The sequence below is a fragment of the Emydura macquarii genome, unplaced genomic scaffold, assembly GCF_026122565.2.
Source record: "Emydura macquarii macquarii isolate MOO-44397 ecotype Brisbane River unplaced genomic scaffold, CSIRO-AGI_Emac_v2 contig_2365, whole genome shotgun sequence".
In the NCBI taxonomy this organism is placed as follows: domain Eukaryota; kingdom Metazoa; phylum Chordata; order Testudines; family Chelidae; genus Emydura; species Emydura macquarii.
The window spans coordinates 1,124,429-1,246,324 of NW_027132502.1; the positions used below are offsets into that span (position 1 = coordinate 1,124,429).

Genomic DNA, 121,896 nt, shown 5'->3' on the forward strand with positions numbered 1-121,896 from the left:
CAAATCGTCTCCTCCGTGAGCAGCCGTTAACGATGCAGCTATCAAACGAAAGGAGCAATAGCCCGTCCTCACTCATGTCAACCCACACATTTCATGAGTGCACTATAAAAGAAGAGAAGTGTGGCCAAACGATAGCACAGCTCTCAAATCCCTTCAGGAAGACAGATGTGCATTCAAATCTACTCTGAGATTCAACAAAACTGGGCTTTCTTAGCCCAAGCTGAGTGAGTTCCAGTCCAGATAAAGCTATGTCATCTCTAATGGCTGGATGGTCTAGGGGATAGAGCTCCGGTTTGGGAGTCAGGAGACCTGAGGGCTATTCCCAGCCTGTGACCTTAGGGCAAGTCACTTCATATTTCTGTGCCCCATTTTCCCCGTCTGTAAAATTGAGACGGCACCTTCCTTTCTAAAATGCATTGAGAGCCGTGGATGAAAAGCGTTTTATAAAAGCTGTGTATGGGCGTGGATTCCATATGTCACACAGATTGCAAAATTCGGCTCTCCGCTCACCCCAGATAAAATGGCGAGTGCAATGTTAGTTTTCCCATGATCATCGCCATGATAAAGGGCAAATGGATTTTGTGTCTGTGGCGGTATGTTTCTATGATGTAATAGACATGGAAACCGCTCCAGATAGAAACGTCGCTCTAAACTTTTTCATAGGACATCAGAGGCTCTTCTGGGAAGTTGCTAAACAAACATCTCATTGAGCTTTTTACACAGAGAATTTCACAAGAATCTAAGATGGAACCATCCTGTTAAATCATCCAGTCCTCCATAATCCGCCCCCTCCACCCACCGCCGGAGCAGAATTGTTCCCTGTAGCATATACATATATATTTTGATTAAGTTACTTCATCATTTTAATATTCATTGCTGTATTTCTTCAGTTCGTGGCCATGGCTGTAGTTACTTTCCTCACCCCATCACTGCAATAAAACTGATGCTCTCTAGCCGTGAGGTAGCATTCCTCTCGGCGTGACCTTCCACTGACTGCGCTTGGTGCCTCACAGATACCGATGCTATAAAAGAGGTTTTGTGAGGGGTATAAATACAAACACCATGAGATCACATATTCCAAGAGTCTGCATCCAGTTATACTTTGGAAGAAAACTGACTCAATGTCCTCTTGGAAAAAAATTGTCAGAGAACACAGAACACTTCATAAATTTTTCCACAACCCCAAACACAACCAGGCATCAAACAGGCTCCTTTTAGAAACTGGTGCCATTTTCAGAAGAAGAAAGAAATCCCCATAATTAGCCGGGAGTTGCAAGTTACTTGCAAGCCTCCTTGTGTGCCTGGAGCTGGAGTATGCCAGCCAGGGCCGGCCACCTTTCCTACCTCCTAAGATGTGCTCGAGCACCGGGTTCAGGCAGAGGCCATCTCAGGTGTGGCCAGCAGCAAGTCATCGAGAAAGAGTTTAGTTGAGAGCAAACTATCTGTGAAACAAGTCGGGCAACCTCCGTTCGGTTGCCAGTGGGCATGTCACGAAACCCAACACTCTTGGGCCCCTTGTTGGCAGTCCCAGGAGGAAAGCTAGTGACTAAATGGACCACGGGGCTGGGTTTACCCTCTTCCCAACCCAAGATATTAATAGTGAATAGGAGGCAGACTGGCAAAGGGAGCTTGCACTGGGTGCTGTGCTACGTATGCTCTGTGGCTTTGGATTCCACAGCTGTCCGTCTAGCACCTCCCACGAGCACTAGATTTACATGTGTGTGTGGTGATCAGTGACTGCTCGGTGCTCTAGATGCTGGCAAAGTTCTGCTTTACTCTTTCTTGTTTCGACACAGCTCCCCGTCTGGGAAGCTCAGCCCCTAAAGACACGGACCCCCAACTTGCACACACCAATTCATTTTGTTCCACAGCGGGAGCATGGACAATCTAAGGAAGGCTCCGAGCCACGTGTCATCTTCTCCCTTACCATGCTATGGGTAATAGATGGAGGGCTTCCAAGAACTCGGCCAGAGTGAGAGGTTGGTCTAACCAGTCCAGTCTCCTGCACTGACCAAGTTCAGTCCGCTGCGGAGCTGGCTGGCTTCACAAGAGCCAGAATCTAATTTTTTTCATGAGAATACCTCATTCAAAATGTCTCCTCAGTGAAAGGATTCAGAGGACCTCTCTCTCTCCGTGTGACAGTGAAACAGCTTTTTGTTTCTATTCATAGACAGGGTGAACCCCACGCTTGTTGTAATGTTACTTTTTTACCTTCAAGACCTTTTGATAGCTTGCAGTTGTCTGTGATGAGCTTTCCATTGAAAGTCTTGGGATGGAGCAAGGCTAACTAGGGTGGGGTGATAACTGCGTCCTACCCAAATGGGCTGTCACCAAGACACATTGTCTCCTGGTGACTAAATTTCTACTCTGAGTCCATAAAGCATACTTCATTATACATACATTATTCCTTAAATATTACCTGTACATACATCTCACGATGACTAGTAATCAGGTCCTGGGCCTCTCAGATTGGACACCCAGAATTAGTTGATATTTTTGACCCTAATGTCTCTGTGACTCAGGTTCCTGTCTGTAAAATGGAAGTAATAATCTCAGTAGGATGTTGGGACTACAAATTCGTCAATGTTTGCAAAGCACTGTGATACCATAGCAGTGAATGCCATAGCAATGCCCTAGAGGAAATGAACTATTCTGTCTTCAGAGCAGGGTTTGAAGAGCGTGCGGTAAATGAAACCTGGGGCCATGCATTGAGCAATGAGGATAAAATGAAATATTGAATAGCTTCAGTAAAAATGAGCTCCGTCCACTCTGTACTGAATTAGGCAGAATCCTGTGGGAAAAATACCATGTGATCATGTAATTAATGACTGCATCATAATTCGTACACGCAAGGGCTTTGAATTAAGATTGTCCGTGCAACACTAATACTGACATTTCCTAACTTGCGAGTGCTTGGCTTTGCGACCTTAATAATGTTCTTTTAACATCGTTTTGTGTTTTAAAAATATATCATCTAAATTAAAAAATTCTGCCTGCTTACTCACCCAGAGCATGTTTTTTTTTGTTTGTTTGACAGAGAAATCAAATATTATTTCATGATTTTAATTCAGCCAAGAAAGCCGTGTGTGCTCGCGTGCGCGTGTGTGTGTGAGTTTGTTTTTTCTACATGGGCTAACTCCTCTGTGTCATGCTGTAGACCGCCGTGGCCTGGCACAGCCTTACTTGCATGGCCATTGGTTTTGTGTTCTGCATAAAGGAAATAAAATATGTTTTCTCCATTCTATGTTTAAAAACAACTGAATTGTAGCATAGGGCTCAGGAAAAAGGTAAACAAACTGCGTTACAAGCATTAGTTGCCCGAATACAACCATTTCAAAGACCACCATTTGAGTTGAAAAGAATGTAATGAATGGAAAATACACCATTTTGTCCTGATCAAACCTCATATGCTAGCCCAACCATTCCACTTCTTGGCTGTGTTCCTGAGCCACTCTTTCCCACAGAGACACCGTCTTGGCACAATGTTGATCTTTAGATTGATCCGCTAGTAGTTTTAGTTCACCACCTGGAATAAGACCAGGCTTCCTTCTGTCCTCTTTCTCCATCTTTAGCTGGTTCTTCTTACACTGCTACATATTGCACGTTCTTATATTCTGTGATGTGACCATTTCTATGTTCTCCTCTCATGGTTCTTCAAAGCCTTGTTGTTTTGCATTAGTCTGTGAATCCCTTTCACATGCAAATGGCATCTTCAGAGCATTACAATTGTCTATTTATCTATCTAGTATCTTGTATAGGTCTGCATCTTGTATAGGTCTGCACCAAACCCACACAGTTTAGGCCATGTGAGGTATGAACTGATGCTACTTGTGCAAGCCATTCCTGCATAGGTTTGAAGCATTGTTGTTGAGTTTCACTACATTCATCTCAATCCCGTTCAGCCACTGTGATATAGATGAGAAGCAGTGGGAGTCAGGGCTAGGGCTGCATGAAAGTTTTGCAAAACAAGAAGAAAAAAACCAATGTGTTTCACCCGCTTTGGGGGTTTCATTATAAATCTGAAACTCAGGCCAGGCTGGCTGAAATATTTGCACACTTTTCTTTGAACCTGGGCCAAGTTTCAAGTAACTTTTGGTTAAGGTTCCAGTGAGCCTGGACTGATTTATAGGTTAGTGTGGAAATCATGCAAAACCCAGTGGTTTTTGGTACAAAATAAGGCAATGTCATAGGCAGTGGCTTTCAAGTAGTAATAATATTTAGCACCTACATAGCACTTTACATCTTCAACCTGCTGTCGAACTGTTACAGAATATCCCGGGGACCAAATACTCCACTAATTTAATGCTGACACACTGTGCAGGTTTGGATGCATCTAGTATCATTTTTCTTCAGAGTTGGCCAGTACAACCTTGATCTTCTAGGTTTCTTCCTCTTCAAATGGCATACTGTCTAGTCATGGGAGGTGGGAGCTACCCTTTCTCCCATGGAGCAGTGTGCAACCACTCTGACAATGATTGCTAATTCTAGTCACTACATTAGCTGAATGATATTCCATAGGACTTCACTGAAGGCTATCAATAGAGGACAAGCAGTTTCCAAAGAAAAGAGAAGGGGTAGGACACAATTACTCCATGCTTTGTTGCTACAGAAATGATACTAGAATAGTTTGATTGATAGATGTATTTCTAAACAGAATGGACCTGATTTTTCCCCTGCCTTGCACCCTTCTGTGTTGTTATTTATTTGTGTTACAGTCGCACTTAGAGGCCAGAGACCCGTTGTGCTAGGCACCGTACAATCTTATAAAACAAGAGCTTCCACAAAGAGCTTGCCATCCAGTATAGACAACAGGTGGATACAACAAGCAGAAGGCAGGGTGCGAAGGGTCAGACACAAGGAAACAATGAGCACTGGTCAATATATTTAGCAATGATTGCAGCAAAGCAGCTGCCTGCCCATTGTCAGGTTCTTTGTTTGGTTGGTTTGTTTTGTTGTAGGCATCACGGCAAGGAAGAGTTTGGTTGGTTGGTTGGTTGGTTGGTTGGTTGGGGTTTTTTTTGAAGGACAATGAAGTTTTGCACTTTTCGGTTCTCCGTGTTGGAGTTGGAAGTGTTGTGTTTGTTCTAGAGGTGAGTCCAAGATGCAACTTTCAGGGCTAGATGTGGATCCGGATCAGAACTTCCCTAATGCCTGGGCAGTTCCGGTGTTCTAGCAGCCTGAGCCCAAGTGGCCATAGTGCTGAGTACAGTGACGACTGAGCCCAAAAAACACTACACGGGGTAGCACTGCAGGGTGGGATCCTTTATCTGTAGTTGTGTTTATGGACAAATTTGCCTGGGCCGTTTTAGTCGCTCGGGAAGCTGTATATTTCTGTTCCGATATGGAGGAAACATCTGATTTGTATGGTATTTTGGCCCCATTCATGGCTCTCTGGAACCTAGACACTGATGGGTTGTGTTGCTTTGTGATTGTTCCAGTGGAGCGGATATTATACACAAGTCATTGTCAATCTGAGGACAGGCAGCCAGATCCACAGCAGGTTTAACCTGCAAGGGTCTATGTGGAGCATTGGTCAGAAGGGCCCTAAAAAACTTTTGGCTTGCGGTTTCTAACTGAGTAGCCTTGCCATGAGCCTGTCTCTGTTCAAGCCCGTTGCTGGTTTGTGTGCAAACAGCTGCCACACCTGACAGTGTCAGCTCTCCCAGCCACAGTGGTCGACAAAGGTGTAATGTTGTTCTCTTGCAATGAGCTCTGAATGTGGCATCTGATTCTGGCCTTGCTTACACTGGTGTAATCAGAATCTGGCCCATAATGTCTCGAATCGTGTCCGCAAGGGGCTCTCGAATTATCCAACCAAAGCTAGAAACAGCCCCCAAACCACATCTACAAAGAAATGGCTGTAAAAGCTGGCTGTCCATATTAATGATTTAGTGCATTAGCCTTTTGATGACACTTCACCTGGGAGGCAAAATCTGACTTAGTTCCCAAATGAAACTGAATGCACTGACTCCATCTCAACACGCTGCCCGGCCCCACTCCATCTGGCTCAGCAGGGAACTGTTTGAAAATCAGGATGGAGTTTAGTTTCAGCCGAGCTTTGGTGAGATGGGAAAAGCTTCCTTCTATAAAGGGCAACCCCCCCTATGTCCCCTCCCCACCCAAAGGCTTCATTCAATGTGTGTGATTCATTCAATTCATAAGTATCTTGACCTCCAAATGGACTTTAAACTAGTCATAAGCAAACCTCAAATGACAACTTTCTTGAATATAAAAGATGACTAAGTTCACCACAGAATGTGTATAGGGGGTCGGGGGATAGACTTGCTGTGCTGTTGGGATGAGAAAGCAGACACACCATCCTGCTCTCAAGGGGAGTGACGTGAACATAAAGGAAATGAGCCTCATTCTCTGCTGGCCAAATGTCACTGATTTTGTTGGCATCCCCCTGGCAGAATTTGGCCCGAATAGTAAAATGTGTTGGCATAAAAATGAAAAGAAGCATCCAAATACTCTGATGATTTGTGAGATTTCCTACCCCTCTCTGGTCTCATTTCTTCCTTCTCCCCACACTCCACACAAGTCTGCCATTCGAGAGCAGAAGTTGGCCTGACTTTCCATAATATTCAAAGTCTGGTGGAGGTCTAGGAAATACAGCAAACTGATATCCTGCCCAGCTAGCCATTAGAGCCCCGGTTTCAGAGACCTTTTTGAATGAATAACAGAGACAGAACCCCCTTAAACATTCCTGCAGCATGAGGAAGGATCCCACGTGACTCTTTCCCATTGCTACCTCTACATGTACCAGCACCAGAATCAAGCCAGTTCTGGAGCCATCAGTAGTTGATGGATTAACACAGTGAAAGGTCACTGCAATCTTTTGCTCTCGCTCCTGCTGGGTATGTGCTTGGGTCCAACGTACCAGAAAACCTCACTCTCAACCCCAAGTGCTAGCGGTGAGACCTGCTTGCTGCTCCCTAATGAGATTGCAGAGATCACACGAGCAACCCCATGCTCTAATTCCTAGCAGCTGACAGAGCCTTTGTGAAGGGGAGATCTAAAAGCAGCTCTGTCTGTGGGTTGCTTTTTATTGTTTTTACAAGACGTGACATTCCAGAAATTCGTAAATTAAGAAAGCCAGAGATCCTGCTACTGTTTATCCTTACAGTTTCTTCGTGGTCTCTGAGCCTTTTCTCTGCACATGTACAGTATGTCCCATGCCCCAGCTCAGCCTGTCCTTGCCAGAATGAAAGTTTTGTCTCTGCCCTGGGGTGATCTTTCCATCCAGTATTAGGGGATATAATTGTTATTGTCACAGAATAAAGACAGAGAAGTTAGATTAAAAACATACAATACTCTTGCTGGGAGTCTAGGAAGTAACACAACTTTATTTTGTAGAATTCAGAAAGATAACACACAAGAATCCCCAAAACAGAGAGAGACAAAGCAGACTGCTCCCTCAAACAACTCACCCCACCTTACTCTAATCTAGACAGTCTGCCTGCTGACTGACTGCTGCTAATCTTGCTAGGCCCAGATCTCTTATTTCCCTATTGAGCCCCCTAGCCTGCAAGCAGGATCAGGAAAAAACCCCCCGAGCATTTAAAGTGACAGCTTACAATTTCAATACATGACCATGATCACAAAGAGCTCCCACCGAGTATCGTACCTCTTATCTGTAGATCATTTTCCTTATATTCTTTATTATTGCAAAGTAGTGACCCGAGAATAATGATGTATTTCTTTTGATAGATTTGTGAGAACTGCAGTAATTGGAAGGATGTGAATCTTGACACAAGAGTCATAGGAAACCTAAGACGTGTTAAATAAATGAACTCATCTTTTCTAGTTTCTGTCCTCTATTCTCATAGAATCATAATTAAAACCAGGAGAGACCTACTGTATTAGATCATTTCCCCTTCCATTTTTTGTCAGTCTTGTCTATTTAGACTGTAAGATTCTCAGTGGGCCCTCTAGATGTTATCACACTGCTAATAATAAGTATTTAATCCATCTGCCTCCCAATGCTTTGTTCTCTAAAGTACATTATCTAATGCGTGTCTAAATTATTTTTATATTTCCCAAGTGATGGGGCTCTTCCTGTTGCCCTGGGGGGACCTAACTGGATAGTTCTCACTGATAAGACGTTTCCCCTAATATTCATCTTCAATTTCCCTTGTATTCTGTTGTATTGTCCTCTTTCTGGGTCTTTCTTTCATATTTTAAATGTCCCTCTTTCCTCTCACAATCAACGTGGAGTCTAAATCCAGTTGAGAGATGTGCTGGGACAGGAAATATTTACTTTATTTACTACAGTCTCCCACTGCTGGGTAATTGAGGGACACGGGTCTATAGATAAAAATCTTGCTGTTTTCTGGGTGTGTTTTGGAGTACAGTTTGGAGTCTGCTTTTAATCGGCCCAGTAGCCCCACAGGTTTCACATGATCTTATTTTCAAACACTGTTTAATTGGTGAAGGGCACTTTAAGGCAGGACCAAAACTTTTCACTGACATAGTTAAAAGACAAAAATAATAAATGCACCAAAGCAACTGGAATACAAGTAAATACACAGAAAAAAATAAGCCACTGAAAAGACTAACTGGGCCAAATTTAATCATGGCGTAGGTTTGTTGACTTCTCTTTCAGGAGTGGGTTTGGCCTGTTCAGCGTTCACACCCAAATATACAAGCTGATTCAAAACAACCTCAAGATGTTGCTGAATATTTTCACCTACTGTCTCACTCCCAGTGCAATAACTAGGCCTTACTTCATGGACAATGAGTTGCCCTCATAGAATCATAGAAGTGTAGGACTGGAAGGAACTAGTAGGTCATCTAGTCCTGTCCCGTGCCTTCAAGACAGGACTACGTAATAACTAGACCACCCCTGACAAGTGTTTGTCTAACCTGCTCTTAAAAATCTCCAGCAATGGAGATTCCATAGCCTCCGTAGGCAATTTATTCCAGTTCTTAACTACCCTAACAATTAGGAAGTTTCTCCTAATGTCCAACCTAAACCTCTCTTGCTGCAATTTAAGCCCATTGCTTCTTGTCCTATCCTCAGAGGTTAAAGAGAACAATTTTTCTCCCTCCTTGTAACAACCTTTTATGTACTTGAAAACTGTTATCATGTCTCCCCTCAGTCTGCTCTTCTCCAAACAAAAAACAAAAACAAAAACATTTTTTTCAATCTTTGCTCATAGATCATATTTTCTAGTCCTTTAATCATTTTTGTTGCTCTCCTCTGGACTGTCTCCAGTTTGTCCTCATCTTTCCTGAAATGTGGTGCCCAGAGCTGGATACAATACCCCAGATGAGGCCTAATCAGCACAGAGTAGAGTGGAAGAATTACGTCTCGTGTTTTGCTTACAGCACTCCCGCTGATACATCCCAGAATGATCGCTTTTTTTGCAACAGTTACACTGTTGACTTCTATTCAGCTTGTGATCCACTATGACCCCAGATCCCTTTCCTCAGTGCTCCTTCCTAGGCAGTCATTTCCCATTGTGTATGTGTGCAATTGATTGTTCCTTCCTAATATTTGTATTTGTCCTCATTGAATGCCATTTTGAAGTGAATGCCTGTTTACTTCAGATCATTTCTCCCATTTGTCCAGATCATTCTGAATTTTAATCCTATCCCCTAAAGCACTTGCAACCCCTCCCACCTTGGTATCATCCGCAAACTTTACAAGTGTACTCTCTATGCCATTAGCTAAATAATTGATGAAGATATTGAACAGATCCAGACCCAGGACTGTTCCCTGTTGGGACCCCACTCTATATGCCCATCCAGGTTAATTATGAACCACTACTCTCTGGGAATGGTTTTCCAACCAATTATGCATCCACCTTATAGTAGCTCGGGGTCAGAAGTCTGAACCTAACTCAGGATGGTCTATGTGAAAGAAGAGAATGTAATGCTGGAGGTTGAATGGCTCCCAGGGAGCATGTCTGGGCAGTCACTAACCTCATTGAAGCTACCAGCTGTGCTATCCACTTTCCATTCATGCTAAGGGTGGGAGCAGTTAAATGCCCCTTTATTTAGTGATACCTGAAATACAAGAAGCCACCACTCAAATCACAGACACCATGGCAAGGCGGGAGTAGAAGTGGAGCTGTGGGGTCTGAGGAGTGTTCCCGGGGGTCTGAACGCAAACACATGAACGGGGTATTATTCAATGCAGCTGTGAGTGTCTGTGAGTCCAAAACAGACAGAGAAGGCAGCAGGAAAGCCAAGGCGACAGCAAGAAAAGCACTGGGGTTGCGGCCCTGAGTGAAAGCCAAAAGAGGTGGTTGGGCAGAGTGCTGCTTAGAAAGAGGCTTGGAACTATGAGGAAGGAAACTGCCTTCTACTGTTTTGATTCCTCCTTTGTGCAGGGAAACAGGGCTTTGTACCCATTCTTTGTAAATAAACAGGACTGCATCAATGAAATGACCGACTCATATAATCAATTTCTCCTCCTAATGAAGACAACCTACAAGCCCCTGAATATTGCTAACTACTCAGGCCAAAAAGGAGTAACCGTTGTAATAAATACCATTTCTATAGCAGCTTCCATATAAGCATATATGCAACAGCATCCCAAGAAGTCGAGAGAGACAAAGAAATGACAATGACACAGGCAATAAGAAGCATTCTCCCAGCCCTAGAAGTGATCCCCTAACTCAAGGCTAAGATTGGATGGCAGTCCAGTTCCTGGCGCATAGATAGAAAGGACTTCAGTCGCTAGCATTTGTTCTTTTGGCACCTTCCCTTCAAAAAGGGCCTCTAGTCCTAACAACATGGGTGTATTTAATAGCAGCGACGCTAAAGTACCTTCAAACTGCATTATCAATAGGTGCGTTTTCTGCAACGTAAAATGCAGTTTAATTATTTGTTAGCATTATTAATTGTTAGCACAATAAATAACATGGGTTTCAGGGTTATTTTAAATCTGTGCTCAAAGACACAGGAAGCTGGCCAGCTCCTCCCAGACACTTGTATGCCTGTGGTTGTGTACTTCGTACGTACTTGTTCAACTTCGTTTTTATTAGTTTCTAGTTTATAACTGAACTACAGTGCAGTCCAAGTTTCTACATAAGCAGAGTGTTCAGGCACTTGGCATTTAATGAAGTTATACAATTGTCTGCATGTGGAAATATAGAGAAGCCTCTTATTCACGTGATGCATGTTATTGTTTATTATTATTATTATTATTATATATGTTTGGTCAGTGCCAACTGCGTTCTCAGTACTGTCCAGTTCTGTTCTCTTGGGTGTCATTTCTTACATCGGATCCATCGTCCAGGTATCTGCGCACTCCACAGAGCTCTAGACCTACCCGCACAGAGTGCTTTTGTTGCCAGCAGTTGAGGTGGGTTTCCGCTGGTGGGCACAGACAAGGCTCCTTCCTGCTGTGAGCAGGTGGGAGAGATTCACCCCGAAAACCTCAGTTAACTCCCAGAACTCTTGGTTAACCCCAAGGGACCACCCAGCAGCCCAGAATACCTCAGCACAGTGCACTGCAGCTGCATCATTCTCCCCTGTACAATGTCTCATTCACACCCCAGTGATGCCCCCAACGTTGGGCTGGGAGAGGTGGGGAAGACCCCTACGCTGGGGCAATTCCCAGGTGGGAAAATCTGTCTGCTTTCCAGCCCCTTAGTGCTGTAGAAGCGGACTAACGGGGCCAGAACACAGCCAAGAATCAGCACCTTCATGCTGCGGGAAAATTGTGTTACATAGACCCGTTTTCAAATTGGACTCCACAATCTAACTGGTCTCCCAAATAGTACGAAAGCATAAAACAGGCATCAATCAGTGAAGTCAATGGTGCTACACTGGTGCACACCCCAGATAAGTGAAGGAGCGTCAGGCCTAATGCAATTACTCCAAAATGATTAGGTGTAACCAATATCAAAATCTGACCTAATGGGTCCGATACGCTTCTCTTTTGCGCCTGTTCGAATCCGCTGTACCTCCACAACTTCAGCAGAGTTACTCCTGATCAGACCTGGGTGAATACCTTTGGTTCCGTGTCAGTTCCAGGGGAAAAAAATAATAATACAAATTTTAGTTTGGGTTGAACAGTAGCTGAAATTTTTCTGAATTTTTGGTGAATCAAAAAAGTCAGTTTTAGGTTCACTCCAGAACAGGGATTCAAACTTCAGTCAAACTTTATATCACACGTGAGGGCCCTAACTGCCGGGCTAAAGTTTATAAACTTATAATAAACTTATTATAAAGTTTGTGTATGTCTGAGGTGTCAGGATCTGGGGGTCAGGGATGAGAGCACCATCGCCTCCTCTGGTTGTTTTGTGAATGGTCGAAATGATTTTTTGTCAAATACACTGATAGTTTTTGGTTGACAGAAACTTCATTTTTTGTCAAATCTATTCAGCTAAAAAATTTCTCCCAGATCTGCCCTGATTTACACTGGTGTACGTAGAAAATTATACTGAACATAGGACAAGAAGTAATGGGATTAATCTGCAGTGTGAGAGATTTATCTTAGATATTAGGAAAGACTTTCTGTCTCTAAGGGTGGTTACACTCTGGAAGAGGCTTCCAAGGGAGGCTGTGGAATCCCTGTCACTGGAGGTTGGTAAGAACAGGTTGGACAGACACCTGGCAGGGATGATCTAGGTTTCCTTTCATGATTCTATTGTTATTATTAAACATTTACATTGCAGCGGTGCCTTCAGGCCACACTCAGCTTGGTGGGCCCATTCTGATAGGGGCTGTATAAACACGTAATAAATGAGGGTTCTTGCCCCAAAGAGTTGACAGTTTGCAACTGAATGAGATCCAGGGTTTCTAAAGTAAGGTTCTAACAGACTTTTACCCAGTGCCCCCTGCTCAGTGAAAGCTTGTTGCACCCACAACAACTGAACTTCTTTTAAAAACCCTTTAGCTGTCATGGATTCACCCATAGGAATTAAAATTAGTTAATTTTTTTTTCCAGTGTGGAGTGAGATTTTTAAACATTTCATTGAGCTGCATTGCCAAATACTTCACTGCAAGAATGAGAAGCTTGGAAAAACAATCCTGCCTTAAAATGAATCCAAAATGAGTAACAGTTTGGCAGAGCAGGCTCTGTAGTATATTGGAAGAGGGAACCCTGGAGAGATGGACATACACACAGCTGGGGGATGAGGGAGATGCTTCACAGACCTCTCAGCTCTGGCTCACTGTGCTCGGCCCTGCTGATTTATTTGCAAAATTCCTAGAGGTTGGAGGCCTGTGTAGGTGGGAATGGGGGCGGAGAGGCCAGAGACCAAGGTCTCAAGCAGCAGACTAAAGAGTGTCATCAAATGTTTAGCAAACAGTAATGCAACCACAGGGAATCTGAGGGAACAGGAGAGAGGAAAATGCATTGCCTGCAGCTGGGAAGTTTTTTTAAAGATTACAGACATGGAGCAGACCATTTATGAGGGATTTCCTTGGCATCTCAACTCCACACACATCGAACACTACACTCCCAGCCTCGCTAGAACTGGGCATGGGTTTGTAGCTAGAAATCTGTGCACAAACTGGGCTTCCTACCCATAGCACTTACTCCTTATCTTGTATCCCCAAAAGGGCAGTGGAGCCGGCTGGTCTCTCCAATCACACCCTGTGCAAAATGCTTTAAAAGGCACCAGAGCTGCCGCAGTTTCTCTGCCCCAGAGGGGACAGGCTGCAGACGGGCACTTCTGCCACAAATTCAGGAGATTTTTTGGGTTGAGGACTGCTCCCCCTCCCCTGGACATGCCCTATTCATCAATTTCCTCCCCCTCATTGCTTCCTGTCTGGCATGCAGACCGTGAGCTCACTAGGGCAGGGACGGGGCTTCGCTACTTGTCTGTACAGCCCCGAGCATCCCTTCTCTTCTCCGCTCAGCACCGCAGTGACGGGGAGGGATGAAGTCTGCGCACCACTTAGGGTGACCAGATAGCAGATGATTGAAAAATGGGGACTGGGTGAGGGTAGGGGGGGTCATAGGCGCCGCTGTAAGACAAAGCCCCGGATATTGGGACTGTCCTTATACAATCGGGACATCTTGGGTCACCCTGGCGCCACTTCCCCCCCGGTGACACCCCTTGGTTGTAGGCCAGGCCCTGGAAGCCGGCACACAGAAGATCGCCCGGGGACACCGGCGCCCAGCTGAGTATCCCGGAACGATGGGCTGCCCGCCCGGGGAAGTGAATGAAGAGCCCCAAATAGCGGGGGAAAGGGGGGACCCTGCTTCTCCTGCAGCCAGCTGGGGCTCAGCCCTGCGCACTTCATCCCACTGCCCTTGGCGAAGGGGCTGGGAGGGAGGGAGGGAGCCAGGCTAGACCAGGGCGTGCCCGGCCCTGCCTGCCCCCCGCCCCGACTCGCTCACTCCCCCGGCCCGTCCCGTCCCGTCCTGCCGGAGCAGGAGGAGCGTGTGTGAGTCAGCGGGGCGCCTTAACGCGGCGGGGCAGAGCGGGCTGGAGACTCACGCCCCGGAGAAGGCGGCAGCGAGCCGCGGGGGGGAAGGAAGGAGGGAGCCGGTCCCTGGGCAGCAGATGGAGCCGGAGCCGGAGCCGGAGCTCAGCCCCGCAGCTTCAGCCTAGGGCCGGGAGAGACCCGCCCCGCCCCGAGGGAGGCCCCCCGGCTTGCATCCGCTGCCCCCCGGCGGGGGGAAGGTGGGGACCGGCCCCGGCTGCCCCGCTGCAGCCCGGAGCGGAGCGGAGCGCGCATGGCCCCCGGCTGGCGGAGCCGGCTCTGCGCGCTGCTGCTGCTGCTGCTGCTGCCGCTGGCGGCCCCGGCTGCGGGACCCGGCCCCGGGCCCCGGCCCCTGCCGCCCTTCGACGCACTCTTCGCCCGCGGCGTGCAGGCTTACGACGGCGGCGACTTCGCGGGCGCGGCGCGCTGGCTGGAGCGGGCGCTGGGCAGCCACCGGCAGCTGCGGGCGGCGCGGCTGCGCTGCGGGCTGGGCTGCGGCCGGCGGGAGCCGCTGGGGCGGCTGGGGCCGGGCGCCGGCGGGGAGCTGCCCTTCTTCGGCTCGCTGCTGCGCCGGGCGGGCTGCCGGCGGGAGTGCGAGGGCCGCCGCCTGGGGGCCGCCTCCCGGCACCGGGCCAGCGAGGACGTGCGGGCCGACTTCCAGCGCAGGGTGCCCTACAGCTACCTGCAGCGGGCTTACATCCAGGTGAGCGCCGGCCCGGCCCCATCTCCCCGTCCACCCCCACACCCGTCTGTCCACCCACCCACCCCCAAACCCCATCTATCCATCCATCCACCCACCCACCCATCCATCCACCCACCCACCCCAAACCCCATCTATCCATCCACCCACCCACCCCCAAACCCCATCTATCCATCCACCCACCCACCCACCCCCACACCCCATCCATCCACCCACCCACCCCAGCTTCCTCCCTCACCATCCATCCATCCATCCTACGACTACCTGCAGCCAGGTGACAGCCAGCCCCAGTCCCTGGCCTCCCATTCCCGGCCCCTCCATCCAGTCAGCCACCAACCCTCCCTCCAGGTTCCATCCATCAACCTTCACCATCCGTTTTCCCCTTCAGGGCTGCCCCACCACTACCCGCAGTGGGTGCACATCCACCAGCCCAGCCAGATGTGCAATTCCCAGCCCTCCAGCCATACTCCCCACCGCCCAGCTAGTCCCCCAAGTCCCCCACTATTCATTCATTCCACACCTCCATCCCCCCAGCCCTCCCTTGAGCAACCCCACCTTCCACCCCAACCATCCCCATCCCCTTATGCCCCTAATCCTCCTTCCATCAACCTCCCTTCCTTCTCCACTTCTCCATCCCCCCACCCTGCCTTTGTGCAGGGTGACTACAATGAGCTGGAGCAGGTGTACTCCCACTGAGAGCCGTCCCTGGCTGTCCCCCCCAGGGCCCCTTCATCCATCCTCCCTGCAGCAGATATAGATCAGAGATGCCAGCCAGCCTCTCTATCCATCCACCTGCCTTTCTGTTAAATCCCTTCATCTCTGCCTGTCCTCCTCATCTCTTCTACCCACTCCCCAAGCACCTGGGGGCCAGATCTTTAAAGGCATAAGTGCCTCTGAAATCAGTGTGAGTTTGGTGTCTAGGCACCTATCTGCATCTTTAAGGTGCCTAAATGCTTTTAAAAATCTGGCACCTGGAGCCCTGCATCTACCTGTAGTGGGCATACATCCAGGTGAGACTGAGGCATCCCTCCCCATCTAGACATTCATCTGTCTCAGGGTGCCCTATAAAATCAGCTTCAGCTGGTGTGAACCCAAGTGAGGAACTAGCTAGCCCATCCATCCCTTCTTCTGTCTCCCCGCCCAGCCATTCACCTGTCTTCACAGTCTCCATCCATCTCATTGGTACAATGAAGTAATAATACTGAATGATATAGGGGAGAGATGAGCCCGTGTGAAACCCAAGTGTGTGTTTGGGTCCCTAAAGTCTAAGGAAAAGGAACATTAAAACCCATGGTATCCGAAGGAATGGACTGATAAGTTGGTCCTGGGCAATTTGTCTGTCCTAAGACATTACAGTTTGTCTCCTGAATTGCTGTGGTTATGTCAGTTACATTCCTTCTTCTCTTCTGTGGTGGCTGAGGACTCACAAACTTGGTACATCATTAAAGCATCCATGTTCTTTCCTTCTAATGAAAGTTAAAGGGGGACTGAGTTGGGGTTGAAAATGACTTGCTTTCCCAGAAGTGTTTTAAGGAAAACCCAGCAACTGTGAAGTTATGGTTTAAGAGGCTTTTTTCATTTCAACGCAGCAGAACCTTAAACTTCTTTGACTTTAGTGAAACTTCCTTTCTCTCTCTCTCTCTCTCTCTCTCTCTCTCTGCGTGTGAGAGTGAAGCAGGAGGGTACATGATTTCTATTATCATATTGCATCTGCCTCTCCTTCTGTTCTTTGTGGTACGAAATACTTCACGGGATACATAGAATCAATGTTTTAGTAGCCTTTGAAATCCTGATTATCTGCCCCTTGTCCTGATAATTGTTCCCAAATCACTGTTTGCTCTTCATGAAGAAAACTGTGTTGTCTTTAATAAACTTGCCATGGGCAAAAAATCTCTAGGACAACTGATTGGTTCTCTTTTAATTCAAGGCTGATGTTGCATTTGCTCAGCCACCGGTACTTGCTGTAAATTATCTTTTTATGGCTAACAAGTATAGAGACTCTCTGGAATTCATGTTATGCCAAGATGAAAATTTAAAACATTGCTGTGACAGTCCCTCTGGACTTTCTCCTTATTTAATTGATGACATGAGTGGTAGTTGCTAAAGTCAGGTATTAAGTGGACATCTGCCTTGTAAATGTAGGGCATGGCATGGTGGTGGTGATTTAACCTATTATGTCTGTTTCCTTTTCAGCAAAATTACTCCATGCTTTCCAGTAGTTCGTTTGTTTGTTTTTCCAAGTTAGGGCTGGCTTCCATTCCTGCTTCTGCCATCTGAGCCTTTGTTTTCCTCATTTAAAGGGATACAGCGAACTTGAGATCTACTCCATTTAAAATAGATGAGTTGAAAGAAGATTTGGGTATTACACAGCTGTCCGTGAGTCCCCCTGACAATGTTTGGGGGTTTACAGCCCCCAGAGCTTTTGGCCAAGAGCCTCAAGCTATTTAGGGGACTAACTCCCATTGAAATCACTGGGCATTTAGGTGCCTGAAACTTTTAATAATCTGGGCCTGTATTTCTTCTCAAAGTATGCCTACCCCCTAGCTAATGTAACTGTGGATGTTCTCATCAGCTGCATAAATGGTTGGGTTTCAAACACTACCTCTTGGGATTTTTTTTTCTTTGACTACAGCTGTTTTAATTGGAAGTTTTCAAAGTCATTCTGTGGAAGCCTTTCTACTGCTCTGAGGTTTTTCTACCTGGGCCTCCAGTGGGGTACTAAGTTTAGAACCTCTCTTACTCAGAAAAACCATTAATGGGCTATCCGCTGCCTGGAAGAATTTCTCTCCAGAATGATTTATCAGGATAGGCCCCTCTGGTGCAAAGACCGATCCAGGTCAGCTGTGCAATTGGTCAGTTGTGCAAGACTGGATTTGCTGCAGTTGCACTGAGCATGAACCTTGGACCTATGCACACTGAGATCCGAATCCTCTTTCTGTGCCAAGCCTGAGTAGATGGCTTTGGCATATTTTTCCAGGGGATGGCACACAGCTCCTTCATTCCACCCCCTACAAACTGAAGTTAGGGGGTTGGCCGGTGGGTTTTGAGACAGAAGGGAGGCTGTGAAGAGGGTTGATGCATAGAGCACACCTCACCCTGCATTCTGTTCACCCCCACACCATCCTGTCAGGTGCTGCAGACAGACACGGCTGCAGCGTGCAGAACTCCCTGCATCTCTCCCCCGATAACCCCTCTGCACTCAGCTTCTGTTGCTACCGAAACTTGCATGTCTCTCTAGGGAGGGGGCAGCGTGTGTACCCCCCCCCCCCCCCCCCCCCCCCCCCCCCGGGAGGATTCATTTCTGTTCTGGCACCAGCTGCTTGCGACCTCAGTATCTGTTAATTCTCTTGCGCTAGTGGGGCCGTGAGTTCGAGAGGTACTGAGCACACGCAGCTGCCAATGGCTTCAGGCCCTCTGAGTACAACTGCCGTTGCGCTTGTATGTTACGCAGTGTAGGTGTAGCCATGTCGGTCCCAGGCTATTAGAGAGACGAGGCAGGGGAGATAATATCTGTTGTCAGACCAGCTTTTGTTGGTGCGCTCTTCACCTCCATGGGGCTCGAAAGCTGGTCTCTCTCACCAGCAGAAATTGGTCCAATAAAAGATATTCCTACCATTGTCTCCCTAAGTGCATTTGTATGGCATATGGAGAGAGAGGCAGGCAGTCTGTGACCACACCCCCGTTAAGTAGGTCTCTCTCTTAATTGGCTCGTTAGACATAGCATTTGCAGTCCCTGTTCCTTATTTCCTCCCATTGGCCGCTTTCTTTGCGCCTTTGAGGAGAGGAAATTATTACTGTTTGTTGTGGTTGTAATGGACCCGCTGCAGAGCATGTAGCAGGCTTCTGGAGATCCATGCCTTGCTTTCTCAGCTTGACTCCTGCTTTACTTCTCGAACCCAAAGAGGAAATGAGATTAGGTTAAACATCCTACTGTGTATCCTGGACAATTCCTTCCCGTCGTCCTGCCAGGGATGGGTGGGTCGCTGGCTGCTGGGTGCTTCCATCTCTTTCCTTGTGCGGATGGACGGCAGGAGTTGATGTCATTTGCATTTTCAGAGAGAATGAACTGTATGGAATGTGCTCACTCAGTCCCACTCCGAGTGACCTCTCACTTGCTTGTTTATTTCTCAGGAGGAAAGGGGAATGAACCCTTTGGTGGTCATGACAAAACATGGAATAAATACAAAATGTAAGGCTTGGCTCTTGTACAGTCCTTTGAAAAGTAGGGTGCTGTATAAATATGAACTCATCCACACACCACCCCTGTATGGTAGGGAAGGTAAACACTATCATCTCTGCCTCGCAGATGGGGAAACTGAGTCAGAGGGCCAAATGTTGATCTCACGTGCACTGCTTTAACTCTGGAGTAATTCCTTTGAGTCAGTGGAGTTACACAACGGAAAGTGTGATCAGAGGCAGAGGGTCTCTGTTACAATGGGGTAGCTCCATTAGAGTCACTCTGGGTTTACACCAGTGTGAGAGCAGAATCTGGCCCAATAATCAATGTCACCTGTCCAAGTCCCTGTAGTAAGTCAGTGGAAGGGTTGGGCTTAGAACTTGGGGCTCTCTGGTGCCCAGTGGTACTTGCTGTGCGGTACTCATCAATTCACTGGAGCACCTTGCCTCTTTTTAAAAAAAAAAAACATGCTCAAAACACTCCGGCAGTGAAAGCTGGAGGTTTCTAGGTTCATGACGATACCATACAACCCTGTTGGATCACATCCCACTAGAGCTCAACCTTTAATTCTATAGCAGTAGGAATCATCCAGTCCGTTCATCAAAGGAGTTCTCTGACTAGTCCTTACGTTTTCAAAGAAAAGGAAAATTATAAGCCTCAAAAGCCAGGTCACTAATGTGGGCAAGGGGAGAAATTCTGGCTTTCACTAACCCCCATAAAGGCTTTAAAAAGAACCAAGATCAAAGGTCCCTGGTTTCAAGGAGCCTTGCTATTCCTGCCCAAAATGGTGATGAAAGGAGGCGTGCCCCCAGGCCTGAGCTAACTAGCACTGCTGCAAAAGGGATGGAAGTCGTCCGAAAGACTCTCCGTGACTTTGGTGGACTTTGGATCAGGGCCCCAGTGCTGGGTGTCTCGCAAACGTTTCAGAGGATTGTTTTGACCAAGCACCTCAAGGTTCAAATGTGCCCCTCTGACCTTTCTTTGGAGCTTTGGGATCTGTAACACTGGGCTGGAAACCCCCCATGCTCACGCTTTCTCAGGAGATCAGTGTTTCCAGTCTGGCCGGAGATACCCCGGGGACGGCCAGAGGTGGTAGTTGCAATGGGCATGCACCAGTGTTTGGAAGAATGAATAAGGACAGAGAATGGGGGCACTAAGGGGAATAGAAGGAGAGTCGCGTTTTCCAGCCCATGGAGAAGAGAAGGGTCTATAACAGCAGTAGAGGCTGTACGCTGGGAGCTCCCTACTTCTGTTACATACTGGATGACTGACCTGCTGTCCTTTGAAAACCTGCTAGGCTTTTGTAGGCGGGGAGGGGTTGGGGGTGTTTGCCCTCTGGAATCTGAATTGAATGATAACAAGCCTGCTTTTGCTGCCTTGGCAATTTCTGTTTGTGTCTGAATGTAGCCTGGAGGCCAAAGCTTTTGCCTGTAGGAAGGAGGAAATTGCGTATGACATGACAGCCTTTCCCCGCTACAAACTGCTGAATCAGTCACCTTGTTGGAACTTGCTGCAGGCATCCTGTCCATGAACAGCACAACAAAACGGAGCTCCCCGTCCCCTGCACTATAACTAGTAACTGCCTGGGAAAATTGACAGGTCTATCGAAAATAATTGCTCCTTCCAGTCTTACCCTCCAGCTTTTCCTCTAGGTTCTCATTTCTTCCTTTAGTCTTCCCCCATCCCACCATCTCCTTTTTCCTGACTTGTTTGCGGTATAATCTTAATTAGACTTTGTTTCCTTCCACATTTGCTTTTCTGTTTGCAGCTCCTGAGTTCTTGCTATCTTTTTCTAATTGTCCATCACTAAACTCATATCTATGTCTGACTCTGTCTGTCTGTCTGCACAGCCTCTCCTATATTTGTCTGTCTTATCATGGTGCACAGTATAAATCCTGTCTTCCTAGCCAGTAACCACCAAACATAGTTCAGGTGTAATGCAAGGCAGATTTGGTCATAGGGGAGGAAAAGCCCATTGGAGCATTGTCAAGATAAAAATACTATTCTTCAGAAACCAATTTCCTTACCTCTCTTTCTAACAACACCATAGATCAAATAAAAAGAGCTCTAAAAATCAAACTTATGTTCACTGTTTCCTCTCTTCCCTTTCCCTTGGCTAGGATAATGGTTACTGATTAACCAGAATAACTTTCTCACCAATATTACTTTGAGGATTTCATGCAATACAATGTGGCAGTGTTTTGGTCACCAACAGAGCAGCGGGAGATTTGTTTATGAATAAAGCTGCTTCCTTTGAATTTTTTTTTGTTTTGTTTTTTAAACATGAAAACCTTTGTATTGATCTTCAGTTTTAGTAAAAAGGTGCATTTACAAATCCTGTATTTTAGCTAAATTTGATCTCTCAGTGTCCCTTTAATTACTGTATCATCTACACTGCACCCTCCTAGCAGTAATATGTTGTTGTGAACAGATACTACTGCTCCATTGCCCTTATACTGTATAATGCTCTTCAGCCAAGGATTTTAAAACTCTTCACAAACATTAACTAATACAGATGAGGAAACTGAGGCACAGGGAGATTAAATGACTTGACCAAGGCCATACAGCAAAGCAGCAGGTGTGTTAGGAAGGGAATTATTATTAGTAGTAATTATATTATCATAGCACCTAGGTGCACCAGTTATGGGCCTGAACCCCATTGTGCTAGGTGCTGTACAAACACAGAACAAAATGACAGTCCCTGCCCCAAAGGGTTTACCATCTCGGTAGTGCAGGAGTCCTGACTCTGAGACAAGCTGCTGTAATCATTGTATGACATGCTCCAGTCTAATTCTGCATGCAAAAATGCTCTGCTTGTGGTTGGATGTGCAAATATGAAAGTGACGCAGGAGAGTTTGATCAAATTGCTTTACCAATCTGAATCACCCAGATCATCTGTCACTAGCACCAAAGAGAGAATTGGAATGAGCCACTTGCAGCCATGGCATTTGTTGCAAGACTAGGAATGTTTACCGTAGTGTCTGTGCCACATTCCTCCCATCTCACAAAATTACTTTCTGCCTGCCTAAACTTCAAACGGCATAATTACACTGGGCCAGTTTTTCCTCTCACGCTGGTGTAAAGTTGGAGTCACTAGATGGAAATCATGGAGTTACTCTGCATTTGCAACAGTATAACCGAGACTTGAATCTGGCTCATCGTGACCGATCTCTGAAGTTTCAACTCCAGCCCCTATTTTTAATTTTGGGTACTAAGACCATGTGCAGAGTTGCTGTGTGTTATAAACAGCTGCAGCGATGGCTGAATTTCAGTAGTGGAGAAGGTTACTCCCGTGTGCTTTGTATATCAGTCGGAGAATATAAAGAAACTTTGGGATTCATGGTATGATGGAAATGTGAATATTACTATTATGAAAAATCCTAAGCATCTATCTCTGATTGTGCCAAATTTGCCAAAACCACTGGAAAATGCTGTTCTCTTGGTAATCCAGTCCCTTTGGATGCCTGGATGCCTAGTGGCAAAGATTAACATAAGAAAAAGCCACTCCTTAAAAATCCGTGCTGGGGCAAACTATTTAATTTATTTCTCATTAGAGGTATCACCTGCCATGCTGTTTTGAGGGCCTGTCCCTTATGTTGTCATTGGACAGATGTCCAGTATCCCAAACAAATGTTGAAATAGAAATGTAAGGTAATTGTGGCAATAAATATGGGGTGTTTAATCTTTAAGACTGATTTTGCTCCACTATTTAATAAATAAATAGATTTCAGAGCTGGGTTCTTGGAAAATCTCTTAATTTAGATTGTCTAAAATAGCATCCCTAACCCATTATCCAGAGGGTAAATGTTTTAGTGGTCAGGGAAGTTATAATTAGTGCAGTACAAAAATAAACAGTATCGGAATGGGATGGAACGCTCTGAGCCTTGGGGGATGGATCTGTGAACACGAGTCAGGCCACCGGCCCTGAGGGCGTCATCCTGCTGCCCCTGAAGTCAGCTGGAGATGGGAATGTTCCGTCAGTCACATCAGTCCCTGAGTCTCCGGAGAAGATTTCCTTTGGCCCAATCCTCTAATTTGTCTAGCTCACTCTGTAGCCTATCCCTGCCCTCCAGCGTATCTACCATTTAGTGTCATCTGCAAACTTGCTGAGGGTGCAATCCACCCCATCCTCCAGATCATTAATGAAGAAGTTGAACAAAACCGGCTCCAGCACCGACCCCTGGGGCACTCCGCTTGTTACCGGCTGCCAGCTAGACATGGAGCCATTGATCACTAGCAGTTGAGACTGATGATTCAGCCAGCTTTCTATCCACCTTATAGTCCATTCATCCAACCTGTACTTCTGTAACTTGCTGGCAAGAATACTGTGGGAGACTCTATCAAAAGTTTTGCTAAAGTCAAGGTATATCACGTTCACCGTTTTCCCCACATCCAGAGAGCCGGTCATCTCATCAGAGAAGTCAATCAGGTTAGTCAGGCATGACTTGCCCTTGGTGAATCTATGCTGACTGTTCCTGATCACCTTCCTCTCTTCCAAGTGCCTCAAAATGGATTTCTTGAGGAGCTGCTCCATGATTTTTCCAGGGACTGAGATTGTCTGCACTGCTGCATTGCTCTCCCAGCAGATGTCAGGGTGGTTAAAGTCCCTCATGAGAATCAGGGCCTGTGATCTGGAGACTTTCATTAGTTGTCTGAAGAAAGCTTTGTCTACCTCATCCTCCTGCTCTGGTGGTCTATAGCAGACACCCACCATGACATCGCCCTTGTTGCTTTCACCTCTAAACTTCACCAAGAGACTCTCAACAGGCTTTTCTCCAGTTTCATACTGGAGCTCTGAGCAGTCAGACTGCTCTCTTACATACAGTGCAACTCCTGTACCTTTGTTCCCCTGCCTGTCCTTCCTGAACAGTTTATACCCATCCATGACAGTGCTCCGTTCATGTGAGTTACCCCACCACGTCTCTGTTATTCCAATCACATCATAATTCCTTGACTGCGCCAGGACTTCCAATGCTTCCGGCTTGTTTCCCAGGCTTCCTGCGTTCGTCTGCGGAGTTACTCTGCTTTTACTCAGGGGAAAGCCTACGGTCTTTAACAGCAGTTCTAACAGCAGGGAGCAAAGCCTTCAAAATTCCATGGTGGTTTTAGTTTGTAACCAATCTAGGCAATGATGTCTTTAAAAAAAAAAAAAAAGCGAAGACTTTAATTCCTGAGTCCGTGATGACTGGTGAGTGCGTGCGTGCATGCAAGGGGCAGGTAAACCAGCATTCCTTAGCCACACCATACCTCCCAGGCATAGCACCTCCTCTCCATGGCAACCGGACATTTAATAGACCTTCCCAGGCTGATGTCAAGGGTTGTGGATTTAGCCACTGAATAATTATATCAACAAAAATAGCATCTTACACCCACCTCCCCCCTTCCTTCCCACACCCCCCTGCTGATCCTGGCTCATCAATGTCCTTTTCTCCTTCCTTGGATGGGGAGCCAAACCCACATGTATTAACTGGAATGCAGGGCAGAGTTTGGCTGTGGCTGATCAGATCTGGGGGCCAAATATTTTCTTGTAGCTTCTTGTTCGTTTAAGAAAAAAGAGGCAAACACGTTCCTTTGGGACTGGATGAAAGGATGAGTTGTGCACATAACTGGACTGGAACCAGGTGGCTGGCTCTTCCTTGCCCTGAGAACGGCAGCGCATCACTCACCGCTCCGCAATTCCGCCCTGGCAACAGGCATGTGCGGCAGAATTTTCTTTGAAAGCTGGTGTGTTCTTCAGCAGTCCCTCTGCCCCTGGTCCACTGGGTGTGTGTTAAGCCTGAGCTTTATTGATGTAAAGTATGCAGAGGTTGTGTTCAGGAGTAAACGGGGCAGAGCTGGCAGGAGGCTTGGTTCATTAGCATGTTGGGTTTCATGGCAGGCAGTAAGCTCTCAACGTACAACGGGCACAGGCAGGCAAAATTAACTTTGTGGTGTTCCAGGTTGTATTGAAAAACAGCAAGCATGGAAGAGTGGACGTGAAGGAGGAATCAGACCTACTGAGGCAGTGATGAAATGTACATCCTGCCCAAGATTTGCAAAAACTGGGGCCCTAACATTAGACTCCTCTATCCATATTAAGGCGCCTCAGATAAACAGCCTACTTTCCCAGGTGTGCATCATGCGCACAACTCCTGCTGAAGACCGTAGGAGCTGCTGGATGCACAGCTCTTGAAAATCCAGGTCAATTATTTACATTAATTTCTATGGATGCAGGAGTCTAATGTCGGGCCTCCACTTTGAAAAATCATAGCCCCCCGTTCATTGCATGTCTCCGAATGGAGCGCTGGTTTATTGTTGGCTAGATTGCCTAGTATCTTGCATACCCTGGTTTTTACTTTGAGTGTCCCAATAACAAGGGGCATTGGTCATTGCTGACATCAGCAGTCAGACACACCCTCGCATCCAACAATGATCTTCTCCAGTGCCTACTACTGGCAGAATGGTCAAGGTGTTTCTGGGTGAGGCCGTCCTATGATCTCCATGTTAGTTTGTGTGTGAAAACAGCATACCCTCCAATGCAAAGATTGCATGTGCTGCAGAGTTCAACAAAACATTCTCCATCCCGGGATGCTGTGTCTTCCCGTAACGTGTTCATATCCAATATTCTCATCACTAACCTGTGCATTTAGATCTGCCATGAAGATAACAATGTCATATTTACTGATCTTGTCAAGGACGCTCTGCAGTCTTTCACAGAAAGAGTTTTTGACCTGTTCATCCCTATTGTTTGTTGGTGGCTAACACTGAACTGTTGTGACTTTTTGCATAGTTTGTCACAAAGTGAGCAGTCAATATTCTTGAGTTTACAGGTTCCCAGTCCTTCAGAGCTTTCCTTGCTCAGTAATGAACCTATGCCTTCTCGGAGTTTGTCATCTTGTCTTCCAGAAGATAAAACAATGCAATAATTTGCCTCATCCATCCACCTAATGTCATTCAGTGCTAGCATACTTAGGCCAAAGATTTTTATGTCTCTGAGTTGTATCAATCTACCTGTGCTCCAAAGCGATTTAACATTCCAACACCCAATTCTTGTCTTGGTCTTAGCTGTGAAGAGGTCCTGTTTCAGAGGAAGAACTTCCGTGTGGCTTTGATTCTCCATCGTCAAAGTGTTGGCTGAATTTGCTGATTGACCAGTACTATTTTTTTTCCCTTATGTCCAGCAGATCGTGGCTCTCCAGAGTTGTTTGGATTTGCAAATCTGTGATACGTGTTTTGTGTCTGGTTGTTTCTGTAACAGAAAGCAGGTTTTTATATGGCTAGGTTGTTAGCCTGACTCACAGCCCCCTCCCCGGTGACTGGTGGTCTGCCTGTAATCTGGCTCCTACTCTGACCCTGTGTGGCTTGGGTGGCCCTAGAATGGGTCCTGATCCCGCCAGCATAGCTCTCAGGGCAATTGGAGCACGCAAGCCTCCCCACGTCTTCAAGGTTCAATCCCTGGGGGAAGGTTGGAGACAGGACACTGGGCTAGATGGGTCTTGGTTCTGATCCAGTCTGGCAATCCTTGTGCACCAGATTAGATCAAACGGGTGCTATGAAAAAAAAAAAAAAGAAAGAAAAAACCTCTTGGAAGATGTGAGGCCTCCAAGCAAAGTCTGCGCTCCACGCTCCTGCGGACAGCGCGAGCTGAATGCTGTTCAGTGCTGTCAGTACGCTGGGTGGGCTCTCTTCTTGCAGCTGTGTCAGGCAGCTGGGATTCCAGGGAGGCCACTGCAGTTACCCAGGGACATGTTAGATCCCAGGTGAACCCAGCATGGAGAAGGAGAGTAGACCCCTTTCCACAGTTGGTTTGCCAAGTGGGGACCACTTCCTTGGTTCAGAGACCGTGGTTCTGTTTTAAATGACAGGGGTAGGAGGGGGGACTGAAAACATTCTCCAGTCTCTTGCTCCTCCTTTCGGCCATGAACCCCATGTGAACAGACCACTGAAGTCCAGGGTCTCTCCAAACAGTGCTCATTGCAAGAGCAGGGGGCCAGGGGGCAAATGGTTTAAAATGGTGGCAGCAAGTCACTGGCCAGTACCGCTGCTGTAAGAGCCTGGCACTTCTGTAGGGAAGAGGCGCTGAGGTGCCAAGCCTAGCGCTTTTGCAAGGTGCCTGATGGAACCTTTTAAACTTAAAATAACAGAGCCAGTCACATTCCTGCCCAGAACAGAGCCGAGAAGCAAAGCTGCGCAGAACAACCTTCCACACATTTGCAGAAGCTGTTGCTGAGATTGAAGGCTGCCCGGGTCACTGCTAAGGCGTTGTCTGTCCGGAGGCACGTGGGCATCACCCTGTGTGGTAAGGCCCTGTGCCTGGAGATACTCGAGCTCTCTGGAAGCAGTCGTGAAGCTGCTGCTGCGGAGTGCCTCAGTTTCAAGAAACCGCTCTGAAAAGAACAGTGCCAACGGGAGGCGTCGTGTTTCTGTCGGAGAATGCTGCACCTTCCAGCGCTGCAAGCTGCCCTCGAAAGAAGTTAGTGCGGGAGGTAACTTAGGGCATTCGACAGCTCCTGGTGTGTAATGTGTGCTTAGATTCTACAGGGGTGGGTGCTACGGAACGGCGAAGGACAGGGTTCTGCAATGAGATGCACAGGGCTATATCTCTGGTGTGAACGGGGCACCGTGCGGGCTCTGGCATCTGCCCAGATGCCTTCCATTGTAAAGTCAGCGCCTGGCCAGTTCCTGTGTTCTCCTGCCTTGTCAGTCGATTCTGACTTTGCACCCATTGAACTCAACCAGCTAGATTCTGCTCTTTATTACTTCGGTTTCATACTCCTGCAGCCCCAGTGAGTTCAATGGCATTATTTTGGATTTACACTGGTGTAATGAAGAGCAGAATTTGGCCCAGTGGAGCTAGTCTCCTGTGTCAAGTTATCATGTGCGTAAGTGTTTGCAGGATCAAGGCCGTAGTCAGTTATCCCTTGCTGAAAAGACCCTTCTTGACATCAGTGAAGGAGCAGGAAAATTCTTTATAAAATGTTTTCTCAGAGATGCGTTACAGGACATTTCCAGGATTATAAACTATTTTTGAAAACTGGATTTTTTTTTTTAAATAGTCAGCTTCAGAGAATTCGTCTTGACAATGTCCCTTTCAGTGTGCATTGCAACACTTCCACCCACAGACCCCAGGGCTCGGGGGGTTCCTCCTGAAACACGGACCAAGCTCAGAGCATACAATCGAGCACAGTCAGAGACAATGCTGCTCTCTGAACATAAGCCTGCCTCGAACGGGGGCAGCATTTCTTCCTGGAAAGGGCTCACTTAGTAGTGCAGACCTGTTTGATCAAACAGCTGTGTCTTGGGGAAAACCTCACCTTAAACTGAGACTCATGTGAAGCCTCTCAGTGCTTTTCTTTATCATATCAGTCACCATTACCACTTCTATTTCCTCTCTTCCCCACGAATTGGAGCAGACTACACAGCAGTCCAATGAGAGGGACAAATGCTGACGTCAGACCAGCTGGGTGTTAGGAATGATCACGACCTAAATGACAGCATGGTGTGTGTAAACCGGCAAGTGACTAAATCCCTTATGAATCACCGAAGCCCCTGCTTAAATGCCTGGTCTGTGAGTGTTACCAGTCTAACGCTTGCGTGGGCAGGCGGCGAGTAATGGGCTAAACAAGTTAATAAGCTGGAGAGGGAGGAATGCTTTCTGATGGGATGGGCAGAGTCTCTCCAGGGGTGGGAAGGGAAGGGGTTAAGTCATCTCCATCTGGCTTGGGGAAAGACAATTGCCTGCAGTGAGTGTGGTAATCTGCAGGGTCAGCTGTAGGGAATTACTTAATTCTGCCTCCGGAGCTCCCTGTAAGAGGGACGTGCAGCTCGTGGTGCCAGTCCATGAGGAAGGATCTCTGAGCAGAGAACAGGGGCTTTTCCCTCCCCAGAGCTCGACTGAAGTGAGCAGAGCTTTAACCCTTTCAATCATGGAATCGTAGAAGATGAGAATTGGAAGGGACCTAGGGAGGTATTTAGTCCAACACCCTGCTCGGAGCAGGACCAACCCCAACTAAATCATCCCAGCCAGGGCTTTGTCAAGCCGCAGCTTAAAAACCTCTAAGGATGGAGATTCCACCACCTCCCCAGGTAACCCATTCCAGTGCTTCACCACCCTCCTAGGGAAAAACTTTTTCCTAATGTCCAACCTAGACCAACCCCACTGCAGCTTAAGACCATCACTCCTAGTTCTGTCATCTGCCACCACTGAGAACAGCCCAGCTCCTTTGTTTTGGCTTCTCGAGGTTGAGTGGACCTGGCATTCTTGGCACTCCCCTTTCACTGCTAGAAGAGTATTTACACCCTTCCTAGGCGTGTGGGTTCCTCTGCTGCTCCGACGGGCCTGCCTCCCCTGTAGCATGGTATTTTTCCTGAGATTTGCACCAGAAATACCCCCCCCCCCCCCGCCCCGTGCCCCTGCATCTTCTCAGCACCGGTGCAGCTAGCGCAGAAGTGGAGTGTGACATCTGCCCCTGCAGTGCCGTCGTTTCGGTGGCCAGTAAAAATATGCATCATGCGAAAATGCACGGCGGAGAGGTGGTGTTGGACTCCACGAGCCATTCGGCCTCCGGGTCTGTGCACAACCAGCCAAGAGGGGATGAGAGTCATTGCCAACTGGTAGCTGTTTGGCCGTGTGGAATGAGTATGGGAGGAATGGGTCTCGGTCTAGGTCGTAACGCTCTCAGAGCTGGCACTGGGTGTGGTGAGCATCTTGTCTGCAGCCCAGCCCCTCGCTTGTCTGTGGAGGGACAGACTGGATGTGACTGCCCCTGTCTCCAGAACCACGTGCACGTAACTGAGTGTAAGAAATCAGTATCACTGTCTGCGAAAACGTGACGCTGAATTGGACCCAGGCTCCCTGCACGCTGGGTTTGTAATTCTAGCCCATTTCCCCGTCCGGAGGCAGACCTTCTCTGTGTGCCTGTGATCAACAGCTCATCACAAAACCAAAACACTAAACTCAAGTGCTTCACAGAAAATCCACGTGTTGTTCCTGCAGCCCCACTGGTAGTGCAGACCGTGTTCCCCGTCCCAGCAGCACCTCCCCTGGCGTGGCCGCTCTGGCCTTTGAAAGAGAAAAATCTGTGTGCTTCACAGACAAGGGGGAACCAGCGTTGGCACGCTGAGGTCTGCCTGGTGCTATCAGAGAGGAAACAGACGTGGCCTTCCTGCCATCATGGTGTTGGAATGTTGGACTCCAGGGACACGGTGGGTGGCTGCCGTTAGCACCGTCAGAAAAACTTCCTCAGGGCATGTGACAGCGCACGCCAGCTGCACAGCGTCCAGGGCACTAGACTTGCAGTAATGTCCATCTGTAATGGGCAGGAAGCGACTCGGATTCCCCTTGTGAGTGAGGGGAGAGGTGGGTGCCTTCCTTCACCCCCTCTCCCGGAGATTTGCCAAGGCATTTCTTTCATAGGGATTTTCTGGCTCCGGTTTCTGGTGGGTCATCGGGTCCAGCACTTCTCAAACTTTCTCCACTCAGAGTCCCCCCAAATCCAACAAACCTAATCACAGCTGCTAGAAACGAGAAACGGCAGCTGATGTGGGGGGCTAGGTGCGGGGTCTGATTCCCCCGGAAGCGGTGCCCCCATTTGGCAAAGGATCAGGTTTTGATGCTATGTCGAAGGATACTCAAAGTCTTCTAACATCCTGCATGGCCTGTAATCCTAGAGGGCTCAGGCCCGTCGTCCTCACACAGGCCGGCCCAGCGGGTGCATTTATGACTCAGTCTTAGAAACCTGAATCCATCCTGTGACTGCGAAAGCTCTGGGAATCGACTGTTCTCAAAGTCAGGCCCTGAACTTAGATGAGGAGAGCAACCCGTCTCCGGGGACTCATTCCTTGCCTGCTTGCTGCATGGGTTTTAGGCATTCAGCAAAACATGCTCTGGAAAACGACTTTGCACTGAGGCGTGAGGTTATCCGAGGGGTTGTTTTTAACTCCGGATCACTGTTATTTTAATCACCATGCTTCTGTTTTCCAGGACTATTTCTGGATCCTCTCTTCAAAGTGCTGCGAGATGATAGGCTGCAAACACTCTTCTTTAATCCTTCGAAGTGGTTTGAGTCAGGACAAACCCAGTTATGTAGACCTGAAGGATCACTTGGGTTAATTTCTGTTCTTGAAAGTTATAGAGGTTCAAGTTCTTTCTGACTTATCACAAAGCCATGCACTCACTTAGCTCAAGAGAAAACATGCAGCGTACAGCCGCAGCCTCTCCTGTGTTTGAAATGAGGCACGTTAGATAAGGAATAAGGTTTGCATATTTCAAATGTATTATTTACATTCCTATGTGGGGATAAACTGCCAGTAACTTCGCTGTTACGAGGGTGAAGGCAGAATTGCCAGTAATGCTCGATGGCGGAGCAGCACTTGGAAATGATTTGTGAGGATATGAATCAATGAGCACAGTTACCCTCAGAATTTAAATGCACTTGGTTTCTCTTTTGCTTTTAATATTGGAATAAACAAAAGGTGCAAAAGAAGTCTCACGCTTGCCTGGGTGACAACAGTGCCCTGGCACCCGCTGGATGCATTTTCATGGTCCTGTTTCATTTGCACTGAGACTCTTGGAGCGAAGAGTCACAAAGGCTAAATTCTGCTCTTGCTTGCCTCTGGGCTGCATCGCTGAGGCAGGAAAGCTTGCTCATGTGTAAATGAGAGCAGAATTTGGCTTGCTATGTACAGGATTACTTCATCCAGCCCTGAAATGCAGCCATAGCTGGGGTGGAGTACAGCAGCTTTGGGAAGTGAAGTAGAATACTGCATCAAATTGAAGCTAAGAGCTGGGTTAGCTATCTGTTCCCCATGCAGGAGAGTCTATAATGCCCCACTAGTGCTGTCGTCTATAGAGTACATAAAACTGCTACCCTGGCAGCTTTATTTTTCGAAGGCCGAGTCGGGTGGTTGTCTTCATCAGCACTTATTTTGTGGAAACAGAGGGAGAAAGCAAAGCTAAGCTAAGATTGCAAACTTCCAGTCCTGGTTTTTGACTCCCCCGAGGTTTGTGGGTGTTTGTTTGTTGCAAGTTAAAAACATATACTAGCCCTCCTGTCTTTTTTTTTTGAAGGGGAGGAGGGAGCAATCCTTTTCTCTTGGATGTAGCTACAATTTCCTCTTTCTGCTGGTATCAGTCAAGTCCAAGCAAGGACAGCAGACCCCTCTAAATTAGCTCTGTCCTTTTCCTTGTTGCAACGTTGTACAGCAGAGTTAAGCCCCAGTGTATTCTCCCTTTCCTGCATTCAGAAGCCTGTCCTTGGGCTTTTTGTATTCTGAGCTCTCGCTTTGTATTCCTGACCACTCCTTCCTTGGCCTGCTTTTCTTTGGACCAGGGCAGAACCCAAGCCCTGCTTTCTTATCTGGTGCGGGCAAAGACTTTGCCCTGCCAGTGACCTATGGCAACAGCAGGAAGAGGTCAGTGCTAGAAAATTTCCTCTAGCCAGAGGTACAAACAAAACACAGCCAGAAATAGCAATGCCATGGACTTCCTAAGCTGGGTGCTGGGCCGTCAGCCACAGGCTCTGATTAGCTGACCTGCATATTCTGCACCTGGTGATGGATTTGGGCAGGTGCCTCTGTGATTTGATTAGAGCATGTACAAGCGGCATGGGCCATTTGTTGCTGGTGACTTTGCACTGGGTTAGTGACTTTGCATTGCTGTTAGTGCTGGATCCAAGAGGGACTTCCCTGGCTCCTGTTCGTAGTGGCTCATGCAGACAACTTTTGTGGGTTGCTTTCATTTCACGCAGATGGAGCCCCCCCTTGCCCTAGCCCTGGGGTTGTTCTCTCCGTCTGCACTGAAAGCGTGTGGTTCCATAGAACGCCTTCTCCGGATCAGCAGCCTGTCATACGCTGGAATTCAGAAGGAAGCGGGCAGACTTTCTAGTAAAGCTAAATCGCCCCTGCAAAAAAGTAAAAGACAGCGACCCTTGGGATAATGTCCGAGGCTCCCAGCACAGTTAATTGCAGAGATGGAAGATATGCCAGCTGCTGAGTCCCCTCTGGAAATCCCAGGCAATATCCCAGAGCTATGGGAGTGAATCCTGGAAGATTAGAGCTGGAAGGGACCTCAGGAAGTCATCTAGTCCAACCCCCTGCTCAAAACAGGACCAACCCGAACCCCGTGAAGGACAGATCTCACGCTAGTCAGCCTTCTCTTTGGATAATGGGAATAAACAATTCTAGAAAAATGCCAGCCCGGATCAGAGCCAGTTTGCACAGCAGCAGGCCATGCACTCAGGCTGCATGTGCAGAGCGCCAAGCAGGCCAGGGACCACAAAGCTTGTTAGTGCAACGAAGCGGATTATTAAATAGTTAGATGACAGAAATGCCTGAAATGTGGCGGGTACTCTCCAAACGTGGAGGAAGAGACAGTTCCTGCTTTGAAGCGCTTACAGCCTAAAATAGATGTTGTCAGTGTAACAGTTCCCCCCCTGGGTCATCAGCTGGTAGCAGTAGTAGGCTGTTCGCCTATTGTGGGCTAGCCACTGGAGTGGTCTACAACACCCAGTGTGCTAGTGTGGATTACATAAAAAGATTCTGCTTCTCATAACTGCATTTGATTCAGTAACATGTTTGCCTGAAAAGCATTCCTATGGCCACCAGCTGTTCCAAGTCACTCCCTGTGAGTAATCCTAACAGTGGTGTGAATCTGTAATGTCTTTTCCCAATTGCACAGAACTTGCCCATATAGTATCCAGATACCCACTGAACCATCCTTTTAGAACTTAGCATGTGGTTGTGATGTCTAGTGATTAAAGCGGGAGACTAGGAGTGGGGATACCTGGGTTCTAATCCTTGTTTTATATTGGGGGGCGGGGGAGAGAGGGAGGGAAAAAAAAATCATTCTGTGCCTCAGTTTACCTGTCTGTAAAATGGGGATAATATTGCACAGTATTTATCTGACTCAAGCTGTTGTGAGACTGAACTACTATCAAGTGTTTTGAGAGCCTAAAACGAATGGAACTAGGGGAATGCAAATGATCAATGTTCAATTCCAACAGAAGTGGTACGCGTACACAGCCAGCAGATTAATTACAGATGCACAGTAGTGCAGTAGGATAGTCTGACTACGGAAACCACGTGCTCGGAGCCAATGTCAGTGTGTGACTTGTTAACAGAACACGGATTAACCGTTCTGCAAGCACAAATCAGTAACACGGGGCATAAAACCGTGCAACTCTGAGAATGCAATGGCAGGGAGCCCTAAGGATCAGACCGGGCAGAGCAGCCCGGTGGGGTACATTTGTCGTGTCCCCCCCCAGTTTGGAATCTTTATTTTCTTTGAATGGGAACCAGGAATAGGATTGCTCCCTGCTGCTGCTCACTGGCCTGGTGTGCGTTGGTGCGCTTTCTTCCATTGTAGAAACTTAGCAACAGCTCTTTATTGTGGAGCAGGACAGTCCCTGTATTCTAGCAACACAGCGAAGCTTTGTCATTAGCCATATTTTATTACCCTTACAAAAGAGCCCTGTACTTGAATACTGAAGGCCTAATCCTGTGAGGTGCTGTGGGCCTTCTGACGTGTTCAGAGATCCTTGGTTTCGCTAACCTCAGAGAGACTTGGGGGTACTCAGCACCCTATAGGATAGAGAACCCTAAGTTATTGTGGGCCCCCGTGGTAAAGGTTATCTCCATTATTCAGTGTAATGTGCCAATACGGCCAGAGAAGTGTGAACCAGAGAGTTTCTCTCTTTCTCTTTCCTCTTGCAGTGACTCCAGATCAGATTTGCTCAGTTTATAAATTTGAAAATAAATGTTGCAAACTTAATGCTTGGGAAAAGTGTTGGCTTGACAACCCTGCAGGCGGAATCTCACCCTGTACGCTGAATAGGCAGCAGCAATACAGATTCCCCACCAATATGTCTTAACCAGGGTCTAAAGGGATCTCTTTCAACGGGTAGAGGACACGTCAGTCTTTGTGGTCCATTCAGTCCTTGGCCTGGCTGTTGAGGCCATCAACAATGGTGCTAGTTGCTATGCATGTTTCTGTGCTATTGATACTTTCCCACTGGGACCTGGATTGAAACCCAGCAACTCCAGCGGAGGGTAACAAAAGTGATTAGGGGGCTGGAGCACAAGACTTATGAGGAGAGGCTGAGGGAACTGGGCTTGTTTAGTCTGCAGAAGAGAAGAATGAGGGGGGATTTGACAGCAGCCTTCAACTACCTGAAAGGGGGTTCCAGGGAGGATGGAGCTAGGCTGTTCTCAGTGGTGGCAGATGACAGAACTAGGAGCAATGGTCTCAAGTTGCAGTGGGGGAGGTCTAAGTTGGATTTTAGGAAAACCTTTTTCCCTAGGAGGGTGGTGAAGCACTGGAATGGGTTACCTGGGGAGGTGGTGGAATCTCCATCCTTAGAGGTTTTTAAGCTGCAGCTTGACAAAGCCCTGGCTGGGATGGTTTAGCTGAGGTTAGTCCTGCTTTGAGCAGGGGGTTGGACTAGATGACCTCCGGAGGTCTTTTCCAACTCTAATATTCTATGATTCTATGAACTCATTTCACACATGCCACTGCACAGCTGTCAGATGGCAATAACTCTCATTTCACCTTTCAAACGAGGCTGGATTTGATCTGGGATAAAAGGTGACCCAGAGGTGAAATCTTCTATATCCCATTCCCAGTCCTTTTCAGCTATCCAGTCTCCTGATTGTTCAAATTGCCTGTTCTGCAAATCGCACTTGGAATCTGATCATTCAGCCAAGTACTTTCTGCCTTACTGCCCATCGTCATCAGTGGGAAAGACTCTGCAATCGGACATTAATTGGCACAAGCCAGAATAGAACCCAGTTTGCCTGGTACTGGAGTTAGGTTTATGGGCCTGTAGCTTCCAGGATGGTCTCTGAAGCCTTTTCAAAATATCTGCGTTACATTAGCTATCCTCTAGTTATCTGGTACAGAGGCTGATTGAAGCCACAGTTAGTAGTTCTGCAATGTTGCATTTGAGTTTCTTCAGAAATCGTGGGTGAATCCCACGTGGTCATGGTGACTTGATACTGTTTAATTTGTAGAATCACCCTCACATCCTCTGCAGTGAAAAACGATGCAATGAATTAATTTAGCTTTTCTGTTATGGCCTTGTCTTCCTTGAGTGCTCCTTTAGCATCTCAGTTGTTCCGTGGCCCCACTGACTGTTTGCCACGCTTCCTGCTCCTGATGTACTTAAATTTTTTTTTGCTGTTAGTTTTTGTGTCTTTTGCTAGTTGCTTGGCAAATTATTTTTCTGGCCTGCCTAATAATACTTTTACACTTGACTTGCTGGAGACTGTGGTCCTTTCTATTTTCCTCAGTAGCATTTTACTTCCAATTTTTCAAAGATGTCTTTTTGTCTCTAACTGTCTCATTTATTCTGTTTAGCCATGGTGGCATTTTTTTAGTCCTCTTGCTGGTTTTAAAAAAAAAATTTATTTGGGATATAGTTGGAGCCTGTATTATGGGGCTTTTAAAAAAGTTTCCATGCAGCTTGTAGGCATTTCACTCTTGTGACTGTGTCTTTTACTTTTGGTTTAACTAGCTTCCTCATTTTTGTGTAGTTCCCCTTTTTGCCATTAAATGCTACTGTGGTGGATTTCTTTGGTGTCTTCCCCACTACATGGGTGTGAGAAATCCCAAAACCTTGGTCTCACTGAGCTTCACCCACCTCTTGTATGTATTGAGGAGGTAAATCACACAGTGGCTTTGGCCACAAAAGAAAGAAAGATCACAAAAGAAATTCTTAATGTGGAAAACCCAAAACAGCATTTCACACTGCAAAGAGAACGATGAGGCTGCGACTTGGAGACTGTCAGAAAGGGGACAGGTGGTTTGTAATATCTTCCTCTTTCTAGACCTTGTCTGAAGCAAACAGCTGTTGAAAGCGGAGCTGCATAGCGCCACTCCAACTTGTTGTGTGGCTGGTCTAAGCCAAAGTATGTGAGCAGCGTGGGGGTTGGGGAAGTGTCCTTACTAGTGAAATTTGCATGCAAGCTATTTTGACAGTAGCCAGCTCTGTGATTGCACAGATCATTTGAACCTCTGTTCTAGCAGGACAAGTTCCTTCTGGAGTGGTTTAAGAGGGGCTGATCTGCATTACCGGAAATCAGGCTTTCTCATGAGTAAAGTTCTAAGAAGACTTTTGCTTATGTTTCATTTGTGTTCAGCTCCTGCTTGGAGGTCCTGGATGTTGTTATCTTTCTTTTTTTAATATATTTTCTATTTAGAGAAAGAAATATCTACAACAGCTACCACGGTTGTATCTCTTTGCACAGGAGTAAATTCATAGGGGTTTTTCATGGTTTTGGTTTTGCATCCCTGCCTATCCTGGCTAATAGCCATTGATGGACCTGTCCTCCGTAAACTCCTCTAGTTCTTTTTTGAGCCCCGTTATAATCTCGGCCTTCACAGCATCCTCTGGCAAGGAGTTTCACAGGTTAACTGTCCATTGTATGAAGAAATACTTCCTTTTGTTTGTTTTAAACCTGCTGCCTATTAATTTCATTTGGTGACCCCTAGTTCTTGTTTATGAGATGGAGTAAATAAGACGTCCTTGTTTACTTTCTCCACACCTGTCATGATTTATAGACTTCTATCATATTCTCCCTTAGTCATCTCGTTTCCAAGTTGAAAAGTCTCAGTCTTATTAATCTCTCCTCACATGGAAGCTGTTCCATATCCCTAATCATTTTTGTTGCCTTTTCTATACCTTTTCCAATCCAATATATCTTTTTTGAGAGGGGGATACCAGATCTGCACACAGTATTCAAAATGTGGGTGTACCATGGATTTATAGAGAGGCAATGTGATATTTTCTGTCTTGACGATTCCCAACACTCCATTAGCTTTTTTGACTGCTGCTGCATGCACATCAAGTGCGTTTGTAATTAAGCACTTAAAAAATGTCATTTTTTAGCTGTCTGTCATTCTGTGATATAATTGAATGGGGGTCTTTTTCATTTAACTGTTTCTCATCAGATTCTATCCCTATTTTATCCTCTTTCATTTTCTCCTCCTTACTAAGATATAGAGAATCTCCATTAATAGATCCTCCCCTAAGGGATGTCTCTGTCTGAATCACATGTTCCTCTGAACCTGTCAGCTTTCCCCCCAATCCTTAGTTTAAAAACTGCTCTATGACCTTTTAATTTTACTTGCCAGCAATCTGGTCCCATTTTGGTTTAAATGGAGCCCATCCTTCCTGTACAGGCTCCCCCTTTCCCACAAAGTTCCCTAGTTCCTCATAAATCTAAACCCCTCCATGCATTGAGACCCTGCAGTTCTCCTGGTCTAACTGGCCCTGCGCATGGAACTGGAAACATTTCAGAGAATGCTACCATGGAGGTCATGAACTTCTATCTCTTACCTAGCAGCCCAAATTTGGCCTCCAGGACCTCTCTTCTATCCTTCCCTATGTCATCGGTACCTGTATGTACCATGATCACCAACTCCACCCCAGAGGAGCGGAACCTACTCTGTTACGCTGGTGAAAATGCCATCCAAGTCAATGGAGCTACATATGTGTGGAACCCACATGAGTGAGAGCAAATACTTAGCAGTTCGCTAGTCCTGGATCTCTCACACAGCTCTTCCACCTCCAGCCAGACCTGTGACATCCCCTGCTATTCCAGGCCTGCAACAACCCTGCACTCCATGGCGTGTGTAATGCACTTCAGTCTTGATCCGTAACACCCATGCTATTGCAGGATGGGGATCCTCAATGAACCAGAGCTTTTAGCCTTCACAATTTGTTGCAGTTTTGCATTTGGTTTGGTGGAACAGATAGATATCCCCTGGCACTTGATGGAGATCCGCAAAATTATTTCACCTCAGCCGTCTATCTTTGCACTTCACTAATGACAGCAGTGAAAACGTGTTAAACTATTACTCTCCTGAGTGCCTCCGTTCCTGGGCTACATTGACATATGGATTTGGGAAATCCTGCGTCTTGCGCGCGCACACAGCCCCAGGAAAAAAGTCTTTTGGCTTGCACTTTGTGGAGCCTTTTGGAGTTCCCAGCTGGAGGAGAACTTGGCAAAACATGGATGCCTGCATTTCTAAATCCTTGCTTCTTTGTTCACATTTGCTCTTCTCCCAGGAGGAATGAAGTAATTTATTTGATTTGCCCTGCTGTTTTACACTGATTCCTGTGAATGGTGGAAAAGAAGACCCTGGTGAATATGTGTAATCTGGGAGCGTGTGGAAATATGTGGTAACTTACACACCAGTACTAGAGTGGCCAGTTTGGAAAGGCTCTTGAGTAACTGAAGATAATGACTCTTCTAGTAGATAAACTATGTTGTAGAGTGGAAGGAATTTAAAGTGAGCCACTGCTAAAGTCTCTTTACCTCATTAACCACAGAAAAGCAGCCTGCAATTCAACTGAAAACGTTCCCCACAAAGGTCTGGATCCATCTCTTGTATACAGAGCACAGCGTGGTGTAGTCTAAATACAAGGTAAAAAGCCAATATCACATATGGATTTGGGTGGTATCCCGGCAGACGTTGGAAAAAGGCTGCTTCTCATTCACGGATTTAAGGCTGTGTGACTTCATTGGGCCGAGTTTGAAGGATGAACTTTTAGCTGTATAATTATTATCATCAATAGGGAATTCTGAGCTTATTTTTTAAGAGCAGCTTTTCAAATGCTAGGCCCTGTGCTGACAGTCACCAGATTTTGCTTGTGAAAGTCCTGACCTGAGCTGTTGTGAGTTGTTTCCTAGCTTTAAAGAAACCTCTAAGCATCATGTCTTGTTCTGAGGAAAGCTGCCACCTTCTTTTTCCCTTCTCTTGTCAGAAATTGTTCTCCGACAAATCCTCAGGGGCTTGTAGTTAGACACCATTAGGTTTAATAAGGGAGCATTGACTCAACCAATTATAGACTCTCTTTTATAACTGCTGCTGCTACTGCTGGTAACACAGAGTCCAGAACAGATGCCAAGAAACTAACTGTGTTGTTTTTTCTTTTGGCTGTTCATCCTTGTGGAAGCCCCATTTCACACTGCAAGAGGGCATGTGAACAATAGCCGAATTACTCAGCTGTTATGTACAGATGACTGTTTATTTTCCCCTCAGATTCACAAAAGAAATACTGGGTCAGCAAGCTGGGTCAGTTTGCTTGCAAAGGGCTTTCATAGGGACTACCAAGATTCTCCTTTCCAAGGATTTCAGCTCGCCTAAAGTGGACCACAAATGAGCGTTCATAGCTCATGAAATAGTTATCATCTCCTAGCAAGGTGAGCTGAACCACTTTCCTGGGTTGATGGTCTGCACTGCTGATGGACTTCCATGGACCTTAATGCTTTCTGCTTTTCTTAAATAGGTCTGGGGCCTGATCCAGCGCCGATTAAATTAATGGGAAAAAAACAATGGCGTTAAATGGACACTAGACTGAACCTCCTAGAATACCCAGCCAAGCCATGACGAGGCCCCAGCCTTGCTAGCTGTTAGTGAATCACAACACAAGGTGGTATGGCACCAAAATGTGTGTTAAACCCCTCCTATAATTCCAGCATTATGACATGCCCTGCATGATCTGCATACCTGGATGGGTATGTTCTCAGGGTTTCTCCTTTTTCAATTTTCTCATTTAAACCCTTGCAAAGCTCCTTAATTATCTTTTTTTTCTTCTTCTTCACAAAAATACTATTTCAAGACGCATGTGGAGCTTTTGCACAGGGTGTAGTTGTTGCTGTGGGAAGCTCTGCCAGCCAGCTGCTGTGCATTATTATGGAATTTGAGCAACGTCGTTAGTGCTACAGCTGGGGTATAAGGTTTATTAGAAACCTTTTTTCTCTTTAAAGGGTCCATTTAGTCTCATAATTTTTAATTTAAAGCAGCAGGAGGATGGTCATTGTAGCAATGAACTGATTTATTTGTTCAATTCTGCTGCATTTTTACTGGAGTTGAATAGAAAATGATGGCGTATATTAGTGTTAAGTAAGAAGAGCTGTTACTAGCACACATATTGTAGAGAGCCTATTGGAAAATCACCTTGGTTAAAGAATTAAGTACATACAATTCCTTTCGCAACATTCCCTCTTTCACTGCAGTCGTGACTTTTCTCTGGCTAATGAATTCCTAATGCGTAACCTACATTAATCCAGTGTGGATCCTTGTCCCCCTCTAGTGGCTAGACATAGTCCTTTAGTTTAGTGACCGACACTGGATTTCTGTGGGCTGCACCGTATGGTAGATAACTTAAGTTATTTCACTTATATTTGAGGTGTTGAGCGCAGAGTCTCCCAATATGAGAGCAGTGGTTCGCTAAAGGAGTATGTAAACTATTGACAAACTCTCGCCGAATGTGGACAGAGACACGTGTTTGATTCAGGGCAATCTCGATCTCTTTGTTAATTGGGCACTAGCAAAGAATGCACCTTTTAATATGGCTAAATCTATATATCTAGGAACAAAGGATGTAGGTAGGCCATGCTTACAGGACGGGGACTCTATCCTGGGAAGCAGTGACCTTGAAAAATATTTGGATGTTGTGGTGGAGAATCAGCTGAACATGAGCTTCTAGCGTGACACTGTGGCCAAAAGAGCCAATGGGATCCTTGGATGCATGAACAGGGGAGTCTTGAGTAGGAGCAGAGAGGGTATCTCACCTCTCTGTTTAGCACTCATGTGACCACTGCTGGAATAACATGTCCCGTTCTGGTGCCCACAGTTCCAGAAGGTTGTTAATAAATTGGAGAAAGTTCAGAGAAGAGTCAAGAGAATGATTAAAGGCTTAGAAAACCTGCCTTATCATGATAGACTCAAAGAGCTCAAACTATTCATCTTAAAAAAGAAAAGTGAAGGTTGACTTGACTACAGTCTAGGAGTATCTACATGGGGAAATATATTTAATAATGGGCTCTTCAGTCTAGCAGAGAAGGTACAACACGATCAAATGACTGGAAATTGAAGCTGGACAAATTCAGACTGGAAATAAAATTTTAACAATGAGGGCAATTAACGGTTGGAACAATGTACCAAAGTTTGTGGTGGATTCTCCATCCCTGATCATTTTTAAATCAAGATGGATGTTTGTCTAAAAGCTCTGCACTAGGAATTATTTTGAGGACGGTCTCTGGCCTGTATTAGACAGGAGGTCAGGCTACAGAATCACAATTGTCCCTTCTAGCCTGAAATCTCTGAACCTGTAAATAAAGGTGGAATAAATACGGATGAACTGAATGGACTCGGCTGTGTCACAAATGTTGCCACAGCCCAAGTTAACCCACTGCTGGAAATTGTGCATTATTCAGTCTGGAGAATAAATACAAGGTCCAAATATATTATTAGCTACTTATATTTCACTTGTAAGGAATTTGTATCATGAAGGGTGAGAATTTAAACAGTAGCAAACCAACTGCTTGCGGACTAGACTAGTTAGCTGTGTTCAGAGTACTTCTTCATAACGAAGAGAGAGCGAGTTGGATTCCACTTCTCCTTGTGCATCCTTTAACAAATGGTCCCGGTTAGATACAACTCTGCAAACCGATGGACGGGAATGGAGTTGCACAGATGTCACCAAGGGTACAGTTTGCAAATAATACATGAGAAGGAAGGAACCCGATTTGACGCCGAGCCCAGGTTCAATTTGCTGCATTGGCTGTTCGGAAAGGGTCATCTCTACACGTGTAAACTGTGCCCATCTGAACTGGAGTCATGCTGAGACAGCAAGTGTGGATCACCACATGCCCTGTCCCTTTTCAGAGTAGAACCACTCTTCCGAGCAATCTGATTCGGCTGTCACTGGTTAACTGGTGCCCTTACTTACTTGTACATCCTGCTGGATTAAACTGACTTGAACTGAATTTCTGAGCTGAGACTAAGAACAAGATTTTCGAAAGCACTCAGCAGCGACCCGACTCTGCTTCCCTTCAAGTCTATAGGAGCGTGAGTCACTTCTTCAGTGGAAGCAGAGTTATGCCAACCCTGGGTGCTTTCGAAAATCCTGCCCTGGCTCTCTCAGGGCCAGTAAACGGTGGTGTCTTATGGGAGGCAAATGGTAGACAGAGAAATGAATTCGCCATTGCTGAGACGGCATAACACAGGGAGTGTTATCTCTCAGCCAGTTCACGTGCTCCGTGCTCATTCAGGAAAACCTCGTTATACTCTGCTAAAGCAGGAAAGCTGTCTATATTTAGCTTCCTTTTGGGTTATGCTCCCTGTCTTGGACACTGGCCATACCACAATTGCACATTTTTTCCCATTTCCCACAGGCCCTGGGGTTACCCCTGTTCCTTTGCTGAGTCAAACATTCACCACTGCAAAGTCCTTTGAGGTTTGTGTCCCAGGAAGTTTCATGTATATTCCAGTTTTCCCACCCCTGCGAATTCCCCAGCTGGACGGGGTGGTTTCTGCCCAAAATAGAACACCGGGAACCGATTGACCAACAGATATTTCCTTCAGGAGGGCTGATCTACACAGTGTGTTCATCCAACACATGGGACCGGATCACATTTACCTAACTGAAGGCTTCTCCCCTAAGGCTCTGGCTGTAGCTGCTTTAGCTGCTGCATCCGTGGAAGCGATACTGTTCTATTCAAAGTAGAAATGGCAACACCGATCCAGTCTGGCAGGCGACCGAAAAGACCCACCTTCATCTGGAGCATAGACGCAAATGCATGGGAGGCAGCTTGGGTGGCCAGGTGGGATTGCGAGCCCACACTGCTTCCCACGCAGCTGCAGCCACCCGGTTATTTTTAGTGCACTAGTTCACGCAGCGCCCGTGTGTGTCTCTGTGCATGCTTGGAAGCGTGCTCCCAGCCACTGTGTAGACGTACCCCAAAGGTACTCCGATGGCCTGGTGACAGGTGACTTTTTAAGAAAAATCTAGCCAGAGAGAAAGATTGTTCTGAGGCCCTGTGGTGGAAAGGAGCACGGGGAAGGCAGCGGCATCATGCCAGTCATTCAAAAGAGAGAGTAGTTTCAGGAGGAAGGGTAGCATTTCTCTCTTTCGGCATCTCCATTAGGAGCAGCCCTTCTGGAGGTGTGTGAAGATTCTTGGATTGTGTAATTCTTGGTGATACACAGATTCTTCAGCTGGTTGTCAGCCCCTGGAGGAGCAGCAGAGCCCTTGTCACTATTCCAAGTCTCAGCTGAAGTCATTCTCATCCACTGGAACGTTTAAATCCCTGCACAAGAAGCATGCAGAGGATGTCCGTGTGTTTTCCTTTGAATTTGTCTTGCCAAGATGAAGGAGGTGGGTCGGGCGTGGGAGATGATGGTAGGTGTATGATTTACTGATTTATATGAACATTGGCTTGTGTGTGCTGGAATAAATCCCAGCACCTTCTGCATGGCTATTTTTATCCTGACCGATGCAGTGAGTTGATGTGAATAACATAAAGCAGTTTGCTGTTCCCTTGTGCAAAGCAAAGTTTAGGCTAAGACGCTTTTTAAAGTGAGGGAAACAAAAGTCAGGGTTATCGGCGCCTCTGCTGGGGCGTTGAGGATTGGGTTAACATTACAGGGATATGATGACATCCAGGCTACTCTGAAATCCAGTGGGTGCTTAGCCACTGACTTCAGTGAGGCCAGGATTTCACCCACAGTGCTTATGGGCAGGCACCCATACTGCCAGTTCCAGCACATACACATTTAGCCAACAGCCCTGACATCTTTTTGGCTAACCGTGTGCGCTTTGCAGCTAGCACTGCTGACGCACTTCCTGACCCTGCCTTTTGAAGGATGCCCATTACTCAAGTACCTTCTTTCTTTCAAACACCTCCTTTCTGGTTCCACGCCATCGGGTGCTGAGAGTGCCAAAGATTCACACGAAGTGTCTGCTCCACACTGAGGGCCTGATCTGCAAGAGACTGCAAACCTCCTGGAAAATGCCCAGCTGCCTGAGCTGCTGGTTTCAGCAGAGTTGAGGATCTGGACATGTCTCAGGATCGGGCTCTTAACAGGAATAGCTTGTTCAGAAGGCAGGAGGGTTGTTGTAAATTCCAGTCTGATTTATACCAATTTCATTTGATTTGAAACAAGGTCACATTCCCAGACATGCATTCTACAGCTTTCCCTGACTCCAAGGCAGTGAATTATTTTCAGGTTCCTTGGACTAAAAAAAAACAAAATGTGAGGTGCAACTTTGATATCAAATTAGGTCACCTGATAGGAAAATCTGCACGTCCCAAGGTTTTATTGTCCTTGCTGTTTCTCACCTATATACTTACCCCTGGAGATGCAACTGGTTAGTGGAGCTCGCCACATAATTTTGCAGACCTCTTCCAATATGTCTGCTTTTCTGGGAAGAAAACTTGAGAAAAGAGGGAGGTTTTCATGGTCCGCATCAGATCAGATGTGAGTCAGTCAGTGAAAGGATCCAGGATTTTTAAGTGCGTGTGAGAACCATAACCGTGAGAAGTAATTACATTTCACTTCTCCAGGCCACAGGGTTTTTGGTTGTCTCAAATTGCTGGACTGGTGGATTTCTCTTAGTGTGATATCCTCGATGTTTGGATAAATAAGACTTAGTGTCTATTGACATGGAGAAGCCAAGCCATTATTTTGATCCCAATAAAAAGCAATTAAAGTGACTAGCCTCTTTCATTTTGTGCGTGCACACGCTTGGAAGATTGTTTTATTCCCATGGCAGAATTCTCAGGAATGCCTGACAACGGAGGAAAGATGCAGGAAAGGGAGCAGGTCCAATAATGAAGAAATGCAGTTGTTGTTGTTACCAGATGGTATCTTGCATAGTGTGTGAACACTTGGGGGTTTGTGATTTGTTCTGCCTGTTTGTTTGTACTCAAAGAGCATTTCTGGACAGATTGGAAAATTTCTGGGTGCTGTTCCCAGTGCTTTGGTGGGTGTGGGTGTGACTGAGTCACCAATACACAATATATTCCACATACAATCGCTGTCTCATGTTTTAAGTTCTCTGCAAACTAAAATCTAAAACATCAAGACTCAATTTCAAGTGTCTTCTGCTAAATGGTTACCTCTCCGTTGTAGAGCTGTGTAAGAATTATTTCTCCCCACAGTACAGTGTTGCATCAGTAATTGTACTGTGTGTGTGTGCGTGCGTGCGTGCGTGCGTGCATGTGTGTGTTGGTGAAGGAAGGAGGGAATTACACCTTTCTTTTGTGAAAAGTTCCAGAGGGGTGGCCATGTTAGTCTGTATACAGCAAAAACAACCAGAGACCTGTAGCACCTTAAAGACTAACAAATTTCTGCGGGCATAAGCTTTCATGGGCTGCAACCCACTTTGTCAGACATCACATCTGATGTCTTTGTTTGATGAAATTTGTTAGTCTTTAAGGTGCTACAGGATTCTCGTTGTTTTGACCTTTCTTTTGAACAATCTGCAAAGTGGAGGCAAATGTGTATTTGAGCTCAAGGTTGTGCATAAAGTTACATAGACCAAGGGTGGAAAATGGATCCATACATCTCTTCACGGCTGAGGAGTGGGGTAAAACTGGTCCTTCCTACCTAGCAATCTTTTTATGGGTACAGACCAGAGGATGAATATGGCCAGTGTTAACAGTGACAGGGTGTGCAAAATGTAAGACAAGCAGGACAAGTGGGACAAGGTTAAGAGCAGCGTTTCCTTCCAGAGATGCTGAAATCACCGAGGAGGTTGCATTGGGCATCAAAAGGATCCCTGAATAATCGCAGGGGTGGCTTGAATTTGTATTCAGAGGCAATGCTGACATTGCCAGGTTCCCTGACACCCAGTGCGCAGGCCTGTGTGAGCTCAGGTCCGCACTGAATAGCAGTTCAGTAACAGGCACAGGAAATGTTGCGTTTCTCTATGTGGTATGCAAAATTTGGAAAATCAGGATGAATTCCAGAGTGCAGGCTGCAAATTGCCGGGTATTACTAAACTGAAGGCCTAGGGCTGAGAAGAACCTCCAACCACAAAGGGCAGGGGACTAGGTTTCTGATTCAGGGCCCAGCAAAATAAGATGACATCACGGAGTCTGAGCTGCCTGCATCTGGAGGGGCTTCCTAACGCCATCGAGACAGTAACCGGAGCTGAAGGCTGAATTCCTTAGTGTCTTGCCGAGTTGTCTGTGTTCTCTTATATATAAAGCGAAGTCTTCTCAAGTGTTAGAGTTATCTGAGCCAGACAGAGGAAGTCTATCACCATTCTCTTCCTCTGAGGGAGCTTGGACTTTTTTAATATAAATTGACTTTATTTATTTAGCGGATCTAACACCTATTGAAAGCAGTGGAAAGACTCTCATTGACTTCCCTGGGCTTTGGATCAGTCCTTTAGATCAAATGTCTTTCTCAAACTCCACACTGGACGATTAGATTTCTGCCATTCTGAATTCCTTCCCCATTTCCAAATGTGTAAACAGCCCTGAACTGTGCAGCTCAGACTCCTTCCATACTAGATGTCTTCATGGATCCAACTGCTTTGGAATTACCACCTCATGTGTGGAAAACGTGATGTTCTGGCCAAGTCTCCCCGAACCTTCTCACACATTTAGAAAACGGTGGGATGGAATTTTTCCCCACTTCTGTCATTTCTTTGCTCCAGAGAGAGATGGCATGAGCCCTGAATTCATCCTGGCTTTATCCTTAAAGCAAGTGATTCATTTGCATTTGCAGATAAATCAAACTGAATGCTGACTTGCTTCTTTATTTTTGCCCTCCACCTTTTGCTGAACAGGTGACTAGAATGGATGGCTAATATTATTTAGCTACAACTAGCAAGGACAGTGTCAAAGAGCTTTCCAGGTTGTCTTTTTACTCTGTTTACATGATAGGTTCCCAGTGTTTAAAATTCTAGTTAAAAAGCTTTACCATATTAACAACTGTCCAACTTTTTTTTTGTTAAAGCCTGCCGGGGGAGTTGAAGTTCATTTGTTTATGGCTGAGCACATTTTGTCAGTCTTCCAAGCAGCAAGGAGCGCTTGGCAGCGTGATGCTGAAAACATGCGGGCCAAGAAACATAAATGTCTCAAAATTAAGGACGTATTCTCTTAATAATTTCTCCCCCCTCCCCCCAGTTTTTATAGAAAAAGCTTGCTTCATATTACAGAGGGATAGTGGAAGAGGGGATGGAGAAAGGCCAGTGTTTCAAACACCGGTTGATACAAGAAGGGAATCACACTAAATGCTGTTAGTTTATGGCTTCTAAAATGGAATCATAGAATCGTAGGATTGGAAGGGACCTTGTGAGGTGCTCTAGTCCAGTCCCCTGCACTTATGGCAGGACCAAGCGTTATCTAGACCACCCCTGGCAGGTGTTTGTCTAATCTGCTCTTAAAAATCTCCAATGATGGAGATTCCACAGCCTCCGAAGGCAATTTATTCCAGTTCCTAACTACCCTGACAGTTCGGAGGTTTTTCGTAATGTTCAACCTAAACCTGCCTTGCTGCAATTTAAGCCCATTGCTTCTTGTCCTGTCCTCAGAGGTTGAGGACATTTTTTCTCCCTCCTCCTTGTAACAACCTTTTATGCACTTGAAAACTGTTATCATGTGCCCCCTCAGTCTGCTCTTCTCCAAACTAAAAAAACTCAGTTTTTTCAATCTTCCCGCATAGGTCATATTTTCTAGACCTTTAATCATTTTTCTTGCTCTCCTCTGGACTTTCTCCACTTTGTCCACATCTTTACTGGAATGTGGTGCCCAGAGCTCCAGATGAGGCCTGATCAGCACAGAAATACAGCGGAAGAATTACTGCTCGTGTCTTGCTTACACCCACTGATACAGCCCAGAATGATGTTTGCTTTTTTGGTGATAGTATTACACCGTTGACTCCCCCTCATTGAGCAATGGGCCTACCCTGTCCTTGGACTTCCTCTTCTTCTAATGCATGTGTAGAATGTTTTCTTGTTACTCTTTCTGTCCCTGACTCATTTACTCTCGTAAAGCAGTGCTGTAACAGGGACTGGTTCTGGGATGTCAGGGCTCTGGCTGACTAACTGAGTCAGGTGCAGCTTTGAGATAACACTTCCTATAAGAGAGAACCTGCTCAGAGAGGAAGATGAAGGGTCAGGAGAAGGGCCAGGAAGGGTTCTCTGCATCAGCCAGGCAGAAGGTCTGGTAGGCAACAGAGAGGAAAAGTGGCTTGGGCACCAACATGGGTCTCAGGGGACCCATGTTCTGCCACAAACTGCCTGTGTGACCTCGGGCAAACCACTTAGTCTGTCTTTGCCTCAGTTCCCCTCTGTACAATGGGGATGACAGCCCTGCCTTTCACCACAAGGGTGCTGTGAGGATGATACATTAAGGATTGTGAGGCACTCAGATACAGCGATGGAGGGCCATATAAGTACCTAAAATAGACCGATACCTGCAGGAAGCAGTGGCAGAAACTTTAATGGGGAGAGGCTCTAGGAAGGACCAGGAAAGAACTATACAGCTGAGCTGAGATGGAATTCATTAGTTAAATATAGAAAATCCTGAAGAAAGAGAGTGAAATCCTGCCATTGTTACGCGCTTTACTCAACGTATTGGGAGTGACTTTGCAGTACGTTGTAAACAATGCATCGGGCACTCTCTGCCGTCTGTGAAACAGGGTGATCAAAGATATTTAGAAGATGCTGCCTTCCAACACTGAGGACCATGCCTGAGATTATTTCTGGAACTGGGATTAACAAGAGCTTTTTCCAGGAAGAAAACTGCAAACCCAAAAGCTTTACAACCATCTGCTTAATTTCATCTTTATACATTAAAAAAGATCTGAGACATCTTGGAGCCTGAATGTAATCAGACGGTCGTGCTGACTGATCCTAGCACATTGAAGAACAAACACCTTGTATTTTGGACCAGTTGGAAGGAAACTCATGAGGTGTCTGAAACCAGAGTGTGAAGATTTGAAGCTCTAGCAAAGGGCTGGAATTTGATGCCTTTTGAGTTGGTGGAAATTAGTCCTTTGGAGAGTAGGAAATATGGATTTTGGCGCAACTGCTTTTCAGGGAACTGGACAGGTTAGGAGATTTAGCAATGAGTTATGGCACTTCTTAACCATGAAGTCCTTTATTCCACACCACCTCCGGCCATTGATAATGACTGATGGTCATTTCCATCCCAAGGGTGTTTTGTGGTACAATGAAATGAGTTTGGTAAGCTTAGTCCACTACTTAGATGAATGGTGAAAACCACCATTGCAACTGGCATGGTTCCTGACCATCTCAGCAGAAAGGGGGAAGAGTGAACGTAGCTTGAGGCCATGACGTCGCTGTCCATAGAGGTGGGACTTTCGGGTCAGAGTTTTGAGGCAGGTTGTCAGTGCAGTATGGTAAAGCTTGCGGAGTGTTGTATCTGCCCCGCGGGGCGAGCGAGAGTCAAATTCTCCATTTTACAGCCACCCTTTCCTTCTTGTCCAGTTCCTACGGGGGAGAAAGTGGAAAGGTGGGGCTGCAGTAATTAATGACAAGGCTGTTTACATGTCAGGCTCCTTGTTTGTATCCTGATGATCCTATGCTTGCCTAGAGCTGCTGACTTAATAATTCAGCCAGCCCTTTCCAAGTACCAGCATTCTGCAAACGTGGGAGAGCCTCTTCAATTTCATTACATAATTCCTATTGCTTAACGAAAGGAAACTGTAGGCCAAAACTCCTGGCTGCATTACCGGGGCTTTGCAGAGACGGGCTGAGATAAGAGCTGGTGCAGAACATTTTTGCTTCAAAGCTGGGTTTGAGGTTGATGGATGCTATGAACATCGGGGGAGCCGGTTCACACAGCTATGGAATTTGCAAGCTCTTCCTCCCCTTCCTCTCCTCTCCTCTCCCTACCCGAACAAGGCCAGAGCACCACCCCCAGCCCTGCTGTAAATCAGGAGGAGGGATTTTGGCCCAGCAGATAGGGCACAGGAGTGGGATTCAAGAGGACTGAGTTCCGACAGACCATGATACACTCATTGCACTGTGACTCCTTGGGCCAGTCATTTTGGCCCGGGTTTTAGAGGTATGTAGCCATTGCTGCACTCAGTGTCAACATGCTGAGCTGATTTAGGAACCTACGACTCCTTTAGGAGCTCAAATTCCATTGGCTGAGCAATGCCTAAATCCCTTTAAAAATGCAGGCCTCTGCTTTTCAGAGCCTTCCGCTCTCTGTGCCTCTGTTTCCCCACCTGTAACATGGGGATCATGATACGCACTCTGCTTGGTGCAGCGGTTTGAGATCTAGGGGTGGAAAAGGTGATGTGCTGCTGATGTCTTCGCCAGCTGGAGGCAATCTTCTTCAGGAAGGCTGGAGTGTCTTGAAAACCAAACGTCCCTCTTCGCAGATCCTTGCAAACCGGAGGTTACTGACATGCGAGCGCACTAGCTACCTGCAGCCAGGCTCTTCAGAGCATTAGCCGCCTGCTGCAGTGGTGCCACATATCAGAGCCCAAAGTTCAGCATGGCTCCTGTCCCGGGCGGTTCAGGTGACCGTTTACCTCTGTGTGCAGAGATGCCATGAGCCTCCATGGTGGTTAAATGTCTGTTTAGACTCTGCAGGAAAGAAGGGGGCATATGCATAAAGGGGGGCGTGGAGGGAGGGGATGTAGGACTCATCACCCACTGGATCATTGGCAGCCAAGCCAGCTGCTGCTGCGTCTGGACAATCTGCATATCCCTTGGACAGGAGAATTTCTATTGCCTGTATTACATCATACTCTAAACATGCAGACTGCAACGTGCTGCCGTGCCATTTAATCCATTTACCACACTGGATCTTAACCCACTTACTACCACACGCTGTGGCCAGTGTGAACATAAATGAATATAAATAATTGCATGTTTCCCAGCTGGATGAAGGAAGGTGAACAGCTCGGAAAAAGCCACGGAGGCCTTTCTGAGAGAGGCCATGGGGAGGACTTGGAGATGCTCTGATTCTCTTCTTCGGGGGGGTGTTTTTAATGTGGATGTGCTTGCCGGCAATGGGGGACCAGCGGGTACCAAGGAAAGGTGTCTTGTATTAAAGTACTTCTCAGTAAGACTGGCTCATGCGCATTGTGAGACACAACAGAGGAGTTGGTGAGAAACTGAGTGTCTCTTGGTGCTAATTATTTGTACTGAAGTATGTGTGTAGGGGGCATGTACAGCCCTGTCAGGCAGTTTAAAAGGTACTTCTGGAAATAGTGAACTTTCCTCTGCATCGTTTGTGGCCTGCCCTTATCAGTGACTTTCGCTCAGCTCAGGGAATAGACTCCTTCAGTTAAGGTTTGTCCTCTGTTGTGTGTGTAGCTGGGAGAAAGCTCCTCGTTGGGTTTTTAACAGTTCAGCAAGTTTCATGCTGCTTGCATTTACTGTGTATGTTTTGTCATAATCCTACATGGCTGTGTTCTAGGCTGTTGTGGCGTTTGTGTGTTTTTTCTGGTTGTGCCAGCTGCTCCAGCCGCGTGGTTTGAGAGTCGTTGTTCGTCGCTCCAGGTGCAAGATAATCCGATCTGTCTGCTTCCCCGAGGAGAAGACAATGTAACTGGGGCAATGGTCAGAAAGTCCCACTTTCCAAGCACCGCTTGCCGTGACGTGTGGTTGGAGAAATTCAGGTCGGAGTGAGTTGCGAGGTGTAAACAAAAAGCTTGCTGGCGAAGACACCGCACGGCCTATAGCTCCGGCCAGCCACTGACCAAATTAAAGGGCCAAACCCACAGGTAACATCTAGCGCACGAGCTCTTTATTGGCGAATGATGCACCCAGATCCAGGCAGCAGGTGAATTTCCCCTCAGTGAACACTGGACAAGAATTCTGTTAAGAAGGCAGGTCAGTGTTCTGAGTCTTAAGCCGCTTATTAGCATCCACGTTGAAAACAGTCTCTGTGGTCCATTGACTTACACGTTGTCCTGGAGGGCAAAGAGGCTGCTACCCTTCCGGTGCTGGGAGGGCTGAGGTCAGGTGCAAGCAGAGAACTATTTTAACAGGTCAGATAAAAATCGCTTTCTAACCCACTGGGGGGCGGGGAGGGTGTTTAAATCTGACCGATCGCTCCAGCGTAACCAGGAGCCTCGTTCTGGTGATAGCGCTTAACGTTATGCCTTGGGGGATGTGAATTTGGATGCCCGGAAATGCCTCTTTCGCTGAATGATCTGCCCCTGCCTGAGTCAGATTCTCAGGCATTTTCCCATCATCTGTGGGCCTAGATCAGTAGTGGGGAAGGGGCGGGGTGGAGTTGATCGAGGGCTTTGCCATTGGCTAGTAGCCTGGCTCTGGTGGCATTTTGGAAGGGTTCGTTAGCTGGAAGGTGGGTGAGACTGAGGAGGCAGGGGTAGGTGGACTCCACCGCTGGTACCATGTGCTCGCTGCCCATGGATAGGATCTGGGAGCTGGCGATTCTGGCTGAAACCTGGGATTTTTGCCTTCTTTCCCCACAGCCAGCCTGAGAGTTCTGAGCTGCAGCAGGACTGAGGCAAAGGTCTCATTGCTCACGCTGTGGAAGGAGGCAGGCCAGGTCCCTGAGGTTCCTTCTGGATCTAGGCTCCCAGTTTGCTTCTGGCCTTTGGGACTCCTGCCTCTTGTGCCAGCAGGGCTGGGAACAGTGGCGGAGGTAACGTTCTCGAGGCTGGAGATGCCTCAGCTCCTGCCTACCCGCCCAGCGACCCAGAGGGGCCTCGGAGGAGTATTTTCGCCCCCGTCACTACAGAGTCCCCATGCAGAGACGCAGCACAGCTTTTTCCGAGAGGGTGAAAGCTGAGCAAGCGCCGGTCCTCGAGCCACCGCCCAGAAGCAGCAAGAGCCTTTGACCCTTCAGGTAGAGAGCTAGACACAGATGTGCGTGGGGAGCCGGGAACCTCCAGTGAGGGTTCCCTCTGTGCTGGGCGGGGAGTCAGTATTGCCAGCCCAGCTCCTGCTCTTTTATCCCTGCTGTTTTCCGCCGAAGACAAGCTTGGAGAGGGGAAAGCAGGGGGCTGAGAACAATGATGGCTCAGATTTTCCAGCTGTCAGATATTTAATGTAATTAACTCCCCCTCCACACACAGACACACACAGACACACACACTACTCCCTGCATAGCCAGCTGCAGCGCTGCCAGCAGCCAGCTAGACCCAAATCCTGGACCAGATTCCTGGCCTCCCCGTCCCAGGGGATGGAGCCTCCGTCGGGCAGCCGTCCAGTGGAAAGGGGACTGCTTAGTCGCTTTCAAGGGAGCGTATCTCCCAGAGGCTGTGTGTGGCAAGTGGTGCCCTGGAGACTCAGGCACAGGGGCAGATGGATGCAGAGATGGTCACAGGTGGGGTTACTCGCAGGTGACCCCTAATATTTGCCCCCTCCTCCCCCCCATGATGGAATCTGAAATGTACATCAGGCTGCACAGAAGTGGGGAGAGGAATGGCTCTGTTGTGGGACCAGGGAACTAGGAAAAGGGCAGCCGTTCCCTCCTGCGAGTTCTCTTCTCGCCTTCTCTGAGTTCATGAGCCGGTGACCTGCTCTGGCTGTAGGTCCATTCTCTATCTCTAGGAACCCTTCATGGCCCTGCGCCCCCTTTCCCAGCAGGCCAGCTGAGCGCCTACTTCCACTCCGGCCCCTGAGTGTGCTGGAAAGTAGGGGGTCGCTGTGGTGTGTTCCCCCTGTCGTGTGGGGTTGGGGATGCCAGGATCTCCTGGGGAGGCAGAGCCACGCCAGGCGTGTTGGATTTGAGGCCATTCTGACACGTGGGAGGGGCCGGCAGGATTTGCCCAGACCTGGTTTCCTTTTTGCAGCGATCTGAGCTGTGTGAATGGTCAGGGTGGTGTGCGGTTAACGCGGCAGGCGGCTCTCGCAGGTGGGGTGGGAGAGGGGATTGTCCGTGGGATTGGTGGCGCTTTTCGCCTCTGGGTCGCCAGTTCAAATCGAGCTGAGCTCTGTAGTGACTGGACGTTACTACCATCTCCTGGCTACTGTGTGGCCCATATGCAGTGAGGTCTCGTGGGCTAGCGTCCACATCGACATCAGAGTTGAGCCACAGAGACTCATAGACTTTACGGTCAGAAGGGACCATTATGATCATTATTGTGTCCAGTTTTGGGCCCCCCACTACAAAAAGGATGTGGACAAGTTGGAGAGAGTCCAGCGGAGGGCAACAAAAATGATGAGGGGGCTGGAGCACAGGACTTATGAGGAGAGGCTGAGGGAACTTGGCTTGTTTAGTCTGCAGAAGAGAAGAATGAGGGGGGATTTGATAGCAGTCTTTAACTACCTGAAGGGGGTCCCAGGGAGGATGGAGCTAGGCTGTTCTCAGTGGTGGCAGATGACAGAACTAGGAGCAATGGTCTCAAGTTGCAGTTGGGGAGGTCTAGGTTGGACATTAGGAAAAAGTTTTTCACTAGGAGGGTGGTGAAGCACTGGAATGGGTTACCTAGGGAGGTGGTGGAAGCCCTGGGTGATCTTGACCAAGCCCTGGCTGGGATGATATAGCTGAGGTTAGTCCTGCTTTGAGCAGGGGTTGGACTAGATGACGTCTGAGGTCCCTTCCAACTCTAAGATTCTATGATTCTATGATCATCTAGTCTGACCTCCTGCACAACGCAGGCCACAGAACCTCACCCACCCACTCCTGTAATAGACCCCTGCTCTAAGACTGAGTTATTGAAGTCCTCAAATCATGGTTTAAAGACTTCAAGGTACAGAGAATCCACCAGCAATTGACCTGTGCGCCATGCTGCAGAGGAAGGCGAAAACCCCCCAGAGCCTCTGCCAATCTGCCCTGGGGAAAAATTCCTTCCTGACCCCGCATTGTCCAGGAGCTTCGTGCACCACTGCCCGTGTTATGCCTGATCCCTGCCGCTTTGCTCTGGGACCGCATTGAAAGTGAGGGCGAGTGTCCCAGCCTGCGGGTAACACTGCAAGAGTGCCCTGGGACGGCACAAAATGCGGCTTTTGTCGACCTGTCTGTTGAAAGGTGGTTGTGGAGTCCTCCAAAAGAAAGCCAGCGATCACCTCCTCCCCTGTTTCCCACCTCCCCAGACCAGATGCTCTGCCTGTCATGCTCCGGAGAGTCTCGAGTTACCCTGTGCGTGCGTGAATGAAGTCGGATTTTCCGAAGCCTTGTTTCATTGCCGCTCCGAGTGGGGATGGGGTCAGGGCGGTTGGTGTGAACGCTCTGTGTCCGGGGTGTCTCCTAGCAGAGCAGGGCATAGGTGTATGTGTATTTCAGGCTTTCCCCAGGCCTTCGCTCACAGCACGACTCCCGGACTTGTGGCGTCAGTGTTACGGAATTCCCGTCTACTTTTAGCCCAGACTTAATAACCACTTTTATAATGGCTGTGGTTTCCCAGCTGGAAAGCGGCTCCTGCATGTTCCTAGAATCACTCAGTCTAAGCCTTTCACTGTTTCTCCTTGCAAGGCTTCTCTGTCACAGTCGGCTTCTCTGCCGAGAATTTCACTGGTGAGCTGGACAGCCCCAGAGTCCAATATCCTCTAGTTACCCACAGATCAGGGACAGCACGGCCAGTAGCAGAGCAAACTTGCCCCACACTGACCCCAGGCAACATGTCCCTAGCCAGAGGACTGGGGGCAGAAACAGGGATGGATACACAGGTCAGCCTCCGTGGCGGTTTCGCCGTTGGCCTCTCCACTGAGAAGCGAGGGACAAGTTAGTGTCAGCAGCAGTGTTGGGTTTTTTGTGTGTGATGCAGACACCAGCCTGCTCAGAAGAGGAGCGAGACACCAAACTCAGTTCACGTCAGCCACCGAAGAGCCTTCAGAGGGTGGTGACTTAACGTCAGATAGTCTAGCGGGTAGAGCCCTGGATTGGGACTCAGAAGACCTGGGTTTCATTCCCAGCTCTGCCATTGGCCTGCTCGTTTGCCTTGGGCTAGTCACGTCATCGCTTCGTGCCTCAGTTTCCCCATCTGTGTAATGGCGGTGACGATACTGACGTGCTTGGTAAAGCACTCTGAGATCTAGGAATGAAAAGAGCTAGGTATTTATTTGTTTATTTTACTGCCCACCTGGACTGCTTTTAAACCAGCTGCCTAGAAAGAGAGCAAGTTCAGCCCTGACACACGCCCGGGTGACTTTTATTGAAGTCCACGCAGGTTGCCCCCGGCGATCACTGAGTTGGAAGGATGGTTCCCAGCCCCGGTGATGTAAGGGCTTGGAGCCTTTCCGGGCTTCTTCCCCTTCTGCGCCTCTGCAAGGGGGATGCAGAAGAACCACGTAGTCCTTTCCCTCAGCAGCATAGTCCTGTCCATCCATCATCCACCATCTGCTTGGAGGGGTAGCTGCTGCTTTCTGTGCAGTCTGACATGCGGTTCGGCGGCTGAAGGCCTGTCTAGACTGCATGGGTCTCCGGGGCTCCCCCTCCTTCTGGATGGGGATGAATTGGAGACGGTGGGTTTTTATTCCAGACCGAGAATATCGTGGTGAGTAAACTGCTCCGGTGGGAACAAACACGTGGCCACTCGAATGGGTCTTTCTTTCTACTTGTGGCTTTGCTTCTCTCCTTTCCCTTGCCCCGGGTGCCTTCTCTGAGTCCATGTGACTGGAATATCTTCAGCCCAGGCTGGTAACGTGCTTTATTTGCACAGTTCGGCTTGGAGAAAAGGTGGGGTCTAAAGTCTGCAGTCTCAGCTCTCACCATTGTTTCACAGACAGCTGGGCTCAGATCTCCAATCTTTCTTTGCCCGCTGCTCAAGAATATTTTCCTTCAAGGAGACAGTGCCAAGCCTGACTGGGGGACGGAAAAGGGGTTAAAAACTTCTCTTCCTTAGTTTTTTTATTCTTCTTTGTTTGCAAAATCCACCTAAAACTTTACATACGTAGGAGGCTTTTTAAAATAAAAATGAAAACCTCAGGGCTCTATGAAAAGAAAATCTGTCCGCAACCCTACAATAACAAACCATTGTGTACAGCTCAGTGCACACAGCAACCCGACAGTAAGAAGCCAGTGTTCACAACCTAGTGTTCTTGTGCAATCCTGCAATAAGAAGTCGGTATCTGCACGGTGCAACAAGGATCTCACTCACTTAGCTTCAAGGTCCAGGGTGTTGTTTTAAAACCACGATTGAAGCCAATTTTAAAAATGATGTGGAATTCTTTGTAAAAAATGTTCCCTTTACCTCCCTTTACCTCTCTGCTGCTGCCCCCCTTCCTCGTGTCTGTGTAGTGGCTTAAGAATTTACTGGTTTCCTGCTGCCCAGGGTGCCTTTTGCCAACAGCCACAACTGAAACGGAGGCAGAAGTTTGAAATGAGCCTTTTCAAAGCGAGATTTTGCACAATTTTCAGGGCCCCAGATCGTTCCTGAGCCATAATAGTTAGTGGTTTAAAATACCATTTCCACCTCTGGAGCTAAAAAGCAAGATATTGGGTTGAACATAGAAAGTGTGTCCAGCTGCTGCTTTCATTCGCTTTGTTCTTGAAATGGAAGTTCCAGATATTTTATAAACTCTGCCTCTCATGGGGGATTCAGCAAAATGAGAGAGAGGAAAAACACTCTACAAATCTGGCTGGCTCTTGGAAACCTGGATTTGAGATACATTCCTGTTAGTTTTAAAGGGACTCTCTCAAATTGACTTTGGCCTGAAATGGAGACTATATATATATATATAAAAAGGGTTTGTGTCTATATAATGTTTGTATATTGCATATGTAAGTGTACATATACATATGTGTGAGCATGATGTATCTGAATGTGTATGTACATTTCTTTCTTTCTTTCTTCTGTCCATTGCTCTAAACGACTACACAAGATGAAGGGCGTTGGAGAATCAAGCCCTAGATATCTGCAGTCTTTCCCTGGCCTGGCTGTTGCCAAGTGCCTGACCTTGGGTTGGTCTCATTGGGTTGGAAAGTGCCCGCTTGCATTTGCACATGCTCCGTGCTCAGCATGGCCATGGCTCCCCGCTCAGCAGTGCATGCCCGAGGATGGGGCACGGTGTGGGCGGCCTGTGAGAGCCGGGCAGCCGGTGGAATTGGTGGAGAAGCTTGGGAGGACAATGCTGTCTTTCCCTCCTCCCCACGCCCCCAGTGCACAGCCCCAGCACGCTTAGATTGTGCACGGAGTTGCAGATTGGCCCCCAGGTGAGGAGGGCGTCAGAGGGCGAGTAATCAGGCCTGCTTGATTGCTGTCCTCCAGCAGCTCACGGGGGTCGGAAAGACTCAGCCTGCTCAACCCTGACAGAGCTTGGATGTGGCCCGCTGTAGTTCTCCATTGGTGCACGAGGAGAGAGGGTTTGACAGGGGGGCAATCAGAGAATTCCCTGGGGGCAGTGCTGGGCTCATCTGAACCTCCTGGCTCCCAGTGTCCCGTGGAAAGGTTGAACGTCAAAGGCAGGTGAGGGTCACTGTTGCTGAAGGCACCATATTCTTCCACTTCTTTTTGTTTCCCTTTCCTTTGTTTTAGCCCCTCTCTCCTTCTGCATTGGACTCCATTAGCTCTGCTGTTAGTGCCAGTGGGGATGACCAAACCAGCCCTTCCCACAGCCTTTGGATGAGTTGTTAGCCCGTGTGTGGGTGAGCCAGCCATTGGCCCTCTACCACAAGGGGGGATTTCCCGAGGGCTGGACCACTTTTATCTTCCTTCCTCCACTTCTTGGTCTGCCCCGCGCTCACTAGCACAGAAGGCTGGGGGAAAGGTGTGTGTCTCTTCCCATAATGAACCAACACCTTCCTGGGTTATTGAACGTGGGGGTAAAAACTCCCTGTGGGCTCACAGATGGCAGAGAAGGTCTCCAGCAGAAAGTGGGGTAACTTTAAATGATTTTTTCTATAGGCAGAGTCATGGTCTATGGGTCTGAGCATAGGAGCAGGGACCAGGACTGCCTGAGTTAACTATTCCTGGCTCTGACACTTATTCCCTTAGTGACCTTGGACAAGTCACTTGAGCTCTTTGTGCCTCAGTTTCCCATGTGCAATGTGGGCATAAGGGCAAATACCCCTGTCATAAATTTGCTGTGATGATTAGTTAGAGCAGATCTGCCCTGGAATGTTTCGCCAGTTTAGCTGTCAGGTTCGGGTATCGGGATTTTTGTTTGTCTGAATGACATAGTTATCCTAGCAATAACGCTAGTGTAGGCTTAGTTATATCAGCAAAAAAGTGCTTTTGCCAGTACAATTGATTTCACTCACCTAACTGGATTAAATTGTATGGCCAGAAGCACTTTTTTGCTGGTATAGCTACATTGGTAAAACGTTTCTAATGTGAACTAGACCTTTGAAAAGTGCTTTGAAGATCAGAAGTACTCTGTAAGTAGTAAGTATTGCAAACAAGAACAGAAAGCTTGCTGATTTCCCATCAGTTGGTTGGTTTTTAAGCGGCGGTGATGTTAGAAACTGAAATGCAGTAAGAGATTATAATCCGTAAAAGGCTCTTTCTTGGTGTGTCAATGTGTTGCTATATTTTGCAAGATAAATATGGACAAGAGGTAAATTTTCAGGAGTGTCTATTGGAAGTGAATGGGACTTCGGTGCCTAAGGCATTTAGGCATTTTTGAAAATTTTACCTAGAATCTGCAGATTAGAGAGATCGTCCGTTTCAGGTGAGAGCGTAGCTCAGTGGTTGTGTGTGGATTCGTGGGTTGAAACCCACTGCCATAGGGGGACTGGATTTCTTGGGTCTTTCACACACAGCGACAGGTGAGAGAAAACGTAAAACTGGAGCTGGTTGAAAAAATTTGTTCCAAACTTTTTTCTCCAAAGGAAAATGGCTTTTGGACAAAACAGAAATTTGCATCCCCAAATTTCCATTTTCATCTAAATGGTTTGAATTTTCAAAGAAAAATGTTGACAAGGCAAGAAAAATGGTCATATTTAATCCAATTTTTGGGTGAAGAATGTTCCCTCCCCCCCCCCCCCCCGACCAGTTCTAGTCACGATCACAAAAATGGGCACAGTGGGGCTTGAGGCAGGTGTTGAGTCCAAAGTAGGCGAGGGTCCATTTAAAAAAAAAATATTAATGGAATTTCAAGTTGCTACTGTCTGTGACTGTGCCATAGGAATGGCTCCAGAGCATTATAATCAATACAGCAGTGCAGCTTTGTAAGGCACAGGCCTTGTGATCATAGCACCTGGGTGTATATCTGGGCTGGCTACTTCTGAGCTATCAGATGCATCACATGCATTTTCTTTTTCAGATTAGCTAAGCACAGAAAACACAATGTTTACCCACAAGACTGGATTGGCTGCAGAGAAAAGACTCGCTGGGTAAACTTGATCCCCATTCGACAAACTCCTTAAGACTGTATTATGCATTTTTAATCAAGATTTAAAAAAAACCCACAAAAGCAGCCTAAATACACAGTGACCAGAGAGCCCGGAACAATGCGGGCTGCCTTAAACAAACATGGAGCAGGAAATGTCAGTAACGAGGCTAATGTGACACCCTTAATGCTCACGGTGGTGCCTCTGGTTTTCTCACAGCAGTTTGAATTCGGGCTAGGGTGTTGGCCCCAGCTTTAGATCTTCTCTCAGCGTTAATGGTCTGACTGGACGCTGATATCTCAGCTTCCTACTGGACACTGATCTGGAGTGCATCACATCCCATGCTGTCAGCCAAATGCATACCGATGGGGGGCTGAGAAATAATATCAAGACAAGCTCTAGTTCCTTAGAGTTGGCCTCTGTCCCCTCGCAGCTGTCGTTCAGTTTTGTGCCCAGAATCACGCTCAGTGCTTCACTTAAGAGACAAATAACATAGACCCTACCCTAAGCAGCTCCCAGTCTAAGGCCCCGATCCTGCAAACACTTACGTGCCTGCTGGATTTAGCGTAGAGCTAGTTCCATTGATTTCCCAGTCCGAGAACCTCTGCCCAGAGCATCTAGTTGGGTTGGTTGGGGTAGTGTGTATTCTGGGTAGCATGCAACTTGATTTACTTCTGGCCAGTTTTGCAGTGGCGCTCATCGACGCCAAAGCAGGTTGTCCCTTTCTATTGCCGTCTACTAGAAGGAAGAGCTTTGCACTGAAGAAGGCAGGGACGGGAAGGATAAAGAGAGAAGAGATGTGAATTTGGACAGAGCGATTCGATTCTATGCCTTATCATGTTGACTCTGCAGCTGTACCTATGTCTCATCTATTGCAGGAAAGTCACAGGGCCATGCAACCAGTGAAATAAGCAGGGTTTAATAAACTGCTGAGTTTATAATCTGCCTAATTTATGGTCCCTCCTTTCAAACCATACGATGTTTCCCCCCCGTTTAACTGAAATAAAAATTCTCAGCTTTCCCCAGTGAGACCATGAAAATGAAATGCGTTGGCAGGACGTTACCAGAGCCATTCACCAAACTCGGTGAGCACAGAAATGTCTTTGCACCCCCACCAGCCTAGGGAGAGGGAGCCTCTTGACGAAGCTCTTGGAAAGGGATTTGAATGGATAGCCGCCTCTTGAACATCTGGTTTTCTGTATGGAGAAGCAGAAGGCCCTGCATGGATGGACAAAGTGTAGCCCCATTGAAGTCCATGGGAGATTTGCCATTGACTATGGTAGGTGTAAGCTACTTTTAGAGCCATGGTTTAAGCCCAAGTCGGTCGACCCGAGCTCTGACAATTGCTGCCATGGGCTCGCTGTGTAGATGTCCCCTTAAGTGACTAGTGCGTGGATTCTCAAACCCATTCAGAGCAGGGACCACATCTTCATAGAGAGGATGTCTGATGACCCCTTCCCTCCACCTCACCGTCCCCTGGGCCCCTCCTGTTCATGACCACATAACGTTTCTGTGGCCCGTGCCGCTGTCGCTTACCCGACGTGAGTACAGTGCACTTGTAGCTTCTTCTAATACTACGCAGCAAGTGGAGCCAGCACCGTGCAATCGGCTGGCTTCCTGCAGACCGCCAGCGAGCCGCTGTTGTTGTTTGTTATTTGCATTGTGGTGGGGCCTATAGAGAGTGGAGTGAAAGCACAAAACACATAATCCCATGTCAGATCATGGCCTGTGTGTCTGCAATATGTAAGACCCGGTGTACTGTACGCATGCAGGTTGGCATAGCTACAGCTTTCAGAGGTGCACCAACTAACCCCCAAGTAGCTACAGCTACGCTCGGTCAACGGAGGGATGCTCACATTGCCCTCGCTAATGTCACTGAGGGAGGTGGTATTCCGACAGCCGTGGAGAACCCCCTGCTATTATCCTAGGCTGTCTACACTCCGGGGTGCTACGGCTCCGTAACTCTGCAGTGCCTGTAGTGTAGACAGGTCTGAGCGCACACCCAGGCAAAGTAACATGAGAGCTGGCTAGGCAAGGTTGGTGACATTGAAATTTTACTCGCCCATCAAAGAAAAACTTATTCCAGGCAAGTGTGTGTGTGTGTGTGTGTGTGTGTGTGTAAGATGTAGGGATTCATCCTGTGTGTACGTTAATTGTGTAATCACAGATGTCAAACCATAGACACAATTCTCCCTTTAACAGTATATGTTGTATTCCTCCCAAACCCTCTTATTATCTGGTTGAGAGCAGAACCTACAAGGTCAGTCTGGGGAGGTTTCGTTTTTTTTCCCACTTTCTAATTTAAGTCTTCCTGTGACTGCCTCACTCCAGAACTACTTCTTTGGCAGTGGCAGGGGAGTGTGAGTCATGCTTGAGGCCTGTAATCCCATCGCCTGCTTTTGGAAGGCAGTGCTGGGTCAATTTCAGCAGCAAAAGCCGTTTCAAACCAAACAAATCCATTGTGGAGTGTGTCTTGTGCCCTCTGCCTTTTGACGGGTTCAGTACGTTAAAAAGGGGAGTGGGGGAGCCTCCTTTGATTTAAATTAATGAATAGATTAATGAATGCCTTCCCCCCTCCTCCCTGGAGCAAGATTGCTCTGCTCAGGCCAGGGACCAGGCTGTTTTATAGCTCATCCCCCTCTGTGAGGCAGTTGTACTGGCTGCTGTTAGTTTCAGCAAACCCCCTCTGCCTGTGCCCCCAGATGAAATGATCCTTGTAAAAGCAAAGTCCCATGGAAGTCATGTGTATACGGAGACCGTGTCAGGTGCTGTGGGTTGGAAAAGGAAACCAGATTGTAAGCCAGGATTTAAACTGTGGATTCTGAGTAGATCTGGTGGGGATTGCACAGAGAGTGCTGATACGTGTATACGATATCCTGTGGGTGTGCTTTACAGACAGTGCTGGCAGCATGTTTATCATGATAAATGATCATTCACTACAGCCCCGTGATCACTCAGCAGGGGCTCTTCCGTAGTCCCTCATGCCGGAGTAATGGACTTCGTCAATATAGCAAACCGGCAGCCACCGATGCCACGGAGCGACTGAGCTCACAGGATGGGTTCACCTCTGCTCAGACCGCTATGTACGGCATCTGAGCCTCCCTGGGTAGAGAGGTGAGGTTGTAACGTGCCAAGTGACGCTGTGGATGGATTACACTGGAGATTCCTTAGGGGACAGAGCTCAGCTCCTGTGGTGGGGGAATGGGACTGGTTTGATTTTTCCCTAAGTGTATTGATGACCCTTTGCAGACGAAGGCTTGGAGGTGGGTGGGCTTTCTAGGAGTGCGGGTGGGGTATGCTTGGGGAGGTATGGATACACCTGGTACATTACAAACGTACAGTGAAGCTACTTCCATGAGACGGTATTATATCCTGCTGGATCTGGCACTGTGTATCTGGGTGTTAACTATGTCTGCATTTGATAAACTAGCTTGTTGCTTTTACACATGCATTGTAACTGGATACAGGGGCAGCCCGAGCTGTTTTGTCACTGGCCAGGGTGGAAAACGTTTTCCCCACCCACCACCAGTGGCCAAGCCAAAAAAAAAAAACCACCAAACCGACCATGCCCTCTGGGAGCCCCTGGAACCAGTTCTGACTGGGTACCTTCTACCTGACAGTTGTGTGAAATCAGAGCACTGGGGATCACATCCTCAAGTTCTGAGTCAGGGGAGCATTGCAGCATTGCGACCAGGGAGAGCAAATGTGCAGACCCTTGGAAAAATAACATTGAGATTAAGTCGATGAGCATGCAAACTGCGGCTTCCAATAACAAATCCAGAGGTTTAATGGTGTGTGCATTAAATCTTAGAAGGGATGAGAAAAGTCAAATATTTGTGTCCGCTCCAGAGGCTGCTGTGAAGGAAGCCATCTTCATGGCACGTTGCCGTCTGACCTCTTCCCCCCCTGCGTTCGCTTTAGATCCAGTGCTGTAGGATCAGAGCTTTCAGAGACCCCGGCAGATGAAACACAGGGCGGGCACTGCGCCAAAGCCCCGTTCAGCCTGATTTCCTTGGTTTCATTTACTTTTATTTGTAGATTGTTAAGATTCTTTCTTGGCCCACGTTGTGAGAGCAGGATCAGGCTGAATGATCAGGCAATGATATTAACAGACCATTGGCCGAACAGACAACTTTTGCGCCTCCTTTGAATAATTGCAGTGGATGGGGAGGCTGTTTCTAGCACTTCATCACCAGCTGGAGGACTTCAGACAGTCCATAAGGTGTGGGGATCACAGGGGCCGTCACTGCAAGTGAGGAAAAGAGCTGGGTCCTAGTGGAGACCCTGTCTTGACTGATAAAGTCTCTTCCACTCCTACAACTCTTGGTGTGACTTTTCAGGTGCAACCCTCCGTGCCATTCTCCTCTCTGCACACTCAGCAGGTCCAGGATGGCTCCATCAGTTCCCGCCCCTGCATCTGCTGCAGCCACTCCGTCTCCCTAGGGGGGAAGAGGCTGGGAGTGGAAAACCACTTCGCTAACAACTCGAATCCTGCCTCTCTGCTCCCTGGAGCTGCTCTGCTAAATCTGCCCCAGACAGCAGAGTAGGGACCCCTTCCCTCTACTTTCATTCAAGGAGCGAAGGGAGGGGCTGGAAAATGGAGAACTGGATATAAAATTAAACTCCATGGGTGAAATCCTGGCCCTTCTCAAGTCAACAGGAGTTTTGCCACAGATTTCAGCGGGGCCAGGATTTCACCCTGAACTTAGAAGCAGTTCCAGAAGAAAAATGCGGCTTTGCTATATCCAGAGTTACAGGGCTAGATCCAGAGCTGCTGTAATGGAGCAAATAAACCGGCACAGCTCCATTTCTAGCCATTGGGCTAGTAGCCATTCTTGGCTAAGATATACCTAGCACATAGGCCTTGGTTGCCATTATGAATTGTTCACATTTTTGGATAGAAAGGGGGAGAAAAGAACAAATTCCTTTCCCCTTGTGTTTTAAAAAAGACAGCTGTCCGTTGCCATAGCAATGGGATTGTGTTTCCTCTTGTCTCCCTGACTGCTGGGAGGAGTAATCCATTCCTGCCCTGCAAATCCCAAAGAAGCCCATGGACGTTAACCTTTAAGTACTCGGAAGATACAGAGCCTAGTTCAGTGTTGCTTCTCACCGTAGCTGGTCATGCACACCTGTGCAGACTGGGTGAAAAACATCCTGCTGGGTCAGAATGGGACTATGTCATGCCCACTCTAAATACTAAAAGCAGGTGCAGGGCAGTGGTGCACTGCGTTCATAAACTGTTCTGCGAGAACAAACTGTGGTCCCCGTCTTCCTAGCTATCGCCGTGCTGAGCCCGTGTCTGTTTGGAATGGTTGTAGGGAGAGAACTCACTATCCTGTCTCAAAAACACAGGACCTGACCTCTTGATCCACAGGGAAATCACTATTTAGGTATTAGCTCCAGAGCCAGTTGGAAAACGCGGCTGCATTTAAACTGAAACTACGCGGGAAAAGGCTGGTTTCAGCCGATTTTGGGGGGGGGCAAAAATATTTGAAATGGTCTAAACGTTTTGTTTTGACACTTCCAAAATGAAAAATTCCGGTTTCCTGGTTTGAAATTACTTTTTGTTTTGGAATTGAAGCTAAGTACAGTAAAAAAAAAAAAAAAACCCACAAAAACCTAGTTCATTTTTTAAAAAAATGGTTAAAATTGAAACAAAACGTATTGAGCGACCCAAACTGCAAAAATTTTGGTTTGCAAAAATTTCAACTTTTTATGACGGGTTTCATGGTTCTGCCAGGTACTAGCGTGGCCCAGAAGGGCCGTGGTCAAATTCCCTTCAGGGAGGTGCTGGGTGGAGGACGTTGGAGGGGCTTGGCTCAGGGCTGAGGCCTAGCGATGAGAAGGGAGGACACGTCTCCCATTCGTTTGTGGCCTGGCAGCCCAGATGGCTTCTGCTGCTGCCGCTGGAGACCAGCTTTTTGTGTTTGCCTTGTTCCTGGGCTGTCTGTCCTGAGCGTGTCCGTGTGTGCTTCGTGCCCGTAGCATCTCTGCCCTCGGACGGCTCCCGTCTGCACGGGAACACACAGCTGAATTGGAGCCTGCGGGCTAGTTATCCCTCCCGCTGTGTCGAGCTGAAGCCCAGCTCTGGCTGCAGGGGTGGTACTAACCTGTTGAGCTACAGAAGTTGCCTGAGGAGGGAGTCCAGGGAGCCGGAGCTCTGCTGTGGAATGGCTGTGTCTCCTTGGGGACGGTTGCATCCTGGCTCCGTGCCTCAGTTTCTCCATCCGTACGGGTGGAACTAGCCCTAGCCCTCCCAGGCAATTCAGGCTCAATTCGTTGAAGTTTGTGCAGAGGTTCAAAGTCCCGGCTAGTGGTTTGTAAACAAAACAAAGCTTTCTTTAGAAGACGACGGAGAAGACTGTGGCTTCACCCCATTACCTGCCTGTCGGCTCGGTATCTACGGGCCAAGCCACTCCATTTTTATGCAGGTTTCCAGAGGCCCACAAGCGACCAGCAGGTTGCCAATGGGACCCCCGACTGGGAAGGTTTGAGGCCTCTCCGATGCGGTGGCTGAGCATGAGCAGGTTTGGAGGGGAGTTCCCCCCACCTTGTATTTGGAGACTCCATTCCCACCCTGGGCCCCTTTTGTCAGGCCCTGTAAGATCCTCCTGAGGCTGTCGTGCCCAGCAGAGAGCACAGTTCCTGGCTCCTGATGGACCCTTCCTGGCCTTTGTCTGTGCCAGGGGGCCCGGGTCCCGCGTGCGCTGCAAGCGCCCGGCGCTGTGCCCGTCAGGCCGTTGCACAGAGGTGCGCTGCCCGCCGGACTGCGGCTGCGCTGTAGGCGTGCGTGCCGGGCCCGTCGGGAGAAGCCCAGGGAATGGCGTTGCTGTGGATGGAGTTACTGGTTCTGAGGAATGCCAAGGCCGGCACGGTGCTGTGGTTTCCGCCGAGATGCTTTATTTCGAGAGGGTGGATTAGCGAATATCAGTCTCAGCTGTTGGCTCTTCCACCGCTTCCATTAATGGAAAATGTGGGACGCTTGGCTGGTCTCCTGGCCCAGCTGGGCTCCGAGCCATCTCGCCTGGGCTGGGTGCTCGACTCTTAAGTACTGTCTCCTCCCCCACCCCCTGCTGCTCCCTCCAGCTCAGTCTGTCTGGACGAGGTTCTCCCTCTGCTTGGTTGGGCCAGGCTTGTCTCTCTGAGCCAGCTGTTGTGCTGCTGCTGCTTCTTTCGCTGTCCTGCGTTTGCCATGCAAACCGTCTCAACATGCTGTAAAGACCTTTCGTGAGCCTCGGCTCCACTGCGGAGCTCAGTCTCCCTCCATTTCACAGATGGGGAAACTGAGGCACGGGGCAGCTCACCGACTTGCTCTGCTAATTGGGCCGCATGCTGCCTGGGGTAAATGGGCAGAGCGCCTGTGGACATTTCTGGGCCAAAATGAATAGGGACCTGATGACCTACGTTATATGTCACCTGTGAGTTGGTCAGAAAGCGGGAGAAAGTGGCCAAGCAGTAGTGATTTGCGCCCCTTTGGCATTCAGTCGATGTGCTGAGGAGCGTCACTTAACACACAAAGTAAAGCGGGCATTTCCGTGCCTTTCCTGGTACTCCTGGCACCCAAGTCAGCCGTGGCAAAAGCACGTGGGACTCCTGCTGATTCACAGGCAATTGCACGGGGCTGAATTGGGGCCATATGGAATGCTAAATCGCTGTGAGTGATACGCACGCTTGTGCACTCCCTTACGTTGGTGCAAACCCGGGGGAACTCCCTTGCAGTCACTGAGTAGTGCTACAGGACAGGCAGCCTGGCCTAATGGGTTTGGAGTCCAGAGACCTGGGTTCTACACCTGGCTTGGGTGACGTTGGGCAAGTCATTTCGGCTCTCTGTGCCTCAGTTTCCCCATCTGTAAAATGGGGATAAAGACACTTCACCTCCTTTGTAAACACTTTGCGACTGACGGACGGAAAGTGCCACAGAAGAGCGAGGTGGTGGTTTAAAAAACTCCACAAGCGACAGTCAGACCCACTGAATGCAGTGTCGGCGCTACTCACACACTTTTTTGTCAGCAACTTCCACCACCAGTAGGGTCCAGCTGAATTGTGCCCCTTTGGCTAGATTCATCCTTGGTGTAAACCTATTGATTTCAGTGTGATTACACCCAGGGTGAGTTTGGTTTGTTGTGGTTTGCATTAGCTCCAAGAATGACCACAACATGGTTTTCCAGTGCATTTTGTGCTAGCTTTTTCTGTTGTCCTTTCTTTCAAGTAGAAGCCTGGGCTGATTTTTTGCCATTGTAACAGTGGCATAGGATCGGAGCAGACCGACTGGTTCCCAAAAGCTTCTTGAAACAAGTCGCGGTTGCTCACGTACGCAAACAAGAGGACGCTGTAAGAAAGGAGTCCAAAGTAAACAAAACAAAGTGGAATAAATGTGAGATGATGGTGATATCCCGCACACCAGCCCACAGGCTAAATGAACTGATGTGACAGTAGATTGTAACTTGCTCTCTATCTATCTGCAAACTTCAGCCATCGGTCGCTGGCAAGAAATTTCTGCTTGCAGTAGACTGTTTTGAAATGGAGCAGCGCCGGTGCGTTGTATTCTGGAAATGGTATTGAGGTGGCCCGGCTGGTTCGATTGGATATAGCTACCCATGGCTTTGACCTGCCATGAGGCATCTGGCTAAAAGGTATATTATTGTGGCTTCTTGTGCAGCTGTAACTACCAGCTGTGGTTTACCAGTCACTCAAGCAAAGCAAAAATGTAATTGGAAGGGAGATGGGGTAACCAGATTTCCCGATTTTCTAGGGACAGTCCTGATATTCGGGGCTTTTTCTTATGTAAGCACCTATTACCCCCCACTCCCTGTCCCGATTTTTCACACTTGCTATGTGGTCACCCTAATGGGAGACCCCGAAATGGTGTTGATGGCTCCTCCGTAATTGATGCGCTGCTCTTTAAGTCATTCTTGGACCAATACCTGGTCTTGACATGGTGGGTGCTGTGCTGCGGGAGGGACCGCCTTTTAGAGAAGATGCAAAATCATGCTGCTTACTCCCAGTGGTCCCCGAATATCCTGGGACGGCAGAGGTTAGACCTGGTATCCTGGCCACATTGCAAAAGATGTTATTGCGTTCTGAGCAGGGTTCTGCATTCCCGTTACACTCCCTGCCCTTCCACAGTTCCGGTCCTGAATTGTGCTGCCTCAGAACCAGCTGTGGAAAGCTTTGTGAAGTATTGTGCTGATCAGAGCACTACGAGAAATCATCATTATTAATATAATTGATAGAAATATTGTCTTGCTTTAATGTCCATGAAAACTGGTGTGTGGGGTTGATTTTATTGTCTATTTTTCCCTTCCCAAACTATGGTCTTGGAAACCCAAACGGAAACCTTGTGCAGACAAATGAGAAACCATCAGTGAAATTGACTGTACACGGACAGTGAAAGGGACATCTCTGATTTTATTGTTCTTGGCCAGCAAGAGTGGGAAAGTAAACCGGATGAAGGCTGAGAAGTTGATTAGATGGCAAACTTATTTTGGCCCCCTCGGTCTAAGGTGCTGTTACGGAGCGGAGGCTGCTTGAAAAATTTCAAACAAAACTCTGAAATGTATGTGGAAAGTGTCGGAAAACCCCAAACCCCAAAACTGAAAAATTTCAGCTGAAACCTAAAATGTTTTTTGCTTCTTGGGTTTTGTTTTTTCAACAAAAAGTCAAATTTTTCAGAGAGTCCTTCCTCGCCCCCATTTTCCATGCGGCGTCCGCTGTTAGGAACAAGCGGAGGAGATTGGTTTTTTTTCCTTTGAACTCTCTGACTTTACCTTGGCAACATCTCCCTTTCTCACCGTAGCTATTTCCACTGGAGATGAAATAGCTCTTTGCGATGGGGACTCCCTTATTAGGGGTAAGGCGGCCTCCACCCACGCTGGAGACTCTGCAGACAGGCAGACCGTTGTTAGCTGCAGATCACAGATGGAAGGAAAAGCCACCACTGGCCACAGTTCAGGCTGGCAAAGACGAAACCAGCCTGACCCTATTTGATTTCCCCTGGATGGATTACAGAGTCTCTCTAAACAGCCTGGTATGGAATTAGGCATATTTGACTTTCAAAAAAGGACCAGGGTGTGGACAGGGGCAGCAACAAAGAGCCACTTATCAGAGCTGAGTGAGCGGCTAATTAATGATTCTAAGGTCAGCAGGAAAATATTGCAACATCTTAGGCCCTTAAAATAGCATGTGAGACTCTCCAGTGCTGTTATTCAGCCTCACAACAGCCCAGGTCTGTAGGTGGGTTTTAGACCTATTCACAGATGGGGAAACGGAGTGACAAGGTGGTTTGGAGGTTTTGTCCAAGAGCCTACAGCGAGTCAGAGACAGAGCCAGGATTTAGAAACCAGGAGCTCAGACGTCCAGGTTCCTGTGCTAAGCACAGACCACCCTGCATAGCGCTAACTCACCCTGCGTTCTGAATAAAGGCATGTACTGATCTTCATTTTCTACATCCGGGAAAATGGCTTTGCCCCAGACAGAGGGTAACGTCTCTCAGTCCTTGGAGGTGATGTCACGGGTGAGGTCGCAGGAGGGAGCTGCCATAACGTACTGAATAAATAACGGCGGCTTTGTCAGAAATACGAACATTCATTCCAGGGGAGAAATGACCCATGTTGGCATTGCTTGGAGACAGGCCGCAGCGCTGCTGTATTCAATCGCCTGAAATTCACACCCTGCTTCCCCCCTGCCCCCGGCTCTAGACTGCTGCTTGTCTAATTAGTCCTGGCAACCCATGGGCTCCTTCTCGGGAAGTGGAGAGCTCTTCGCTGGAGCAGGACCAAGTCAGCTGCTTTCTTCCAAGCCAGAGAAGGAAAATAAAGGCGATTGAACCTGCTCCATTCCTCAAAGTGGTACATAACTCCAGGTTGTCTCTCCTCCTTCAGCCATTGCACTTGTGCAGAGCCCTTCAGCTGTTACTAATTAAGGAGGGCAGGAGACCATTAATGAATACCCACCCCTAACACTGTTCAAGGCCCCTATCCTTGTGCAAAGGGATCCACCGACACGGGCAATTATAGGTGTCCCATTAGCTTAGCAGAGGGCTGGGACTAGACCAGAGGATGCTGCATGTCAGAGCTGGAAGGAATTGGCAGAGCTTGGCTGGGCTAGGGCTGGCTTCCAGCCTCGCGCTATCTGTGTCTGAGTGAGGTCTTCAGCGAGGACTCCATGCAGAGTAAGTCTTTACCCTGTGTCCGATCAGGTGCTAAGGGAGTTGCTGTGCCACGTCTGTTCCGGCAAGGAACATGGCAATCTCCAGTCCAGTGCACTGGCTCTGCAGCTGGCCCTGCTGGTTTTTTTACCCCCAGGGATTGTTTGTGTAGGGAAGCAATGTTAGCAATCCAGTAGCCGCCCTTCCGAGTCAGCACAGAACCAGTGTCCCGGGGCTAGGGGGCTAGGGGTCCCATGTGCGGCTGCAGGTGCTGCCTTTTGAAATGAGAGTTAAAACCAAGATTCTGATGAAGGAATACTTGAAAGTCTCATGGCCCGAGGTACAAGAATAGTTGGCATTCTCCATAGCTGGCAGAGCCGGGGGGGAGCCAAGGTATGGACTAGCAGAGGGTGCTTCAACTCGGTTTCAAACTTCCTGGGCCCTAGGGAGGAAGAAGCTTGCGTGCGACTACCCATGATATTCCTGCTTGCGTGGCCTAGGGAAAAGCTGCTGCTTTGGCATTGCATTACAGACTGATTGCGCACTAACTGCTTGCCGAGGGATCTGCAGTAATAGTCCAGCCAGACATTCCAAGGAAAGAGTTTTCTAGTGCAGGATGCATGCCACATCTTGGACCACATGGGGACTGCGTTGCTGTAGAGTTTCATGTGGTGGGCTATCAAAAAACACGTCACTGTGTGTGACTGGCAATGAGTTTGCTAAAGAGAGGCCCGGGACCTCGCTGGTATAAAAACTCACTTAGGTCTCATCCAAGCTACCTTTTGGAACAACGTTGTGGTCATTGGCAGTGGAGTAGTGTGTGAGAAGTGATACACCTGCCATGCTTCTGGATTACAACAGACACTGTCCAGAAAAGCAAGAATTCAGCCACTGGAAACTTGTAACACGACCTCCCCAGACAGTGGTCTTTTCCTCTGGTATTTCCTAATTTTTTTACTTGGAGAAATGAGGAAAACAGAAGATATATTTTTCAGAGAGCATCTGACAGGCCATAGCTTAGTATTGTTAAATGCAACTTGAGCCTAGTTACATTTCAAAGCTGTGCTGGCTAAGAGTGTGAAAAATTCACCCCCTCAGGTGACATAGGCATGCTGGCAGAACTCCCAGTGTAGACACAACCTGGGTGTTCCTGTCAGCTTAGCTAGCGTTGTTTGGGGAGGTGGTGTTACTGGGTCAGCAGCAGAACTCCTGTCTGCATTTGCTGGATTTACACGAGGGGCTGTGCCGACGTAGCTCTGCTGGTGCATAGGCTCTGTAGTGTAGACGTGCAGTTAGTGGCAAAAAAGTAGGATAGTGCTGTCCACTACTGAAACTGGAACTGTGCTGGTAGAGAACGAAGGGTCCCATTTTTACCAGTGTATCTACTGCCTTGGTGGCCACCTTTTCTTGTCACACCATCCCTGAAGAGTGTGGCCATACTTGGTGTGTGCGTGTACCGTCCCTTTCCGCCCACTCCATGTTACGGGGGTGGAATGAGGGTGCACTTCCATTTGGCTCACGCTCTTTATGACCCCCCCAGGGTAGGTGGGCGCCATTTTCTTGAAGTTGTCTCTATGCTTCTATAGACTGTTTTGCCAGCCCCACTGTTGGCCCTGCGACAGCAGGATTTCACACAAGTCTATCAGTGGGCGTCTCTCTTGGCCCACAGCTTCTGCTTGCCTCCTCCTTTCCATAACAGGCTTTGTGTTGACCCCCTCCATCACAAGGAGATTCGCCCCCGGGGGTTGATTGGAAGCTTGCTTGGAGGATATCATTAGTGCTGGTGGAGGAATTTCCCCTTAGCTCCAGGGACAGAGCAGGTGCCAGGCAGGTGGTTTGACAACAACAGAATTATAGCCCTGTAACGCGGCCGTTAGAGGTTTTCTTGCTAGCTAAGAATAACTTGGCTGGGTGTGAGGGATCAAGCCTGTTCTCAAACAGGTGATTGTTAATGAGAGTTGAGATTGTGTAAATGTCACTGCCCTGCTGAGATGATCATACCTGGTCTTCTCTTCAATACGTTATGCAAAGAGTCTTTAACCTACCCTTGCACCGAATGTCCTGATAAAGAAACGGGCAAGGCTTGGATTGCATTTGGTTCCGTAGGGCAATGGAGTTGGGAGCAGGACTCCTGGGTTCTGTTTCTGGTTGGCCATTGATTTGCCATGTGACATCAGTTTCCCTCGTCTTACAGGTGGGGAGAATGACCCCTCCCCTCACAGGGGGCTTCAACGGCTTAGGAAAGGTTAATAAAGCACTTGGATGGGGACGGGCACAGCATTCTGTTTTATTATTATTACGTGGTGTGAAGAAAGCACAGCACTCTGAATAATCACAATAATTGGCCATTCTGGACTCTGGCTGGATTGTCCTCGCTTCAGCCTGTAACAGAGTTTGACTTCGTAACAGGACGGCTCGGAGACCGGTATGCCTCGTGTCTGAGTCAAAAGCACGGGGAGTTTCTGGAGTAATTGGATGCAGGTTCTCAGGAAATGAAAGCCGTCCACTTGATAAGTGTTTAGTAATTATTACCAAGCCGGGGCCTGGGAACACAAGCAAAGTGTTTTCATTTCAGAAGCAGCAAATCTAGCTGAGATTTGTGGTTCCTGTAGCATGTGGAGGTGATTGTCCGAACAGCACAGGGACTCTCCTGCTAAAAGGTGAGGCCAGGTGTAGCCCAGTGCAGCTCTGTTGCAGTCAATGGAGCTACACCCCAGATGGAATGGGCCGCCTGTCTGTGACCTATCGGCAGAGCTGAGTGACGGGTCTGTCCTGCTGGACACTGGTGCTGGTTCTGATCTTGTGCTGGTGCAAATCAGGAGAAGCTCCGCTGAAGTCAGTGGAGTTGCACTGGTGTAAAACCGGCATATTGAGTGGAGAATCAGGCCCCCTCCAAAAGCAACACAACCTTGGTCCTTTCCCAGGCTAGTTTTAGATGTATGGAAGCTTTAGCTGATTTATGCGGCTCTGGCTCTTTGGTTGCTGTTGGGAGGGAAGGAGAGAGAGTCTCTTGATGGCAGATTTTACAGGCACCAAAAGCTTTACAGAGAAGAGAACACATTCGTGGATCAGCTATTCCCCTTAATTGCCCTTTGCCGTTTCCATTGTTCAAGTCATTCTTTAGATGCCCTTCTAAAGACTAGTGTGTGTTGTCTTAATGCGTTATTTAACAGCTGAGCCTTTCCACCTCAGAGGTGACCACATTTTATTGGGTGGGGAAAGTGCTTTGGAAACTCCCTGGATAAAAATCATGATCTGTATTTGATGGCTCATGACAGCTCTTGTATTCCTGTGAGTCAGCCTTGGCCATCGCATTCATGGGCTGCAGAAAGAGTACCGTTCCTCCAGGTGAGTGGGGAAGTTTAATTTTGCATGAGACCATGCACAGGAATTGTTTCGGGATGAAATCTGCCATGCTGAGAGCATTTCCTTCTTCCTGGCCAAGATGGTTCCCATCTTCTCCATGCCAGAGCATGCTTCACACCAGCGTGTTTGCTCAAAATCAGCCTCACTGATGCTGGTAAGGAACTCTCCATGGTGGTTTGGTTGGCATGAGCCCAGAACCCAGCTGTTGTCTCTGTGTTTTTCCTGGGTTTGGTTTCAAAACAATGGAACAACCGGCATGAAACTTTGTGGGAAAATCTGTGCCAACTTACCCCAACGGTTATGGATTTCGGTAAAGCTTTGGACAAAACCTGCACATGTTTCTGGTTCAGAAATGGCTGAACTGTCTAGCCTCGCTTGCGGCTCTGAATTGGAGACAGTTCTGAACTTGTAACCAGGGGGGAAACGCAGCGGTGGGTTTTGAAGGGTTGATACCTACCAGAGGCTCAGGCTGGAGCTGGGGATGATCTCTGGTAAGCTTTTTAGCATGCATGTAGGTCCTTTTATTGTTTTTATGTGTTCTCTCTAGAATGCTTTCACCTTCCGAATAAATGTACTTGTTTAGAAAGAGCTGTGTGGTCGCTTATAACTGCTGGCAGTGACACTACTCCTAGACTTTACAGAGAAAGCGAAGCCCCGCCGCTGGCCTGGTTAGGCAGTCTGGCTTGTGGGAATAACACCATAGGCACAGAACTGTGCAGCCTGGAAAGACACCGGTCAGGACAGAGAGAGACATGGCTCTCTGCCCAACAGAGGTGATGGCTGAGAGCCAGAAACCTTTAAGTGAGGGTCCTTGGAACAAGAAGACAGGTGCAGCTCCCCTGAAACTGTGGTAGCCCTCGCTACCCCTACTCCATTGACTCTAATAGGATCAGCTGTGGAGTGAGGTTTTATTCATCTCGTGTAAAGCAAACAGAGTCAGCAGCCTGTATTAGAGGGGGGTGTAAGTGTGCAGCCTCTGCCGCTCCTCAGTGTGTTGATATCCACTCCTGACTGGTGCAGGATGGATGAGGAGAGGTGCAGGGATCCATCTGGGCAGCCCCAAAAACATTTCTGAAGAACTATAGGCTCTCCCAAAAACTAACGTTTAAACTGGACTGCTGCAAAATATTTGTCCGCCTTTCTCGCTTTCCTTCTTCCCTTTGAGGATCCTGAAGTCTTACTTCTGTTTAAATCCTGTTAGGTCTTTGCAAAACTTTTTCTGTTAGATAATGATGGGGGGTTATTAATTACCTCTGCCATGCCTATGACGTCTGCCATCCTTCTGTTCTCAAGCCTTCAGCGCTTGCCAGAAGTGATCAGTGCAGCGATGAATCCAGCCCTGGAAAAGCTATTCTGAAAAGGCTGTGGCAGGCAAAACCAGTCTAGTTAAAACCATTTCCTTAAAGACTGGCAAAGGTTCTGGTGGGAATAGTTACGTGGGAAGTCTGTTTTCTTGTTTGGATTTTACAGTTTTAATTTGCCTCTCTCTATTTTCCCCCTTTGCAGGGGAGGTGTTGCATGCGGCATACACAGATAACACCTCCGTTCTCAGATAACACAGTCCTGTTCCCGGCCTGCCCCTCAGGGTTATACACTGCTTCACTTTTAAAATAAACGCTGGGGAGTTTTAAAAAAAAAGAAAAGAGATCAAACTCACTCTTGAGGTCAGTCAGTACATTCCTTGGAAGATAAACTGTTTCTTGTCAGAGAGCAATTTTCTGGCTTGGAGCAGTGCTCCAATAGGTCAGTTGGAGATAGACACACGTCTGTTTTTAAGTCAGTAAAGTGGCTGTGTAAAAAAGTGCTGCCTTACTCGCTGGATCTGTGCGTCTTCGTGGTTGCGTGCGCTTGATGGTTGTAAGTAACTGAAGCTCTGTCTTGAAAGGGCGTTGGGGAAAAGCAGCTCTTGGAAGCGCCTGGGCAGTTCTCAGTAATGGCAGCTGAGTGTGCTTAGAAGAGCAGAATTTGGCCCATGATGGATATTCAACAGCTCATTGTTTCTGAGTCTTTAAGAGGTGCTGATCCATTATTGTTCTCTGGGTGTGGGTGGGGAAAAAATCCTTTCTGTGGTAGGAATATTCCTGTCTCGGACAATTTTCTGCCTTGTTTTTCCTTCATCTTTTATTAGTTACTGTTAGAGACATCAGCATGAAAACAGCGGCCCTGCTGTTTAGCTCTTCATCTGCTTCTACATCTGGTGTCATGAGTCCTCTCCTTATGAGGCAATAAACCTCATGAGAGCCAGTAGTTGTGGTGTCCTAATTGGAGCATTAGGCCATTGGATGAAAGGTGGGAAGCTGGAGCGGACAAACTCCTAATTTGGAAAGGTTTTCATATGTCCTCCAGGAAAGGAACAGAAGAAAACAGGCAAGAGAAACGAGTAAGCTGAGAAACTGACTGGGGAGGGTTGAGATGTGTAATCTGTTGATAGGTCTAATCTAGGGACTGTGTCGCGCCGTTAGAGAGACTCTGTGATCCACATTGTGACTTCTCTCATTGCACCACAAGCCTCTTAATTAACTGTTAAAATACTGCTTCTTCCAGGGATTTCAGGGAGGTGTCAGCAGGTTTCCCTCAGGCAGAAGAAGCACTCTATCCTCATAGAAAACTGGCATAGCCTGCTCTTGTGCGCCTCAGTGTGCTGTGCTAATGGTTGGTAGGTAGGTCGATAGCGACAGCCTATTCTGCACCGCAGAGCGTGTTGTGAAGCTCACAGCTCTTCATAGCGTGTTGTGAAGCTACAGGACTTGTTTCCTCAGTTCAACTGCAAGCGCATGAGTCTGAACTGCTGTCCCGTCATAGCGGGAGTCTGCAAGCCAGCAGAGGTTCTGTGCTGTGATGAAGGCGATTGTTTTAGTGGTCTAAAGTTTAGGTCAGGATTATATATGAGAAACACAGGTTCAAATCCTGGCATTATGATCAGCCCTTCATCCGCACTGGTGTATACACTGTCATTTGAGTTCTTTGCAGTTTTCGGTGTCTTTAGGATTAGGCCTTAACAACTGAGGTCATTTCTGCCCGAACCTTCACATCCCACAAGACTTTTAGTAAGTTTCGGAGCGTTTCCCAGTGTCTTCCCTCAAATTTCTTCCATCCCCGCTGCTGAGGAGTGATCTGTGTGCCACGGATCTGCTTGGTTGCTGCCCTCCTCTCAGAGGAAGCGGCTGAGTTTCTGCGGTGGCGTCTGTGAGACGTTTTCAGATCTCTACGGTTGGAAGGTGCCGTATAAAGTGTCGTCATGCTCCCGCGCTCAGTTGCTGCAGCAAATGTAATAAATGCACAGACCTGCTTCCCTGTCTTTTTGTCAGACTTCTGTGACACACACCACGATTGTTCCTGCTGCACGTTTGTTTTTTCCTAAAAGCTTGGGCAAATTTTGGTCTCAAGCAGGCTGAAGTATTCCATCCTTGACCTTCCTGTCTTCACATACAAGTGCCCCACCCTTAGTCTGTGGAGATCAGTACCTCTACCTCAGGTATTTCCTGAGATTGCTGCCAGTGAACCATCCATCCATTTGTCTATCTAAAATGACTATAGGTATATCAGTTATAACTCCTTATGGCAGAGCCTGGAAATCAAAGATTAAAGCCCATTATTGTGCTTATCTTTAAAAAGAATGCACCAAACTTGGTCCATGGGATGGTTGCTGGTTGTTCCCCTAAAGCTGGCTCCTCCCACTTATTTCTAGCAGCTAAACTGAATTAATTTAAAATACAGCTCTGTATTGCAGTGTAGAATGCCTGCCTTGCAAACGCCCGCCCACGCCCCCTGGCACTCAAATAGTAACATCTGCATGGGTCTTGTGTTTTGCTGTTTACGTCTGGCTTTAAAGGCAATGATACCTGGCCACAAAAGACCTCCGGGGCCCAGAAAGTGAACTGAGTTGCATTTGTAAGTCTGTTGATCTAGCTTAACCAAGAAAAATGTCAGGAGTTTTTCTTACAAGTTTCAAAAGGAAAACAGTTTTGCAGCATTTCCCAAGGACTCAGTAAAATTCTGCCTGTCCCAATGGGAGGTATGAAAGGAAGCTTTTGCTACTTACTCATTTGCCATCTGATTTATGTTTGCATCCATTTAAATACATAGAATACATACACGCTTTTGGAGAAAGTGGTTAGGGAGCTAGGGTGTCAGATCTGTAATGTTTCGCATCACAAGCTACGATATAGTTAATGGGTGTGGGCTCCTTTGCTTGATCTCTTCTTAATAATAGTTTCTGTGGGCCCAGTTCTACCCTCAGCTGCATGGGCTCAATTCTGCCAGATGTCCCATTGGCCAGGGATCACCTGATATGAATGAATCTTCCTGTTCAAGTATTGCAATACAAAATAGGGTGGTGCAATTTGCGGACTGCCAGATACGTCCTTTGCATGACTTCGGCTTGAATGTGGGCTGTGTGTTTTCTATCTACTGGCAAGAAGGAAAACATTCTCTCTGCACAGGCTTCTTTTTCACATCCAGTTTTCAGCTTCATCCATTTGCCAAGAGAGCCAACGGTGCGTGTTATAGGAAAGTTTTCTTTGTAAAGTGTTATTTAATGCATGACTTAGGCATCTTCTGAGTGTGTTAGATGGAACTGAATGTTTTCTTGAGAGAAAATCCCAAGTGGAGTATTTTGCATGATCAATCCTCCTGAAGGCTTGGTGCGGGACCGTAAACACAAGCAGGTCTCCACATGCTCCCATGACATGTCCTAGGAACCAATGCCAACGTCTTTAGGATTGGGGGCAGGAGATGTTTGCTTTTGGGAAATGGTTTTAGCAAGTCACTTCGGTGTGAGTGATGGGTCCTTTTGCCCGACTTGCGGAACCATGCAGGTGCGAATGGGCAAGGCACATGTGTGAATGGGCAGAGATACATACGAAAGGCTTGAGTCTCAACTCTGTGTGAGCACAGCTGAGGCAGCGTGGGGAGCTGCAGGGGGCCAGTTGTGGCTCTCTGATTCAGACCCATCAGCCCTGGTGCGAGTTAAGGCAGTCCGTGTGCAGCCTACCTTAATTCACTGGAGGAAGAGGCGTAGCAGAGCTGTGTTTCACCATGCCCTATTCCGTTCACTCGCCATCTCTGGAACGCCCCCATTGCACTCCTCCTCCTCTTATGCTGGGGATGGGCGATAGCTAGTGCAGGAGGCAGTACAGTGCTTTCACTGGCCTCACACCACTGGAGAGTTCCTCGGTATAGGGGGAATTCTCCGATGACCTCCTCCGGCTGCTTTATGGCCACTCGGTGTTGCTTACCCACTCCAAAGTGGCCTTATCAGACTGTAGAATCTGTTGGTCCTTTGTCTGTGTGTGTGAGTGTGTGTATACAACATGGATATAATCACAAAGTGAGAGATCCATTAGGGCATCTTGTCTATCTCCCTGCAGCAGCAGATGCAGGCTTGTTCCCTGGAGAATATTTTCTAGCGGTTTGTTCACTCTGGTTATAAATTTCCCAAGGATCACCTCCTTTTGGAGATGGCTCCAAAGCCTAATGAAGTCTGGTTCCACTGTGTGTGCATGCACTGATCAGTATGGTTGCGTACGTATAATTTTGCCTCTCAAGAGAAGTTTTTCAGAGACATACCCCACACCAACCCTCCCCTATCATGATGAGCTTTTCTCGTGCCGATTCCCAGATTCGCTCCATTTTGGAGTCAAGCCCAACAGAATATCAGTGTGCTGGTCTGAGACACCTTGAAACTATTTAAAAAAGGAACATCCAAAGCAAGTTGGAGATTGATTATTACATGTTGGGGATGGAAGAATCTCGCCAAACAAATGTTGGCGGCCTCCAAAGAGTCCTAAAGTCTGTGTTTCTGTCCTGGTTAGCAGGCAAGACAATGGCAATGAGGAAAAAGCAATGTGGTGACTAAATCTTTTAAGGTAAGACCCTCCTGTCAAAGCAGGTTGTAGAGGAGGATACTGGTGTGGGTAGGCAGCAAACAGACAAGTGTTTGGGGAGGGAAATGGATTTTCACACTTGAAGGCCTATTGAGCAGTCTAATAATTTGAGACCTATTGACAAAGGCCGTCTCTTGGCATAGAGTTTTATAGGAGCAAATTTTTCTCTCTGATGCTGGCATTTCTTTTGAAGTCAAAGCAGGTCATGCCTGGCGATGGATGTTGGAATTGGGCCCCTACAGGGTAATCGGGACTGGGGCACAGTTGAAGCAGAACAGTTGAGCATCTGGGGTTGGGTCATAGTATTTTGGGTAACATTTTCAAAGGCATCAAAGGAGCCTGAATGCTGAGCTGCAAAAGACACTGCACGGGTGGGAGGTCGTGGAGCACATCAGCACAGATAGCAGGGGCATTAAAACGTTCACTTTACTGGACAATAATTTCATTGCATCAGCTGCAGAGCATTCAGCCTGAGCAGACAGAAGCAAGTTCCAAGGCAGCAGATGTAAATAGCAGGTAGCCTAGTCTCAACTATTGTGTTGTTGCACATAAAGCGGAGGGACGCTCCCCAAGCTAGAAGTACAGCAGGCAACTTCTAAAAAAAGACAGCAAATATCCTACTTTCCGATACCAAAGGGGGCATAGAGGTGCTGAAAGATGCCTGGCGTCCCTGCACTGAAACGCTTTGTTTATCCACATAACTGGTACTTCACGGGTCACCGACCATACAAGCTTCCCCCAGGCTGTCCATTGATGCCGCTGACCCGTGACATGAAGGGAACCACTGCCTGGAGATAATTCTGTTTTCCATTCAGCCCTTGGACTTCCAAAACTCCATTGGTCAGCTGCTGTTTTGTTGGTTCATGTGAAGTGGACACCTGGCCACTAGGAACCAGATTGAACCTCCCCCCCATCTTGTTACTCAATGTCCTAAGGGAATGACTGTCAGTCTCTGCTAATCTGGTCCGGCTTCACATCAGGCTGCACAGCTTCTTACCAATCCCTGAGCCAGCCACTCCCCTTGAAGTTAGTAAAACTGGATCGATTAGCCGAACTGGTGCCCTGGATGCAGCTGGAATCCTTTTGGGGGACTTCTGTGCAACACCGGTTTGTGTGGCAGCTACCCCGCCCTTGGAGAGGGGGAGCATGCTACAGTCTCTGAATCTAGCCAGGTCAGATGCCCCAGGGAGAGAAGGGCTGTCCCATGCCCATACATTCCCCCTCATTTCAGAAGCCGGTACTCATGAGACACGTTATGGCCAAATCTTTTGGGTACATCTACACTGCAGTGTAAGCCCAGGGTTTGAACTCGGGCTGAAGCCTAAACCCCCTTCCATCTACACACAAATCGCACTAAGCCAGGGCTCAGTCCCAGGACCTCATGGGGATGGAGGGTCTGACCCTGAGTCAAGCTGGGACTCTGGGTTCAAGCCGTGTTGCTTTGCAGTGTAGACACAGCCCCACTGGACTCTGGCTCTGTGAGTCTGCCAGAATATTCCACAGTCCCACAGACCAACTTTCTGTGTCCCCCGGACAGTCAAGTTTGGGGGGACAGTCAAGTTTTTTCACACTGCACCATCAACAAAGGGCTAGAGTGCCCATGTCTTGGAAGGGTGCTAGGAAGTCTGGGATATGGGTGGGTGGACTCAGGCTTGCATAATGCTGTAGATGTTGGAGCCCCAGGTTGGGACCAAGGGTTCAACAATTCCTAACCTAGGGTTACAAATGAATGTAGATGCTCAAACTCTAGGTTAACAAACGCAGGGTCTGCTAGTTCGAGTTGTACTAACCCTGGGCACACGTTAAAATGTAGACAGATCCTCTGTAGCTCTCAGTCTGTGCCCCTGAGCCACCTGGCTCCTGGCACCTCTTCCCTACCCTACATACCGGCACAATCTAGCCCATACACTCTAGTGCAGGCAAAGCATCCTTACTGGCGAGCTGTATGAGAATGAGAGGTACTAGTGGACGTTCCAGAAGCGGTCGCCATGGGATGTTGTGTCTATTGTATTTCTATGCAGCTGGACGCCATAGTCTCTAAGTCTAGTCCTATGTCCTCTCAGTCAGTACCACTCACAAGGAGGCGGCGCTGTTGACCACGGAGGGCCCCATGTGTCATGGGATGGGATAGGTTGCGTACAGGGATGCGTTTGGATAATCTGGACGCTCTGACTTTCTCTTTCTCCACCTTTTGATCCCAAAGCACTGTCCCAACGGCAGCGAAGCATCCTTCCCCCTGCTATACAGCTCGGGAAATGGAGGCAAACAGGGGCCGAGTGCCTTGCTCAAAACCTCCCAGTGAGCAGGAGGCAGGATGAAGAGTAGAACCTAATTCCCAGCAGTTTGCTCAAGCCGCTACGCCCCTTTCCAATCCCTGAAGCAGTGCGCATAGCAAAGGGAGACGCCAGTGCAGTGAGAAATGCTGTAGCAAAGCCACGTGTCCCACTACAGTGAGATTGGATGGGCAATGCATGAAGTGCTCCCTGTTCTTTCTTTATGCTTCCCTCCAGGTCTGGCTTGTGGAATGAAGTTAGCTTTGCCCATTCGTCCTTGAGAAAGCTCTCCAATTTTCAAACAGTTTTTTGAAGTACCTCCCTTCCCCTCACCCGCAACAAAGAGCTCTCAACGGAGTGGCTGACATTTCCAGGGGAAAGCGGTGTATTCATGCCTCTGAGCTCCAAGCTGGGGGAAGTACTTGGTTAGTTTGTGTTTGCTTGCCTAGCATTTCTCACAGGGAAGTGGTCTGTGTGGAACAGGAAGTGCGTTTCATAAACACAAATTGGAAAGACAATGCGGAGGGCGTTACAAATTGACCCCGACAGAAGCAACTGTGTGTTTCCTAACCTCTGAGGTGCTCACAGCGATCAGCTGTGCCAAGCCATTTGCCAAAAAGACCAAATTCTTCAGGCACAGTTGGAGAACTGTGGCTCTCTCTGAGTTTCATATGGCTGCTGAATTGAGAACCTTTTTTTCTCTTCTCCCTCTCTCCTTCTTCCCCCCCCCCCCATGCTATCCCCCAAACTGCCTGATTGGATCTGAAACCCATTATTGAAATGGCATGAATTAGGCCAATCACACTGGACAGCTCACGGATCCTGATATATGATAATGTATTGAAATAAGAGACAGGAAAGGGAGGAGAGCATGAGATCGTGTAATTAAACTGTGTATCGCATACTAAGGACCAGGAGTTAGATTGAACGTTGCACAGACTACGTTCATGCTGGCATTTCCTAACTTTTGAGTCGTTCACTTTGCAACCTGAATAATGTTTCTTGTGGCTTAGTTACTTTGTACGGAATATATACTTGTGTGTGTCTGTCTGTCTGTAAACACACACAGAGAAATACGCAGGAATAATCCACTATAACACCATGAGTCCCTTGCTCCATAAATCTGGCAATAGACCATTTCATTTTGTTCCCAGCAAGTTACTGACAAGCACTGTGGATCTTGATCCTGTAATCACTTAAGCACGTGGTGGTCTAATTGCACTCAGTGGACCTGTTCACCCAAGTACAGTTATATGTATGCCTCAATGACTACAGGATTAGGGTCATAACAGATAAAACTGACAATCATTGCAGTGTCATTGAGTTTTATTGAAGACTATGTAGGGGAAGAGACTATGTATCTGAACAGCACCTAACACAACAGGGTCCTCTGATTGGGGGGCCTGATCCAAAGCCAGTTGAAATCAATGGGAGTTTTCCCATTGACTTTGGCACAACCTGGGTTTTTTACGCTCTATAACCATGCAAATAAGTTCAAGTCCCTCGCAGAATTATTACGTGCCAGGCCAAGTTAAAAACACCTCTCCTGGGGTGGAGTGGAGCTGGCCACATTTGGTTGCAGGTGTGCGTTCAGGATAAGGATTACATGACACATCCATGACTTTTATTATTATTATGTTATCCTTTTTTAAAATGAAGCAGCAGCCAAAGCGCTGATAAAACCATAACTATGGAAGACATGTTCCAGACACCCGAGCGGTACAGCATTGGCAGCTGTATGGCAAACAAATGGAAAGAACGTAGCGCGTATTTATGTACTAATCCTGGCTGGTTGCTACACTGCAATCATAGAAGGATGGAAAACTTAGACTAGATTGCTGGGAAAAGACTGTATTGGCTTCATAATGAAAATCAGAAAGAGGGTGAATTATGAGTGAATTACTTATGCTATATTGGCTATTTTATCCTACCGCCTACGAGAGCAATGGTGGCGATTCCCCATGTAGGGTTTTCACTATAAAAGTAAACCGCCTGGCTGCACTCTAGGTGCAAAGTGACACTATACATCATGCTAAGACCATGCAGGTATTGACTTCAGTCCCTACCCTGTTCAAATCTTTTCCATCTAAGTTCCCCAAAGTCACGAATTTGGGGCAAAATCCTGCCCTGTTAAAGTCAAAGGCAAAACTCCCACTGACTATAATAGGCTCTGGATGTCACCCCATTGTCTTAGGTGCTGTACAAACCCTGAACAAATATTTTATTCAGTAGTTTGCCACACTTCTCTCCACCCTATGCAGGAGAAGTGGAAACGACAACTGTTGAAATTTTCATCTGAACATTTTTTTTTGGATGAAAAATGGGTTTTCAAACTTCCTTTGAAATCTTCCCATTTCTCAACAAAATGAAACGAGAGTTTGTTTTGAGCTGAAAAGTTTCATTTCATTTTTTTGAAATTCCAAAAATGTTTCAGTTCTTATCTTTCCCCCCCTCTTCCTGCTCTAGTCTTTGCCAAAACCAAACTGACCCCAGGATAGTGTTTCAGGGCTCTTTCCTAGTTCTCAGTGATGCTGTACTGTGTTTATGTGACCACAAAGCAAATATCCAGGATTTGATGTAAAACTTTGGAGATATTACCACAACCTCATTCCAGTACTGTGAGTCTGTAATTCAAGATGTCCTGTAAGGGTCTGATCCATAAGAACAGTCACACTGGGTCAGACCAATGGTCCGTCTAGTGCAGAATCCTGTCTCCCAACAGGGGACAGCACCAGATGCTTCAGAGGGAATGCACAGGGCAGTTGCAGGTGATCCATCCCCGGTCATCCAATCCTAGCTTCTGGCAATTGGAGGTTTAGGGACATTCAGCACATGGAATTGTGTTCCTGACTGTCTTGGCTATTATTTTCATTGGGGGACCCCTAGTTCTTGTGTTATGTGAAGGCATAAATAACAGTTCCCTATTCACTTGCTATACACCATTCATGATTTTACAGACCTCCAGCATATGCCCCCTTAATCGTCTCTTTTCTAAGTTGAACAGTTCCTGTCTTTTTAATCTCTCCTCATATGGAAGCTGTTCCACACTCCTAATCATTTTGGTTGCCCTTCTCTGTACTTTGGACAATTCTAATATATCTTTTGTGATCCAACACCTGTTTTCCATTGCCTATTTCCATCCAATAGTAATAAATAATACGTCTTTCTTCCACCTTTTCTCTACCTCGTCTGTGTTCCCTGCAATTTCTCTGGGGCCGGGACTCTCTCTTACTAAGTGTGTGCGTAGTGTGTGCGTAGCAAATGGGAATCCCATTCGTGGTTGGGGACACTATCATATTAATCAATAACAACAGTTATTATTCCTGTTTTACTTCTGTGTCTCAGCTCCCCTCTGTAAGTGACCGGCCTGAGGCCATACAGTGAGTCTGCGACAGAGCCAAGAACTGAACCCAGATCTCCTAAGTCCAAGTCCCGTATTTTAAATGCAAAGCCACGTGCATCTCCCTTTGGGCTCTCAGGAATTTGGCAGCAGACCCCAGTGTGTTTCATAATCTATCAGAACCCTAGTTTGTGAGAACAGCTTACTGCTCAGGAATTTGTTTATCTATATACTTATATTCAAACACTCCAAAACAAGTAGAAACTTATCAGTGCTTTGGCTTCTAAGGCTATGTGATGATTTCAGACGCAAACACAGAAGGGAATAATGTGAAAGGGTGGAGCTCAGATGTTCTGTTTTGAGTTTCACCCAGCACTAGCGCTCGACACCGCTTGGGCCCTATCTGGATTGTCCAGAAATTATGCTGGCCCCTGCACAAGAGTGAGTTTCTGCAAAAAGAGCTGAAGCCATCACAGGACTTCTGGCAGGCTATACGCCTTTCAGAAAGACATGGGAACCAGCAAGCGAAAGAATGCCACAATTACAACACAAACCATTTTGCTTCATGTCCTGATGCTCCAGAGAGTTGGACTGGGTTTACTGGTCGAAATAAACCCAGGGACTTTTTGAAGCAAAACTGTGTGAAGGGCTGCAAAGTTAACAAGACTGAGAGAGAGCAAAGTTTGCAATGTAAATAAGTGGAAAAAATGCCCTTCTCTTGAGCAGCTCAGTGCTTTCCTTACCATCCATCATTGACGCAATCTCAAGGCAGCTGCTCATTTTTCTCTAATGAACCAACTGTTCCACCATCACTAATTAACCCACTGTAATTATAGGTTGAGCAATGCCTTTCGTTAAGGTTGCCTGACACTTCGTACTGTAAGACCCAGTTTTCAGTTTCTCATAACTTTGCCAAACTTCAGCCACTGTGGATGACGTTTTCTTTGTCAGGTGCTTTGGGACAGTGTCAGCATAAACAGGTGTCATTTCCCAGAATGAGAAAATACATTGGTTTGTCCATGTTAAAAATATTTGTACAGCCATTTCACTGAAAATCTCTAGTCCCCCTCTCCCCCCCTTGGATCAGAGACTTGGGGTCAGAGTTGTGGCTTTTATTGTTCTCATGAAAATGCTCCCAAATCTGGCCAAATTATAAGACTTTGGAAAATCTCAGTTTGTACATGCTGACAGCTAAATCTCTGGTGCTTCCATCTGCTCCAACCTCTCACCGCTCCTGCATGGGACCAGACTATGCATGCACCATCCTGCCGAATAGCAGAGCACGCGCCAACCTGCGGGTGCAGGGACAGAATAAGACTTTCCCTGCAGCTGCTACACCTGGCAGCCAACGGTGCTGGCTGTAGAAGTGAGAGCAGGGAGCCTGCCTGTCTTGGACTCTCAATTCCCTGGCTGCTGGCACCCAGGCAGTGTGGAGGAAGGCTCAGTCTGACTTGAATGCAGAGGGGGAAAGGAAGAGGCAGAGGGAGAAGATGGGGCCCAGTGAGCCAGTGGTGGGGGAGCTGGGGTCTGACTGGGACTCAGGCAGGAGTCCCTGGAGTGGGAGGCTGGGCCTGACTGAGCAAGGACAGCGGGACAGGGATGAGGCTGAAGAGCTGGAGAAGAGACTGGGATGGAGATCTGGGGTTGTGGTGGAAAGAGACAGGACAGGGATAGGGACAGAAGGGGCTGTGACCACTAGAGCTCATTCCCCGCGGAAGCCGGGCTGGACCCCAGGATTCCTGACACTCGGCTGTCAGTAAATAGCTGTTTTGTCCATGTTAAAAACATTCCTACAGCCACGTCACTGAGAAGTGCTAGCAAAGTCCAATCTGTCACAGCAATTACACACCCGCAGCTGGCCTGGGCTTCTGGGGCTCAGGGTGCAAACGGGCTGTGTAGCCGTTCAGGCTCAGGCTAGAGCCCGTGGTGGGGAGGGTCCACGAGACCTGGCTTCTTCCAGAGAGCCTGAATAGCTACACTGCAATGTTTAGCCCCATGAACCCGAGTCAGCTGACCCACGCCAGCCGCTCTCTTATTTCAGTGTAGATGCGTACCCTCTGTGGCTCGGATTTACGGGAGACTCTGAGTTAGGATCCCTGAGGTCAGGTCTTGGCATGTGACGTCGGGACCATCACATAACTTCCCTGGGCCTTGTTTCCCCCCTCTGTAAAATGGATTAAGTTGAATTTACCAGGTCAACTAAGTTGCAAGACCTAATACTCTCTCTTTTGTGCTGTAGCTCGACCTTTAAATTCTGTTTGGATGGAAAAAAACACAAACTGGAAAGCTGTTGTTTTTTCAGGGAGAGCAAAGCCAGCCTCTGTTTGCTGTGCAGGTTGGAGCTACAGGGTTAAAGCCAAAAATATTCTCAAGTTTGCACAGGGCACATTTTTCGAGTTCCTCTGGGCATCACTGTACCCTGGTGCTTTGCTGTTCAAAGGACAAAGCTGGAGCCTGTTTTGACATGCCATCTGACTGGGGCTTGCATTTTCTTTTCAAAGGCATTCCCACATGCTCCTTCTCAGTCAGTCTTGTGCTGCGTCTGCTGGGAATTGGACCAGCCAGTGGACTTTGGCCGAGTTCGGGCAACAGAACAAAACCTGCAGTTTAGAGGTTTTTATTGTCTGAAACTTGACCAGAGGTGGAAATCTCAGTGAGCTTCAGTTCCCAGGCAACACGTTGATTTGAGGGCTGATTCAGCCCGTTGTTACCAATGAGGGAAACAGGAGTGCAATCGGATGGGCAAAGGGCATGGAGCATGCCACGGACGCGGGTTCCCATCTTCATCTGAAGTGCTTTTCCGTATTAGTATTTGCCACTGGGCCAAGAGAATTCTGAAGCGGGTGCGGGGGACACCTGATGTAGGATTTCAGCCCTCCCAAGTGTGTGTCTCAAATGCCACGTGATCTGAGAATGGCTTCGAAAGGAGATGGCAACACCTCTGCCACCTGGGGACGGCAGCAGGGAGAAGGCATGGGTGTGGCAATAAGGAAACCAGTTCCAGAGGGGTCGCCGTGTTAGTCTGTGCGCAGCAAAACCAACGCGAGTCCTGTAGCACCTCAAAGACTGACCGATTTCTGCAGGCAGAAGCTTTCGTGGGCTGCAGCCCACTTCGTCTGATGTAAGACGTCGGTTGCATCTGACAAAGTGGGTTGCAACCCACGAAAGCTTCTGCCCGCAGAAATGTGTTCGTCTTTTTAAGGTGCTACAGGACTCGCCTTGTTTTTGCAATAAGGAAACAATTTCTGTTCCCAGCTCTGGGATTGATTTCTGGGCCTCCAGGCTAAGTCACTTGGGGTATGTCTGCCCTGCGATTAAAAAACCCGCGGCTCGGTCAGCTGGCTCGGCCTGCGGGCTAACTCTGCTGTGCAGACATGCAGGCTCAGGAGGGAGCCCGGACTTGGAGACCCTCCTCCCTTGCAGGGACGCAGAGCCCGGGCTCCAACTCAAGCCTGAATGCCTACGCTGCAGTGTTTATAGCCCCCCAGCCCCAGCCAGCTAACCCAAGCCAGCTGTGGCCATGCTGCGGGTGTTTTGTTACAGTGTAGACGCACCCAGGGTTCAACTTCAGGCTCAAGCCTAACCCCCCTTCCATTTCCGCACAGATTGCCCTGACCCAGGGACCCAGGACCCCACAGGGATGGAGGGTCCGACCCTGAGTCAAGCTGCTACCCAGGGTTTAAGTCCTATAGCTTTGCAGTGTAGACACAGCCCCTTTGAGCTTGTGCTCTGGGAGTCTGCCAAAAGTATCCCACAATCCCAGAGGCCAACTTCCTTTGTCCCCTGGACAGTCAAGATTGGTGGACAGTCAAGTTTCCCCACCCTGCCCCATGAACAAAGGGCATATTTTGAGAGTGTGCTAGGAAGTCTAGGATAAGGGTGGCTGGATTTGAGGACACACACTGCAGCGTAGACGCTGGAGCCCAGGTTGGGACCCAGGGTTCAACAATTCCTAACCTGGGGTTACAAATGAGCGTAGACGCTCAAGCCCTAGGTTAACTAACCCAAGATCTGCTAACTCGAATTCTACTAACCCTGGGCGTACACTGAACTGTCAACAGACACTTCGTTTCCCCAGTATCATTAAAATAAGGATAATAGTTCTTTTCCATCTTTGTGCAGTGCTTCGAAATGCCAGCGTGCAAAGCACTGTGTGAGTGCTAATGGTAAGTGTTCATTTGCTCGTCCAGCAGAGAGTTCCAGTCCAAGTCCTGGTCCAGCCCCCGTGAAAGTTCTCTCTTCCCCAGTTCAGAACCTCATCTTATTCAAAACCGATCTCTTGGACTCAGCTTCTCCTGGATGAGTTTTTCATATGCACAGATCTATGAACTAATTCCTCCTTCAGGCAGGGAAGGAAGGAAGGGAGGGAGAAACTTGTTGTTGTTTTCTATTTTTATACAGTTGAGAGTTGTTCAAAAACTACAGTAAGTGGGGCCATAGAAGTAGGTAGATATTATTTTTTTATTGTGTGCTGCACCTGTGTACCACCAGGACCAACAGCAAAATAGCGTCTCTGCTTGATTTGCTAACTAATTGTTTCAAAATAATGTCTTAGATTTTCAAAACCGCTTACGGGATTCGGTAGCCCGATAAATGTATCATTTCCAGATCCCCTAGGTATCCATGCAAATCTTCGCTGATTATTCCTGACAGCCGCTGGTGATGCATTTGCTGTCCATTTGTGTTTCACTGCTCTTTGCTCTCAGAACCGTGTTTGCATTTATTCTCATCTCAATATTCCCACATCACAGACAAAAGAGCAGTGTGGTTCTTTAAGGGATTTCTGACATGCCTTTTGAGAGTGTCCCTGTGTGATCCATGGAGCACTTCCCTGCTATGTGCTTCTCTGATTAGATTACCCAAGTTTACTCGCTTGCTTTTTGTTAATGTCGAATTATTTTCAGGGCCTTGCTGTACTTTTTAATTCCCTGCCTAGTTTTTACAGTGCTAAAGGAAATCCAACTCGGGAGCTTCTTAAAGCATTTTTGCCACTTGGAATTTTTGTTCGAGAGAGGAGACTCGAATGGCACCAGCCAAGGTTGTTCCCTGCCAAGATATGTTCCCACTAAACTTTTCGAAAAAGCTGCCTCGGAACAAAAATATACATTTTCAGTGAGCCTTGTATTTCCCCAAGCTCCACTGAACCGTACGTACAGTGCAGGTCGAGGTGCTGCGCTGCCAGTTAAACAACTGGCCTCTTTTATGAATCCTGGCAGCCAGCTCCAGTTTCCGAATGGGAACAGGTTTGCGGCAACTCAGCCGGGGCCTCGTGCTTCCAGAGGAATTTTCCTGGTCTAGCTGAGTCCAAGGCTGCCTTCCTGCTCGAAGCAGCACTGAACGTAAAAACAAGGCTCCTGTACCATGCTCTTCTGGGAAAAATGTGCCTTGAGCAAGCCCTCTCCAACGCCAGGAGTCCTGAGCGCTGCAGCAGTGCTAGGCAGAGGACAGCTGGGGGCCATCCGACCAGCTGCAGCCAAAGCAGTTGCCGCTTCGGATCTGTCTACGCAGCAAAGAAAAACCGCAGCTGGCCGGTGCCTTTCTGACCTGAGGTAGTTCTGTGCTCTCCGCGATTGGCGTGTCTTCCTCGGTGAGCCGTGCCGCTGTTAGCAACACAGCTTTTCCTCAGGGGCTGGCTGGGATGTACCGTAAACAGACGCAGGAAGGGGGCCAGAAATGTGCAGCAGCAGTGGGAGAGATGCAGAGGAAAGATCGTCTTGCGGTTAGGGTGCAAGGCGGGGGACTTGGAGCTCTGCCATCTTCTTCCTGCACCGGCTTCAGCAAGTCATTTAGGACCAGATCCTCAAAAGGTGTTTAGGCACCTAAATTCATGACACTCAGGTGCCTAATTCCCTTGAAGCATCTGGGCCTTCACCTCTGCGTGTGTCTGCACCCCAGTGGATAAAATGTGGATACGGATACTTGCAGGAGACGTTGTCAGGGTGACTTTCTTTAAGTTTATGAAGGGCTGGGACGTTGTAACGAGGAGTGTCGGTACGTCAGATGGACACAGGTTCCATATATAAATGGTTTAGAAAGGACTGACAGATGTGTTAGACACACGTACTGCATCTTATAAATCGCTGGTTTTCAACCTGTGGTCCGCAGATCCCTAGGTGTCCTCAGACCATGTCTAAGATTTCCAGGGAAACCCACCTCCATTCGACGTTTTTCAGGGGCCTGCAGATGAGAAAAGGTTGAAAACCCTTGTTCTCGATGGTTGGGAAGGTGCAGAAGGTGTTAAAATTCCCGTTACCTGTGTTGTAAGCAACCCGCAGACCAGGCAGCCACGCGGAGAATCGATTGCCCGCTTGTGAAGACACCTGTCAGTCGCGTATTCACCCTCCCTAAACGGTTGCTAAACGGAACCTGAGGGTAAAGTGTGACCAGTCACACAAACCAAAGTCCAGCTGCTGGAAGGTGGGCCTGCCTGGTTCTGGGCAGGTGACTTGCTGATTCGAGGCATGCCACAATGCTCTGACCTACATCGCGAGCCAGGGCAGACACTAAGAGAGAAGACAAGCCATGGCAGCCCCCCCCCTGCGCACACTGGGTGGTCTGGGAATCTGAGCAGCAGACAGGACCAAAGCAAGCAAACCAGTGTGGTTTACCAACAACCCGCGGGGCTGGCCAAGTAACATGCGGTTCGCGTTCACAGCCCTACCGCACTTTTCCCTCGGTCACGCTGTGCTGTGGCACAGAGTTAGGGGTGCTGAGCTGGCTGGCGTCCAGCGCGGTCTCTTGCTCTCGATCCTGGGTAATTAACAGTTTCTGGGGGCTGGCCAGGCTTTGCGGTCCCTGGGGCAGGAAGGCTGGCTCGGGGTCTCCGTCGAACGGCTGTAATCGAGGCTGAGCTGCCCACATGTGCACAAGTGTCTGCGTGTGGCTGGAGTCTGCTTCCTGGGGCCGTACGCCGGCAGAGGGCATTTCGGTGAGGTGTCCGATAACCGAGTCAGGGCTGTGCACCTGGGAAATCTCGCCTCCAGGCTCGCCTCTCCTGGGATGCCTGAAAACCACATGGCAGTGGCCTGCCACCGGGTGGTGGGCTGGGCCCGCGGTGTCGAATGCTTCTCGGGCGGTCGCCCTGTTCCCTTGTGCTGCCCCCATCGGTTGGGGACCAGCTCGTTTGGGGCACAGGCCATCGGGCCGTTCTGAGTCATGTGCACTGAGCGGCTTTCAGCGGCAGAGACTGATCATTGCAGAGGTTTCGGGCTGGAAGCGACAAGCCCCATTGCTGGGGTGAGGGGTGCCGAGCTGGGAATCCCCAGGTTGACTCAGACAGACCGAATATATCCAGTGGGAGGCACAAGCTTTCCTGGAGTGCGTCCCCGCCTTCCCTGCTCCAGGACTGGTGTAATAAGGGCAGGCTGGGGGCTGGCTCCCCACCCTGCCCCACTCCCTCGCTGCAAGATACCTGCTCCACCCTGGGCCTCCTTCTGCTCTCCGTGAATGGTGAGGGCCTGAGTCTGATGTGGGGGAGCGTCGGTGAAACCCCCGCCGGCGTACGTGGGAGTCCAGCGGTGCGTAGGCCTCGGGCGGGCCTGCTGTCACCCAACGCAAGAGGAGAATCGGGTCCTGGGAGTCTAGCTCCACTGTCAGCCAGTGCTCAGCTGGGACGGGCCTTGTGCTCTCTACGGGCCGGCACCCTGGAGAGCTGGCTCCTGACCTGCACCTGCCCTTTCTCGGCGGTGCTGCGGGGCCACAGCCAGTGACGTGACCTCCTTTCCTTTTCTCCCCTGGGCGGGGGTGGGAGGCTGTCAGCAGGCAGATGTTTTCCCTAGACATCTGTCTCTTTCCCTGCAGGTCCCACTGCTGCAGCAGGTGTGCTCAGGCTAGAGTCTCTACTTGTTTCGGGGGCCTTGACCAGTGCCGGGCCAGCATCCGCTATCCGTCACACCAGTGTAAATCTGGAGTGAGTTAACTGCCGACCACAGTGTGGCTGAGACTAGAATCTGGCCGTTTGCAATTGAAAAGGGCTCTGCGGTCCCCTGTGCGAACCAAGGAGAGCCCGGAGCCTGGGTCTGGTTGCAGATGGGCAGGATGCAGCAGGATGTTCCCTCCCAGGGAGGGTTTTCTAGGGGAATTCAGATCAGAGTTCAGTGGGAGGAGTGGCTGGTCTCTCTTGTGTGGTCTCTCATGCTTCCCCTAGGCCAACCCACCCTTCTGCCACAAGTCCCCGAGGTTTTGTGCTCCACGACGGGGCGGGGCAGCCCTGCCCTAGGCAGAGCCAACCTCAGCACCAGGCCGCGTGTATTTACTGGCTCCAAGCAGGAGTTGATGTCGCTCAGAGCCGCAGTTACTGCCGCTCCGTGCCCACACCCTCCGCCGAAGGAGCTGCTATCCCCTGGGGAAAGTGAGTCGCAGGCGGGAACAGACTCCCGATCTCCTGGCCTCGCTGCACCAGGCTGCTCTGTCGTTGAAATCGCTTCCTTTGTTCTGCCTGCTCAGTTTTAACCTGAGTTCTCCCCTCACTCGATGTTCATCTCATCGGCTACTGGTCCCTTCCCAGCCCCTGCTGCCGGCCATTGATAAGCTCTTGGAACAGACCAAGTGGCAGGGTTTCTTCCCTGCGATCAGCTGCAGCTGGTGGGTTGTGCCCAGATGCCCCCGGGAACGCGGAACGGTAGCAGGTGGGGAAGGAAATATTCAGAGCGGTGCTTGTCGTCTCTCGGAGGGCGGTTCTGGCTTGTCTGAGCAGGGCTCTGACCAGCTGCATGTTTCGTCCCTTGTTCTAGCTGAATCAGCTGGAGGAGGCGGCAGACGCAGCTCACACCTTCTTCATGGCCAACCCCGAGCACATGGAACTGCAGCAGGACATCGAGAACTACAAAACCATGGCAGGGAAGGTCCACCTGGTCGATCGAGAGGCCAAGCCGCACATGGTGAGTTTGGGAAGCCAGCTCTCTCCGCTGAGCGGAAAACGTGCGTCAACGCTCAGCCAGGGTGGGGGAGAGGTTCTGGGCTTGAAGGAGGGTGATGCAGGCTGCGGACCGAGCATTGCCATGCTGGGACGTGAGCTTGTGGTGGAAGATGTCAGCGTGCGCGCCGTCTGCCTTCGGCCACGTCTGTGATGGGCATTAGAAAGGCAGCGTTTGTCCATTCTCCAGACAGCTTGTGAGGCACCCAGCACAGGATGGTATGAGTGAGGTGGGGGTGACAAAGGCGGATTCAAGCCATCTTCGTCCCCCCCACTCCCAGCCTGGAGACCAGCTTGGAGGCCCACCAGGACATTGATGTAAATCACAGCAGCCTCACAGGCTTGTCCCCGCTGCTGGGGATTGCCAGAGCACAGATGTCTCTTTTCTCCCAGCCCGTGCCGCCGATGCTGGGAGAGGTACTGGCGTTATGCCAGATCTGTGAGCATCACCCAAAGTCCATTGGCGCCAATGGGAAAACTCCCATTGACGTGTTAGGGCCTCAGATACGGTCATGTGTTGTGTGGTGGTGCCCATTAGACAAGCTGGTTAAACCGGCTTTACAGCTGCTGTATGAAGCAGCCAAAATGAACCCAAGAACCAGGCTCGTAGCAGTCACTGGTGAATAATTTCGTAGTGATCCTGAGAATTTACACACGGGAGGTACGGACAGCAGATTTCCCTGCTGGTTCAGCATAACGGGCGATCCTGCGGGATTCTCTCTGAGACATGGCAGGGTCCCATGTGCCACATGTGCATTGGTTTGGGCCCAGATTTGTAAAGGTATTTATCTGTTGCCGCACTTAGTGTTATAACCCCTAACTGATTTAGGAGCTGAAGTCTTACTCGCAAAAGGGGTATAGGCACTTAGGAGCCTAAATCCCTTTGACGGCCAAGGAGATTTAGGCTCCAGAGTGCCTAAATCACTTTTTAAAATGAGACTTAGGCCTCACTGCCTGGCACGTTGCCTGTGTCTATGTACTTCCCTGCCGGCTAGCGAGCCTGCCTGGTCTCTTTGCAGGAGGACTACAGCGCCGGGGTGAAGCTCTATGATGAAGAGGAGTACGCGCTGGCCATCGAGTCCTTGGAGCGCGCGCTGAAGGGTTACTACACTGCGGATGTGGAGTGCCGGGTCCTGTGCGAGGGGCCTCAAAGATTTGAGGAGTACGAGTACTTGGAGTACAAAGCTGACCTCTATGAAGCAATCGCAGGTGAGGTCTCTAACCCACACCCAGGTCCCCTTCCGGCCCATGACATGTATGAGCCTGGGCTCCAGGGGTGGTTTGAACTATAAACTTTAACATCTTTGCTGAATTTGGCAAAGCAGCTTCCTTTCAGTATCTGGCAGTGCTGAACGGCCGTGTGTGTCTGCGAAACTGGCAAGATTTGCAACGCTGAGCGCTGGACTGGGACCTAGGGACCCCGTCTTGTAATCCTGAGTCTGCAACAATCTCCTTCAGTGGGCTGGGGTGGGGGCTGGTTTTCACAGTTGCTGAGCACCTGCAATTTTCATTGATGACAGTGGGCGTTGTGGGTGCTCAGCACCTCTGACAATCAGGCCCTTTGCCCCTCTGCCTCAGTTTCCCCCTCTTCCAAATGGGGACATTAACATCTACCATCCCAGCGTGCTGCGTGGAAGATGCTAAGGGGTCCCCTAAACTGTCTAGAACAATGTACATAAGGACACAGGACTGAAGGGACCTCCTGGGTCGTAGAGTCCAGTCCCCTGACCTCGTTCATAAACTTACCCAGCGCCATCTTAAATCTAGCTAGGTTTTATGACCCCTGTGATGCCGACTGGAAGGCTGCTCCTGACCCCTTGCGTGCTGTGGTCCAAGTTCATCCCTGGTGTTATTTCTCTGAAGTCCATGACGAGTCTGCATCCGCCTTTCACATCTGGTCCCTGCCACCGTGACAGGCTTAACCAAAACCCCCAAACGTCGGGGAAGGTTGGATCCAGATTCTAACTGGACCTCAGGTCTCAGTCCGTTGTGCACTTGCTGACCTGCAAGGCCCTCGGGCATGCTCCAGAGTCCGGCACACAGGGATGGTAGATGTTAATGTCCTGTTTGGAAGAGGAGGGAACTCTGGCTGGCGTTGGGAGCGCCGCAGTCCCTGTGGCAGGATGCCGTGTTCACAACGCAGAGAGTGACAGGTGAGGGACCTAAGAGTGTTTTGCAAGCGTTGCCTAGCACCCCAGTGAGAGGAACTATCACCCTGTCTATAAAGGGGACAACTGAGGTACAGAGAGGATAAGCAGCTTGCTTGTGATCAGTCAGTGCGTCACTAGTAGAATCAAGACTGGAACGCAGAACTCCTGGCTCCAGGGCCTGTCCTTTTACCCACACGACCATCCTACCTTCCACATGCCTGTGCTTCCTGAGATGGGGAGGGCTAGGCAGCTGGGTCCCAGGACAGGCAGGCATGGTAAACTGGCCTAGCGCAGTTTTCATCACATAGGTTCAGAGAGCTGGACTTGGCCAGGTGGGATAATTCAAGGACATATTCTGAACAGCTCATTGTCTGGAACGGCTCAGAACACTGATAAAAAAATAGCGTCGATGCTACAATCATGGGGAAGCAGCAAAGAATTATTAGAGATTAAAAACCTGTCCAGGGAATTGAACACTGCTGGTATACTGTCTTTGGGATTTCATGTGTGACCTTGGCAAAGCAGGGTTAAGTGGGAACCCTCTCTCCATATCCCGGATTGCCTGTAATTAGCAGTAAGGGAAAGCGTGACAATACATTTGAGCCCATTTGGCCTTCGAAGTTTTATATATCTGCAGCTGGCCCGCCGGCTCTGAGAACCGAGGCATGCTCTTTGTGGGATTGTTTTTCTTCTGCTGCTATGGAAAATATTTCCATTCGAATGCAGATTAGTTTCTATTTGTGTCTAACGCCGTTTGCTAGCACAAAGCCGAGACCCTAACTGAAACCAGTGAGATGGGAAACAGCACAGCCAGAGGGAAAACGCTGATTATTTATTGATTGCCCGGTTTTTGGAACGAGACAGCAGATCATTTGTAGTGTTGAGTCATGCAAGGAAAAATGAGAAGCTGTCAGAGAGCTGGTGCACAGGTAGATTTTGTATCTGGATTTTGTCCCCCAGTATAGTTATACCAGAACATACCCTAGTCTAGATATAGTTATACTGGCATAAAGGTGTCTTGTACTGGAATATCTTATTCCCCTTCCCAGAGAAGAAAAAGCTAAACAATTATGAGCGTCTTTTTATAACCATATAACTCTATCCATACTTCTACTGCTTTAACTGTACCAGCAAAGTTAAAACTACACCCGTGTAAGGAAAGCAGTGCAACTTTCATCTGCAGATGAGCCCTCAGAGTCTTTGCATGACAAGCTAATACCGCTGTAGGTCTGGGCATGCACATGCCCCATCCTCTCAGGTTAGCTATACAAAACCCTGGGCCTCATCATACATGAAACCAGGAAAATCTGCAGCTCCTCCTCACCCTGCATGCTGCCAGAGACCAGAGCGGCTGAGTTCCCACCTCTTTCCAAACAGAGAGTTCTTTGCTGTGACCTCCAAGGAGACAGCCCTGATGTGATACAGCTTTGATCCTCCTCCTTCAGGGAGATCATTTGGCAGAGCTGCAGGTGCGGATCATTCCCGGTTTGCAAAGATCACCCTTGTTTAGTGCACGGCATTCAGTGGCTTTTTGCTCTGATGGCGATTGTGTGGGGGAGAGGGGTCAGAGGCAGTTCCTGCCGGGAGGAGGGGAAAGAGGAACATTGCTGCAGCTTTAGTGAAGGGTGACAGACTCAGAGCTCTGCAGAGTGACGCCGTGGAGCAGATAAAGTGTGGGTTGTGCAATCTCCCCCCACCCACACCCTGTCCCTGTTTCTCACAATGGACCCGGAGGGACCTCGTCTAAAGTGAGAGGATTCTTCAGTGTCTGTAACCCTCTCAGTCCTTGGCCTCCCTGCCTGCTGGGGCCAGTTGCTAATGGATTTTGTGGTGACAGCTACTGGGAGCTTGGGAATGACCAAGAAACGCATTTCACAGAGGCCGCTGCACAGCCATCAGCTGGGAATGGTTTTCAGTTCTCCCTGAGACTCCAGTTGCTGTCTCTTGCCTTCCTACGGAGGACTGAGAGTGAGACGTTACAGGATGTCTTACTCCATAGGTTACTGACATGTCTCTGGTACACAGCCACATCATATTTAGTGGAAAGAAGGAATTCTGATACTACTGAGAAAACAGGTGCTCCAAAACAGTGTTCCATTTCCTATCCTGACCTATTACGTAGCGCTGCTGTGGGCTGTTGTGGTGCAGCCACTCTCCACCCCAGAGACGGCTGCATTTCAATGGTGGGTGACGATTCCTGCACTAGAGCCTGTAAAGTAGCTAGCATGCTCCAGGAAGGTTTAAAGTTCAGCTTCCACCTCCCCCACTCTCTTTAGTGCAATATTCTGAGTGTGTGTGTGGAAAATCGGATGTCCACGCACGCCAACAGTTCTTTGAATCCCCAGAGCAGAATGGGGACTGTTTTTTGAGTTTCCGCTTGCCTTCAATGCAAATTCCTAATGCCAGCTATTTGGCAGCCCGGGGGAGCACTCCTAGTAGCAGAGCGTATGTTTTATTTCAAACCCATGTTTGTTCCTTAAAGATTTTAATTGTATACAGAGATGCTGCGAGCAAAGTCAATTTGTAAGTACATTGCAGAAAATGCCCCAAAGTGGAATCAGATGTCAGCTTTGGCTAATAAATGCTACCGCTGACACAACACAACGTACCGTACGCTTTCACCAAATTAGAAATCTTGTTTATGGCAGATGCTTGCTGTTCAGTTTAATTAACCTGAGAGATTTGTCATCTTTAAGAAGTGATGAACATAGGCGTTCTGCCGGCAGCATTTCCACCTTATGCCTTTGATATTTGCAGTCCACAGTACTCCACTAGGTTTTGCTTGAATGGTTGCATTTAACTTCCCAGCCTGACTCGCAGCGGTATTAATCTCGGAATGTCACTCAGTTGGCATGTGTCCCGTATTGTGCTTCTGCTGTGACAGTAGAGAAAGGGTCAAAGATCCGGCTCTTAGAGGCTTTCCAAAGAGTGCTCCAAGAGGAGGAAATGTCATTGTCCAGGGATGAAATTGAGCAAAGGAAATTATAGGCTGCACATCAATCAGAACTTTCTGAGAGATCCCGTTGCTTTGTAAATAAGTCTCCAAAAGGAAGCAGTGGAAATCTTGTTGCAAGAGAGATTTTAAAAATGGATTGAACAAACCACTGGAAAACATGCAGTAGGGAGCAATATTACCCTATTCCTCACATGATGAGCTGGATGACTTCATAGGCCTTTCACATCTCAAGTTCCTTTGATCTCCATCTTGGTGTCCCTCAACTTTGTTTTGGCCCTAGGAGTCAGACAACTTGAGTTAATTCCCATTGCAAAGATGTCCCCGGAGGCCTATTGCGAGTATGTTGAGGTACCTTTGCTGCGGCTTTAGACAGAAATAGCAGTTTTTGCCATAAAGTCTCTCCTCACCAGGTGTGTGAAATTAACATGGAGTAAAACATCAGACAACTAAGCTGTGCCTGCAGAATATGTGCTTGCAAGATGCTCAGTACCTGAGATTAGTTCCTAGTTCTGGTAGAAAGGAAAATGGCAGAAGGCCCAGATACTGTGCAAAGAGCGTGTGTTCCTGCAAGTTGCTGAATGCCTCCAGAGAGGTGCTAAGCACCCTTATGTCCCGCTGGCTTCTCAGGGTATACTCAGCAGGTTACAGGATGGGGCCCTTGTGTCTTTGAACCCCGTGTAGGAAAGTTGGTCTCCATAAACCCAGCTGAGCTTGTATTCTTCAGCCTTCTGAGCAGAGACGTCATCATGTGCCTCTTTCCCCTGCAGATCACTACATGCAAATCCTGGTGTGTGAACATGAGTGTGTCCGAGAGCTTGCCACACGTCCCGGGCGTTTGTCACCCATCGAGAACTACCTTCCCCTCCATTACGACTACTTGCAGTTTGCCTATTACAGAGGTAAAGCTCAGCTCCTTCATTTCGAACAGCCCTTGCTTGGTTTTGTTACTCTTTGTGTTAGTGGAGATTGCTTTATGTGGGGATTTAGATCGTCTCCTGTAGGGCGTGCACCATCGCAACATAACTGCACTGGCTGCATGAGAACCAGAGAGCAAATCTGGTTAGAAGCTGGGAGTGCACGTGGCCTGTCTAATGTTACTCTCCAAGCAGAGTGAAGGGTCCGATTTTTAAAGGTATTGAGGTGCCTAAAGAGGCAAATAGGCACCTGGGTGGGGGAGTTGGATGCCTCGACCTGTTGAAAATCCCACTATGCGCTTATCTGTGTCTTCAGGCCCCTTAAATAAGCTTTAAAGTATTTGGCCCTAAATGCTTTTATAAAAAGCAGCATCACCCGCGCCTCTTGCTCATGAACAAACTCATGAGATTGGCTTGAAAATCAGGAGATGGTTATTTTTTTAATGCTACGTTTTGGGATCTTTTCATTGGCTTTCTGGTTTCTGAGCCTCGGGGGTTTGTGTTTGGGACCTCTAGGGCTATCAACTTGTTTTTTAACAGAAGGTAAATGGAGAATCGCATGTAATCTCCCAAAATAAACAGCAAAGATCGGGAGAGTCACAACAAAATCATGAGCATTGGCAAGACTGTAAAAGTAATTACTTCTGCTTATTGTCAGTTGTAAAACAACTCGTAGGAAAAGACAATGGTTTGTTTGTATATATAAAGAAAGCACACAAAATTACGGTGTCCTAGAGAGCATATACTACAGGGCCTGAGGAGGGGAAAATAAGCAAATATGTCAGTACTGCATGAGAATCCTAAATCAGACTTAAAACTGGGAAGTTGTTCATCTCTCACATTGACAGAATTCCATCCCCCTGATTTTCTGCCCGGGATTGTGCTCTGCTGTTGGTTCTGGGTTTCTGTCATAGCTCTGCCCCTGACTTGCTGTGAGGCCTTGGAAAAGTCACCTAACTCCTCTGTGCCTCGGTTTCCCTCTATGTAAAATAGAGACAATAAGATGGAGCTACTGCAGAGGGATGTTGTGGGGCTGATTCATCAAAGCCTGTCTTTGGCCTTGGGGCCGTTGGGTGAAAGCCTGTCCGAGTGAAAAATCTCATCGTTCCATCTCTGGCTGGCTTCTTTCTTACCTCTCCTCCTAGTGACCTGCGATGCACCCGTCGCACCTGAGTCCCCCAGCTCAGTCGTGCCATGTAATCTCTGTGCCATACCCATCCTCTGCTCTGTCACTTGCAGTTGGGGAGTACACGAAAGCCCTGGAGTGCGCCAAGTCCTACCTCCTGTTCCACCCGGACGACGAAGCTGTCTTGGAGAATGCGGGTTATTACAAGAGCCTTCTGGAAGAGACTCTGGACCCAGAGAGCATCAAACCCAGAAAGGTGAGAATAAATGTCTGGACATCACCCGCCACGGCACAGCACCACAACTGACACGTCATTTGGAAATAGCGCAATGCAGGCAGCAATTTGGTAATCTCCTAGGACCATCACCGATTTTGGGGAAAGGTTTAAGGATTAAGGGCCAGGTGGTTCCCTTGGTCACATCGGTGTAAATCTGGATTGATGTCAGTGACTGGTGGAACAGTTTTTAGCCAAACAATAACCCAATAGGGCAGATGTGGTGGCCACGTAGGGTGCAAACATCAAGGAAGGAGAGGGAAACATTTAGGAGAACGTAAGGGGGGATAAGTAGGAAGAATGTGATGAAATAGGGTAGCAGCACCAGGAGAACTCCAGACAATGAGGCTGTTACTCGACTGGGAAATGTTTCCCCGAGGGTCAGTCTTACTGCTTGAGTCATTGAAAGTTAGACTGGGCAAAGCACTCCAAACTGTTCTGCAGGGAACAGCCTTGCATTCAGCAGGTGGAGGCTGGCCTTGGTTCAGATGGCGAAGCAGGACTTACTCAATCACCACTGGAGGAGATGTCGCCGTAGCAGTAATTTTCCTCGGTGGGTCTCTTTCCCATGCTGGAGAACGTTCCCGTCACTGCCCTGAGAGACGTGTCATCCTGCCAGAGATGGTTTCACTTCCATGTGTCTTAGATCCTGATCTGGCCTGAGAACCTGAGTCCTGGTCTACACTAAAACTTAGTTTGACCTGGCTACATTGCTTAGGGGTATGAAGAATTCTTCCATCAACCGAGGTAATGCCTCTCGAGGGGATGGATTTCCTACAGCGATGGGAAAACCTCTTCCATTGATGTAGCAAACGTCTACACTACCGGGGCATAGCTGCAGTGCATTCGTGGTGTGGACGGAGCTTCAGTGCTTTGCCTAAGGCCACACGGGAATCCTGAATTGGAAGCTCAAGCCCTAACCAACGTAACCCTTCCTCTTCCCATCTCTTGGTTATTGCAGGAAGCTGCCACGTTTCTGAGGCGTCATAAGCTGGAATCTGACCTCTTACAGATGGGAGCAACTGGCCTGGGATTCTCATACACCGAGCCGGTAACGACGTGTAGCTCTTCCTTGCGATTGCCGTTTGTTAGTGCCAGACTTGGCCACTTGGTTTTGGGCTGGTTTTCTGTCCTCATGAGCCAGGCCATGCATGTTAGGTGAGGGATGTCTCAAAGGGGCCTATCAACTTCTGTTCAAGTCAAGAAGAATTTATGGGCCTGGCAAGCCCATACAGACATTACCGATGTGTGAAAGAGACAGACCCCACCTATTAGACCCCAATCCCCTTAGTATCTGGCTGACTCGCTTTCTTTAACATGGGCCCCTTTTCAATCTAGTTACAGACCTTCCTGTGACACGTATCATGGTTTTGTTGGCATGCTTCACAGACATTAATGAATTAAACCTCCCAGCATTCTTGTCTACTAGGGAAGTGGTGTTAGCCATGCTTTACTGTTGGGGAAACTGAGGCAGGCTGAAAGAGGCTAAGTAACTTGCCCAAGGGCACACAGGAAGGCTGTGGCAGAGTGTATAATTGAACATGAGCCCCCAGCCAGTATGTTAGCCACTGGACCATCCTTCTGAAGCAGCTGAAGTAATGGATTTGCAGATGAGCAAACATCCTGAATGCCAGGGCCACAACAGTGCTCCAGAGCCATGCACGCAGGACTCTACCCATGTGCAAGTGCAGAGCAAATGGAATATGCACACAGATTCTTCTCTCCTTTCCCTTCTGCCTCACCCTTTCTTCGGGAAAACCAATGTGCATTTGCTGGCACTGTGACCTGCACATCCTTCCCTGATGTGTGGGGCAGGGATGGTCCTGATAGAGATAACAGGATCCAAACCCTCTCACAGTTTGGTGAAGTTTGAATGTGGATATAGACATCAGAGCCCGGCTTGTCTCTGTAACATACCCAGACTCTGAACACACCTGCACTTGGCGAATGCTCTGGTTCAGAACCAGACACCTTGGCCCCATCTCTAGGGTGTCAAGGAGTCTGCTGAGAGGAATCAGGGCTGCTAACGTAGTCTGGTTTGTCGCCTGCCCTTCCTGTAGAGATCTGCGAGGTGAAACACAAGCACCACTGCACGTGTTGTGGCATAGCTGGATGGAGAAAAGCTGGTGTGTGGGTGTGTATGTGTGTGAGAGAGGGAGAGAGACTACTGCAGTCCACAGCGAAGGTCAGAGAAAGGGTGTGTGAACGTGCTCCCCGGGACATGCCAGCACGGACATCACCAGCACATTCCCAGGAACCCTTTTTTCCTACCTTCCCACCTACCGCTTTTAAAAACTCACGTGTTTCCGGTTCCCTCCCAAATGGTTTTGATGAGTCACTTTGATCATCCCGCGTAAAGAACCCAACCCCCGTCTCTTCCTGCAGAGTTACTGGAGCAGCTACGGCGCCCGCCAGGACGAGCACAGGTAAGACGCAGACCAAAGGCGCAACCTTGTTTTCTGAATGTAGGGTGGCACGGGGTTTTAAAAGGGAGACCGCTGCGCTGGAGAGGGCAGTCTGTTCGCTGGAGACTTACCTGGTGTCTCCAGTCCTGAACTCCAGATATCCCAGCAAGCACCATGACTCCGTGGAAATGTTCAGTCCCTTTTCAGTCTAGTTACAGACCTTTCATGGTTAGCACCCAGCATGGTGCCTCACAACCATTAATGAATTAGACCTCCCCACACCCTTCTCTAGCAGGGAGGTCGTGTTAGCCATGTTTTACTGATGGGGAAACGGAGGCACAGCCAGCCAGGAGCTAGACCCCAGTTCTCCTGAGCCCTAGTGCAGTGGATTTGTGCGAAGGACATGCTGCACCATGCTGGGCCGTGGGCGCCGTACTCATTCAGAAGGGAGGGCGCCGCCGGTGGGAGCACTCATAGCCCTCCCTGCAGCATGTAGGTGCTCCTGAGAGGTCTCTGCCGTAAGGACAGATCCAGCATGTTTCGCTCATGTGACCTTTTTCTCAGGTTGGGCACCCAGAATCCCTAGTCTGTTCTGAACCGCGTGGCCTTTGTGTAAAGCAGCACTTCCCCACCCGTCCTTTCCAGAGCATTTGTTGCGCTGATGGCTGCAAAAAAAAAAAAAAAAGCAGCGTTCCCAGAATCTGAAACCCACTGAAAACGCGTGGCTTTTCCTCTTATCTTCTCAGAGTCCCCTCAGGTGTTCACAGTGAGCTGGCGGATGGTCCGGGGCTGTCTCCGGAAAAGAAACCTAAGCCCAAAATGGATCGAGAGCTGCGGGAGGGTAAGTCTGCGCAGAGGACCCCCGCCTAACCAGAGCTTTCTCTGAGCAATGAAGACGTGTGTTGCTTTACCTGTCAATAGAGGGTACAAAGCCATGAAGTCAAATCCTGGGTTCAGCTGTGAGAATTGCAGGTCCGTTTGTTACAGCTCTGTGTGATGCTGCCGTAGTGAGGGATCGACCGACTTCCCCAGCATGATGCCCTGCAGTTGCGGCCTGATTCTTGAAACCGCTGAGCCCTCTCAGCTGAGCTTCGAATTTGGAGCTTGGAGTCTGGATTGTCTCCTCTGACATGGCAGCTCCCATGCTGCATTTCATACTGATCCCGAGTGCTGCATACCTTGGCGCTCTGTAGTGCCTTTCACCTTCAAAACATGCTGTGGATGTTCATCCTCACACAATACCCCGTGAGGGCAGTGTTTTCCCTGTGGCCCAAAGTCACACACAGTGGAAGCATTAGACTTTGGGAATTCCTAGTCCTTTGTTAGCAGCGCTAGGGGAACCCTTTGACACTAATAAACACTGCAGACTTGTTCTCCTTGCTCACAATTTCATATCTTGGCTTAGTTCAAGTTACTTCCTTCTAAAGCCTGCTAGGCACATTGTCTGAAGGGATTTCAATTTGTTCAGTAGTTGGCCCCCAACCAGAGAAAATAGCCATCAAATCTTAGACTAATAACTGAGCTTTTCCCTAGAACGATTTTGAAAACAGGCACGTTCTTGCCAGATTCCAAAGCCATTTCTTTGCTATAAAACAACCTGACATCAGGCTAGCCCCCGCAGATCCCCTCTATCACCTCTGAGCCATTTCTACCTTGCTCGGGTGGGTGAGAAAATCACGTCCAATATCCGGATGTTTACTTTGCTCTTTGGATGGAGGAAGGGGAGGGTTCCTGACGTGTGGCTGTCATTGTAACCAGATCTCCCAAAGCTTCCTGGCCTTTGCTCCCATTGGAAATCAGGCTCAGCAATTGCAGTAAATATGATGCAGAGAATTAATAGCACTGCGGGATCAAAACTAGAGGAGACTAACATTTGCACAGGCCAGGGCCACATGTTCAGACCATCAGTGGCTGTGCCTAGTTTGCATGTTGCAGCCACCCTCTCCTTTAATACAGAGGGGCAACTCTCAGCAGCGACAAACACGCCCTCCTGAGCTGAGTGTCCCCGCAGTATTGGATCACGTTGCATGTCCCTGCAGGGGCTGCGTTTGGCCCAGTGTGTTGTTAGTGCTTCCCAGCACTGCACAAGCAATGGAGGCAAACCTGCTACTTCAGAGCTCTCAAGCTCGTTGGTATTTTTTAGTCAAATCATTTTTTGTTTGTTTGTTCTTTACATTTTGTGGGAAATTTGCACTTTAGCTGAAATTCTCCAAGTTTCCAGTTTAAAAAAAATAACACACCAAAAGCAAGATTTTCAGATGTAGTCTGTCCCCCGCCCCCTTTTAATTCCCTTTTTATTTTCCCCATTTCCAATTACAAAAAGGAGTGAGGAAAAGGAGGGCACAATGAAAAAAAAATTGTTTTTTGTTGGTAAAAAAATCTGAAAAATCACTCTCCAGAAATTAGAAAAAAATGGATCCCCCCCGCCATTCCTATTAAAGCTTTTCTCAGAAAATCCTTTGCTTGGCTCAGTGCAGGACACCCTTGGGAACTGATTCTTTCCTGTCCTAACTTTGCGTAGGCATAACTCCATTGGCCCATGTGCGCTTTCTGCAAATTTCCCCAGCTGTCATTTAGATCAGGATCGGGTCCCCATGGCGTTGTCTAGATTTAGCCAAAGAAAATGCCAGTGACCCCGTTGCCCTGTTCCGTTCCAGCTGGTTTTGACGCACGTACTGCCTTGGATATCGGAGCACCTCTTGTCCTGAGCGTGTAATGTCTCGGGACACACCGGCGGCCAAACAAATCATTAACACAGTCACTGTGTGTGTGTGTGAGTTTAGGCTTCCCCTTGATGCCTCCGCAGTTGTCAGCACAGGCTCGGGAAGCTAGAGGAGCCTCACCAGCTACATGCCTAAGTTGTGATACAAGGGTGTAGTGTTCGCACGACAGCTCCCTCGGCTGCGGCTGCGAGTTGCCTGGGTCCCTTCAGTGCAAACCGCTTGTAAGGAACCAAAACACATTTGTAAGGCCTTTTATTCCTTCGGGTCTTTTGGTTCTTTGATCTCGACCCCAGCTGGGCTCTTCTCGGCCAGGATAAACATCCCGATGGTGCAGGTACAGCCCGGGCAGATGCCGCAGACCGTCGTAGCCTCAGAAGGGTTGCCAGAAAATGCTGCTTGTGAGGATGAGCTCCTGGAGCACCGGGAGGAAAGGAATGGTAGCATCTCCGTGCAGCAAGCTGTCTCCTGCCTTCCTCGCTTCATCCCCGGCCATAGAGGGCAGGCACTCAGGATGCAAAGAGCCTCTTTGTTTTGAGCCAAGGTTTCACCTGGCTGTACAGGCAGACCTTGATACGCTCCAGTTCAGGCTTCCCTGAAGATTGGTTGCGTCCTGGGGAGGGCACAGAGTAGGGCAGGGAAGGGGTGAGGATTGCCGACGTTAGCATTACTCCCAGAAGCTGCTGGTTCCCTTGCCTGTGGCGTGTGTGCATGGGTTTCCTGAATATGACGCGGAGCTCCACTGCTGCAAAGCTGAGAGGCTCCACGGAGCTAGAGCGGCTGGGCTTTGCAGGAATGGAGCTGCTGGTTCTCCCAACAGCTGATCACCAGAAGGTCTCGGACGTCTCCTGAGAGTTCAGGTGATTGCGTGTTGCCCCCAAAGCCTGACCCCGAACTCCTTTGGGTTGGCAGCCCCAGACTGTGCACAGAGCTGGTCAGAGGATTCATTCAGCACGAACCTCTGAGCACGTCTCAGCTGTCAGAAACAATACAGCTCCTCTTTGGTTTTGGCAGCGAACGACCTGCTGTAACTGTAACAGGCAGTTGGCGTCGTTCGTGGCTTCCCCCAGCAGATGGCTGGGATTACAAAAATATCGCCAGAATGAAAAAGCCTCCCGAAGGGACAACCATTGTAGCTCCACTCCTGAGTGGCAGGGGGCGGGGGCGGGTAATAAAATCAAGGGATTAGTAACAGAGCTTTGCATTGCTAGGGACTATTGGGCTGATTTGGCTCCGTGGAGCTTTCATGGAAAACTCCCTGTTGATTTGTGATCAGTAGAATCAGAGCAGCGGAGGGTTGGGAGGCAGCTCAGCAGGTCATATAGTCCCACCCCCTGCTCCCAGCAGGACCAACCCCAGCTCAATCAACTAGTAGATCCGGCCTCAGCTCTGGTTCGCTTTACTCCCAGAAGGAATCCTATCAGCTTCCACTGGATGGTGCACATGGATGAAGCAAGCAGAATTGAGCCCTCGATCAGCTGCGTGGTGGCTTCTATGGGCCTGTCTAGGAAATATTATGACCACCGGAGCCCCGAGTTAGATGAGATGGGAGATGACAAGGACAGGTTACGTTCAGCATCGTGTCAGCTGCTCCTGGTTAAACCCAGAGCACTGCGAGGCAGAGCTCCTGGCGCAGGTTTGCCATGGGGCCCGTTAACCCCTTTGTGTCTGTGTCTGCCCAACCTCTAAGCAGCAATGTTGAGGCTTCCCAGTCATCAAAGCGGTACTGGATGTCTGTGAAGTGTTTGGAGACCTCCGTGTGAACAGCGCGAGGCCAGGGCAAATCCTTCTGGTGTGTAAAGACCATCTAGCCCCAGCACTTACCCATTTGCACCCATTGTAGCAATCACCAGTGCACTTGCTGGATATTTGCGGTTCACCTTTTCACAACTCGATCCTGGCAGCTGAAGCTCACCTTTGGCCAGCAATGGGGAGCTGTTGAAAAGCAAATCCAGAAGGAAGCAGTGACAAAAACATTTGTATGTGTGCCCACTGCACTGTGCGGGGACAAGCGACGAACCTGATCACGGAAGTTCAGAGCCCAATCGGATAGTGCCCAAAGTGTGTGAGGTGTGGAGCCAGGGCTGTGTTTCTGATCCATGCGTGTTTATCATCAATATTATCATCAAGCAATAAAACAGACTGTGAAGGACGCTCCCTGTCCAAGAAACCTAAATCTTCTTTGCAGATCATTCCTGTGCTAGTGGTGGGATCTTGACTCAGTTTCATGTATCCTCCGTTGGCCTGGAGCCCTTCCAAAACAGAAATGAGCTGCAGTTGATCCAAAAAAGAAAAGAAAAGATTGAATAGAAACATTCCATCATGCCACATTTCGAGAGAAATGCTGTGCTGCTGCCGCCTCCTTTTTATTGCAGCTTTCCAACAGCAGATAAATTTCCCGTGATTCCGAAGCCTTTCACCTTCCTCCCAGGGAAACATCTGGTTTCGGGTTTTGATTTGCTCTGCTATGGAACATGAGGGCAAGTTTTCGAAACACACAGACTTTGTTTTTATTGTCTTGTTTTTCGGTCTGGATGAGGGCGGCCTGATCCCCTGTCCCTGGGCAGGAGAGAGAGCGTGTGAGCATCAAGCTGCATGTACGCCAAGTAGCTAATCACTTCCGTGCTCCCTGCAAGGTACCCGTCCAATTCACCGACTTCCTCCTGCCCAGCAGAACTAGGATTTATTATTATTATTATTTATTTTGATTACCCTAGCACCTAGGGGTTAGGCCCTGTGCAAACCCAAAACAAAAAGACCCAATCTGCAGCATGGAATGCCAGATTTGTGCCCATGCCGTGGGGACAATACACAGCCTGGTCTATTTCAAGAGGCCCTCAAAACCAACCCAAGACATCAGCCATCATGAACAGAGATGAACCCCTTATGTATTGCTACAAATCGGCTGCTCTAGGCCTACGAGGAGGGGGCAGAACATAGGGCATCTTGCAGCAGGCTGCAGAGCGGCCTGTGATCACAGCTGTTGCCTTTCTGCCTCCAGCCCTTCCCAGGGGTTCATTTAGGAATGAACCATAAAGTAACGAGACTTTAGGACTATGTCTAGTCTGTGACGCGGTGGCCCTTTTGGCTGCATGAGCAGATGGTCCCTGCGCCAATGAGCTGAAAATGTGGACACGAGAGATGCCGGAAGGGCACAACCGACTGGAGGGGGACGCATGGTAGGAGCGAGACAGCTGTGACCAGCATAATGGCGTGGTCCCAGCGGCACAGCGTTCCCCCTTCCACAGCTTCCCTGTCTCCCAGGAGCCCTGCCTGGGGGGGGGGAAGATCCGCTCCCTGACCACAGATTGGCCTTCGACGAGAACTCCTGCTGGCAGCAATGTGCATGAGTAACGCAACCGCAGAGAGCCATCGGGAGTAAGAAGGAGGCAAAAAAAAAAAATGCTGATGCCTGTTCCAGAGCCTTGAGTCAAATACAAAAAGGGCTCATACAAAACAAACACAGAGGAGATTCAGGGTCAACTTGAAATAAGAATGGGTTATATTGGCTGCTCAGCAAAAAGCCAATTAGCTGCTGTCTGGGGCACTGACGAGGCCCGGTTGCGTCTCAGTGCCGAGTTTTAAAATGTGGTCCGGGTGCTCTGATGAGAAAGTGGGGACCACTGCCACTCCAGCAGCGAGCTGATTTCTCCTCTGTGTGTTCCCATTGCCTCTGTCTTTGCTATTGACACCAGGCCAGATTCTGCTCTCCCTTGCGCTGCTGTGAAGCTGTTCCTCTGGAACGCCGCCAGGCTGAGCTCAGCTGGCCCAGTGCCTCGGTGCGACTGACGGCCAGTGAGGAGGTGTTGTGTTCAGGGCTGTTTTGTTCCCGTCTTTCCCGCAGGGGGGTCCCTGCTCTACAGCGATGTGGAGTTCGTCTATAACTCCCAGCTGCTGAACGGCACGCAGCGGGTGCTACTGGATAACGTCATCTCGGAGGAGGAGTGCGGAGAGCTGCGCAGACTGGCCAGCGTGAGTCTCTGCGATGCCGGGGGCTGGAGGTGGATGGGGGGAGAGGCCGGGCAGGGGAGCCACGCGGGGGAGGCTGTGGTGGTCTGCTTTTAGCTAACCGCACGAGGCCCCCGGCAAACGCGAAGCCCTTGTCTCCAAATTGTACCCTCCCACACGCACGTAACGCTAGTGAGGTCAGCAGGAATTGCATGCTGTGTATCCAGGGTCGGCCTTTGGCTTCTGCACCAGAACTGGGTGATCGGCACTTGGTTCAGCACATCGAACGGCCCTCTGCAGCCCCGCTTCTGGCCCGTGCTGCGGTGCCGATAGACACCAGCTAAGAACCTGGCCCACCTTGTTTGCCAGCGGCAGAAAAAGACACGGTTGGGCAATAGCCCACCCCTAAATAATCCCTTTGCTTATGTTACAGATACCCACTTCCCTTTTCCCCGAGTGATGCACTTTGTTTACTTTTTGCATTTCACTTAGCTGGGGCCATTGATAGCAGCCGATCGTTTTTGCTCTCTGTCTATAGTTGGTTTCATTTTCTCCCTGTTTCTCTCTGCGTGCGGGGCCATAAACTTTGTGTTCCACAAGACCTCAGGGGATGGAGGCTTGAATCCCACAGCAGATATTTTCATTTTAAAAAAACTGGGTGACGTTTAAGGACCGATCATGAGTTGCAAGGATAATTTTCCATATTTCTTTAACCAAATTGAACTGTGCTCTTTAACAATAATACCTAGCTTTTGCATAGTGCTTTTAACCCATAGATCTCCAAGGACTTGACAGAGGAGAGAAGGACTGTTATCCCCATTTTAGAGAGGAGGAAACTGGGGCACAGTGGTATAGCAGCTTGCCTGAAAGCAGTGGAATCGCTGAGCTGAAAACAGCTCTGCAGTCCTGAATCTCGCTGGTTGCCACAGAGCCATGAGGGCTCACGCGTCACCTCAAGCAATAACGATGCTGCAGCTGGCCCTTAGCTGACTGTGCCATTGATGAGACCAAAGCAGAATAGAACCCGTCTAATTCCGTCCGGGTTTCTCACTGGGTGAGGGTTAGACATTGCGGGTGCAGGGAACAGGATGAAGAATATTTCTGATTTGGGGGTTTCTGCTCGGGATAACTGAGATCCCTTCCCCCAACATCTGTTCGGGCCATTTCTTTCAGGAGATCATGCTGGCTGGAGATGGCTACAGAGGGAAAACCTCGCCCCACACTCCCAATGAGAGGTTCGAAGGTGCCACCGTCCTCAAAGCTCTCAAGGTGCGGTTCGCTCTTCCCTTGGGTCCCGGGGGATGGTTCCGCGCCCCCCCCCTCCTCCCCCCGGCTGTCCGGGGCTCATTCTGCTGTGTGATTGCCCTGCAGTCTGGCTACGAGGGACTGATCCCGCTGAAGAGCGCCCGCCTGTTCTACGACGTCAGCGAGAAGGCGCGCCGGATCGTGGAGTCCTACTTCCTGCTGAACTCCACCCTCTACTTCTCCTACACACACATGGTCTGCCGCACCGCCCTGCCCGGTAAGGGGGGGCCTGGCCCTGTGGCTCGGTGCTACGGAAACAGTCAAGAGGGAGGGGAGGATGCTGTTGACCGTACAACTGTTTTGGTGCTCCTGCCTCGGAGATCCCTCCCCCGAGGTCTCCCTGGAGGAAGCCACTTGCACGGGGCATGAGTTTGTTCAGTGTTTTGCTCTTCATCCCTCTGTCCTTCTGCTTTCCCCCTTTCTCTCTCTGTCTCAGTGCCCCCCGCCCCCACCTGTGCTCTCTTTCACCCCAGATTGGCTTCTCCGTTCCATCAGGCCCCAGGTGTCTGTCTGCAATGGAGATGTGAATTCTTTGTCTCCGGGCTCCCCAGATTCCAGCTTTCCCCCTCCCCTAGTCTTTGCCTTTCAGCTGGCAGCGAGCACCCTCCAAGTACAAATGCCACGGGGCGGGGAGGGGGGAGCCGAGCTCCGAGACCCTGCTTCTCCCACCTCACCACTTCCTCTCCCCTCTACCCCCACGTGGGGCTGCCTAGGCCAGCAGGAGAAAAGGGACGACCTGAGCCACCCCATCCATGCCGACAACTGCCTGCTGGACCCTGAGGCCAGCGAGTGCTGGAAGGAGCCCCCGGCGTACACCTTCCGGGACTACAGGTAGGGGCTGAGTTGACGCGTGCCAATAAGAGCTTGTGCCAGGTGCGGGGGCCAGGCCAAGGGAAACAGACAAAGCCTGTTCCTCGCTGGGCTCCAGGTAGGTGGGGCATGACCACAGGAGCCCGTTTTGGCTCCGCTGCCGGGTAGCGTCAGGCCGCCCTGGGGCAGGGAAATCCCAGCCAGCGATGGGCTGAGGAGGCAGGTTCTGGATCCAGGGTCTGGCTGTGGTTCTGGAAGGAATCAGGGCCAAGGTCCAGGCAGCCTATGGCCCATTGAGTCGGTGGGAGCCTTTCCTCTGACTGCCTCGGCTGTCACAGCGGCCCTGGGAGCATGGTTAGCCACCTTCTTCCCGCTGGCCACCGGGCCAGATCCGCTGTGGCAAATCCTGTGTTTGGGAATGTCAGCTCTGAGCACCCCCCAGCTGCGAGGGGGAGGGGGGGGGGCCCGCCAGCCAGCCTCAGTGGGATCTTGTCCTTCTTCCCCCAGCGCCCTTCTGTACATGAACGCGGATTTCGAAGGCGGGGAGTTTATATTCACTGAGATGGATGCCAAAACTGTGACCGTAAGTGACGCGCCTTCGCTGGGAAAGCTGGTGGCAGGTGGTTGCCTGAGGAGAACCACGTTGTTTTCCTTCCGACGCCACTCCTCCAGAGCTTCAGGGTTTGTGCTGGGGGAGACGAGGCCCCACGGGAGTTCCTGAACCGCAGGCCAGTCCTGCGTAGCCTGTCTCACAAGTACCCAATGCAAGGTGCTGCCCCAGGGGCACAGGACGTTGGTCCCGCTCCTCAAAGGTATTTACTGAAGTCAGTGGGAGTTAGGCGCCTGAATACCTCTGAGGATCGGGAGCTTAGAGCTGCTGTTCCGTCCACTGAAAGCTGAGCAGTGCAGTAAGCAGAGCCGCTCTACGGCTCTTTCCCATTGGCCAGCGTTCTGCGGGCGGGGGAGGAGTTGTACAAAACACCTGGGTCCCGCGATAACCCTTTGCACTTACACTCAGCGGTGCTTTCCGTCAGACGATCTCTGAGCACTTGAGAAATATTAGATAAGTCTCATGCCTCGGTGAGGAGGACTGCGGTGATGGTTTCTCCATTTTACAGAGGGAGAAACCGAGGAACAGAGAGGCGATGCCGTTTGCCCCAGGCTGTGCAGCGGGTTAGCATCAGGCCTAAAAAGAAAACCCTGGAATCCTTGCGAACAGCCCTCTTCTGTGGTCACACGGTGATGGTCCAGTGCCGTGCTTCTCCAACTTATTGGGCGCTCTTACTTCTGCACCGCTGCTGCTCTCTGCTCTGCCTTCAGAGCTGGGCAGCTGGAGCGGGTGTGTCTCACCCCGGCCTGAGAACCTCTGGTATAGAGGGAACCACAAACGTCAAGCCGGTAACTCCATTCACTGCGACGTGTTCAAATAGCCCTGCCACCCGCCAGCCGAGCAGGGATTGGTTTCAGCCACTCACGAAGGTGTTTGTTAACTTCCTTCCAAAGCTGAGTCATGCAGAGAGAGAGCAGGGCAGAGGGTGGGAAAGATGCACCCTGCTGGCACTGAATGAAACCGACCCTGCTCTCCTGGGAGGCAATGGAAAAACAGCCAGTGATTTCAGTGGGTGCAAGATCGGGCCTTCGGGAGTGAAAAAGGCTAATGCATGCTGGGAGCCAATAAAAGGGGCCCCACCTGCTGCCATGTACTGTCAGGGCTTTTCAAATGACTTCAGCTATGACCTCCGACTTGAGGGCCCCTCCAGAAGACAGTCACTAGCCTCGGCAACCCTCTGACTAGAATACATTCTAGGAGTAACCTGAAAAGCCATGTTCTCCATCCAGCATGACCTCTTCAGTGTGGCTCACAGCCGCCTGCTCTACGGCTGTGAATGGGGACAGCCTGAACCGGCTGGAGGGTTTTCATGGCTACTCGATTCAGCTGACAAGCAATTTCTATTCCTCTGCCGTGGAAGATGCCAGTGGAAGCAATACTGAAGCAGTGTCATGACCTCGCTGCTGGCCGCCCGTGCACTTTCAATCGCTCAGGATTCCTGATTTCTGCAGAGAGTGGATTTTTGGACTCCCTGATCCGTTAAGTAACCAGTTAGACTAAGACTCTGGTTTATAAAAAGCCGACTGGCCAGCTGAGAATCCTACTTCGCGTGTGCCTGATTGTCTGAACTTTTTCGCCCTCTACTGGCCAAATTTGAAGCAAGTGAGACAAGGTGGGTGAGATACGAAAGCTTGTCTCTCTTGACGCCGACAGACGCTGGTCCAATAAAAGATACTACCTCACCCACCTCGCCTCTCTAATATCCTGAGGCAGACACAGCTACAAGAACACTGCATACAGAATCTGAAGCAGGAACATTTAACCTGTTGGTGAGAGGATCATAGAAAAGTAAGGCTGGAAGGAACTTTGAGAGATCATCAAGTCCAGGCCCCGGTGCTGAGGAAGGACCAAGAAAACCTAGACCAACCCTGACAGGGGTTTGTCCAACCTGTTCTTAAAAACCTCCAGTGGGGGGGAGTCCACAGCCTCCCTGGAAGCCTCTTCCAGAGCTTACCCACCCTTAGCATTAGATAATTTTCCTTAATATCTAACCCGAATCTCCCTTGTTGCACCTTAAGCCCATTGCTTCTTGTCCTATCTCCAGTGGACATGGAGAACACTTGATCATCATCCTCTTTATATCGGACCTTAACATATTTGAAGCCTGTTACCAGGTCCCCCCCGGGTCTCCTTTTCTCAAGACTAAACATGCCAGGTTTTTTTAACCTTTCCTCCTGGGTCAGGTTTTCTGAACCTTTGATCATTTTTGTCCACATCTTTCCTCGAAAGTGACTCCCCAGGATAGCCCAGGCCGGAGACCTGCCCTGAAAACCATTCCTAGAGCAGAACTTTTAGAAAAACACCCAGTCTTGATTTCAAAATGGTCAGTGACGAAGAATCCACCATGACTCTTGGTAAATTAACTTTTGTAAGAATTGCCCTCACTGTTAAAAAATGTCTGCCTTACTTCCTGATGCTCAGCCAGCGTGTGAAGGTTAACGGGCTCTCATTGACGGGGCACTTAATTACTGCCTAGTTTGAGCACAGCCGGTTTGCAATAGTGGAGTGTGTTGCATTGAATTTTGCACAGAGTTTACACACTGCCTCGTCTCCTCTGGATTAGTCTTCTGCAACGGCACTGAGCCGCCCTTCTTGGGCAAAATGATGCCCGTCTTGGCAATGTATTGAATTTCCGAGTACCATACAGATCATTAGCTCACGGAGTTATCCAGAGAGACCCACTAAAGCCTGAACGTATGCGAACCCAGGGGAAAACAAGAGATCTGCCGTGTAAAAACAGGTGCTTGTTCTTTGCCATGAGTGTCGATGCTGGTTGTGTTTGCAATGTTTTACTTCTTTGTTTTGTTTTTTACAGGCTTCTATCAAGCCAAAGTGTGGGCGCATGATTAGCTTCTCGTCTGGCGGGGAGAACCCCCACGGGGTCAAAGCCGTCACCAAAGGCCAGCGGTGTGCTGTGGCCCTCTGGTTCACTTTGGACCCACTTTACAGAGAGGTGGTGAGTTCTTTCATCATGGCTGGAGCAGCGATGGCCACAAATGGCATGGGGGCATCACAGAGCAGGGCAGCTAGTGAAAACCAGGGAGCTCCTTGTAACGGTCAAAGAGGCCCTTTTGTCTAGCCACAGAGACGCCTGCCTAGACAGAAGTGTTGCGTCCGCCTTGGAATCACGTTTCCAGATCCGGGTGGAACCCCTCTTCAGGGCTTTGGATACTGTCATGCTGTATGGGGCGTAGCGTTAGAGATGGAATAACTGATGGGATTGACCAGCCTCGCACGCGGGTGGGGGGTGGGGAGGGAGGGCAGGGCTCAGGTGAGCAGCTTGGGCCAGCCCCGTTTGGTGTCCCGTTTTCCCTTCGGGAAATATGGTCACCCGACCCATAATGCAGCTGGTCAGTTGTGTCCTGTTGTGGGCCGGGGACTACAACCACCCTTCCTCACCCCTGTCATGAGTATTGCCCTGAAGCTTCTGAGCTTCCAGAGGTACCGCTGTTACTGACAGGCATAAAAAACGGGGAGGATTTTCAACGGGAAGTGAGGCCCATGAGACCCAGGGGAAGGAGTTCCTCGGTCCCCCCATGCTTGTGTCTCTGGTAGCAATGCCTCCTGGCCATTCCCAGCATGACAGAGGGGTGTGTGGGCGGGGGGACAGCTCGCTTTTCCCAAGATACGTCTACACTGGTGCCGAGGGTGCGGATGGCAGCTCCTGCAGAGAGATCTGCGCCAGCGGCGCTCTAGCTAGTTCGCAAGACAAAGCAAAGCAGCGAAGATGCCGTGGCAGGGGCGTCCCAAGTGAGCGCGTCCCCGGCAGCCAAGGCGGGCTTGCACAGGCCACGCTGCGGCGTCCTCACGGCTGTTTGTGGCGAGCTAGCTGGAGTACAGCAAGCACGGGTCCGTCGGCACGAGTTGCCGGTCACACCCCCGGGCTGCAGTGGAGACGTACCTCAAGGGTCCGTGATGTGAGGGTCAGCGCCCTTTGCGCCAGACCCAAATCCTGCCGTCCTCTCAGCTCCGGTTTGTCCTGCGGGTGTTGAGTCCAGTGTAGACGTAACCTTTAGGGCAACGTTGGTGCTGAGCATTAGTGACACCTGCTGGGCCATTCGGTGAATGACGGGTGCAGCGTCCCAATGGAAATCCACAGCAAGGCAGAAGACCAGGGGACCTCTCCTGCTTTGTGAGCGCAGAGTGCTTTCGGCCAGCGATCTCAAAGCCCTTAGCAGCCGTTAGTTACTTCAGCCAGATAGGGCCCTTTTCACCAATGGCGAAATTCGGGTGCAGAGGGGTTCAGTAGCTCCCCCCACCCAGGACGCACAGAAAGCCACTAGCAAAACGGAATAAAACCCAGCCCTCCTGACACCCAGGCTGCTAATTCAGTCACCAGATAGTGCTTCTGATTTATGGGCTCCTGGGGGGGTCCGGCAACCCCAGCCTGCCCACCCCGTGGGGCCTTGGTTCAGGACATATGTACACGGTGGTGCTGTAGTTCTATGTGTTGGGTGCTGTACGTGCATCGGATGAGGCCGGCCTCCAAAGAGCTTAAAATCTAAATAGGTGAGACAGTCAAAGGGTGGGAGGGGAAACTGAGGCACAGAGCAGTCAAGTGACATCCCCAAGGTCGCAGTAGAGCTGATGCTCGCTCTCCCGAGTGCCAGCTTGGTGCCCTATCCATGAGCCCACACTGCACCCCCAGGCGAGTTGTGTCTAGGTCTTACACCAGCCTTCTGTGCCAGGCTGAATTTCCTCCTCCGTGGAGGAGAACAGACACCGAAGCGGCTGCTGTTATTTATTCTTCCTCCTCCTCCGCTTCTCCGCAGGAGCGAATGCAGGCAGACGAAGTGATAGCAACGTTAGACCAAGAGCACCTGGGAGCCGGCGACCTGAACATCAACCCAAAGGATGAGCTATGAACTAGGCCAAGGACTTTCGATTAAATATTTATTTAATATTGTTAACTTTACTAGAGCCCTTTTATTTTTACACAGCGCCTCAGGGCAAGTGGGGAGCTTCTCCCTCTGCTGGTGCTGACTCTCCCAGCTGCATTCGCTGGCTTTCCCCAGCACTTCTCCAGGTCCCTTTTTAGGCCTCTGTTCCCCTGACAGGCCCTCTTCCAGTTCTGCAGGCAGGGGTCTCTCCTCAGATCCTGCCAAGGAGAACATAGATCAGGGGGTTCATGGAGGATCTACGGCTTCACGCGTCCTATTCCCTGTCCTTTAACAAATGAGGTCTGCTGAGCACACGGTGTAATTGCTCTGCCAAGGATTCCCACCTGTGTTTTGCAGAAGTCCCGTGCAAAGCAGTATGATGGAAAGAGGACCAAACCCAGCAGTCTGATTTCCAGCGGTGCACACACGGATTGCATTTTCCCATTAACAACTGGGGGTACTCAGCTTCATGCCGTCCTCTCTGGGCTTCCATTGCGGTGCAGGAGGTGGCCATGTAAAGTTAGCGGTCCCTGGCCACCAGCTGGTGTAGTCGGCGTGCCGGTCTCAGGGGTGTTAGGGTGACATATTGCTTGATGTGCATTTTGCATCTGTTCACAGTGAGGCTACCATAAAGGATTTGGCATCTGCGGGTAGCGTGTGCTGTTTATGAAGTCCAAGAGCTCCGGCAGGCCACTACGTTCATACCTTGCTGTGTCCTCGTCTTCTCCACGTGAAGGGTGAATATAACCCTGGCACCAGGACCAGGCTTATCCAATCAGAGCCTGCGCTGCTGTAAATCAGGGTAATCGTGGAAGCCATTGAGAATCTGACCAAGTGCATGGCTTAGGGTCAGATCCTCCTTGGCGTCCATGATTCCCTGACGTAGAACAGCTGAGCTGCTGATGGGATAGCCCTTGTCCTGGCCCTAGGACTGCATTCAACCTGCATGTGGAGAAGACGACGCAGCAAGACACAGACTTAGTGGCCTACTTAGGGGCCTGATAAACAGCCCCTGATAGCCACAGCGTAGCCTTTACCAGCTGAGGCTAGGAGGGGGCAAATTCCCTCAGCCCCCCTTGTAGGCAACTGCGGCTATTGCTCAAGGGCCGGCCTGCGCTCCTGCCCTGTGTCCCAGGGGTTCTTGCCCCAGCCCCCAGGGTGGTGATGTCAATGTTTTTGGCTCTGCAGTAGGCCAGGGCACCTGTGGGGCAGGTTCAGCCTATTTTTTTTTCTAATATCCCTGAGCCTCTGGCCTGGCCCCCTGACGCGCACGGTGCCCTGTTAAAGCAACAGCCGCGGCAACGCATGAGGAACGCCAGCTCCATCGTCACAAGCTGTGTGTGCACACCGACAACCGGTGCCTAACCACGAAATGCTACGTCGATGTCTTTACAGTGGGGTTACACCGCTGCCCCCAGCAAAAATGTAACACTAGCGCCCACTCCTTCCCGGCTGGGGGCCGGGGGGAGCAATGGTTCATCCTACCTCTGCACATCCCAGGCGCCTGAAAAACCTCTCCCCCAGCACAGCTGCATAAACTGGAGCCTTCAAGAGCAAGCCTGCTAGTCTACACCTGTGTGATGCAAACTCCAGTTCTCATGCGGTGCGAGGCCAGAAGGGAGCCGCCCCGTTTACACGCGTCTACAGCAGTTCG

At 48.9% G+C, this 121,896-nt stretch overlaps 1 protein-coding gene across 1 annotated transcript; it reads left to right on the forward strand.

Annotated features, from left to right (window-relative positions):
• Positions 1–14,477: 14,477 nt before the first annotated feature.
• Positions 14,478–120,277, forward strand: P3H2 (prolyl 3-hydroxylase 2). Its single transcript, XM_067561059.1, has 15 exons — positions 14,478–15,094; positions 95,963–96,109; positions 97,164–97,353; positions 102,018–102,149; positions 103,404–103,546; positions 104,526–104,615; positions 105,950–105,990; positions 106,716–106,810; positions 112,534–112,661; positions 113,811–113,906; positions 114,009–114,159; positions 114,656–114,773; positions 115,260–115,335; positions 118,178–118,318; positions 120,135–120,277. The coding sequence occupies exons 1-15, from the start codon at positions 14,645–14,647 to the stop codon at positions 120,225–120,227; spliced, it is 2,091 nt and encodes a 696-aa protein (XP_067417160.1). The 5' UTR covers positions 14,478–14,644; the 3' UTR covers positions 120,228–120,277.
• The last annotated feature ends 1,619 nt before the right edge of the window (positions 120,278–121,896 follow it).

Bases quoted from the DNA above. Each gene is read 5' to 3' on its own strand.
- P3H2 (XM_067561059.1), top strand. From the start codon at position 14,645: ATGGCCCCCGGCTGGCGGAGCCGGCTCTGCGCGCTGCTGCTGCTGCTG. The intron at 103,547-104,525 runs GTGAGAATAAAT...TGGTTATTGCAG, and splicing joins AGAGCATCAAACCCAGAAAG to GAAGCTGCCACGTTTCTGAG. The intron at 118,319-120,134 runs GTGAGTTCTTTC...GCTTCTCCGCAG, and splicing joins ACCCACTTTACAGAGAGGTG to GAGCGAATGCAGGCAGACGA.